The sequence below is a fragment of the Musca autumnalis genome, unplaced genomic scaffold (genome assembly GCF_047663935.1).
Source record: "Musca autumnalis isolate F117 unplaced genomic scaffold, ASM4766393v1 scaffold_5, whole genome shotgun sequence".
NCBI lineage: Eukaryota > Metazoa > Arthropoda > Insecta > Diptera > Muscidae > Musca > Musca autumnalis.
In genome coordinates, this window is record NW_027412088.1 from 186,896,066 (window position 1) to 187,013,018 (window position 116,953).

Genomic DNA, 116,953 nt, shown 5'->3' on the forward strand with positions numbered 1-116,953 from the left:
GCTGAAGGTCGTCTTTATATAGACGAGCTGAAGGTCGTCTTTATATAGACGAGCTGAAGGTCGTCTTTATATAGACGAGCTGAAGGTCGTCTTTATATAGACGAGCTGAAGGTCGTCTTTATATAGACGAGCTGAAGGTCGTCTTTATATAGACGAGCTGAAGGTCGTCTTTATATAGACGAGCTGAAGGTCGTCTTTATATAGACGAGCTGAAGGTCGTCTTTATATAGACGAGCTGAAGGTCGTCTTTATATAGACGAGCTGAAGGTCGTCTTTATATAGACGAGCTGAAGGTCGTCTTTATATAGACGAGCTGAAGGTCGTCTTTATATAGACGAGCTGAAGGTCGTCTTTATATAGACGAGCTGAAGGTCGTCTTTATATAGACGAGCTGAAGGTCGTCTTTATATAGACGAGCTGAAGGTCGTCTTTATATAGACGAGCTGAAGGTCGTCTTTATATAGACGAGCTGAAGGTCGTCTTTATATAGACGAGCTGAAGGTCGTCTTTATATAGACGAGCTGAAGGTCGTCTTTATAGGCGAGCAGAAGGTCGTCTTTATAGACGAGCTGAAGGTCGTTTTATAGACGAGCTGAAGTTCGTCGTCTTTATAGACGAGCTAAAGGTCGTCTTTATAGACGAGCTAAAGGTCGTCTTTATAGACGAGCTGAAGGTCGTCTTTATATAGACGAGCTGAATGTCGTCTTTATATAGACGAGCTGAAGGTCGTCTTTATATAGACGAGCTGAAGGTCGCCTTTATATAGACGAGCTGAAGGTCGTCTTTATATAGACGAGCTGAAGGTCGTCTTTATATAGACGAGCTGAAGGTCGTCTTTATATAGACGAGCTGAAGGTCGTCTTTATAGACGAGCTGATGGTCGTCTTTATAGACGAGCTGAAGGTCGTCTTTATAGACGAGCTGAAGGTCGTCTTTATAGACGAGCTGAAGGTCATCTTTATAGACGAGCTGAAGGTCGTCTTTACAGACGGGCTGAAGGTCGTCTTTATAGACGAGCTGAAGGTCGTCTTTATAGACGAGCTGAAGGTCGTCTTTATAGACGAGCTGAAGGTCGTGTTTATAGACGAGCTGAAGGTCGTCTTTATAGACGAGCTGAAGGTCGTCTTTATAGACGAGCTGAAGGTCGTCTTTATAGACGAGCTGAAGGTCGTCTTTATAGAACACCATTTGTAGGTGTATTTTATCCCTAGAATACCCTTTAGAGGTGTCTTGTATCCCTAGAACTTTTCAGAAGTGTCTCCTATCCATGAAAGACCCTTTAGATGTGTATTCTCCCCATAGAAGACCCCTCTGAGGTGTCGTCTATACAAAGAAGACCTTTAGATGTGTCTTCTCCCCATAGAAGACCCATCTGAGGTGTCGTCTATACATAGAATATCAATTTAAGGTGTCTTCCTATACCTAGAAGACCCTTTTAGATGTGTCTTCTATCCATAGAAGACCCTTCTGAGGTGTCTTCTATCCATAGAATACCCTTCAGAGGCGTATTCTATCCACTTCTTGTACCATAGAAGGCTCTTCTGAGGTGTCTTCTATCCCTAGAAGACCTTTCCCGTTTGTCTTCTATCCATAGAGTACCTTTCTGATGTGTCTGATATCCATAGAATATCCTTCAGATGCGTCTTCTATCCACTTCTTGTATCATAGAAAGCCCTTCTGAGGTGTCTTCTATCCATGGAATACCTTTTTAGGTGTCTTATATCTGTATAAGACCCTACAGAGGGGTTTTCTATCCCCAGAAGACCCTTTTTAGGTGTGTTACATCCATAGAAAACCTTGCAGAGATGTCGTATATCCCCTATATCTATCGATAGAAGATCTTTGGAGGTGTCTTCTATCCATAGAAGATCCTTCAGATATGTCCTCTATCTAAAGAATACCCTTTTTAGGTATCTTCTATCCAGAAGGCCATACATATGTATGGGTCTTCATTCATACAAGAACTCTATTAAAGATACTCCAAAAGACAAATTGTCTATAGATGATCCTTTATAGGGACCTTTTTTCTTTGGAACACCCTATGGGGATCTTATACTTGATAACTAGGAACGCTTTTTAGACGAACTGAAGCGAGCTGTAGGGAGTAGCTCGTCTCTAAAGACTTGCTTCAGCTCATCTATAAAGACTTCCTTCAGCTCATATATGTACAATAAAGACTCCCTTCGGTTCGTCTATAAAGACTCTCTTCTGCTCTTCTTTATGGTTGTGATCTATTCTCCTCCCTTCTCTGCTTTCTATTATTTTGTTTTGATTTCTTTTAAATTGTTGTTTATTATTTATTTCCCTATTTTATCTACAGAGCCGAAATACTCCCACGGGCATACACACTGCTCTGGCGTGAGATTCAATGCCCAGCAATTAACCAAACCGAAAACAAGTCAGCTTCAAAATATGCACAAAAATTTATGTTTAATTTTACCGAATATGAAAACAAAAACAACAAATGACCGGCTTAAATTTAAACTAAACCGCTTGCGCTCTATGCCCCAAGATTGATTACAGATAACGCTATGCGAGCGAGTGAATGGATGGGTTTTAATTCTATCGTGTTAAATTAAATCAGCGCCACACAACGGAATGACAGGCAGGTGATGGTGTGTCATCTTTTTATATTCCTCTGCCTTACCACCCGCTCAATTTATTCATTCATTTTTTGTGTTCTCATTCCTAACCTCCACTTCAACAAATTCATTGACTTACATGCAATGATGCATTCCTTGCTAGATCTGGTTCAAAATTCTCATGCAAACGCCCGGAAGAAGAACTATTATAAAGCTCCGCAGTAGTAGTAGTAGTAGCGTTTATTTCCTCAATAACGCCACTAGTTGTAGTTGTTGTAGTAGTCTTCATTGTTGTTGTCGTCGTACTACTGCTGTAATCGTTTATTTCGCCAGACATTGATGACGCTAATCGTAGTGACGCCGGTAATTCTGCCAAAGCTTCAGGTTCATTGGATAAGGAGGCGGCAGTTGCAGCTTGTGATATCGTTTTACTTTTTGTCGATACCACCATTTCAACAATTGTAATATTCAAATTGATGCGTATCATATAATTGACGGCAAAACCGATAAACACCAAATACCATAAAACGGTTCGGGCTTGGACTGTAAAAAATGGAATAAAAAAAAATAATATGAAATAAAAGTATATTTTTGGAATTTAGTAGTTGAAATATGGAGTGCCGATGTGGGGGAATAAATTTATTTTTATTCAATTCTTAGATTTAACCGATCAATTCCAATTTAGTTGTGTACTGTTTACATTGCAAGGGCAACGATTCCAATGCAATCAGCTGTTTGTTTTACTCGCCTAAAGGTATGCTGCATTTATTAAAGGTATTGCAAATCAAATTAAGATAGAAGCAGAAGAATGTGAGGGGGTCTCATCATCGTCACGGAATTGGAATTTTTCTTTGGCAAGTCCATGCAAGCTTCCACAATAAACCAAAAGCCTTAAAAAATCCTACAGTGACCACCTAAAAGGACTAATGGACACGATTACTATCGTAAGGAGTGACTGACATACTATTTCTCTCAAACTTAAAACAATTTCGAAGATGGACTATGTAGAACCACTACCTTACAAAAATTCACAAATTCAGATGTGTCTTCTATCATTAGACACCCTTCTGAGTTGTCGCCTATCCGTAGAAGACCCTTCAGAGGTGTCTTCTATCCCTAGAAGAGCCTTCTGGAGTGTGTTATATCCATAGAAAACCATTCCAAGGTGTCTTATAATTATAGAAGGCCCTTCACAGATGCCTTCTAACCATTGAAGACTCTTTTTAGGTGTGTTATATCCATAGAAACCCTTGCAGAGGTGTCCTATATCCCTTATATCACATATCTATCGATAGAGGAATCTTTGGCGGTGTCTTCTATCCAATGAAGACCCTTCATATCTGTCCTCTATCTAAATAAGAACCTTCTGAGGTGTCTTCTATTCAGAAGGCCATCCATATGAGTCTTCTATTCATAGAAGAAAACTATTGAGGACATTCCAAAGGCTAAATTGTCTATAGAGGACCCTTTAAATGGACGTTTTTTCTTTGGAACCCCAGAGGTTCCTATAGGGTTTTTATATCAACCTATAACTCTGTAACAGCATTTTTATCTATATTCAATCTTCAAGAGTCTTCTATACCTTTTCCAAAGGAAGAACCTTCTTTTACAGAAGACGACTCCCTAAAGGGAGTCTTTCTAGAATAGCTAAAGGGAGTATGTATAGTCGAGATGTAGGGACGCTCCGTAGACGAGCTGAAAGAAGTATTTTTGGTTGAGCTCAAGTAAGCTTTTATGATGAGCTAAAGGGTGTTCGTTTAGATGAGCTAAATGATGTATTTATCGACGATTTGAAGACTCCCTTTTCTTCTATAAAACTTCCTTCTGCTCGTTTCTAGAGGTTTCTTCCTGGTCGTTTATAAAAACTACCTTCAGCTCGTCTTTAGACGCTGCCTATAGAGACTTCATTCAGCTCGTATATATAGAGTGCCTCCTGTTCGTCTATAAAGACTCCCTTGAGCTTGGCTATAGAAACTGTCATCAGTTCGTCATTAGAGACTGATTTAGGATCGTCTTTAGAGTCTGCCTATAAATACTACATTCAGCGCGTCTGTAAAGACTACCTTCAACACGTCAACTAAAACTGCCTTTTGCTTGTCTATAGAGAGTCCCTTCTATACCCTTCAGTTCGTATAAAAAAAGACTCGCTTCTGTTCGGCTATAAAGACGCTTTTCTATTCGTCGATAAAGACTCCCCTTAAGCTATTCTAAAAAAACTAATTTCAGCTCGTCTACAAAGACTCCTTATGTTATTTGTGAAAGGATGATCTCCCATTTGCCTGATCTTACATCCTTTGGCCTAGGGACCCTTGAAAGGATTGTCTTTAAAAATCCACCCCTGTTGGCCTAGGGACCCTTGAAAGAAATGTCTTTAAAAATCCACGCCTTTTGGCTTAGGGACCCTTGAAAGAACTGTCTTTAAAAATCCACGCCTTTTGGCCTAGGGACCCTTGAAAGAACTGTCTTTAAAAATCCACGCCTTTTGGCCTAGGGACCCTTGAAAGAAATGTCTTTAAAAATCCACGCCTTTTGGCCTAGGGACCCTTGAAAGAAATGTCTTTAAAAATCCACGCCTTTTGGCGTAGAGACCCTTGAAAGAAATGTCTTTAAAAATCCACGCCTTTTGGCCTAGGGACCCTTGAAAGAAATGTCTTTAAAAATCCACGCCTTTTGGCCTAGGGACCCTTGAAAGAAATGTCTTTAAAAATCCACGCCTTTTGGCCTAGGGACCCTTGAAAGAAATGTCTTTAAAAATCCACGCCTTTTGGCCTAGGGACCCTTGAAAGAAATTTCTTTAAAAATCCGCGCCTTTTGGCCTAGGGACCCTTGAAAGAAATGTCTTTAAAAATCCACGCCTTTTGGCCTAGGGACCCTTGAAAGAAATGTCTTTAAAAATCCACGCCTTTTGGCCTAGGGACCCTTGAAAGAAATGTCTTTAAAAATCCACGCCTTTTGGCCTAGGGACCCTTGAAAGAAATGTCTTTAAAAATCCTTGCCTGTTGGCCTAGGGACATATCGTCTGAAGTGTTAAAGTGCCCATTTTTTCTTTACAAAGGAAGGAAGAGGATTCAAAGTTTTTCGTCCTTTTATAAATTCCAATTACAATCGAAATCGCTTATAGCGAGCAATTCCGTCGATGACTTGACCCTCGTTATACGCGATTTCGACTGCATTTTGTCTTCACTTCTTTTTGCTATGAGTGGTCCTTTAACAGAAGTCAATGGTATTATGGAAGCTGGTTCCAAAGCACTTCACCCCCTAAGAAATTCCAATTATTTCATCTACGTTCTCCACATTTGTCAAACTAATCAATAACAATTTCTGATATGCGCTTAAATCGGCACTCCATTAAATATTCAAAAACACTTACCGTTCGACATATTGAACTGATTTGATTACAACAAATAAATAGATTATTATTAATATTTTTTGTTTTGATTAATAATTTCCTGTATCGGATAATTATTTCATTTGTCGTCTTAATCTTTTTCACAGACTGTAAGGCATTTATGATCACAATTGAAATTCCACACACTTCGATGAAATTTGTTATTACGTTATTAGTGTTATTAGCCGATTAGGAATCACCGCCAGCCAATATTGGATTTGAGGTATTGAAATTTATTTTAAGTTGATTGTCGTCACCACCAATAGAAGTATTCCAATTATGTAGTTCAAACGTTGTCCAAAGAATGTGGTGGGTAGTAGTAGGCATTCACTTTCGTTCTTTTTTCTTTGCGATGCCGACAAAATAATAATTACGATGATGACGATAATGATGATGATGGGGATCGTCTTACGTCTTATGATTTAATTTAATTATTATTTTTTTTTATTTTTTAATTTCTTATAATTTCACTTTAAAACACACACAATAAGCCGAGGAACGGAGTAGGATCACACAGCAGCTAGCAAATACTAAGGCACGCATCAGTGATGATGACCGGATTACGGCGACAACGAACGAACGACCCACCAACCAAGCTTCTCTTAGTAGGTGGTGTTCCGAAGAAAGATAGTTACTGACTAAACCCTAAACTAAAAAAAAGAACTATTCAAATGTCTAGTCAACCGTTTTGAATATTTTTTCAATATCGTCACTTGATCTGTCCGCTTGGAATATCACGAGCAGACTGCAATCCGTTTAGCATGGAACGCTTAATAACACCACATCAAATGGTCGGTCGGTTGGTTCTCCCACAGAACAGTTTGTTCTGTACTATTTTTTTTATTTATTGTTTGCAGTGATAACACAGCAGCAACGATCGGCATTCTGACTTTCTTTCTCCTTGTTGTGATCGCCAGAGCAGCCAACGCGCCCGCCGCCATTGTCGGTCGTAATGTTATGAAAATTTACTAGGTTTGTGTGTAATAAACGTAAGAAGAAAACAACTACAACAACGGGCGAGCGTTATATTTATATCTAGTTTTAAAATTTATACCCCACAGTTGTTAGCTGGGCATCAGTAAACAACGTGATGGGCACACGATGATGGCGGTGATAAGTTCAAATTTGCTTTTTTTTGTATTTGATATAAAACTGAAGATATGCATGGTGATAATGTTTCGGGATATTCTTCTTTTTTGCTACATCATCATTTGGATTAAACACTTTTAAGGTTTATCTGTGAAGGAAGCGTCTGGAAACGAATCAAATTTTTACTTCACACGAATCAGATTCACAAAGTCTATAGAAGCACCACTACGCTGTGGATATGTTCAGGCTGCCACAAAGTTATTCGCAGGAACATTGTGTCTGTCAAATGTATTGGCTGCAAAAAAACTGATCCAACACGAGAAGATGCACCAGTCTTCGCTCTCACAGGCAATGGAAAGCTGCTTCTCATCCATCTCAGCTGCTCATTCCAACTCAATCCATGGGAACGCAAATGTACAATTGCAACGAACTTTTCTCTCTTTTCTTTAAATACCTCAAGAAAACTTATGATGCATATGGCATACCTCTTTTTGTCTTTAAGGGTCTTCTAAATGCAACAGAGCACCACTTGAGGTCTGCTAAAGGCAACAGAAGAAGTCATGAGGACTTCTATAGGCAAAAGAAGCCTCTTGAGGTTATCTATGGGCAAGACCTCTTGAGGTTTTCTATAAGCAACCAAATTTCTTTTAGGATTTTCCATGGGCAGGCAAATACCTCTTGAGTTCTTCTATAGGCAGCGAAAGATATCATGAGGTCTTCTGTAGGCAACACAAGACGTTTTGAAATCTTCTATAGGCAACAGAAATTAACTTGGGGTCTTCTAAAGGTTTTCTATTGGCAATCGAACACCTCCTGAGGTCTGAGGTGTTGGTTGCCTACCTCCTGAGATCTTCTATTGGCAACAGAACAGACATCATAAGTTTTCTTGAGGTGTTTAAAAGACAACAACAGACCTCTTAATGTCTTATTTATGCAACGGAAGAATTCCTGAGGTCTTCTATAGACATCAGAAGACCACTTGAGAACTTTTGAAGGCAACAAAAGACCACTAGGGGTTTTCTAAAGGCAACAGACGACATTTTGAGGTCTTCTATAAGCAACAGCACATATCTTGAGGTCTTCTAAAGGCAACCGAAAATCTCTAAATGTTTTTTATTGACAATAGAACACCTCCTGAGGTCTCTATAGGCAACAGAGGACCTCCTGATAACTTATATTGGTAACAGAAGACCTCTGGAGGTTTTCTTTAGGCAAAAAATACCTCGTGAGGTCTTCGAGAGGCAACAGAAGATCTTCTATAGGCAACAGAAGACCTCTTGAGGTCTTTCATAGGAAGCAGAAGGTCCCTTGAGGTCTTCAATAGGAAACAGAAGACCCCTTGAGGTCTTCTATAGGCAACGGAAGACATTTTGAAATCTTCTATAGGCAACAGAAAATATCTCGGGGTCTCCTAAAGGCAACAGAAAATCGCTTAACGTCTTCTATTTACAACAGAACACTTCATGAGGTCTTATATAGTCTGTTGCCCACCTCCTGAGATCCTCTGTTGGCAACAGAAGACCTCATGAGGTTTTCTTTAGACAAGAAAAGACCGTATGAGGTCTTCCAGACGCAACAGAAGATCTTCTATAGGCAACAGAAGGCCTCTTAAGGTCTTCTATGAAAAACAAGAAAAACTCTTGAGGTCTTCTAAAGGCAACAGAAGACCACTTGAGATATTCTGTAAACAACAGAAGACATCATGAAGACAGCACAAGGTCTGCTATAGACATCATAAGTTTTCTTGAGGTCTTTTAAAGACAACAACAGACCTCTTGAAGTCTTATTTATGCAACAGAAGAATTTCTGAGGTGTTCTATAGGCGTCAGAAGACCACTTGAGGTCTTCTAAGGCAACCGATAATCTCTTAAGGTTTTCTATTGACAATAGAACACCTCCTGAGGTCTCTATAGGCAACAGAGGACCTCCTGATAACTTATATTGGTAACAGAGGTCTGATAAAGACAAAACCAAACCTTTTGAGGTTTCCTATGGGCAAGACCTCTTGATGTCTTCTGTAAACAATAGAAGAGCCAACAAAAGATCTTATATAGACAACAGAAGGCCTCTTAAGGTCTTCTATGGCAAACAGAAGACCTCTTGACCTTAAGGTCTTCTAGAGACAACAGAAGACCTCCTGATATCTCATATTGGTAACAGAAGACCTCTTGAGGTTTTCTTCGGACAACAAAATACCTCGAGAGTTCTTCGAGAGACAACAGAAGACCTCTATAGGCAACAAAAGACCACTTGAGATATTCTGTAGACAACAGAAGACCTCTTGAAGACAGCGAGAGGTCTGTCATAGGCATCATAAGTTTTCTTGAGGTCTGATAAAGACAAAACCAAACCTTTTGAGGTTTCCTATGGGCAAGACCTCTTGAGGTCTTCTGTAAACAATAGAAGTCCTTTCAGGGACTCCTATAGGCAACAAATACCACTTGATTTCTTCTATAGGCAACGGAAGACATTTTGAAATCTTCTATAGGCAACAGAAGTATCTTAAGGTCTTCTAAAGACATCAGAAAATATCTCAAGGTCTTCTATTGGCAACAGAACGCCTTCTGAAATCTTCTATAGGTAACAGAGACCTCTTGAGGTCTTCCATACGAAACAGAAGGCCGCTTGAGGTCTTCTATAGGACAGAGAGGGTCCCTTGAGGTATCCAATAGGCAACGGAAGATCTCTTAAGGTCTTCTATAGGTAACAGAACACTCCTTGAGGTGTTCTAAAGGCAAAATAACACAACCGGAGATATTCTGTAGACAACAGAAGACCTCTTGAAGACAGCGAGAGGTCTGTCATAGGCATCATAAGTTTTCTTGATGTCTTCTAAAGACTACAACAGACCTCTTGAAGTCTTTTATAAGCAACAGAAGACTCTTTAGGGTCTGCTATAAGCAGCAGAATACCTCTCGTGGTCTTTTATAGGCAGCAGAAGACCTCTTGAGATCTTCTATAGGCAATAGAAAATATTTTTAGGTCGTCAAAAGGCAACAGAAAATCTCTTAAGGTTTTCCTTAAGCAATAGAACACCTCCTGAAGTATTCTATAGGCTACGCAGGACTTCCTGAAACCTTCTATTGGTAACAGAACGCCCCTTTAGGTCTTTTTTAGGCAACAAAAGACCTCATGAAGTCTTCGAGAGGCAACAGAAGATCTCCTGAGATCTTCTATAGGCAACAGAAGACCTCTTGAGGTCTTTCATAGGAAGCAGAAGGTCCCTTGAGGTCTTCTATAGGAAACAGCAGACCTCTTAAGGCCTTCTAGAGGCAACTGAAAACATATTGAGTTCTTTTGTAAGCAATAGAAGACCTCTAGAGGTCTTCACTAGGCCATAGAAGACCTCTTAAGGTCTTATATAGGCACCTGAGGATCTATTGAGATCTTCTGAAGGCAAGAGAATAACTCTTGAGGTCTTCAATAGGCAAGAAAAAAAAAACGCTTGAAGTCTTTTGCTGACAAAAGCTGACCTCTAGATGTTTTCTATAGGCAGAAGGTCTCATATGGTCTTCGAGAGGCAATAGAAGATCCCCTAAGATCTTCTATTGGCAACAAGAAGATCTCTTGAGGTCTTCTGTAGGTAACTGAAATCTTATTGAGTTCTTCCGTAGGCAATAGAATACCTATTGAGCCCTTTCAATAGGCAAGAGAAAACCTCTTGAGGTCTTCTACAAGCAAAAGAAGGCATGTAGAGTGTAGACGTCTTCTGTAGCCAACAGAGGACTTCTTGAGGTCGATGAATGACGATTTCCCCACGCGAATAACGAAAACCCTTTATCCAATCAGTGCGGCTTCCCGATTGGAGGGCCAAATTCGTGATACCTGCAGCTCGTCTGACTGAATAAAGGGATCTTTTTTACCAGGCCACACCATACGTATTTTAATCAACAGTTCTAACGTAAAGTAGCATTCTTAACACCTACCGAGAATACATTGTTCTCGGTACACTAAACAGATGCCCCTCCTGCCAACATAGCCCTCACGACACCCAGCGTACTGAAACAAATGGTACCTCTATAGACCCTTTCTGAAACAAAGGGTGCTTCTATAGACGCTTTCTGAAACAAAGGGTTTTTCTATAGACAGTTTCTGAAATAAAGGGTGATTCTATAGACCCTTTCTGAAACAATGGTTGCTTTTATAGGCCATTTCTGAAACAAAGGGTGCTTCTATACACCTTTTCTGAAACAAAGAGTGCTTCTATAAACCCTTTCTGAAACAAAGGGTTTTTCTATAAACACTTTCTGAAACAAAGGGTGCTTCTATAGACCCTTTCTGAAACAAATGGTACCTCTATAGACCCTTTCTGAAACAAAGGGTGCTTCTATAAACCCTTTCTGAAACAAAGGGTGCTTCTATAAACCCTTTCTGAAACAAAGGGTGCTTCTATAAACCCTTTCTGAAACAAAGGGTGCTTCTATAAACCCTTTCTGAAACAAAGGGTGCTTCTATAAACCCTTTCTGAAACAAAGGGTGCTTCTATAAACCCTTTCTGAAACAAAGGGTGCTTCTATAAACCCTTTCTGAAACAAAGGGTGCTTCTATAAACCCTTTCTGAAACAAAGGGTGCTTCTATAAACCCTTTCTGAAACAAAGGGTGCTTCTATAAACCCTTTCTGAAACAAAGGGTGCTTCTATAAACCCTTTCTGAAACAAAGGGTGCTTCTATAAACCCTTTCTGAAACAAAGGGTGCTTCTATAAACCCTTTCTGAAACAAAGGGTGCTTCTATAAACCCTTTCTGAAACAAAGGGTGCTTCTATAAACCCTTTCTGAAACAAAGGGTGCTTCTATAAACCCTTTCTGAAACAAAGGGTGCTTCTATAAACCCTTTCTGAAACAAAGGGTGCTTCTATAAACCCTTTCTGAAACAAAGGGTGCTTCTATAAACCCTTTCTGAAACAAAGGGTGCTTCTATAAACCCTTTCTGAAACAAAGGGTGCTTCTATAAACCCTTTCTGAAACAAAGGGTGCTTCTATAAACCCTTTCTGAAACAAAGGGTGCTTCTATAAACCCTTTCTGAAACAAAGGGTGCTTCTATAAACCCTTTCTGAAACAAAGGGTGCTTCTATAAACCCTTTCTGAAACAAAGGGTGCTTCTATAAACCCTTTCTGAAACAAAGGGTGCTTCTATAAACCCTTTCTGAAACAAAGGGTGCTTCTATAAACCCTTTCTGAAACAAAGGGTGCTTCTATAAACCCTTTCTGAAACAAAGGGTGCTTCTATAAACCCTTTCTGAAACAAAGGGTGCTTCTATAAACCCTTTCTGAAACAAAGGGTGCTTCTATAAACCCTTTCTGAAACAAAGGGTGCTTCTATAAACCCTTTCTGAAACAAAGGGTGCTTCTATAAACCCTTTCTGAAACAAAGGGTGCTTCTATAAACCCTTTCTGAAACAAAGGGTGCTTCTATAAACCCTTTCTGAAACAAAGGGTGCTTCTATAAACCCTTTCTGAAACAAAGGGTGCTTCTATAAACCCTTTCTGAAACAAAGGGTGCTTCTATAAACCCTTTCTGAAACAAAGGGTGCTTCTATAAACCCTTTCTGAAACAAAGGGTGCTTCTATAAACCCTTTCTGAAACAAAGGGTGCTTCTATAAACCCTTTCTGAAACAAAGGGTGCTTCTATAAACCCTTTCTGAAACAAAGGGTGCTTCTATAAACCCTTTCTGAAACAAAGGGTGCTTCTATAAACCCTTTCTGAAACAAAGGGTGCTTCTATAAACCCTTTCTGAAACAAAGGGTGCTTCTATAAACCCTTTCTGAAACAAAGGGTGCTTCTATAAACCCTTTCTGAAACAAAGGGTGCTTCTATAAACCCTTTCTGAAACAAAGGGTGCTTCTATAAACCCTTTCTGAAACAAAGGGTGCTTCTATAAACCCTTTCTGAAACAAAGGGTGCTTCTATAAACCCTTTCTGAAACAAAGGGTGCTTCTATAAACCCTTTCTGAAACAAAGGGTGCTTCTATAAACCCTTTCTGAAACAAAGGGTGCTTCTATAAACCCTTTCTGAAACAAAGGGTGCTTCTATAAACCCTTTCTGAAACAAAGGGTGCTTCTATAAACCCTTTCTGAAACAAAGGGTGCTTCTATAAACCCTTTCTGAAACAAAGGGTGCTTCTATAAACCCTTTCTGAAACAAAGGGTGCTTCTATAAACCCTTTCTGAAACAAAGGGTGCTTCTATAAACCCTTTCTGAAACAAAGGGTGCTTCTATAAACCCTTTCTGAAACAAAGGGTGCTTCTATAAACCCTTTCTGAAACAAAGGGTGCTTCTATAAACCCTTTCTGAAACAAAGGGTGCTTCTATAAACCCTTTCTGAAACAAAGGGTGCTTCTATAAACCCTTTCTGAAACAAAGGGTGCTTCTATAAACCCTTTCTGAAACAAAGGGTGCTTCTATAAACCCTTTCTGAAACAAAGGGTGCTTCTATAAACCCTTTCTGAAACAAAGGGTGCTTCTATAAACCCTTTCTGAAACAAAGGGTGCTTCTATAAACCCTTTCTGAAACAAAGGGTGCTTCTATAAACCCTTTCTGAAACAAAGGGTGCTTCTATAAACCCTTTCTGAAACAAAGGGTGCTTCTATAAACCCTTTCTGAAACAAAGGGTGCTTCTATAAACCCTTTCTGAAACAAAGGGTGCTTCTATAAACCCTTTCTGAAACAAAGGGTGCTTCTATAAACCCTTTCTGAAACAAAGGGTGCTTCTATAAACCCTTTCTGAAACAAAGGGTGCTTCTATAAACCCTTTCTGAAACAAAGGGTGCTTCTATAAACCCTTTCTGAAACAAAGGGTGCTTCTATAAACCCTTTCTGAAACAAAGGGTGCTTCTATAAACCCTTTCTGAAACAAAGGGTGCTTCTATAAACCCTTTCTGAAACAAAGGGTGCTTCTATAAACCCTTTCTGAAACAAAGGGTGCTTCTATAAACCCTTTCTGAAACAAAGGGTGCTTCTATAAACCCTTTCTGAAACAAAGGGTGCTTCTATAAACCCTTTCTGAAACAAAGGGTGCTTCTATAAACCCTTTCTGAAACAAAGGGTGCTTCTATAAACCCTTTCTGAAACAAAGGGTGCTTCTATAAACCCTTTCTGAAACAAAGGGTGCTTCTATAAACCCTTTCTGAAACAAAGGGTGCTTCTATAAACCCTTTCTGAAACAAAGGGTGCTTCTATAAACCCTTTCTGAAACAAAGGGTGCTTCTATAAACCCTTTCTGAAACAAAGGGTGCTTCTATAAACCCTTTCTGAAACAAAGGGTGCTTCTATAAACCCTTTCTGAAACAAAGGGTGCTTCTATAAACCCTTTCTGAAACAAAGGGTGCTTCTATAAACCCTTTCTGAAACAAAGGGTGCTTCTATAAACCCTTTCTGAAACAAAGGGTGCTTCTATAAACCCTTTCTGAAACAAAGGGTGCTTCTATAAACCCTTTCTGAAACAAAGGGTGCTTCTATAAACCCTTTCTGAAACAAAGGGTGCTTCTATAAACCCTTTCTGAAACAAAGGGTGCTTCTATAAACCCTTTCTGAAACAAAGGGTGCTTCTATAAACCCTTTCTGAAACAAAGGGTGCTTCTATAAACCCTTTCTGAAACAAAGGGTGCTTCTATAAACCCTTTCTGAAACAAAGGGTGCTTCTATAAACCCTTTCTGAAACAAAGGGTGCTTCTATAAACCCTTTCTGAAACAAAGGGTGCTTCTATAAACCCTTTCTGAAACAAAGGGTGCTTCTATAAACCCTTTCTGAAACAAAGGGTGCTTTTATAGACCCTTTCTGAAACAAAGGGTGCTTTTATAGACCCTTTCTGAAACAAAGAGTGCTTCCATAGACCCTTTCTGAAACAAAGAATGCTTCTGTAGACAGTGGAGAATAATTAGGCCCACTGTTTATGGATATCTACTCCACAACTTTGTTCTTATTTAAATTTCGCCTCACCTAAGAACATAGTATCTAACTAACGTTTTTTGTTGGTCCCCCATATAATTTCCAATATTTAAATTTTCCATTGACATTCGGTCAGAGAAACATCATAAAGATATAAAATAAAAAACAAAGAAGTTATTGGTCTAATAAGGTTAGTTATGACATACATTAGGGCTTATTAAGATAAAACGTTCCGTTCATATCTTTGAAGCACTTTTATCAAGCGTGGGTAATGACTATATAATTTTTGTTTATGTTTCTGCGTTCGCGAATAATCGGATAAGCAATATTTACATTAGACCGAATTTCACCAAAGCGACTTGGTAACATAATACAAGTCAATTTGTTTTTGTATTTAATTATTCACATTTATTTTTCGTTCCGCCAAATTAGAAATAACTCAATTAACCATAATATCCAAATGGTGGACAGGTTAGTAGTAATATGGTAGTAATATATATCATATTTGTAATAATAGTAATAATAATTATAATCATATAAATGTATTTAACATATATGGTTGTATGTGTGTATGTATATTTTGTAGTAAATGAAGGTGTGTGTATGAGTGACAAAAAGCTATTTCACAAAATGAGAAATATAAAGTGGGATTTTAAATTCCATCTTTGAGGTTAGATGATGCTGAGACAAATTTTCAAAATATGTTCCCTGATGTCTAAAGGACTTCATTAAAAAATAGCAGAACTCTTTTGCTCCTTATGTGAAATGGCTCCCTCTGGATATAATACATGTATCTGTAGTGGGATTCTCTAACTCATTATTGGTTATGGACAAAAATCGCTAAAATACGGTAATTAACGAAATTTGCCGATAAGTTAGCAACCAAAATAAAATTGTCGCTCCTACCGATAGCAACTTTTGTTAACTTTTATCGGAACTTTTCATTCATAATTTTGCGTTTTAATTTTACCCATCATTGTCGATAACCAAAAAATTATTTACAGAATTCCACTACTGGGGGGTATGGATGTGTGAGTGTGAGTTGATATTACAAAAAAATATATGTCTGTATTTTATTTATGAAAATAAAAATGAGAAAAGAAACGTAACGTAATTCAAGTTATACTAGATTTACATACAATAACGACAAAATTTTGTTTTTCCTCTTTTTTTACTTCTGTTTTAGAGCCTATTCAGCTTCACTATTATCTAACAAAGAAACGTTTAGGGGAAATCGACCTGCTTCCCAAGCAGCTTCCCATAAACGGCTCCACATTCATCCCACATTCTCATAAGACATGGCAGGACGATCGGTACTCATGCCACCGGCTGTTGTGGCGGGATTACCAAAAATCGATGGTGGATGATGTTGCGACTGCTGTTGGTGATGTTGTGATTGCTGCGGCTGTTGATGCGGATTGTGGGCATGATGTTGCTGCTGTTGACCACCACCGGGTTGTTCGCTACGTATCTGGGGCAGCGGAAACATTATGCCATGTGTCATTTGTGGATGATGTAGATGTTGTTGTTGCTGCTGTTGTTGTTCATTGGAAGGCGGTGGTGGAGGTGGTTGTTGATGGGCACTCTGATGTTGTTGATGGGCAGCCTCAACATGTTTACGTTGTTCGTTTTGTTGGTGTACCTTTTCAGCGGCCGATTCTTCGTATTTCTTTTGCAATTGAAAGAGAGAATGGGGTATTTGCTGGGGGGCATGCAGCGAAGCCACACTACTTGTGGCCACGGCAGCTGCTGCCGCCGCCGCTGCTGCAGCAGCAACCTGCTCACGTGAATGTTGCTGTACACGATCCACTTGCGACTGAGGTGAAGGCTCCTTTTCAGTTTTATCGTATTTCTTTTGCAGCTGATACATACTGTGCGACAATTGGGTATGTTGTTGTGGTAGTTGTACCTTTTCATTGGGTGTTGTACTACCTGAAGACTTTCCCGAACTTGAAGAAGATTGTGTGTGAGTATGATGGGTTTTCTCCTGCTTAATGGGTGACTTTTTCTGATAACGTTTCAACACCTGTATCAATTCACTTTTAACATCGAGTCGTATATCTTCCGGGACCCTTTTGATTTCTTCATATAAAGAGAGTAGAAAGAGTTTATCGGGATCACGACTTTTCCTTTTTTTACTCTTCTTTGGGAAGGCATCTTGCATAAATTGTAAAAGTTTCTCCTCAAAGGCAGCTTCCCGGTGAAAAGCAGCTGAGGCATGTTGTTGGCGTCTCATTAGATGGGGATGTAAACCACCCGAAAAGGCGGGATGATTGGGCATAATGTTGTGTTGCTGCAAGGTGCCCGTTGAATTTGAATGATCACCATTATGACCAGTCATTTGGGCTACGTTTCCCTGACCAAATGGGCCCGCCTGGGTATCTGCATGATTTGAAGAGCCAGGCGCATCATTAGTTTCACCATCATTGGTATGATGATCTTGTTGTTGGGCATGTTGCTGTTGTTGCTGCTGCTGCTCCTTTTGATGTTGCATATGTTGTTGGCCACTGGATACAGCAGCCGCTGTGAGTATGGCATCACAAAAATGTTCAGGGACATAATCGAAACCGGTTATAAAATTCTCCGGTTTCAATTCACCATTCATTTCCTCATAGAAATATTCCGTGCCCACAATATCAATTATATCGTTGTCTTCTTGACTTAATTCAATGCCAGGTGGCGGTGATCCCCCAGCCATTTGGCATCGCTTCAACTCGGCAAGTTTTTTGCGTGTCGTTAAACGCATATCACGCCAGCACTGCAAACAAAACAAAATTGATAAATTTTTGTAAAAAAAAAATGATTTATTCCACCTACCTTTTTCCATTGTATAATGGTCTTTTTTGGTCCAATTTTATTCAAGGCCTCTTGGATCTTTTCCCAATACCATTCTTTTTCTTTTTTCCCCTCCATGTATTTGGTCTCCCTCAATAGGGTAATTAGCATTTTCTTCTGTGGCTTTGTGACACGATCCTTGAATAAAATATTGAAAACCTTGAATTAAGAAAATGAAAGAAAATGCCAACAATTCGAAAAGTCACACAACATAATTGAAGAGTATTTAAACATAAATAGATGCATATAGAAGTTATTCCCGTAAATAAAGCATTTTTGAGTGAATGTTCCCCATACCATAATCTATCATCTAAGACGACATGAACATGTCACATAATCCAATGTTTTAACAGTAATAAGACTGCTAACACAAGTGATTCGGTTCCATGTTGCAATAATAAAGGGTTCCAAAAGTATAGTGTACCATTGAGCCCTTTCAAAGAATCCGATATGATTACCCCCATTATTTATTATAAGTTTCCTTTTGTAATTGTTTGGAATTTTCAAACAGATTTATAGCTTTCAGGTAATCTTTAAACCTAAATGTGACCATTTAAATAAAAGGATCACGTTCTTCGTATTAGTTTTTAATTTGAAAGTTATATCTTAAAAGTCCTCCAATAGTATTTGTAACAAAGCCTTAACCTTAAAATCACAACTGATTTTGTTTAAAATTAAATCAAGCAACAAGTTAAGTTTTATTTTGTATTTCACTAACGTCCAAGATCTATTTAACAGGTCACGTAAGTAGCACAATAACAACTCTGTTTTTGGCAAAAATTCTTCAATATGTCAAAACGTTTGTTTACGTTTTCATACAATTTATTCACAATAAAAAAAAAATTGACAGATTGAAACCAATCATCTGGTCATTTTACGCCACCTTATTATTTCATCATGCTAACGTCCTTCTCTATAAACATTCACAATAGCCTAATTAGAACAACTACTATTGTCTACGCAAGAGACGCTGTAGACCTCACAACGTTATTGTGCATGATTGACAGATGAACAATCATGGGGCAAGAAAAATTTTTTATCAACATTTTTGTACCTGTTTGATTTTTTTTTTTGTACTGTTATTCACATACAATGACAAAATTGCCGCCCATAGGCCCTCATTCACAATAAACAGCAAAATAACCCCATTATTCTTTAAGGGGAGTACACACCATCAGTCAAAACTGACAGTCAACGAACTTTTGCTACAATTTTCTGGCAAATAAAAACTTTTGTTTAGGTAATAATGCTTGATATACAATATGTAAAGTATTATTTAAAGATTAGGAAAGTAATTATTCAGCTAGACTTTGACATTAATAAAATAGACCTCGATGACTGTCAGTTTTGTTAGCCGGTGTGTACTATGCTTTACCAAGATCTATTTAACAGGTCACGTAAGTAGCACAATAACAACTCTGTTTTTGGCAAAAATTCTTCAATATGTCAAAACGTTTGTTTACGTTTTCATACAATTTATTCACAATAAAAAAAAAATTGACAGATTGAAACCAATCATCTGGTCATTTTACGCCACCTTATTATTTCATCATGTGCTTTACTCTTTTTGCTTCATTATTTCTTCGCTCTCTCCTAATCTCACATCAATCAAAAATTCCATCACCCTACTGTTGCCACCCTGTTTCATATACAAAATTCTTCTTCTTATTTTACAACTACCAATGAATTGATAACACGGCTACCAGCAATCCAAGGGGGAAGATGGGGGGGCTTCATAAAAGAATCGACGGAACATTTCTTTTGCATTTATTTCTTGTTTAAAAACCAAACAAAACACTAAATTTTATTCGCTCAACTCACCATTTTAGCAAATAATTAATGTTTTTCTAACGTACGCGACAATTTTTGCACTATTTACCGAAACAGAAAGCAAAGAATTTATGAATTTTCACACACTGTTGTTCATTTTCTTCTTGACTTCGACTGACTGTCGTTCTCGTTCGTGGTATTTTTGGTGTTGTCGTTGTAGTTGTTTGTCGCTCTCACCATCTCACTCGCTCACAAAACGTCAAATTATTTGAATCAAAAATACCCAGTTGGAAATTTTAGGGTTGTCGTTTGTCATCAGAAGATTGATTTTGGGGGAAATTTAAGGGCTTAAATTTCGTTTCCATGGAACGTTGTGAAATTCTTGCCAATGTTACGCTTATCATACTAGGCGTTTACACCAGACAGTTTGTCTTCAAATACAACTCTGATTCACTAACACATACATATATTTGTCGCTTGTCTCCCAGCTGTCCATCATTTTTTCAAAGACAGTCGGGTAACAAATTTTTGACATTTGTTGTAAAAATAAGAGAGATAATAATTCAAATGTGCTGAAAACAAAAGAATATGTACAAAAACAAAATAAGTGAACGGAAAACGAAAAGAAATCGATGATTTTCATTCATAATTTTGCAACTGCTTTTAGAGTTGTCTAGACGCCTACGTCACACAGGCAAGTTTTGGGTTTTTGACAATCAATACACGAATTCAACTGTCCTGTCATGTGTAACCGCAGGGATACCGATAAATAGTTTTTTTTTAATGGGCAGTCCATATATCCCGTGATGTATGATGGTCACACGGCAGCGGGTTCTTTCGTACCGGATTGACCCGAAACCATTGTGTTTCGGCCAGCGGCTGCCAACCCAGCAAAAAACCTATGCTTATATGTAGGTTTCTAGCTGCTACAACAACAACAACAACTTACTACTAGTAAAAGAACTTCGTTTTGCATTTCCTGTTTTTTTCCTTGAAGAATGGAACATCCAAGGTTCATTTATGGGTACTTTAGACGATATGTTTTTTACATATGAGTTGTCACTACTCCCATACAAAATGTACAGTTAGGCAAGAAAAGTATTGCAAAAACCAAAATTGTAGAAAATTTTATATTCATTGTTCGTTTATGCCAACAAATTATGTAAAAACTATACGGGTTTTTATGCAAATCTCTTGCTATAGGTCCTTACAACAATATTCCGTCAAAATATGCAAAGGTTATTTGCGATTTATAACAAATACGGTCAAAAATAAGAATTAACTACTACTTGGGGGTGAAAATAAAAGTATTGCAACGGGAAAATCAGTACTATAAAACTATAAAATTTTTCCAATTTTTTGCGGTCATTATGCATTTTTATGACTTTTGCGGCTAATAATAGACTAACAGTATTGAATGTAATAAAGTTCAGTGATAAAAAATGCGCTCATGGAGGGTCTTCAGACAGGTAAAAAACGCATGGGACAATATTAACAATAAACAATGACGAATCGGCCACAGGCAAATATGCCAAGAATGAATATTTGACTCAATATGTATTGTAGGATAATGGAACAATGCAAAACAGTCCGATTTTGGCTTTGAGAACATCGAAATATCTCTGGAAAGTATATGGAAAAAATTGACACTAGTGTAGTATTTTGAAACGACCTACGACAGAGCACTTTTTCGTCTCTCAATGGTCATGGTAGAATAAGAAAAGGTAGCAGCAATATACAGCTGACTGAACTGGGTTGTAACGTTAGTGTCAAATTTCATATGACATTTTATACATTTATTTCTATTTCGATGTACATTAGGGACATATATTTTTTGAGAAAAAAAAATATATCATTCGGAAAAAAAACATTTCTCAGAAAGACTTCTTCATATCAATGATATGTAACCTCCTCCAAGTTTGAACGATAAGCCGCGCAGTAAATCCCCGCTTGTAGAGGCGATACAACGTTTGTTAATATGTGAGGTATTTTGTTAAAATTTAAAAAAATTAAGCCCTAATAAACATGTGCTTCTTTGATTTCTAAAACAAAACATTGAAACAGCTTCTCCTTTTTCTATGAATTTTCAGCGACCCCAAACTTTTCTGCAAGAATTCTACTTTCTGCGAGAATTTATGCATTTAGTGGAATGATGTGGAAACATAAAAATTGAAAATGTAACGAATTTTCATTCATGTTTTCTAAAATATTCAACCAAATGTGAAAAATTATTAGTTTTTTAAATTCCAATAATTTATAGACATTTCCTTGTTTTGTTTACAAATACAACTGGCAGTAACGTTACAAACAAAAACAAATTCCTTTGTGGTTGTTGTTCGAGTTGTATTTGTTGTAGTATTAACTTTACCTTGTATTTGTTCTACCATGCTCAATGGTATTGATATGATACAATTTTTACTAAGTGGATAGATATTATCCTCTACTATCATAATAAATACAAAAAATTGCGCCAAATCCAATAAAACCCATCAAATATGGAAATTAAACCGCTACTGGAGAAGCTGGAATACCGAATATTTGGGTACTATATTCTTTACCATGGAAAATAGTATGCGAAATTGGATTCACGGATATAATAATGATTGGGAAGACATCCCCACTTACATCATTAAGAAATATTTAATAGTCATTAGTCTGAAAGTCAGAAAAATCGATCCCGAAAGCTCAAACAAAGTCAACTACCACCATTCCAAAGACCAGATCATGACATGTTAATCTTATTTGTGTAAAATGCCGATGTAATATAACAAAACAAAACTCTTAAATACATCGGGCCAACATCCTGATATCAACCCTCATAAAATGTTTGGGTCCAATTTAACAAAAAACTCCAAAAACATCCTCTAACAAAGGATCAAGATTTACTAAAAATTGGGGAACCAGTATCCTTTGAGTGGAACATACCGAGCCTTATTTTTTGGTTTAACTAACCCATTAATGCTCCAATGAATGAATAAAGTGGATAGACAACTCATTAAGGACGCACCTTTGGTAATTCTCGAAGAAACCATCGATTTGGCAATTTTTGCAATACTTTTATTGTCACCTCCAAATAGTAGTTAATTCTTATTTTTGACCGTATTTGTTATAAATCGCAAATAACCTTTGTATATTTTGACGGAAAATTGTTGTAAGGACCTATAGCAATAGATTTGCACAAAAAACCGTATAGTTTTTACATAATTTGTTGCCATAAACGAACAATTAATATGAAATTTTCTACAATTTTGGTTTTTGCAATACATTTCTTGCCTAACTGTATATGCAAAGTGACAACTCATATGTAAAAAACATATCGTGTAAAGTACGCATTAGTTATGCCGGCCATAAACTATGGGCATGCAGGACAGCTACCGATGAACCCTTGTGTACGTGTGTGATTGAATAGTGTGTGGCATTCCTTCAATCCATATTCCAAAAATGATGAATTTTCCTCCAAAACTCGACTTTGGGTTGACGTTTTCAATTTTTTTTTAATTTCCTCAAAAATAATTTTTTCGTAGGTAATTAAATTACAAACAAAGTGGTAAAGGAGAAAACTGTCAAAAATGTAGTAGTATTCTCTAAAGAGCCTTCCCTTCTCCTGATCTGCTATAAAAGGACCTTCTAAATTAAAAGTTTTTTTTTTTGAAGAGATATTTATTCATATTTACCGGCAGCCGACTCAAAGAACAATATTCCATTACAGATGAGATTTTTTGACAAATCTGCACAATCTTTTGGCAATTTACAGATGTTGCATACTTTTCCGGTTGCCGATCCGATTAGTACTTACAGCTGAGGTCATGGTACAATAATTCTTAGGTAGGCCACAGCTAACAGCTGATTACAATTTTTTTTTTTGTTATGGCTTAATCTGTCAAAACCGTGTTGACATGCAGAGCTGACATTTATTATTGATCAAAAAATTCAACTCTGTTTTGTTTTCATTTCAACATTTCGTTCTTCTTCTTCTTTGTATACTCATCCGTTATCATTCATCAAAACAATTTTGACGTTTTAAGCCATAGCGACAGGGTTGTATTTTTTTGGCGATTCTCATACCTGGCCTACCTATGAATTATTGTACCATGGCTGAGGTACTTGATTGATTATCCAGCTTGCGTCGCTTTCCAACACTTTCTCTTTCTTTAGCAGCAGAATGCTTTACTGCCGAATTCTCTAAATAGCCGGCCTTCTGCCGGGGATTTATGACTATCTCCTATGGACAGGGAAAGGGAACAACATTTTCTTTTAAATTATAAAAAAGAGATAAGCAAAAAAAGCAAACCTTTGTTTTGTTAACCGAACATACATAAAAGCGTTCCATTTTATTTAACCCTGTAGGAAGCTTGGGGGCATGTGTTGACATGTCACCTCAACATTTCCATATTCCAAAAAGGTTTTGAAAATACTTACATATCTCACTATCCACATCAGCGGCCAATGCATTTGCGTCCACAATCAATCTATATTCTGGATCCATTATCCACATCAGCGGCCAATGCATTTGCGTCCACAATCAATCTATATTCTGGATCTGATTCTACACTTCCCAACATTTCATTCGCACAATGCAAATTAAGCCACTGGCGTCTCTGCTGGATGTATTCTTCAGATGGAAGAAAAGAAGAAAAGCGCTATAAACAAACAACATCTGTGACTGTGTGACTGTTGTCAACTTTCATATTGTTTCGAATGCATGGTTGTATTTGGCGGTGCCGTGACATAACTCCCAACGGACATAACTCCCAAAACGATTTTGGGAGTTATGTCCGCCTTGGTTTGCGGACATAACTCCCAAATTTTTTGGGAGCTATGTCCGACCCCCCTTAGCGGACATAAGTCCCAATGGGAGTTATGTCCGTTTTTAAAATATGTCCGTTTAAATAAAATATTCTGAACTAAAATGGAATAATTAGTTCTCATTCATGTCCCCAACTTTAAGTGGGTACGTTAAAATGTCAGATAATGTACATAAAATGCTTCATTCGGGAGGCCCTTTTTATGGTGCCTATATCTAACTATGTATGTTGACAATTTTTGGTGGGCGAGAAATTGGGAGGTGCCGTTATATAGAGGTTATTATAAAACATGGACGTATGTTGACAGTTTTTGATGGGAGCCTTTAATGTCAAATAACTCCTAATTCGGTTAAAAATTGTAGCTAGAATCCTCAAAATACCGAAAATCTGTACATAACGTGGGAACTTCAAATGTCATTAACAGCTAGTTCGGGGGTATGTGGGCTATACGAAAATATGAACTTAAATGAACAATTTTTGTTGCAGAATTTTTGTTGGATTTTAAATTTCAAATTACAAAAAGTTCGTCCAAAAAATAAAGCTAAGGTACGGAAAATCGGGAGGTTTGTTTTAGGGCTATACCAAAACATGGACCTACGTTCGGTTAAACATTTTAAGTAAAATCCTCAAAGTACCGAAAATCGGGAAGTATCGTTATATTGGGGATATGTTGAAAATTGTTGATGCAGATGTGTGGTGACCACTACAACCTTCAAATGTCAAATTACAGTTAGTTCGGTTAAAAATTGTAGCTAAAATTGCCAAATTATTGAAAATTGGGAGGTACCGTTATATGGGAGCTATATCCGAACATGGAGTTATGTTGACAATTTTTGATGGAGAGGTGTTGTGACCACTAAGAACTTCAAATGTCAAATTACTGCTAGTTCGGTTTAGTATTGTAGCTAAAATCATCAAATTACTGAAAATCGGGAGGTACCGTTATATGGGGGCCTTATCAATACATAGATCTTTCTTGACAATTTCTGGTGGAGAGGTGTGGTGACCACTAAGAATTTCAACTGTCAAATGTTCTAATTACAGATATTTCGGTAAAACTTGTAGGTAAAATTCTCAAAATACCGAAAATCGGTTGTATGGGGCTATACCAAAACATGGACCTACGTTCATAATTATTTCGAATATAAGTTCTTTGGTCACTAAGAACCCTAAATATGAAATTATAGCTAATTCGGTCTAGAAATGTGAATTTAAACGTCAAAATTCCTAAAATCGTGCGGTAACGTTATATGGGGGCTATTCAAAAACATGGACCTATGTCTACTAGTTATTTAAGTTTATTGACATTTAAGAACCCTAAATGTCACTAATGTAACTAAAAACGTCAAAATGCCACAAATCGGTGGTACCGTTATATGGAGGCTATACCAAAACGTGGACCTATGTCCACAACTTTTGTTATATAAGTTTATTGACACTTAAGAACCCTAAATGTCAAATTATAGCTAAATCGGTCTGAAAATGTACCTACAAACGGCAAAATACCGTAAATCGGGGGGTACCGTTATATGGGGGCTATACCAAAACATGGATCTATGTCCACAACTTTTGTTATATACATTAATTGACACTTAAGAACCCTAAATGTCAAATTATAGCAAAATCGGTCTGAAAATGTAGCTAAAAACAGCAAAATACCGTAAATCGGGGGGTACCGTTATATGGGGGCTATACCAAAACGTGGACCGATGTCCACAACTTTTGTTATATCAATTTATTGACACTTAAGAACCCTAAATGTCAAATTATAGATAAATCGGTCTGAAAATGTAGCTAAAAACGACAAAATACCGTAATTCGGGGGTACCGTTATATGGGGGCTACACCAGAACGTGGACCTATGTCCACAACTTTTGTTATATAAGTTTATTGACACTTAAGAACCCTAAATGTCAATTTATAGCTAAATCGGTCTGAAAATGTAGCTTAAAACAGCAAAATACCGTAAATCGGAGGATACCGTTATATGGGGGCTATACCAAAACGTGGACCGATGTCCACAACTTTTGTTATATAAATTTATTGACACTTAAGAACCCTAAATGTCAAATTATATCTAAATCGGTCTGAAAATGTAGCTAAAAACGTCAAAATACCGTAAATCGGGGGGTACCGTTATATGGGGGCTATACCAAAACGTGAACCCATGTCCACAACTTTTGTTATATAAGTTTATTGACACTTAAGAACCCTAAATGTCAAATTATAGCTAAATCAGTCTGAAAATGTAGCTAAAAACAGCAAAATACCGTAAATCGGGGGGTACCGTTATATGGGGGCTATACCAAAACGTGGACCGATGTCCACAACTTTTGTGATATAAATTTATTGACATTTAAGAACCCTAAATGTCAAATTATAGCTAAATCGGTCTGAAAATGTAGCTAAAAACGGCAAAATACCGTAAATCGGGGGGTACCGTTATATGGGGGCTATACCAAAACGTGGACCGATATAGCCCATCATTGAACTTGACCTGCCTGCAAACAAAAGACGTATTTTCCCAAAATTTCAGCGTTCTATCTCCATTTTTGTGGATGCTAGAGTGATTACCACAGACGGACGGACGGACGTGCACCAATCGACTCAGAATTTTACCCTGATCAAGAATATATATACTTTATAGGGTCGCAAATGAGTATTTCAATGCGTTACAAACGGAAAAACAAACTTAATATACCCTCCATACTATGGTGGAGGGTATAAAAATTAACTTTAAGTTCATATGCATTTTTCATTTCATAAAATAATTTATAATTGATTTAAATTTTTTAAGAAAATTAAGTACAAAATAAGTGGTAGCCATCTCAAATCGAACTATATTCAAAATTTGCCCTCAAACCTAAACGAAAAATGCTGCCTACAGGAAAATGAAATGTTTTTGTTAAAATTCGCAGATACTTTCTGAAAAAAGATAAGCACCGCTTGCGAAATTATTTTTAAAAAATCGCGCGAGTTTTTACAAAATTGTTTTTACAATTAAAGAAGATAAAAATGTTTTTAAAAATATTTAAATACTTTCTGAAAAAAGAAAATCGCGCGATTTTTTACAAAAATATTTTCACAATATAAGAAAATAAAAAGTTTTTGTAAAAATATTCAAACAATTTCTGAAAAACGAAAAGCGCCGCAGGCGAAAATATTTTTGTAAAAAATCGCGCGATTTTTTTCAAAAATATTTTCACAATTTACGAAAATAAAAAGTTTTTGTAAAAATATTTAAATACTTTCTGAAAAACGAAAATATTTTTGAATAAATATCTCGATTTTCTTAACAAATATTTGTACAATTTAAAACTTCTCCTAACTGCTACTTATAATAATTTCGGGTATAATTTCGTTTTTAACTAATTTTATGAAATCAGGAGGATTTTGTGGATACTTCGGTATTGGTTTGCACTTTGGCCTTCTCAAATGTATAATTCCGCTTACGTTCTAACTTCTACTCCAAAATTTAAAAAAAAAAATATAACTATAAATTTCAAAATTAAGCAAAGAAATAACTTATAAATTAAGAAAAACTCGTTGGGAGTTATGTCCGCTATTTTTTTTGGGTGTTATGTCCGCTTTGCTTCACGGACATAACTCCCAACGAATTTTGGGAGTTATGTCCGCAAAGTGCAGCGGACATAACGCCCAAAATCATTTTGGGAGTTATGTCCGGGCACCGTATTTGGCATTGATAGCATAAAGGAAAAATGTTAACATGCTAACAAAAAAAAACGCATCGTTTCCAATTAGAAATTCGATTTATTTTATTTATTTATTTTATGCTTAAAGACATCTGTTAATAAACAATTTTAAAAGTATTTGCGCAATAAATGCGCAAAACTTTTTTTATAATCGCCCGCAAAATTTTGGTCACGACTTTTAGAAGAAACGCTGCTATTAAATTCAGCAGCCACTTCTTTAAGGCCTGCGTACATAAGCTGCTCTGCCTGATTGCCTTGCTTTCCTGCTTCATTTTTGACATAATAAAAATAAAAGAATAAAGAAGGCCGAGGAAATTTCGAACTGGGTTGCCCTTTTCTTTTTTATTCTTTTATCAGAAGTAAGCAAGGTAAGCAGGCAAGACAGCTTATGTACGCAGCCCTTTACGGCCTCCAAAGTAGCACTTAATAGCTTCTCCAGCATATTAAGAAGGAGTTTCTTAACGGCACTGGCAATTTTGTTCCACAAGTTTCCCATAATTTTTCTGTAAAATGAATATATATATATTTTATTATTTATTTTTTTATTAATATATTATTTAATACTTACTTTCCGTTTCAAGCAAAATTCAAGAATAGTACCACGATTCTTTAGCGCGTCGAAAGGGGAATACCGAGCAAATATAATTATGGTGGTATGGTAACATGTCGAGTTCAAAACGTTCAAATTTAAAAACGTTCCGAAGAATTAATTCCAATGAAACCGAAAACAGAGGCACTATTAAAGGCCTCGACACATAAGAAGCATGGCATTCTTGCTTAGGCCATGTTTATATTCGGCCTGTTCCTTTACTTTTGAAAGTGGTAAAACCGGCAAAAGTAGGAAAAGTTGTAAACTGCTCTCATATGAATTGTATGGTGTCTGAAATAAAGGAACGCTTTTCGAGTAAAAAGTAGTAAAACTTGAAGATTCTTGCACGTAAAGGAACAGAGCTATTATAGCTTTTTGCAGGGTTAACCTTCTTTATGAGGATTTATTTGATATATAAGCAATGAAATTGACATTTGAAACCCAGTGGGTTTGTTAAATCCGGTTATATATAAACGTACAATTAGTCCCGGGCCACACTACAGTAATTTCACTGAAATTTTGATATGAAATTATGCGTCTCTAGATCGACGTCCATAGTAGAGTAAAATAATAAAATTGCTGTAGTGGGTAATTCGATTTAAGAACACCTATTTTCATGAAATAGAAATTTGAGTTATCTTTAACATATTTCCTCTGTTTTGGACTCATAAACCTATCAAATGTGACTTTTTTGTAATTTTATTGTAGTATAGAAAATTTTGAACATAATTCAGTATAAAATTTTGTCTTTATAAATTGTTTCTACCGATTTCTTCATAAAAATATTTTTTGGAGCTCTAAGCATCGATTTTCATCAAATTTCAAGACCCTAATACAAATGTTTGCACAATATTTGATAGCAATTAACACTCACGGCATTTATTTATAATTATAAATAGTTTTTTGTTAAAGTTTACCACATCTAACAAAGGATTTGTGTAAATTCTTGGGGTGGTTCTATCCTGGTGAACCATTAAAAAATGCTAATATTTTGAAATTTTTTTCATAAAGCGAGTAAAAAGTATCGTTATGACGCATATGTGAAACATGTTAGGTATTGAAAATATCGGCTACTATATACTCTACATGTCCACAAAATTATAATTTACATATCCTCTCCTTTTGTCTGATATAACGGTATTTGTAGACAAATATTGGTTGGTTCTATTCAGATGAACCGGAGTGTTTGTGGCAATGTTTTTACGAAATCATGAATGAAAATCATCAATGTTACCACATGTTTTCAAAATTTACACGCATTGGTAAATGGCACGCAGAAATTACCAAACGCGTAGATAAAAGATCTGTTCCAGAACTAAAAAGTTTTACAATTTTTACCACTTTTACACATTTTGCGTTCCCGTACACAAAATTTATATGAAAATCGTTTACGACTTTTACCACTTTATAATGTACGGGAACAGGCCAAAAGATAACTAATACTGGGTATTTTTTTGTTTTTCGAATAGAGATAAAACTGGCATTTTGTGGTCAAATCTGGCAACTCTAATGTCATTTATGTTCAGTTTGGTTTGCCATTTCTTCATGAACAGGTTGACAAAAGAACAACGCTTGCAAATCGTGCAAATTTATTTCGAAAATAATGGTTCAGTTCGCGAAGTTACCGCAAGCTCCGTCCATTTTATGGTCGACATAATCGTCCATCGGAGCAATTAATTCGGTTAACCATGGATCGTTTTCGCACTACGTTTACTCTATATGTTAATACGCATCCGCAGAGACGTCGAACAGTGCGCACCGAAGAAACAATTGCCGCTGTAGAGCAAAGTGTTGAAGAGGATCCGAATGAATCGATTCGCCACCGTGCACGGCAATTGGAGCTTTGTCCATCAACTTTATGGAAGATTTTGCGCAAAGATCTTGGCTTGCGACCTTACAAGATCCAGCTTGTGCAAGAATTAAAGCCGCGAGACCATGCAATGCGTCGTGATTTTGGTGTATGGCCGAAAATGAGATTGATCTCGATGCTGATTTTCATCGCAAAATTTTGTTCAGTGATGAGACTCATTTTTGGTTGAATGGCTACGTCAACAAGCAAAATTGCCGCATTTGGAGTGAAGAGAATCCACATAAGACCCTTGAGACACCATTACATCCACAAAAACTGACTGTTTGGTGTGCTCTATGGGCTGGTGGAGTCATTGGGCCATACTTCTTCCGAAATAATGCTGGAGAGGCAGTTACCGTTAATGGAGACCGGTATAGAGCCATGATAACCGACTATTTTGTTCCCGAATTGGATGGCATGAATGTGGATGAGTTGTGGTTCCAACAAGACGACGCTACATGCCACACAGCGCACGTCACAATCGATTTATTGAAGGAAACATTCGATGAGCGCATAATTTCGCGGAATGGACCTGTCAATTGGCCACCAAGGTCGTGTGATTTGACACCATTGGATTATTTTCTTTGGGGATATGTGAAGTCGCTCGTCTACGCCAACAAACCAGAAACGTTAGGAGAATTGGAAACCAACATTCGTGGCGTTATTGCCGACATACGGCCCCATATGCTCGAAAAAGTGGTTGAAAATTGGACCTCTGGAATTGGCTTTATTCGAGCCAGCCGCGGCGGCCATATGCCCGAAATCATATTTAAACATTAATGGCATAAAATTATCCTTCCAATAAAGCCAAAATGATGGACATTAAAACGATTTTCTTGTGTTTTATTTCAATTCGAAGTTCCATACCACTAAAAAAACACCCGATAGGTAACTACCTACCCGGTTACCTAGGGCTAGAAATTACTGGCATTAAATGTCTTCTTATAGATGCTACGTTAAGTATATCTCCTCTATCATCAAAAAATGGTTCCACTGAGCTTATAATTTTAGGAAAATATTCCTTTTGTTTATAATTTGTTCTGATATTTTGATCTCATTTATTCAAATCAAAACAAAAACTCCTCCCCTAAATCGCCGATAACTTGTTGTCGACTATTATTTTCTATCGCTTTACGTAATACAAATTTTAAATTTTGTCGCAGAGACGACTGGCAACGCGACACGACTCGTATCGCAATACGGAATCGACCCATTAATATGCCTGTCCGTGTACTCTATAATTTGTAATAATTTGGTCTGTTCCAGAACCTGCAAGAAGCTATCGAAAAAATTAGTAGATTCTTGCAAAGACATGTTCTATCGGGAATGTGATGGAAAACGATTCGACTCGTTTTGCCATAAATCGAAATCGTATATCTCTAATTGTCTTTGATTCTTGCATTTCTGGAACAGACCAATTGTTACAAATGTTTCCAATTTTGACAGTCGTAGAAAGGAAAAGTTGCTGAAAAATGTGCTTCAGCAACATTTCATAAGCACGAGAACAAATATAATAGATGATCGAAACGAGTCTTCATAGACGATCGAAAGGGAGCCTTAAGAAGCGATCGAAAGGGAGCCTTAAGAAGCGATCGAAAGGAGCCTTTATAGGTGATCGAAAGCGAATTTCACGATCAGTTTTGACTGTCGATTTTTCGGAATTATCGATAACTGTCCAGCAACCACAAAATATTTTGTGGTTGCCCGATGGCTGACAAAAGTGAACTACAATAACGATCGAAAGGGAGTATTTACATACGATCGAAGCGAGCCTTTAGAGGCGATCGAAAAGGAGTATTTATAGATGAAAGAAAAGCAGTGGACGATCAAAAGGGAGTTTTTACATAGGATCGAAAGAGAGCATTAAGAGACGATCGAAGGGGAGTCTAAGACGATCAAAAACGAGTCTTTATAGACGAAAAGTCTTTATAGTCGATCTGAGTGTTTATAGACGAAGGAGAGGAGTCTTTATAAGCGAATTTTTTGAGTCAAGGCTAGACTTCTGCATTTACCAATATACCAATAACCAGTCTTATGTCTCAGTGATGACTGTATTAGCAATAAAATAGTTGAAATTAGTTTCTTCAAATTACATTTACATTTCATGTTACCATCCCACCAATTAAGAAATAAACAAAACTCCATAACTTAGAAACCACAAAAGTAACGAGATTTATAAATAGTATACAAATATCAAAATTAAATGCTAACAAATAATACTATGATGATGGACCGTCACCAGCTATTTCTTTATTTACGTCCCAATTTCGGATTCACAGTACGTGTAACCGCCGAAACACCCTCCTCAAATTTGGTACGGAACAAAACGTTGGCATTATTGAACATACCATCCTTAAGGGAAACAATAATAAATTGTGATGCGGTGAAATGTTGCTTCAGCATGTTGCCAATGTTTTGAGTGTGGGACATATCCAAGGCGGCATCTACTTCATCGAGAATATACAAAGGAGCAGGAGAAAATTTCAACATAGCCAAAACCAATGATAAAGCCACCAAAGATCGTTGACCACCGGATAACTCGCCCAGAGATTCTTTCCAAACACCATTGAAACCAACTTTAATTTCTAAACCCGACAAGTGACCATTTTGTTTAACAGGATTGAGGCGTGCCTGGGCTCCCTGTAGCAACGTACTAAATATGCTACTGAAATTTTCATCAACAACACGCCATGCTTTTTCCACTTTCTCCCGTTTCTTTTCATCCATTTTACAGATGATATGTTTGATCTTCTCTTTATCTTCTTCGACGATTTTTTTACGTCTCATTGTCTCCTGATATTGTTCCTCTTCACGTTCGAGCAGAACCATGGCTTTGAGATTAATGTGACGTTCCATTTTCTCTTTTTGTTCAATCATGGATGTAAGTTTTTCTCCAGCCTCGACGGGATTTTCTTTGGAATAGTCATAACGGGTGTTTTTGGTACCAAAGAATTCTTTGTCTTCATTTATCCAGGGATATTTACTTTCTAGATTTTCTAGTTTCTTTGTTGATTCCTTGCTATCCGAGCGTACTTTGTTGACCTCATTCTCACGTTTCTTTATGTCGAGTGTTAGTTCCTGATTATGTTTTTCCAATTTATCCCTTTTGACGTACATGTTTTTAAGTTCCTTATTTTGGGAACTGATTTTCTCTTTTTGATCTTTTATGCGTCGCCTGAGGGCGGCCACAGCCTCAGCCGCTTCCTTGGATTTGGAACGCATTTCTTCTAAACCTTCTTTGAGACCAACAATATTAGCCTCTATGGCGGTGCGTTGTTCCTTGGCAGTGGTTATATCCTTTTGCAAGGCCTCAATTTCCATTTGCAGTGTTTCATAGCCCTGTTCATGTTTCTTCCAATTGGCACTTGACTTTTCAGCCTTGATTTTGGCCTGTTTCATTGCCTCAGTGGCTGCTTTTAGTTCTCTTTCACGGAAACCTTTGGCATCAGCCAACTTAGCCTCAATATCTTTGGCCTTTGCTTGTGAAGTTTTTTGTGTCTCCCTGGCTTTTATTAGATCTTCTTCTAGAGATTTTATTCTCTCTTTGAGCGACAAAATTTCTTCTTGATGTTGTTGGAACGTTGTTTGTCCTAAACGTTGTTTACAGGCATTTATTTCATGTTGCCTTAGCTCCAGCGTCTCCTTAAGTTTATTATACATCCTGGCTTTGTTCTCCACATTCGTCAGTTCCCTATCGATTTGTTGCATTTCTTGTTTACGTTCCTTGATTTCCCTTTCCATACGTTTAATTTCCGCAAGTTCTTGTAGTATATTGCCACCCTTGGGCTTGGAACCACCAGACAAGGTACCTTCAGGATCCACCACATCACCTTCCAAAGTTACTGAGCGACAGCGAACTTCACGATGATAGGTTACCTGGAGGGAGGGAGAAGGTATTTTAAAGATATTAAAAGAAAAGTTTTAATTTAATTGACTTACCTGTTTGGCCACATTCAAATCGCGACAAATAAGTGTATGGCCGAATACAAATTTCATCACGGGATCATAGTAGGGATCATAACGTATCAAATTCAATGCCGAATCAACATTTTCCCTTCCACCGATACGTTGAGCTGCCTCAACAACTTGACGACTAATGGGATGTGAGGAGATTTTGTTAATGGGTATTATGGTGACGCGCTGCTGCAATTGACCCTTTTGTAGGATTTTCTTACTGGTAATATCATCGTCGGTAACATAACTGTATAACTGAAAGAGGGGAATTAAGGAAACAAAAAATTAAAGGATCTAGTTTAGTGGCACCAACTAAAACTTTAGCTAGTGTTCAGGGGCACCACCGGGATTGCTATGGTATTTTTGGAACAGTTTTCTGCAAGTGGACAAGGCAGAATTAGCCAGTTACTTACTTAACATATGTCATAAGCTAGCAACTTGTCTCAACTTTCCATAACCTCAAGTCCAATAATTATACTTACACTTCCCGAAGCGGTCATCATCAATGCCAAACAATTACTTTCATCAATAACATCGAATAGTTTGCCCACCATGCCGCGAACCTTGCTGCGATCAAACCCGGGCTCAGGATCCCTATACTGTAGTTCATAGCGATAAGCATTACGGCGATCTAATTGTTGTTGCAGCTGCCGAATTTCATTGTGCAAAATGTTCTTACGTTCCTGCAGACGTTCAAATACACCATCTTCATAATCAATCGACTGCAGTTTTTGTTCAATGCCTTGGATCTCCACGGTAAGATTATCCAAGAGATTCTTGTCTTTATTATAAGCTGCATCATTGGATTGTGTTTCACTTTCCTTTTGCTTTAAGACATTTCGGCAATGACGCAATTCCATATCCGATGTTTTTATGGTTGTTTGGGCTTCACTCATTGCCTTTTTGGCCTCTGAAAAATAAAAAATGAAAAATTTAATATTATAAGAACTTTGTCCGTGTTAACAGCTACTTACGCATCAGCTGATCCTGCAGTGATGAGGCCTGGCCATCTTCATTTGTCGTCAAACCCTGTGATACAGCCTCGAATTTCTTTTGTGCCTCTTCATAGGCCAAGGCATCACGTTCATCGGCTTCCTTAAGGCCCTGAAATAGATCTTTAACCTTGGCCATTTCTGCCTCCTTGGCTTTAAGACTTTTCTCATCATCCGCAATACTTTTTAGCAAGGCCTTAAGTTTTTTCTCCTCCTGATCAACTGCCCCTTGGCCAGCCTTTAGATTACCCGATGATTTGCCTTCATGTTGTAACTGGACTTCAAGTTCAGCCTCAATTTGTTTCAATTCACCACCACTTTCGGTATCAATCTTTTGCTGCAATTCCTTGGCGGCCTCTGTAAGTTTTTCACGCTCGGCATCATTGTCAATTATATTCTGTTTGGCAGCCTCAATACGTCCATTTAGCTTTTCAATATTAGCCTCAATTGATTTAAGATTTTCATTGTATTTAAGCCAACGATATGAAATGTGGATTCGAGTTAAATACTCAATGTCACGACAGATTTTTTGAAAGTCCATATAGGCGGCTCGTTCACGTCGCAGTTTATCCAATTTCGGTTCTACTTCTTCTTGCAGCAGGGTGTTGGTTTCCCGAACCTTGGCATCTTTCTTTTCGATTAGCTTGGTGGTCGCCTCGCGTTTTGTTTCGTACATACTAGTGCCAGCTGCCTCCTCAATCATGGACAAAATCTGCAAAGATATTTATACAATTGTCCTTAAGTTTCTTTTAACCAATTATAGCCAAAAATTACAAAGCGTAACAAAAACGAAACAAAATGCGGAAAAGGTTGAGTTTATGCGCTAAGGTAAGGCAAAAGGCCCAATAGCAAGTTTTCTATGAATAGCAGGCCTTCGGCTGGGGATTTAAGACTTTCTCCTACGGACAGGTATTGTAAATTTGTTTAAGCAGCCGGTCTTTACCAAGAGAATTTTCGCAACTTCAAAGGGCCATATCTTGGGAAGTATGGACCTCCGCAACAAATGAGATCAGGGTGAAGATAAGTACTTGTGACATCTCGATCCGAGCTTAGCGCATAAACTCATCTTATGCCAAGTGAACGCCTTTTCTGTATTTCTTTTTTCATAGGAGTAGAATTGGCTTTAATGTGTTGACATTTTGTCATAGAGTCCATCACTTACCTCATGCGGTTTCATATTTAAAACTTTGGTAATGCGTCCCTGCAAATAACATAAATATTAATAAAATGCAAAATTAAAACACATAATTTTGTGCATTACCTGCATAATCAAAAAATTCGGATTGTTGACATTCAGTTGCACCGAGCAAAAGAAATCCGATACCTTTTTATTCTGCACCAATTTGCCATTAATTAAATATTTATTTTTACCGCCAACAACAATTTGTCGTGTTACAGATATCTCCCGGCATTTCTCATAGCCTAAAGGACACTGGCTGGGATTGGTATTATCAAAAATCAATGTGACCGTTGCTTTTGTTATGCCTGCCTGGCCACTTTTGTACACCAAATCCTGCAAAGATGCAGCTCTCACTTGGCCCAAATTCATAATACCCAACACAAAACATATTGAATCGAGAATATTACTTTTGCCAGTTCCATTCAGACCCGTAATAGCTGTGAATTCAGGATCAAACCCATGAATTTCTGTACGACGACCATACGATTTGAAGCCATCTATGACCACCGATTTGATATACATCGCGAACAGCTAGTTTCTTATCTTTTCCGTTGGAATTTTCAAATATTTTTCTCAAAAAATGTCTGTGGAATGACGCGCGAAAGTAAAAAAAAACAGTGAAAAAATTTAGCGTCCATTAAAGAGTACAGAGTCGGTGTGATGTTTTTTCCGCAGCACGTTATTCACCTTGAAATGATAGCACATACATACATACAGTCGGACCTCGATTATCCGTGATGGTCGGGACCGGAGGCATTACGGATAATCGATTTTCCCGGATAATGGAGGCAATGCTTTTATGCAGTTTTTGAACATATTTTTAATTAAAAATGACATAATACTGTACTATAATATGAAAATCTGCAATTTTTATTAAATTTGTTACGGTAATCCACCAAATTTTAGAAGGATAAATAAATATCATCATCATATTCATCTGAATTGACTTTGTCCCATGGTTTTTGCAATACCATAAATACACGAATTGTGTAATATGGGAGAATTCCCAGTTTTCGTTTGTTTACCTTTTGTTTGCTTAATCAGATTAATTTGAAAGTGTGTTTATACTCCCGGGTATTGAAGTTTATAACGAAAAATAGAAGAAATGGAAAAAGTCCAACATTTATTTTCTATCACGGATAATGGAGGTTCCCGGATAATCGATTCACGGATAATCGAGGTTCAACTGTATTTAAAGTCTGTGCTTCCATAATAAAAATTGGTCGGTATCATGACCTCATGACCTGGGTAGTGGTATCACACCAGCTGATCGAATTTAAAAAGTCAAATCCCTTTATAAAAAAAGTATTTTTGTTGTAATTTCCCCAACAACATAAAGAAAGTTTTGACATAACATATTCGAAATTTTACGATGCCACTACCTGGGTAATTGTGCCATGGGCGGTATGGTTTGTTGAACCAACTGGTATGAAGATCAGCTGTTTTTGGCGTTACACCTTATTATTTCACCATGACTGGTATGAAGATCAGCTGTTTTTGCCGCTGTACCTGTATTATTGTGTCATGGTATGTATTTTGGACAAGTATATATTTTAATTGACAGATGTTCCATCGAATTGATAATTTAATGACGCTTTTATAAAACCCTTGGTGTAAATGCGGCTGTAATTGTTTACATCAATTATGCCATGTTTTAATTTGATACGAATTGTATTACGGCAAATGAGTATCAATAAAATTTCCGAATACTGTCTCGCCCATAGCATTCATTCATCCATCTATCTGTCTCATCTTAATATTTAAAAATAAGACGAAAATTAAATAATTAAATTATTATTTGTATGAATGGCGTTTATGATTTTCAAAAGGCATTCACAAAATAAAGAAAGAAAAAAACTTTAAACAAATCGTGTAATTTGCTTAAATACCACATGTAGAGATGGAGTTTTATAAACAGACAACAACAATCCCATGGTACAATTAAAAAAGGTAACCTTATGCAATCATATGTTTACAATTTTTTCTAAATTTAAACTTTGACATCATTTTATTGTCAAAACGGATTTGACAATAATTTTCTATGTATGTGTGTGCTTATCATTGCATACACATACATATTTGACAGTTACGTTTCAAATCTAAAATTCAATGTTTTTAATATAAATAAAATCAAAGAATAATAAACGACGCTGGAGGGAAATGATTTTTAATTTTAAAGGAGCTCGTAATACAAAATGTTGCAGATGGTAGCAGTTGTTCGTTATAGTTTTTAGAACAATTTAAGTTTGTGAGAAATATTAATATATGCAAAGGTTGACCAATGTCAGTCAACCCTTCCGATAGCTATCATGCCTACCAGAAATTTTGGACCATTATGTCACGAAGCCTGGACTAGCCACTAAAAAATTTACATTGTTGTAAACTATCCTCGTAAGTTGTCGTGCCCATTAGTCATTTTAGTTAGTGCCGGAAAAGTTTTTTTAAAAGCGTTTCTTCTATTATTACAGGGAATGTGGACTTGCCCCGAAAATAATGTACCATTATAGGAGCTCGTGGAGAACCCACGAACAATCCGAGACATGTCCTTAACATTTTGAAATTTTGTGGGGGAGCTACCTAAGGGAGTTGACCGTTACCCAGCAAAAGTTCAATGCCAAACATGAGTGCAAGTGATTTGGCATATTACCAACTTTTTAGGCTAACAATAGGCTCCCTTCCGAAATGTCAGTTGATTTGTAAATGTCTAAAAAATTCTGTAAGCATCCTATTCCATATCGCAGTGATACAGAATTAATGCGAAGAAAAAACGTAGTTTTATAACGTGGCGGAAGTCAGCCATTCATTTATACTATGGTAAATAAAAACAACAAATAAAGAAACAAAGTGAAAATTGTGTTTAACATTCATTAAAATTAGTCCATATGTTGAAGAAAGGATTCGACGTTTCACAAATCACTTGGACATTCATTTGGTCTTCGGCCACTTCATAATATACCTTGAAATTTAACGTCGGCACCAGACTCGTCATTTTTATTCAAAGAATTTTAAAATTATTCACACAGAATATTATCCAGTATTTGGCCTGTTCCTTTACTTTTGAAAATGGTAAAACCGGCAAAAGTGGTAAAAGTTGTAAACTGCTCCCATATGAATTGTATTGTGTCGGAAGTAAAGGAACGCTTATCGAGTAAAAAGTTGTAAAACTTGAAGATTCTTGAACGTAAAGGAACAGAGCTATTGTTTTTCTTTTCCCTGACGTGCAGGGGTGGATACGTTCAATTAGTCTGTAATTGAGCATGTCAGTAAATCCAGAGATGTATCTACGATTTTTTTAAATGAGGTTACCTTTTATTATTCTACCATGCAACAATCCAAACTAAGTCCATATTTACATTAGGCAATTTTCCTTGCGGCAATTGTCAGTTTGTTGGTGAGAGAGGGTGTTGAGAGGTAAAGGGTTACCATATGGCTCACCTCTCTCACCTTCAAACTGACAATTGCCGCAAGGAAAATTGCCGAATGTAAATATGGACTGATAGAAATTAAATGAAGCCAAGTTCGCTTGAATATATTGAATTAATGTATAAACTTTGCGCTTTAATATGAACAGAAGGCAATTTTATATGAAAGCAACACGGAATAATATATTTGTAAATCTTTCATTTCCTCCAATGTTTCCTCGTTGTTTGTTTAACATCGGTATTATTTGCATGACTTCTGCGAATGGCGGTGGCTTAAAGAGTAAATAGAAAATGATATGTAACATATCTGTGTGAATGTTGTTTTAACATGTTATTGATTTTTTGATTCTGCGAAATTAAAGATAAATTTTGTGAGAAAGGTTATGAATGCAAGTACATATTTTCACATTTTTAATATGAACCGCATCTGAAGTGCGCTATGAACGATACTTTAAAGTTACTTAAAAGCTGGGTAACCACGATCAGAAAAGAAAACAGAAGGCATGTCAAAAGAAGAATGATCTGGAATATGGAATGTTTTTATTTCGGGTCATATGACATTGATAGCTAGTGTAAACACCCCTTAAGCAAGAAGGCCAGACGCTTATGTTCATATACCTTAAAACGGGAAACGATTTTCTATTGCCACATGCGTCATGTCTGAGTTAGATTATACCCTAGACAGACGGCAGAGTTAATTTGCATTAAAAATTCCTTAATCTGAATTAATTAAATTTTTTAACCCTGACAGACGATAATTTCTGCATTTACGAAACAGATGCAAAGACATAAATACAACAAGATAAGACATTTCTTTTGCTATCATTCTTCAGTGAATGGCTTTTGAATTTAACATAATGTTATGTTACGATATGGTGATATAACATTTTTTTCTTTTATACATTTTTACGTATTTAACCGAATTTACCGATCCAATTGGCATGGAATTATTCTCGAATAGATCCTTGAATATATAAATTTCGTTTCTGATACCATTACATGAAATGTTCCTCCTTGGTTGCGATTTTGAATTAACTGCAACTTGTTAAGGGTAATGTTTCTATACAAAGTATCGTAAACATTTTTTTTGTTGCATGCATTTTGTCAGGTCTTTATTATAGCTCATTTAGACTAGCCATAAATCCTCGACTGGATTTAATAAATCCAGTACAAATCTCATTGCATTTAGATATACTTTTGGGAGGATTTAAATGGCAGTCAGCTGATTTTTGTTCATAGCACAATTACCAAGGTAGATGCATCAGCCAATCTGATCGAATTTGAAACGTTAAAAGAATTTTTTGTAAATTGAATTCGTCCCAAAAAACATACTTCAAATTACAAATTTATTGTTTAATACTGAAAATGTTAGCACATTATGCTACTAATGCTAACTAAAGAGCAAATAAATTATTATTTTAACTCAGTTTGCCCATCTAAAATTAATAAACGAATTATTTTATCGTTTAGACATCATAAATATTAGTCTTGGTTGATTAAAATCAACTTTGTACATCAAAACAAATTTAATTTTTCCGCGTTGTTTACAAATTTTTACATTTTAAATTATTTTTAGTGTAGCAATTAACCGATGCATCTACCTTGTTTCTTGTGCCAGCTTGCAACTTTTTGTATTTTCTAGCAACATGTTGCTAAAAACAGAGTTGTATACGAGGATTTATGCCAGATTTAAAACAAATCCACTCAATAGGAGGATTTATTTTTGTATGGGAAATCTGGTAGATTTTGGCTGGATTTAGCGCATAAATCCTGATAATGCGCTAAATCCGGCTAATGGTGTCATATCTAAATGGCATATTACTTTATGTCTTTGGTTGAACGCATGGCACAATTACCAGGTAGATGTATCAGCCAACAACTACAACAAAAACCAGGGGATGGATTCTTGTTCTATGAAAATTTGAAATGAAAAATATTTTCTTTATAATTTTTTTTTTCATTTGACATTTTTTCCTTTATAAAAGTTTTCATTTCACATTTTCATAAAAACAGAATTGAGCCCCAGTAGTGGAATTTTTTAACTCATTTTTCGAGTTACCGATACCGGTAAAATTAAAATGTTTATAATTTCGGGAATTAACAACATTTTACGGTATATTAACAACCAAAATAAAACTGTCGATAAATTTTACCGATTTTTGTCGGTATCTCGAAAAATGAGTTACAGAATTCCACTACAGTCCAGTACTGTGAAATATCAAAAATGTTTTCCAAAAATAAAGCCATTCACATCATTTTTTCAACAAAATTACTACAAATATGCATTACTACAAATATCGATAAAAATTCACAACTTTTCGTTTAAATTTTGTTTTCTATTTTGGTGTTTTCAATTACAACAACATATTTGACAGCTTGCAGTACATCAGCTGGGCTGATGCGAGTACCTGTATGATTGTGCCATGGTTGAACGAAATAAATAAATGCCTGTGGAATGATGCTCGCAAATAAAAACAATGAAAAAATAAAGCATGACACAATTACCAAGGTACATGGCCCAATTATATAGGTCCTCTCTCAAGCGAATTCAAACAAAAACACAGATTTGAAATGTCAAAATTCATAAACAGAGGCGAAAAAGTTGTTTTCACTGTGGCGGAATGTTTTTGAGGCGAATTTAATTATTATCAATTAAGGTAGTTAATGCTTGGTTTACATTTACGAAATCCAGAAATCTAGATTTTCAACTGTCAATTCATTTGCTGATTGTCACTTCTACCTTATATAAATATGACTTGGAAGCGTCCTTCAACGAGTACAGAGTCGATGGAGAAATTTTGTCGGCATTGAATTATTCACCTTAAAATGACAACACACTCAGTGTTGCCACATTACAAAGTTTGCTTGTTTGCCCTTTTGGGGAAATAAATATAAAATAAATTAATAATATAAATTAATAAATTAAGTATATGAAATAAATGACTTCGCCTTTTTTTGAGGTAGAAAAGGATTTGTTGTCAAGTAGCAACAAATGAGATTGATAAATAATTATAAATTCCCACAATTATCATTTGCGCTAAAAATTAAAAAAAAATAGGCATTATGTTATGAAAATTATTAAAGATATCCGTTAATTCGACATTTTGTGATAATTGTCGAATCCAAGACTACAAGATCAATTTCCACTTCTTGAATGAATTTTTACATAATCTATTTTTCACAAATTTATAAAGGAAAAAATTGTCAAAATTTCAAAAATATGCTCTGGCAGGTTCTGGAACAGATCAATATTTATAATCGTTTTAGTTGTTGATCGTTCAAAGCAATGATATTGAACGAATCTATGAAAAATTATAATTTTTTACAGTCTTTTTACTAATTTATATTTTATGACTTCGCCTCCTCACTTCAGTGGAGTTGTCATCCATAGTCAATCCTAAGATTTCTTGTCAACTCCGGAACAAGTTTCGTTTAGAGACACCTCGCTGGGTCAATCTTCCCGAGACAGAAGTATTCACTTTTTCGGAAATTCTAAGCATCTACTTGGAAACATAGGTTTGATGCTGGGTTGGCAACCGCTGGCCGAAACGCTTGTGGCACTGAAACCTTCCTCTTAAGCTAAATAAAGGATGCCTAGCCCGTCCCTTGATTTCGAAATAGACCATCGAGGAGGGCACAAAGAAAGGTGGGAAATAATACATTTTTATCTAATCTTTCAAATTCACTCCTCTCCGCTGGATGTTAAAAGCTCCTCTTTAAAGACTTTGCCTTTGTCATCTACTTTTAATTTAATTTATTTGACAAACACAGTAACCTAGCCCCTAGTTTTCTATGAGTTATTCTCACTAATTCTCTTCCCCTCTATGTGCGATTCTCTAACTCATTTTTGGAGTTATCGACAAATGTCGGTAAAATTAAAATGCTTATGATTTCGGTATTTAACGATGTTTTTCGGTAAGTTAGCGACGAATAAAACTTAAAAACTTTTGAACTTTTCATTCATAATTTTGCGTTTTAATTTTACAGATTTTTGTCGGTAACTCAAAAAATGAGTTAGAGAATCGCACTACAGGTATGTGATGGAAAACGATTCGACTCGTTTAGTCATAAATCGAAATCGTATATCTCTAATTTTGGTGAATATTTTAATAAAATTGAAAATGGATTGCACTCCGATTATATACCATTTCGATTCTGCAAATCGAGTCGATTCGGTTTTCATCACATACATAAATTACTCCAAAGATGAGTGGCTGTTGATCTGCTGGTAGCGGATCCTTAAATCTTAATTGGGCTTCGAACATACCAAATCTCAGAAATTTGGAACTTCACAATTAAAAACCGAGTCATCTGTGATCGTCCACATTTGAATTTACCATCCATCATAAAATCCAACCTCTGTCTGTCCGTTTTCTCTCCATTACTCCTTTTCCCTTTGCATTAAAAAATGTGCATAAATTCTAGTGTAAGTTTCTTAAACAAAAATTTCTTTTATTATATTTTGCAATAAGCAAAAACATACACGACGACAATATAATAGGCCATGATCTTAACGGTAAGATTTTTGGTAGCGAGCACGGGCACCTGGACCACCGAATTTCTTGGGTTCGCAGCGACGTGGATCACCAACCAACAAGGTTCTGTCGTATTGGATCAAAATGTCTTTAATTTCCTTCTTGGAAGCTTCATCGACATCTGAAATAGTAGAAGAGAAAAATTTCATAAATAAAGGATCTCAACATAACTTTACAGCACAGAATTAAATAAATAATACAAATATTCCAATTGTCCTTGGTGCATTTCAGAGAAGCCAACACAAAACGTGTTAGTTTCAAACAAAAATACCCAGCACTTTTGATCTTGCCCAGGTTTTGAACTCGTTTAAAAGGAATATAAGTTTCCAAACAAACATCTGGCAAGGGCTTATAAGGATACTAAGGTTTCTAATCAAAACATTGTGCTTACAACATCACCCAAATTGTTTATTTAAATTACAACATTTGGTTGGTAAATGTTTAACCTTTTAGTTTAATCTACCTTTGTTTCTATCTTTCATTGGACACTAAGTATCTATAATTAAAATTACATCCAACAAAAATCTGGTATGAACAAGGCTCTAAAAAGACTAACAAAATCATATCACATAAAACATTTGTGCTTACAACATCACCCAAATTGTTTATAAAAACTTAAAAACATTTGGTTGGTAAATGTTTAACCTTTTGGTTTAATCTGCCTTTGTTTCTATCTTTCATTGGACACTGAGATTTGTTTTAAAAAGGACATCCAACAAAAATCTGGTATGAACAAGGCTCTAAAAAGACTAACAAAATCATATCACATAAAACATTTGTGCTTACAACATCACCCAAATTGTTTATAAAAACTCAAAAACATTTGGTTGGTAAATGTTTAACCTTTTGGTTTAATCTACCTTTGTTTCTATCTTTCATTGGACACTGAGATCTGTTTTAAAAATGACATCCAACAAAAATCTGGTATGAACAAGGCTTTTTTAATTTAACTAATAAATGTGGCTAACGCAACACCCAAAATATGCTTGGAGTAAACAGCATTTTTGGTTGGTAAAATGTTTAGCCATTAACTTAATCTGCCTGATAGGTATCTTTCAAAGGAAATATGGTTTTATTTCAATTCCAATGAAAATCTGGAACAACAGGCTTTGACATTTATCTACACACACATAAACGTGATACTTACATTTTTGATAGAAAGCAATCAAAGCCTTGGAGATGGCTTGACGGATAGCATAGATTTGGGCAACATGACCACCACCGTTGACACGGACACGGATATCTACGCCGGCAAACTTTTCCTAAAAAACACAAAAAAAAAAGAAAAAGATATTAGCAAACACTCACTACCACTTACCACTACTTTGGTATTTAACACAAAAATCAGTTAGGCATAGTTTATTTTCATTGGGAAAATCAATTTCGGGATAAGACTATCATCACTAGAAATTCTTTCACCATCACTATTTTTAATATGAAGAAATTCTCACCTTGCCAAGCAACAACAAAGGTTCTTGCAATTTGTATTGCAAAACTTTGGGTTCAATTTGTTCCAAGGGACGGCCATTGACGCGGAGGAGACCACGACCGCGCTTGCAGTAGGCTACAGCGGTGGCAGTTTTCTACAAAACACGGGAAAATCACAATTAGTAAATGCCACAAACCCAATGTTGAGGAAAAAAAGTAAAGCAGGACTCTGGAAACACACTACATAGCTCGCATGCTAACGATGGACAGCATTGTATACGTATTATTGTATATACATCAACATTATCATTCGGTCGACATTCAATGGGAAGACATTTTTCTTTTCTTATCAAACCACCGCACCCGCTCGTCTCATCGTAGTTAAGCACGTGTGTTGTGTTGTCAAAATCACTGCATTTTTTCCACATTAATTTACTTACTTTGCGTCCAAAGACTTGAACAGCATGAATAGGTTCCCTGCGCTGTAAAGAAATTTCCACAAATCAGTTCATTTTTGCCACAAATTTCTTTATAAATTCACTGAAACTCACTTTCTGTTGCATTTTGCTTGGCGACCTAAGTAAAAAAGACCGGAAACACACGCGTACCCACTGAACAGTAATTTAACGAAAAAATTTCGTATGTTCGACCGAAAAATATCAACTGTGCTTCGTTAAGCTGTTGAGAGTTGTATTTGTGAGATATATAGAGTTGTCTTTTCATTTAATAGGTGTGTTCGCTGTAAGATGTAATGTGAGAGGGAAAAGTAGAAAAAATGCTATAATGGAAATCTTTTGATTAAATGGTAAAACTATAGAAAAGAGTGGGATGTATTAAAAGTTTACATCTAAACTCGACTGACAACTTGATTCCGTATTACATTGATAAATATCGCCCACTAAGAATTTGTTATGAACAATTTTCATTAAAACTCTTTTACAATGGCACGTAAAAGAAGTGTTTTGGGTAAATAATACCCAGCAACAAATTTTGGAAGTTGTGCAATTGGAGTTATGATTTCACAACATCTTTCGATGTAGTCCAACAGAGTTATGAAAAATGCACTCCGTTCGATACATTTTATAAGCAGTTGCTGTAGAGATCCCCACAGAAAAAAAACAGTTGGTTGATCCCTACACGTTTCTTCAAAGGATAAACAAGAGTGTATACATTTCGAAGAATTTGTTATAAAATAAAGAAATAACAACTTAAGTTGCTAACATTTTTGCGGTAATTCACGAGACGGAAATTTTCAATGGAGTAGAGTTGGAGTCCACGTCGAAAGCTGAACTAGTGATGGGAAGGCAACATAAAAAAACTTTAGGATGATGAAAGAAAATCAGATGCGCTTGCATTAAATCGATAACGGAGGAAGTAATCTCAAATGTGATTGAATTTAATAACTTTTTTTAATTTGTGTTTATATAATAAAGTACTTTGTGTTCTTGTTTTACACAAATAATAATGCATTTTATTTATTTTGGGACATTTCGTACGGACTTGAATTTTAATTGCACCTTTAGACTGATTAAAAATGCAATCCGAAGAATGCATATAAATTCAATCCAAAGCACTGCATCTTAAGCCGTGATTTGGATCGATGGAGTGCATCCTAGCTGGGTGCTGTGGAAGCAAAATGGAGTGCATCCTACGCGCTCTCTTGTAAAATTCATAAGTGAATTCATAGGAAGAGATGTACCCCAACGGCAAATGTACCGTACACTTGTAGTGATTCAACTGTATTCGCGGATGCAAACTTTTTGCTGTGTTAGATCAGCCTAACTTTTTAAGTAGAAGATAAGAGAATAGCATTTTTGTTTTCATTGTCTAAACTTTTGGGTCCACCTTTTCTATTTTTAAAACTCCTTTCTAGCAATAATATTCTGGAGCATAGCTGAAATGAATTTTATATTTTACTCCATTTGACACTTTTAACATAAACAGTGAAGTTCTAAATTTCATATGTTTTTGTAAAGCCGACTAACTATCCAGGTAAATCTACCTTTTTATTGCTCCATGTTATTTGACGTTTTTAGCCATGGCTACAGGGTTGTATTTTTCAGTGATTTTCATACCTGGCCTACCTTTACATTTTTTCTATATTTTATCGTTGCAAGTGTTACAAGTGTTGCATATGCTCTGTTCCAGAACCTGCAACAAGCTACTATTTTTTACTACGATAACATTTTTTCCTTTATGTTATCGGAAAAATAGTAAAAGTTAGTATATTCTTGCAGTTCTGAAACAAACCAATAGCTTCTTGAAATTTGTGATATGAATTCGATTTCAGCATTTTTCTCCTCCAATTCCCTCATCCTCATCCTGATGCCAGCCTCTTCATCGCTGGAAATTAGCTCAAATTCGTCCACAATTTCTCCTTCTTCCATCTCCAATTCACTTGATTTCATGTTTCTGTTGGAATTTTTTGCACTTTTTATTACCAAAATAAAATTTCTTTCGAAAAAAAAAATCCTCACGAATTCAATTCATTCAATACGTACAATAGAAAAATAAGGGATTTATCAATTGAGGAGAAAAACGATAATGGTACTTTACACGATATGTTATTTTACATATGTGTTGTCACTTTGCATTTTCCTTTTGTATATAAAAAGTGACAACCCATATGTAAAAAACATATGGTGTTAAGGACCCATAAGTCGATTTTCCTTCATCCCAACGACTTTTCTCGTCGGAAACGTTTTGAAATGGCGCCCTCGTTTGACAACAATAAAGGCCTGCGTACATAAGCTGCTCTGCCTGATTGCCTTGCTTTCCTGCTTCATTTTTGACATAATAAAAATAAAAGAATAAAGGCCTCGGCACATACGGCGCGTTGAGTTTTGCGATGCGTTACGCGCTGATATGTCACACGCGTTAGATTTTGCTAACGCACATGAGACGCGCCACCAACACACCACTAAAAAACATATGTTTTCTGAATGCAATAGTATGTGTATGTGTGACGCGCTCACAATTAGAAATTTGTTTGAAAACAAAATCTGGAAAATTATTTATCTTGATGGATATTTTAACAATACGCTATTATGCAAATATTGCCTACGGGTTATATGAGGCTTTGAAATGTTTACCAAGACCAAGAAGGTTTTGGGTGAGGCCTCTCTTTGAACGTAGGGATGAGGACGGCTTCTTTGCTCTGGACTTCGAAAGACTATATAATACTGACTTGGAACAATTCCAACTTTTGGTAAGAATGACGCCCGCAGTATTTGATGTCCTCTTCCATATATTGGAATCTGAATTAACCAAAAATTCAAATAGACCCACAATTTCTGCAAAGTGTCGTTTGTTTTTAACGCTAATGTAAGTTAGTAAAATAATTTTAGTGTTTTTAGGATAACTATATGTACTTACTTTTCCAGATATCTGGCAAATGGGGATAGTGTAAGCTATTTATCCGTGACATTCAAGATTGGAGCCTCAACAGTGAGATATATTATAAAAGATACGTGCCAAAAGATTTGGGAAAAACTCTCGACTCAGTACCTAGAAACTCCATTGACAGCAGACTGGTCGAAAATGGCGGAAAGGTTTGAAGAAGTATGGAATTTTCCACATTGTGTAGGAGCCATTGATGGAAAACATGTATATATAAAATCCCCACACAATTCAGGATCAATGTACTACAATTATAAAGGTATTTGCCTAAATCCAAACTTGGAAGAAGGAACTAACTTTTATTTTTTTGTTAAGGTACATATTCCATAGTTTTAATGGCGGTTTGCGACGCAGACTACAGGTTTACAGTTGTGGATATAGGGGCATATGGATCACAAAGTGATGGTGGCGTGCTAAGAAACTCTGAGTTTGGAAAAAGTCTTCTAAACAACGAGCTAAATCTACCTCCAGATGCTCCAATAGAAGTCGGTGGGGAAAATGTGCCCTATTTTCTCGTGGGAGATGCAGCTTTTCCGCTAAGAAACAATCTAATGCGTCCCTATCCAGGAATACTTCTCCCTGCAGACAGAGAAATGTACAATATGAGACTTTCCAGAGCAAGGAGGACTATCGAGAATGCCTTTGGGATATTAACGGCTAGGTGGAGGATATTACTTGGTCCACTATATGTTAGCCCACATGTTGCTGAAAATATTGTGAAAGCAACTATTGTCCTTCACAACTTTCTGAAGGATAATGATGAGAAGTACTGCCCTAAGAACTTTGCGGGCGATAAGGACGGTAGAAAGGGTTTGTGGAGAGACGAGATAAAAAACCAGAAAAATCTAACAAAACTTAAAAAAAATAATTCTAATAATGCTTCGAAAAGAGCATTTGAAATAAGAGATATACTGAAAGGCTACATATCTAGGAATACGTATCCGTAATACGGGATATTCACAAACCTATGATCTCTACTTTTTATTTTATTTATTTAATATCACAGTAAAAAAGTAAAGTAAAACATTCTTTAAATATGCCAAGCAATAAGTACCAAATTTCATTCTGTTTGACTTAGGTCCTTCTTGTATACAATATATGTATGTATATAGATTTCTTTTAATCGAAATGAAACAATTTTAATATGAATTCAAAATATTTATTTCAAATAAAATGGAAAAATTATTTACTCTAAGGGCCACTATTATGTCTTCTTTTACTTTTGGATGGATTTTAAAACGCAAAATGAACCAATTTGCAGTCATCACAAATATATTTTACACATTAAAGTTAATGACAAGAATGTCCTCCATGAAATTTAACGATCACATTTACCTTTAAATAACCGGAACTCTATAAATCTGTTCGGAAAATCCAAACGTTAACAAAAGAAGACATATAGTAATGGGGGTAGGTAAGACTAGGAACACTTATGACGATATACATTTTTTATAAAGTTCAATACATGATATGTATTTAAATAAAAGGTAAAACAGACAGAAAATCGACCAATTCTAGTAAAAAAAAATCATTGCTCAAATTTGTCTGTTTTTAGGAGGGGATGATGGTGTCCTAAAAACTGACAATTGGAATAATGTTTTATTGGTTTACTTAGGTTTTAGAGAAACAGTCATCTAGGCAATAAATATTTACTTAAAAGATATAAAAAGTAACTTAAAAAAACATTATATATAGTCAGTCCATAAGTATATAAAAGGTACAAGTTCAATTCAAATGATATGTTTTATACTAAGTCTATTAAATATATAAAATATTTACTCTTTCTGCAACAAGATTTATTATTTCAACTTCTATTAGCCTTCTAGATTTGTCATCCATCGTTTTTAACATGGAATCAATATACTTATAAAATCCATTATTTGTTAATTCTCCTTCCATGCTCACTTTGACTGCACTATTAAGGTTTCCCATTACTTCGCAAAATTTCTCGTGGGCTTCATCGGTTTTACGCTTCTTATTTTTTGGAAGATCAGTAGGAGAGGTTTCTGGAGTTGCCTGCGGCAACACTTCAAATGAAGTTTCATAAGAACTTTCAAAGTCCTCTGTTAAATACTCTTCTCCTTGATAGGAATCGAAATTGCTTGTTGTTCTAGAAATACATATAAAAATATTACATTTCAAAAATATAGAAAACATTGTAAATACTTGCATTTAGGTAGTAAAAAATCATTTAATAATTCATATACAAAGGATTTGGGAAGGATATAGTCGACGATGCCGACTACGTTGACATTGAACTGAAGTTAACATATCCATTATTTAATTTATTTCAATTCAGGTTAGGTTCAAATCATGGCAGAACTACTAGGTAGTGCATTACACCAGCTGATCGAATATGAAAAGTCAAATCCCTTTATAAAAAAATATTTTTGTTGTAATTTCCCCAACAACATAAAGAAAGTTTTGACATAACATATTCAAAATTTTACGATGCCATACCTGGGTAATTGTGCCATGGTTCAAATGCAAACATTCAAAATTGTAACCTTTACCTCTCCTGTGTTCAACCCCCCTCCAGAATTGAGATCGTAACGTATGCGTACGTACGATGGTACGATCTTGATATCATTTGTGAAATGCTGAATTCCTATTTGACTGATCTTACCATCTTTTTCCACGCGCGGAATATGCAAATACCCACCACTAACCACATGGACGACAGAGGTGAGAACAGAGTTGAATGTCACGGTCGATGATAGCAGAATTCCGACCACAAACTATCCCAATATTCTAGGGGTCACATCCGACAGCATGTTCCCGTCGTCCGTGCATAACACGACTATCTGTGACAAGCCAACGATACAAGAGAGAATCCCTAGATCACAATGGAAAAATATTCAAAGCTGTCACAACTACAACAGGGTGCCTCCTCATGTCTGCCCTGGACCATCTACATAGGGAGACAAAGATTCTTCCTGTATACAACGAAAGCATACCATTGTGATGGTCGGGCGTTACCGTGAAAACACGCTACGTTTGGCTCAATTACGATCTGGATGGTGCAGACGTCTTAGTATTGGATTGCTGACACCGTACAAAACATCTGCTCAGCATGCGGAAGATGCCCACGCGTTACTCTCCACCTTTTCAACTGCCTTACCAAACCTACTCAACTATCTCCTGTCGAATTGAGTCACAATTCATCGTTGTTTTCAAAATTTCACATCTGAGGAATGTTGGGAAATGGATTCAAAAACCTACATACACATGTATTCAATTTTGCCCATCAGATAAATTCTCCAATTGTTTTAAAACTGTTTCCAGCAGTTTTTCTCCAATATGATAATCGATTGTGAATATAATAAATTGTAACGATCCTCTTTGGTATAATAATCATGTAAATATGTGACACATTCTTCCATATTGTATTTCAATAATTGGCCTATTGGCTTTGTTATACATGTTAAATTGAACAAATAAATAAATAGTACAGGTACAGGGCAAAAAATTGACGTATCTTTTCCAAATATTGTGTATCAGTTACAATTTGTATAAGATCCGAAATATCACCCACAGGTAACTGCTAAAGCTGCACCTTTTCTCACAATGGTAGCAACTTCAGTGGGTGAAAGCGTTAGATCATCAACAAATTTCATTAAGGCATACATAAACTCTTTGGTTTGACGTGTATCATCGTCTGGTACCATGCTGGAAAATGTGAACTTTTTGGGAAAGGGGGCGTTTTCCAATTGTTCTGAATGGAAGAGAAAACGTTCAATTATTGCTTCAAATTCTTAAATGTTTTCTACAACCATGAGCAGAGTTGTTCCTTGTCGAGCATGCCACGGAAAACATGGACCCAACGTTGTAGAATTGGTAACATTCCAACATTTTTTAAATATACATCCAAGTCCATATTTACATTAGGCCAATTTCCTTGCGGCAATTGTCATTTTGTCGGCGTGAGAGGGTGTTGAGAGGCAAAGGGTTACAATATGCCACACACCTTTCTCCTTCAAACTGACAATTGCCGCAAGGAATTAAAATAACCATAGCACTAAATGTGCTAATTGAAAGCGTAATGCACTTCATAATTCTCAGCAAAATGTTTGGATCGGTCCATGACGACGAGCTCATACCTATTTCATCGACAAATTTTGTCAGCGATGTTGACCACAAATCCTCCAAATAGCTAGTGGTCACAACATCACCAGCTTTACATAATATTCGAGCACAAAGAAACCCGCAATGGAACAAATGTACAATTTATAGGCATCCAAATTATCATGCATTCCTGGAGGTGGCTGCAATACTAGCTTTGCTTGATAACTTCGCTGTTATATTAGTGAAAAATCAATTCAATCTTGGGTACTTAAATTTTCCTCATCTGTTGTCGCAGTGTCCGCAGCACTTTTCTTCGTCGAGTTCTTGGGATCTTCGATTATGGTATTGATATCACAACTTTTTGGTATGTTCGATTGCTTCTTTCCAGAAGCTCTCTAAAATCAGCTTCCGATGAATCACTTATATTGTCCTCAATCACCGTTATAGCATGAAGCAAATTTGTAATTTTGCAATTTAGGTAAATGTGGCATTTCCAAAGTTTTCAGTGCACGCAGATATTGATAATACTGCTTTTTGGAAGCCTGCTGGAAAAGAATTATTTTGCATTCTAAGGGAGCAGACATTATTGGAGAGCATCTATGGCCGAGGCCAGATTTGACTCAACTTGTCTTGCCTTAACAAATCCATTGCCTTGTTGTATGATCTGTTGTAATGATTTATCCACGTTTGCTCCTCCACGGCCAGCATATAGACTTCTGTTCTCACCTGCAACTGGTCTTCTATGGAATCGATGAAACCCTGATATGAAAGATTACAAATTCTTTCGATTTCTTTAACGTAACATTTGACATATTTTCCTATTACAAAAAATTTGTAAACATCTGCGTAATTTCGGAACGAACAGTTCAAATTAATTATTCCCAAGAAAAAATTATTGGAACTACATTTGGCTCATTCGTTCATCTAGTTCCTTCAATCTCGGAACCAAGGCCTGTACAATGGCGCACCCACATTTAGTCGAATCTTTAACTTAATTCTTGAGTTTCCGACAAAAATCGGTAACATTTACAAGAAGCTACTGGACATGTACAAATTATTGATTAAACGACACACCTATTGTCTGCCAAGTCATCGTGTGAAACCAATCGGTTCATCTTTTCAAGGTCTAGTGAGGTATCACTCACTCACTATGCCAAGTGATCCAAAATAAATGGCCAAGAATCTGCGTAATTCTAGGACAGTGGAATGTAATTCAAGTGACAGCAATAAGTTGGACAGAAAACAATATTACTTTGTTCTATATATCTTCTATAAAAGCACTCATTATTTGAGAAAGGTTCGGAACAAATTGAATACTCTACCAGCTGACGGAAAAAATCTGAAATTTTTTTTAATTGCAAGTTTTTTCTTAGTAGCCGGCCTTCGGTCGGGGATTCCTTTCTCCTATGGACAGGAGCCAATTTAGGGCACGAAAACTAACACTAACAAGGGAATTTTCGGAACTTCACGGGCCCATATCTCGGGAAGTATGGACAAACATACTTTACATTTTTGTAATCAGGACGTAAAGATCTAACTGTGGTAAAAATTTTAGATTTTTCCTCCAGATGGTAGAGTATTCTATTTATGCCAAAGGTTCTTTAGTAGCACCCTTTCTTTTAGAAAGTGGGCCTAGGGCGAATATTTCGCGCTGTCACGTACATCGGCAAAACAAACTCACATACATATATTACAATTTCTATTGAGGAGTAGGATTATTATTAATAAAATTAACTTACGGTCTCGGCTGCAGATGATCGCGTAGGAAGGACATCGAGGCGGAAAACTTCCAATCCATATATTCGGGAGCTTCACTCCCCGAAGCCAGCTTCAACTCTTCCTTCACAAACCGGTCCCTCAGACTCTTCCACCTTGTCTGGCACTGTTTTACTGTGAAAATAAACAAAAATAATAGAACAAATTTTAATAAATTTTGGTTTCTCCTTACCTGGTTTACCGACAGCATTTGCCACAGCGTCCCATGCCTTTTCCTTCGAGAATTTATTTCTATACGCCTTTGAGGATTTGTCGTATATGCATGGGTGTTGCTGGACGGCATTTATCAGGGCTTCTTCCATTTTCAATTATATTATTTTTTATTTTTCCTTAAAAATGCAAGCGAAACGCAGAAAATGAAATGAACAATAACTACAACAATTTCCAATTTACGCCATTTTGATTTGTAACATATGATCACAAAATGTAAACAAACAAATGTCAAAAGCGAACGCGCGTCGTAACGCATGGAGTTAAAAAAATTTTAACTTCCGTGCGTTTCAAATTGCGTTGATCAGTGCAACCATATGGATTTCCATATTGTTTAAAATGCCGTGCGTTAACGCGTGACATGAAATAACGCTGACGGACCGTATGTGCCGAGGGCTTAAAGAAGGCCGAGGAAAATTCGAACTGGGTTGCCCTTTTCTTTTTTATTCTTTTATCAGAAGTAAGCAAGGTAAGCAGGCAAGGCAGCTTATGTACGCAGGCCTTTACTCTGTTCCATTACAGAATACTGGAAAATAGTACAAATAAGTAGATTCTTGCAGTTCTAGAACAGACCAAAGAAAGATCAGCAAACATTAGCCCTGTTCCTTTACGTGCAAGAATCTTCAAGTTTTACAACGTTTTACTCGAAAAGCGTTCCTTTACTTCAGACACCATACAATTCATATGGAAGTAGATTACAACTTTTGCTACTTTTGCCAGTTTTACCATTTTCAAAAGTAAAGGAACATACCAATTATTGGGACAGACCAATGGTAAAAGTGGCAAAAGTAGCAAAAGTTGTGAACTGCTCATACCCAGTACAAGCATGTTAAAATAATGTATAACAGCTGATAACATTTTTTTATTGTTATGGCCTATTCTGTCAAAAGCAGGTTTGACATTTATTACTGTTGTTGACATTATGCAATTATAAAAGTAGATGCATTGGTGAATTGTTCCGACAAAAAACAGCTTTAACACTATATCTTAAAATTGAAAACAAGACAAAAAATTTTGTTCGCGTGGCAAAATCAAATTTTTGATTTTTTAATAGCTTCGTGCCCTTACTTTTTAAAAGTAAAACTCGTAAAAGAAAGAACTGTAAAAAAATTGTTCTTACACAAAAGTTTTTTGAAATAGTTTGGAAACGAAAAAATGGAAAATACGCAAAAAAACACAACATCTTTGAATGCAGTCCATACGGAGTTATGAAAATGCACTTCGTTCGATACATTTTAGAAGCAGTCGCTTGAAGATCCCTACAGCCGATTTGTTGATCCCTACAAAAGACGTCGCAGTCTTTTTTTTCCAAATATAAAAAAGAGTGTTTAAAATTCTAAGAATTTGTTTAAAAAATAAAGAAATACAAACTAAAGTTGCGAACATTGCGGTAATTCATGAGACGGAAATTAATTTTGGAATGGAGTTGGAGTAAATTTCGAAATCTGAGCTGGAGTGGGAGGACAATATGTGTAAAAAACCCTTTGGATGATGAAGCAAAATCAATTGCGATGACATAAAATGCAGAGCAGAGGAAGTAAACTCGTCACGATTAAATTTAAAGGAGAATTTGTATAATTTGTGTTTATGTACCGGGCAAAAAATTTTGGAAGTTGTTCAATTGAAGTTATGATTTCTTTCGATGTAGTCCAACAGAGTTATGAAAAATGCACTCCGTTCGATACATTTTACAAGCAGTTGCTGTAGAGATCCCTAAAGAAAAAAAAAACAGTTCGTTGATCCCTACACATTTCTTCAAAAGATAAACAAGAGTGTGAGTGCATGGTTTAATAAGAAAAGCTGAAAACAGATACAACGTTTGATTAAAGTTTTGTGTCGTTTTGGCCGTTTTTACACTGTTGGGCATGATGCCGAAAAATTCAAATTCATTTGAAATATATGCCGGCAAACAGATAAACGCTGGACTTTGGTATCGTCGTCGCCCTGTTGTTGTTGTTTTTTTCTCGACGCCCAACGCAAAACTTTAATCAAACGTTGTATCTGTTTTCAGCTAAAGGTTAGCAAAGCTTTATGTCAATTTAAATTTTTTCATTCGAGTATGCCTAAAACTTCAAAACAATATAAACAAACTGTGTATGTGTGTGTGTGGTGTTTGAATAATATGCCAAACAATTTTAAAACAATCGAATTCAATGATTTTTAAAATTGTTTTTAGACCATTTGTATGGAAGAAATTGGTGAGATTTGCATTGAAACAATCAGTTTATCATATTCACAACTCGATTATGTGGAGAAAACTTAACTCTTCATTCATTTTTCGCGTTTTTTACAAAATGCTCAAAAAATGCATTGTAAACAAACCCAATTGTTGCTTTTATTTTGAAGTTTTAGGAATTCAAGAAAAACAAGGGTTCTATAGATTTTTTTCATTTAAATCTACCTCTTTACTTATACCATGATTTTTACTATTTTTTTTCGATAACATAAAGGAAAAAATGTTATCGGAGTAGAAAATAGTAGCTTCTTGCAGGTTCTGGAATAGAGCAAACCAGTAACAATTTGTACAAATTTTGTGTAAACGAACACACATCTATTTTACCATGCTTGTACTGATTAAACTGCATCAACTGATGTAAACGTTTTGCTGGGTATGGGCAGTTCACAACTTTTGCTACTTTTGCCACTTTTACCATTTTTAAAGCTAAAGGGACAGATCAATAATGTGTGCTGATCATGGCACAATAATACAGGTACAACGGCAAAAACAGCTGATTATCACATTAGTTGTCAAAATGCATTATTGTGAATAAAATTCCTTCCAGGGGTAAACAAGCAATTCACAGTAATGCGATATTTTGACGTTTGGTGTGGTAAATTGATCGATTATTGTTATCGATGTAAAGGGGTGAGTACATAAGCTGCCTTGCCTGCTTACCTTGCTTGCTTCTGATACATGGTAGAACAAATACAAGGTAAAGTTAATACTACAACAAATACAACTCGAACAACAACCAAAAAGGAATTTGTTTTTGTTTGTAACGTTACTGCCAGTTGTATTTGTAAACAAAACAAGGAAATGTCTATAAATTATTGGAATTTAAAAAACTAATAATTTTTCACATTTGGTTAAATATTTTGGAAAGCATGAATGAAAATTCGTTACATTTTCAATTTTTATGGTTCCACATCATTCCACTAAATGCATAAATTCTCGCAGAAAGTAGAATTCTTGCAGAAAAGTTTGGGGTCGCTGGAAATTCATAGAAAAAGGATAAGCTGTTTCAATGTTTTGTTTTAGAAATCAAAGAGGCACATGTTTATTAGGGCTTTATTTTTTTAAATTTTAACAAAATACCTCACATATTAACAAACGTTGTATCGCCTCTACAAGCGGTGATTTACTGCGCGGCTTATCGTTTGAACTTGGAGGAGGTGACATATCATTGATATGAAGAAGTCTTTCTGGGAAATGGTTTTTTCCGAATGATATTTTTTTTCTCAAAAAATATATGTCCCTAATGTACATCGAAATAGAAATGAATGTATAAAATGTCATATGAAATTTGACACTAACACTACAACCCAGTTCAGTCAGCTGGGTATTGCTGCTACCTTTTCTTGTTCTACCATGCTTCTGATAAAAGAATAAAAAAGAAAAGGGCAATCCAGTTCGAAATTTCCTCGGCCTTCTTTATTCTTTTATTTTTATTATGTCAAAAATGAAGCAGGAAAGCAAGGCAATCAGGCAGAGCATCTTATGTACGCAGGCCTTAACACCTTCTTATTCCGCCATGGCGCTGATCTTTCTTTGGTCTGTTCCAGAATTGCAAGAAACAATTTTTTTTCTGTTTTTCAGTATTCTGTAATGGAACAGAGTTATTGTTGTCAATAGAGGGCGCCATTTTAAAACGTGCCCGACGAAAAAAGTCGTTGGGATGAAGGAAAATCGACTTATCGTTTTTCTCCTCAATTGATAAATCCCTAATTTTTCTATTGTACGTATTGAATGAATTGAATTCGTGAAGAATTTTTTTTTTCGAAAGAAATTTTATTTTGATAATCAAAGTGCAAAAATTCCAACAGAAATATGAAATCAAGTGAACCACCTAATTCTAATTTGGAGATGGAAGAAGGAGAGATCGTGGACGAATTTGAGCTAATTTCCAGCGATGAAGAGGCTGGAATGAGAATGAGAATACGAGAATTGGAGGAAAAAAATGCTGAAATTGAATTCATATCACAAATTTCAAGAAGCTATGGTATGTAACACTTGCAAAGATAAGCGATCAAGGAACGTTTTTCCATTGTAATGTCGCCCCCCAACAATGACATTGACTTTTGTTCTTTCTTCTATACCCCCCACCCTACCCTCTATATACCCTACTACACACCGCGTTACAGATATAGAACGTGCAGCTAAGATTCCCACAGATGTCTCATCTATATCATCAACAGAATTTAAGACACCCAAGAAAAGGAAACGCCACAAAAATAAGGAACATAAGGGAAAGTGTCATCGCCATCATAGTAATAGTAGTGCCCATCATCGACATCACTCTACGCAAATTGTTAAGAAATCAACATCATCAAGGTCGAGAAAAACACGTTGTAAACGAAGAGAAAAACTTTTAAGGAAAAAACATGCTAAATATGCTTACAGAGATTATGGTGGTGATAGGCTTAAACTGGCACTGGATTCACCCGATTCTCTGGAGTCTGATTTTTCAACTAGCCTATCAGAGAGTGAAGGCTCCCTACGTTTTGATTCTGCAAATGAAGACTATAGAGATGATTATCATTATAGTGGAGATATTAGGGATACTTTGCGTTTAGCCGTCTCCAGACATAGGAAAAACTCCACACGCCAAAATAAACATAAAAACGGCTTAAAAGAGAAGCTAATGAGAAGAGATGAAGTATTTAGTGAACATGTACATCACCATCGGCTGGATGATAAGGGGATTAATCTAGTTGAGGAAGATGATGTGGAAGAAATTTGTCAAGCTCAAAATGAAAATATACACAATGTACCTGAAGATTCTTCCGATTCTATGGAGGAGAGAGAGTTGCGTTTGATTGCATTAAAATCAGCCGTCCTCAAGAAACACATGGAGCGCAAGAAACGCAATGCCGAGGCAGCATATTCTCCCACAGATTTTGATGAAATAATCATGCCGGAAGAAAAATTGGATGATATTGAGGTAATTGATTTGGAAGAGGATGAAGATTCACAAAATGCCTGTGCAACAGTTAGTCCCATTGCTTCACCACAATTGATGTTACTGGATGGCCAGGATGATAGTTCACAAATTGATTGTAAGCCTGTGGATATGGATATTGCCAATAGTGATAGCGAAGACGCCAATGATAATTGTTGGGGAGTTGTACCAATGCCTCAGTCTGTGGCATTTCCTAATTTTGCACAACATGACAACATCTATTCCTACGGTAATAGCGATTATTATATTAATGATTTCCCCTTAAATACCTCCGATCCTCCTCCGCCGCCGCCGGGAGTTGATGATTATGAAGATATTAAACCGCCGGTTCTTATATACAATGAAAAGTATCTCGATAGTGATGCCCAAGATATGGAATTGGAAAATGAATTTGAACCAATTGAATCATATCCTAGCCAAAACGAGAATATTGAACCAATTTCTGTGCAAGAAATAATAAAAAAGGAAAGCAACGAGGTAGATAGCTCTAGCAAGGCCAATGAAGAAGATCTTCAAGAGGAGGAAGAAGAAATGGCATTGAGAGCTTTGTTGTTGGCTAAATTTCAATCTCCGAAAAACCAAAAGAAAACTGCTTTAGTAGAAACCAACAAGAGCAAGAATGAAGATGTTAAGCCAGCGATTCCAAAGCCAACAGAAGCCATACTTAAGGAGGCGGTTAAACGACTGCAAATACATTCTCAAATTGAGTGTCGCCACGACACAAATTTGTATGAAGGTCAAATAAAGAGTGAGCGTGTTCGATCAAGACCTCAATCTTGCGAACCCCCCTTACAGAAGAGAAGTGATTTTGTCCATTTGTCACAGGATAATTCTAGAGATTCTGAATCTTTGGCCTTGGTCACATTGCAAAGGAAGGCAAAACAACTTAAGAGTAGTTGCGAAAGTAAGGAGAAGCCGAAACATCATGATGTAGCTAACAGGTCTCAGGATAATGACCTCAATGTTTTGGAAAAATCTGGATCCCGTTTTGCAAATAGCGAAGTTAGAGAACTGTCAAGTCAAAATTATGTCGATGAAAGAATCGAATACAATGGATATTATCCTTGGGAAAAATCTGCATCTAGGGAAACGGATTTTGATAATAGGAATCATTTTGAAGATAGGAATGAAATTATCAGTTCCCATAACAGTGAATTCGATCATGTACATTTGCGGGAAAAGGGAGAAAAGTCATCCTTTGCCAAACATAAGAGCCAAGGGGAAACAGTATTTGATCCAGAGCTACAAAACCAAGCATGTGTTGAGGAAAGAGCTACCGCTAAAGAAACATCCTGTAACAATGACCAAAAAGAACAAATTCCCCTAATGGACGAAGACATAAAAAGACGTTTGCAAAAACTTAAGGATGAAATTTTGTCGGCAACTAAAGCAAAATCTTTGGGAACCAGCCAAGATTGTAATGACCTTGATGTCATCCCCGCTCTTAATGAAAACGAACAAAAGGTTCCTGCAAAATCCAACCAAAAGAGTTCCGTACCCCAAGAGATAGACGAGCCTTGTATTCCAAAAGCCACTGTTAAATCCCAAGAACTTCCTTTGGCTATTGAAAAAACTATTACTGAAGATAGACCTACAAAACCTCCTCCTTCTTTAACTAATTTAATCCCAACCAACCAGAAAAATAAAGAGGCATCCAAAACTAATAGCGCTCTCAAAGAGAATAACGTTAATAGTGTAAATAAAAAACAAAATACTCCCAAGGGCTTGAAAGATGAGCAGCCTGCAATCAAAAAGGCCACTAAAACTACAACAAAATCGATAACTTCCACAAATGTCAAGGAAGTAAAATTAGACCCAACAAAAGCGATTGTCATCAGTCGTAGTGCGGGTCTTCCTAACACGGTTCCACAGATGACTGTTACAAGTACTGTAAAACCCACACCCCTGCCAACATACTCAGTTTTACGTACTACCAAAATAGTCAAACCCAATAAAGTCATAAATCGTAATGTGGATACCAAACGCAAAGTCATACTTATAAAATCTGAACAAAATTCTGTCCAGTCTCAAGCACCGCCCACAAAACAAATTAAGCTAGATACATCAACGAACATTCCTGCCAGTAAATCTGTAGATAATTCACGTTTGATCACCTCCATGGATCAGGTTAAACATATGTGTAATGTTGCTCAACTTGTTATAAGTGTCCAGAACTCATCGAATGAGTCCAGTGATGAAGAGTGGGCTAATTGTGATAGTTTATATAAGCCCTTAATTGATTATAATGATAACGCCAGCCCATTGAGTTTAAATATGGAAAGTCCATGTCTTACACCCATCAGATCCCAATCACCAATTGATATTGACCAACAAAGCAAAGGAGTCAATGAAGAATCAGCCAATAAACGTTCCCCAATTACCGTTAAAACATCACTGGGAAAGACATTGGCACCAAAGACTCCAAATATTGCTGTGACCAATAAGAAAGAAAAGGCTGAAACCAATTTAAAAACTCCAGTGGTAAGTAGTTCCACACCTTCTTACAGAATGATTCTCTCACTAAATTATTTCACAGGCTGTAAGGCATTTACCCCCAGCAGCCCAAGATGAATACCGTCAATTGGTTCATCGCATGAAACTCTTGGAAAACCAAAGAAACAAAAAAGAAACATCTTCCGCAAGTGAAAATAATTCAAATAACCCCAGCAACAGCCATGGTACTGCCATTGAAACAAAATTGGAAAAAGAAACCACCAAAGCACAAATGGTGGATAATAAATCAAGTCTGGTTAAAAAGGTTCTGTTGAGAAATGCCAGTAAGCCGACAACCACGCCGGCTGTTGTAAGTAATGAAAAATCATCAACTCCCAATGAATCCACATTACAGCATCATTCCAAGGCTCACAAAACTGATGTCTTACGTTCCTATGAGAATTTGTACGCCAAAATTGGGTAAGCCACTTTGAACAAGTTTTGGATTTGAAAGTATTTCAAATTTCTTCTATTTAGCTCCGGAATTGTTAACAACTTGGATAAATCCCTTAAATTGGTTGAAGAAGCCAAAAAAGCCAAAGTCAACAAATTGAAATTAGAAGAACGCATTAAACAACTTAAGGCCGAAATGGAATTGCTACAAAGCAAACACAAAGAAGAAGAACAAAAAATATCACGCATATATCCAACAATATGTAGCACAAATGAGGTCATAACTTCATTGAAACAAAAACGTAGCAAAGTTTTCAAGGCGGCCGTTGGTTTAGGAAAAACTCTCAAAGGCGAAGATTATAGGTAAGCGAGAAGTTTTTTTTCTTTCATAAGAAATAAGAAGGAGGAAGTGAAGTATTATGCTCTTCAAAGCGTATATCATTTGGTCATCTAATTGAAGAAAAACATGACTTCTTATACAAGAAGATAAGAACGAATACCGAAAGGTCTTTTTATAGAGTACCGGAAGGTCTTCTATGAGAACACCTTGTGATCTTATCAAAGAAATCGGGAAGATCTTATCTTGAAGAGCAGAAGGTGTTCTCTTAGAAGACCTTCCATTTTCTAATAGATAATCGAAAGGTCATGGAAGACCGGAAGGTCTTCTCATGCAAGATCAGAAGGTCTTATCATGGAAGATCAAAAGGTGTTTTCATAGAAAACCGGATGGTCTTTTTATAGAGTACCGGAAGGTTCTCTGGGAACACCTTGTGATCTTTCATGAGAAGACCGGATTGTCTTCTAATAGAAGACCAGAAGTGTAGAACTCATAAGAGCAGAAGAAGTTCTTATCCTAGAAGAGCGGAAGGTCTTCTTTTAGAAGAGCGGAAGGTCTTCTTTTAGAAGAGCGGAATGTCTTCTTTTAGAAGAGCGGAAGGTCTTCTTTTAGAAGAGCGGAAGGTCTTCTTTTAGAAGAGCGGAAGGTCTTCTTTTAGAAAAGCCTAAGGTCTTCTTTTAGAAGAGCGGAAGACCTTATTTCAGAATAGCGGAAGGCCTTCTTTCAGGAGAGCGGAAAGATCTTCTTTTAGAGAACCGGAAGGACTTGTTTTAGAAGAGCGGAAGATCTTCTCATAGAAGACCGGAAGGTCTTCTTATAGGAGACCAGAAAGTCTTCTTATAGGAGACCTCAAGGTCTTATTATAGGAGACCAGCAGGTGTTCTTATGGAATAGCGGAAGGTCTTCTTTTAGAAGAGCGGAAGGTCTTTTTTTAGAAGAGCGGAAGGTCTTTTTTTAGAAGAGCGGAAGGTCTTCTTTTAGAAGAGCGAAAGACCTTATTTCAGAATAGTGGAAGGTCTTCTTTCAGGAGAGCGGACGGGCTACTTTTAGAAGATCGGAAAGTCTTCTTATGGAAGAGCGGAAGGTCTTCTCATAGAAGAGCTGAAGGTCTTCTTCTCATAGAAGAGCTGAAGGTCTTCTTCTCATAGAAGAGCTGAAGGTCTTCTTCTCATAGAAGAGCTGAAGGTCTTCTTCTCATAGAAGAGCTGAAGGTCTTCTTCTCATAGAAGAGCTGAAGGTCTTCTTCTCATAGAAGAGCTGAAGGTCTTCTTCTCATAGAAGAGCTGAAGGTCTTCTTCTCATAGAATAGCTGAAGGTCTTCTTCTCATAGAATAGCTGAAGGTCTTCTTCTCATAGAATAGCTGAAGGTCTTCTTCTCATAGAATAGCTGAAGGTCTTCTTCTCATAGAATAGCTGAAGGTCTTCTTCTCATAGAATAGCTGAAGGTCTTCTTCTCATAGAATAGCTGAAGGTCTTCTTCTCATAGAAGAGCTGAAGGTCTTCTTCTCATAGAAGAGCTGAAGGTCTTCTTCTCATAGTAGAGCTGAAGGTCTTCTTCTCATAGAAGAGCTGAAGGTCTTCTTCTCATAGAAGAGCTGAAGGTCTTCTTCTCATAGAAGAGCTGAAGGTCTTCTTCTCATAGAAGAGCTGAAGGTCTTCTTCTCATAGAAGAGCTGAAGGTCTTCTTCTCATAGAAGAGCTGAAGGTCTTCTTCTCATAGAAGAGCTGAAGGTCTTCTTCTCATAGAAGAGCTGAAGGTCTTCTTCTCATAGAAGAGCTGAAGGTCTTCTTCTCATAGAAGAGCTGAAGGTCTTCTTCTCATAGAAGAGCTGAAGGTCTTCACATGGAAGTACACCGGAAGGTCTTCACATGGAAGTACACCGGAAGTTCTTTTTATTGAAGGCAACAAGGTCTTCTCATAGATGAGCTAAAGGTCTTCTCATAGATGAACTGAAGGTCTTCACTTCTCATAGAAGAACACCGAATGATCTTTTCCGGAAGGTCTTCTCATATATGAGCTGTGCTGCAGGGGTCTTCTCATAGAGGACCGGAAGGTCATTGAAAGTTTTCTTACCGTAATGTCTTCTTATAATAGAGCAGGCCTCTGCTCTACTATAAGAAGTCCTCTATGAGAAGACCTTCCGGCCTTTTATTTAAAGACCTCCCTGACTTCTATGAGATGACCTTCCGGTGTTCTTCTTTGAGAACATCTTCACTTCTATAAGACCACTTTAGGATCTTCTATGAGATGACCTTCCCTCTTTTAAGAAAATACCTTTCGGTGTTGTTATCACTTTAACCCAATCTTCCCATCTAAACCCAAGTCTAAGGCTTTTAAAAATGACTTATATTAATTATTCTTTTTGTCTCTTTTCCCCCATAGATTAAATAATGATTTAAAACAAAATATTATTAGCAAAACCAAACTCTTGGCTACTGAAATTAAAGTAGTCAATTCATTAAAGGCTGAGAACTTAAAGACATTAACCGAAGAAAATGGTGAATTAACTGAAAAGAAAGGAGCAGAAGAGCACGTTGAAGAATCCAAGACTGTAGATAAGGAAACAACATCCAATAATCCAAATCAAACAACAACAACAACATCACCTGCCATAAATGAAACTCCTCAAACCACCCATGAAGAAGTCACCACCACATCAGAAGCTTCTAAAGAAGAAACTGGCGGTACCACAGAAGTGCGTTTAAACAACAAGACAACAGTAACTTGCCTATATTTTACAATATTACCTATAAAAAGAACATAGACATGATGAAAGAAAGGCTTACTCTTAAAATATGTATCACAACCACAAAAAAAACACAAATTTCAATATTAACGCTTTCCTATTAACATTATTTGTTGAGTTAGTTTCAGGATAACGGCGATGATGATGATGTTCCTGGTGATGCGATGATGGCTAAGGGAGGACCGCCTAATATTATCTGTGATACAAATTCCAATACTGAATATGAAACCATTTGCAGTGATAAGCTGTTGAAAGAAAAGAAACCCAACGCCACCGAGGAAGAAGATGAAGCAAATTGTGATGCCGAAAAGGATACTGGAAAATCCCTGCTACCTTCCTATATTTCCCCCTTGGAACACATACGCTGTAGTAATGAAGGGTAAAATCATATCTTTCCATTTATTACTCAATAGTTTGTGGTACTTTTCTCTTGAATTTTTCCCCCATTTCACTTTCCAGTAGTACTTTGGATCCGAATGGCGTTATTTGTCCCTATGATCTCATGGGGAATTGTGAGGATGTTAATTGTAAATATGTACATATATCGCAACAACAGGATAACAAGAAGAAACAGGAGCAGCAACCGGAAGAAAACACAGCAAATTCCTCACCCATCTCCTGAATATGTTCCATAACATTGTGGCCAATGATTGCCGTGTCGGTGTTGGTGGTGAATTGTTTTTGGGTAAGTTCTTACAATAACCTTAAACACCTTTAGCCTCTAACTTGTAAGCATTTAACTGAAAAAAAAAGAATGAATACGAAGGCTTTCCTTATCCTGCCTTAACATACCTTCCATACCCCTGAATGAATATGAATTCAAAAAAAAAAAAAAGAGAATAATTATTACAATTCGTCGTTGCTATAAAATCAGTGTCTTTCCTGTTAACCTTCATGTTAGTTATCTTTATTTTTAACATTTATTGAATGAAATTATTTTACACCCAACCTTTTTTGTTATTTGTTGCTTTTATCGTTTTACTTTTTATAAAAAAAGAATAAAAAATTAGGTGCCATTTTTGAAACACAGAGAAAGTGTGAGATTTTTTATTATTATTATTATTTCATCCTTGTTGTACACATCAATCCTTCGCTCCCCTTCTTCACACATTTTTATTTAGCAGAAAGACACTTGATTTCTAAAAAAAATACCTAAAAAATTATTATTAAAATATATCTACAATGAATAATTTACTATTTTGTAATGTTATGTTAAGAAAAAATATTCCAAGTAAAAGAAATTATTCAAAAAAAAAAAGATAAATATTTTTGCTAAAAACAAAGATGAAATATAAATAAAAAATGCAAATTTGAATACTTATCAAAAAATAAACATTGTTTTATTGGGGGTTTCTTTTTTTCGCAATTTTTTCTCTTAAGCTTCCAAAGAGAGAAAGTGTTGTCCTAATACAAATACATTTTTCATAAATAAAATAGTTTAACAAAAAATTTGTTCTATCACAGCCAATTTAATTACTTAAAAATAAAAAAGGGTTTTCATTCCTTCAGCATCTTTCAAAAAACGTTTTTTTTCTTTGTTTTGCCTAATTATAATGTCTATTCAAGAGAGTTTTTTGGTTTCTACAGTTGGGGCTCTACTCTATAATACACATAGGCATAACACCATTCCTTCACCCCCTCAACATTTCCACAGCACAGTGGATAGACTGTCGTTGATTTGGTAATTTTTGCACATCGCATACACAATTCCATTGCGCTTTGATCCTCTTCACATTTACGTACTTGTTCTTTGGTTTCTTCATCCAAACGACCATTGTATTCACCACTGTGGTCATCATTCAAATAATCTTCATCGATGGGCATGCTGTGTACAGATTTGGTGGCGGGTAATAGGAGTGCCACAGCAGCGATGAGAACAATGAGGGCAAAGAAAATCTAAAATAAAGTGAAAAAGAGAAAAATTGGTAAAAAAAACAATTGCAAAAAAACCAGTAAGGAAAGGATCAAAGTCGGGCTGGGCCGACTATATGATACCCTACACCACTGTGAATAGGTGAACAGATTACGATATAATTTGGCACATATATTTCTAGACCAAACACCGTCACACATTCCAAATTTCATCAAAATTAGACATACATAGCGTCTTTGGTGCATCAAATACCTTAAATCGGGCGAAAATATATATGGGAGCTATATCCAAATCCAAACAGATTTCGATAAAATTTGGCACTCTTATTTCTAGACCAAATTCCGTCACACATTCCATATTTCATTGAGATCGGACATATATAACGTGTTTAGTGCACCAAATACCAAAAATCGGCCAAAAAATATATATGGGAGCTACATCCAAATCCGAACCGATTACGATATAATTTGGCACATTTATCTATAGACCTAATTCCATCACACATTCCAAATTTCATCAAAATTGGACAGATACAGCGTGTTTGGTGCATCAAATACCTCAAATCGGCCGAAAATATATATGGGAGCTATATACAGATCTGAACCGATTTTCACCAAAAGCAATAGCGTACTTCATTAAATAAATGATCTTCCCTAATTTTCAGCCAAATCGAACAATAAATCGACTCAGAAAGTGATTCTATGTATATCCCTAAAAGGAACTATGGGTCTATCTCTTTTCCATAGGTATGTTAAATAGAAATCGTCACCATAAATGCCCGAAGACGTAACCGACATGAAAATCATAAAGCTAAAATACATGCTCTGGCAAAATTTCAAGCTTCTACGTTCAAAAACAACGATCCTATTCAAGAAATGGAATTTCGGAAAATGGGATAATATTGCAGATTTTGTTGTAATGAAGGATCTCAAAACTAAGCACTTCAGCGGTTTTGGTTTCACTACTTATTCCCCTTCGAATATGATCGATAATATTCCATATACTCGCCTTCATAAGATTAATATTCCATAAAACAGTTTTTAATTTTATAACGTTTTTTGCTTCTCCTGTAAAGTTTTGGTTTTGTGGGTTACGTCTTCGGGCATTTATGGTGACGAAATGCACTAACACATAATAAATACCCTTAAATCCTTAAAAACCCACAAAAATATCAATCGGTTCATTAGTTTTCGATCTAGAGTTGGCGCCGATTTCAAAATGACATTTGGAGAAAATATGTTTTTAGTTTCTTCCATGTTCCAGTTTTCAGTAAGTAAACGTCAAATGAAATCCAATTGATTTCAGATGAGATTTCATTTCACGTATATACATATTCTGAACGCATGGGAGTTGGGAATTTTTTCCCATTCCCACATCTTCGTATTCTGATTCCAACGCTGTATCACAGTTTATACAGTTGGCCATTCAGACAGGGCTAACTAGTTTGGGCTGAATGGCCAACTGTATAAACTGTGCGCTGTATAAAAATTTTTGTTGGTGAAATGTATACTTCCCGAGATATGGGCCTCTGAAGTTCCGAAAATTCCCTTGTTTAGAGGTCGGCTACTTAGAGAAAATTTTTAATTTAAAAGAAAATGTTGTTCGGTGCCGAGATAGGCTCATGTCCATAGGAGAAAGTCTGAAATCTCCGGCCCGGCTATTAAAAGAAACTTACGATTTAAAAAAATTGCAAACTGTCGGTAAAGGAAATTTGTCCAAAAAAATCCAACTCTACTCAAAAAGTACCAAAAGTTGCAACTGTTTTTGCAACAGAGTTTGTCGTGTTTTACACGTTTACGATTGGTCGTATGAGATTTTATGGAGTTAGTAAATCTAAAGTTATTTGGAAATCATAAAATTATTTATTTTTTTTTTTTCATTATACACTTTTTTAACAAAAAGTACGCTTGATACCATGATACAAAAATGTATCCCTATGTAAAATATACCAATATGAGCAAAGAGGGGACGATATCTCATACGTGAAATCGTAAAAGTGTAACACACGACTTTATTAGTTATTTTGTATGTATACGTAAACAAACATCAGCTGACAGTTTATATCCTCGAAAAGCTAAGTGTAACCAGCAAAGATTAACCCACTGGATCTATTAAACCCAGTGGGTTAACCTTCAATATTGTAACCGGGGTATTATGCTTGGTTTACATTCGGCGTCGTTTCGTGATTTCGAAGGCATAGTAAAAATTAGTAGATTCTTGCAGTACTGGAACAAACCAAATGTTAATATCAAAATTTGTAAACAATGTGAAAAAATATTAAATTACATTGTCACAATGCTATTTTTCATTGTGTTCCCGTACCTTTTTAATGGTAATGTTAGAAAATAGACCGAATTGTCAAATATTGCTTCCCCATACAAATTTCGTAAAAAATACGGGAACGGAAAAATGACGGAAATTGAAAAACTCCAGCAGAAATGTCAAAATCAACGTATCAGCTATAATATTAGATACCAATGAAGATATGAACATGCTTGCTGCTAGTTTCTACTAGGCCAAAATTTTATGGCAGAAAACAGGAGAAGAGGGTGTTATTCGGCGCTATTTTTGTTTAAAGAGAAGTGCAAGTCTTGCTAGATTTCGGAGTACGGGAACTCATTTTTAGCACTAAATGGAAAAACTACTGCAATTACTAATATTTTGCAGGTTCTGAGCAAAACTTTTATCTATCAAAATTTATTATTATGATGTCTCTACGATAAAATAATTTTTTATTTTTTCATTTGTTAGTACTATACACAATTAATACGATATATAGATAATTTTCCAAATAAAGTTCTATATTGTCGTATATTTTTGACTATTAAATCAATTTACAATAAATTGTTTTGAAAATTCATGTTCGATCAGCTGCGCATATACATCTACCTTTATCATTGTGATATGTTTGAAATCAACAAAAAATAAGTGTAAACACCGGGGTGTATTTCAGGATTTCGTGAAATCCAGTGGATTTTGGAGCGCAAGTGTAAACTTGGCATTAGACATAAATGAAACTTAATCCCTTATCTCCAATTATTCCGAATTTGTTACAAACTTAAAAACTTCCTATTATTTTATACACAAAAAGTATGTTTGCCTAATAATTAAAAAAACGCTAACATATTTGAAGAAAACATGCTTATTAGTACAACACCACACAATAACGTTTGACTCCATTCACTTAAAAAATCCATAAACAAATGCACGGTTGTTGAATTAGATTAGTTGTGCGTTTACTTACCTAATTTAAAAACCGTGAATTCAATGTAAATATGCATTTTTTATTATAAAACAAAATTACAGCTCCCTAAAGTATGCAATAATGATATGCTGTAACTAATTCGGAATTTCTTTTCCCATTTTTTTTGCTTCTCCCAAGTCGTTGAGAATGGGAAATTTTGCTCCCATGGGAATGTTCAGAATAGGGCTGCATAGCCACACATACAATTTTTTCGTGTCTATTTATTAGATAAAGACAATTGTTTTTTCTGCTTTATATTACTGGAACAAAAACATAGAGATTTCCGCCATTGTTATTTCCAAATTAATGGTGGTGACAAATTAACGATAATATCCATAGCTATAGAATTTTTTGAAATGAAATATCGAAAATATCTAAAGCGAGGTACACACGATCAGTTTTGACTGTTGATTTTTCGGAAATATCAATAAATGTCAAACAGTCCAGCAACCACAAAATATTTTGTGGTTGCCTGATGACTGACGAAAATGAACGGCCACACTGGCAAGCAACCGATTGTTGAGCAAAACTGACAGTCAAAACTAATCGTGTGTACCCCACTTAATGTTGGGAATATCGATCGTATGCCAGCTCTAGTTGTTGGACGATTGGACAGTTATCGATAATTACGATAAATCGACATTCAAAACTGACAATTGGTCTGTTCCAGAACCTGCAAGAATCTACAATTTTTCACTACAATAACAATTTTTCCTTTATGATATCGGAAAAAAATAATCAAAATTAGTAGATTCTTGCAGTACTGGAACAGTCCAAATGTGTACTGCTCTTTAGAGCTGAAAAAAATCGATGGCACTATCGATAATATCGATCCTTTTTTAAAAATTCAATATCGATAGATAGTTGTGTCTATCGATATTATCGGATTAAAATCCCCTAACCTAAAATGTATTGAAATGAATAGAAATTACACGTGTTTTCGGTTTTGTGGATGTCAAAAGGTAAGTCCGTTTTTACACGTACACATTTTTCGGAAAAGTAAATGCTCCGTTCCAGAACCTGCAAGAAGCTACTACTTTTTACTACGATAACATTTTTTCCTTTATGTTATCGAAAAAAATAGTAAAAATTAGTAGATTCTTGCAGTACTGGAACAGACCAAAAATGCATTTTATTAATATTTTTACAAAATAAAATATTATGCAAAATGTCAAGAAAAGTCCCGGTCCACACTAGAGTGGTTTCAATGAAAAAAATTCATGAAGCTATGCGTTCTCAGCAATTTTATGACATTACTGAAGTGGGTAACTCGATCTAAGAACGCCAAATTTCATGAAATTATTTCATTGAAATCACGTTAGTATGGACCGGGACAAAGCATTGACATTTCCGCCATTTTCATCTCCATATTAATGGTGTTGACAACTTAACGATAATATCGATAGCAATCGATATTTTAAAATATTATATCGAAAATATCTAATTTTGGGAATATCGATGGTTTTCCAGCTCTAGGTCCACGACTTCATATAGCCCCCATAGAACGATACCTCCCGATTATCGGTATTTTGTATAGTTGTAGCCTCAATATCCCACCGAAATGACTGAAATTTGGTATTTACCCCCTGTTTTTGTAAAAGTTTTTATTCTTCTCACACGAACTGTCAAATTTTGTAGATCGATTTATTCGCCTCAGCGCAAATGTAGAGCTCTGATTTTTAAAAGAGGATTTCCTAACTATATTTGGCGAACGAACGAAAAATAGTTACAAAAACAGGGGGTTAAGGGCTAAATACATACGGTCCGTTGTGCGTCGCGTTACAACAACCACATGAAAACTTTAAGAACAAACTTGGCATCACTTACACTTTTTTCATGTGGTTGTTGTTTTTAACGCGTGACGCGACGCACAACGGACCGTATGTGCCGGGGGCTTTAGTCTTCGTTGGGGGTATAAAACTTTCCACCTGAAATTTCTCAGTATACGTTCACGTCTTCATATAGCCCCCATAGAACGGTACCTCCGGATTTCTTATATTTAGAAGGTTGTGGCCTCAATATCCAGCTAAAATGGCTGAAATTCGATATTAGGTCTTCCTTTTGGGTAAGCAACCTTCCACCTAAAATTTGTCGGTTTAGGTTCAGTAGTAGGATTCTGTAACTTATTTTTGCTGTTATCGATAATTGTCGGTAAAATTAAAATGCTTATAATTTCGCTGTTCCAATCTCGAAAGGTGTAAGGCAGGGTTGCGTACTATCGCCGCTTCTGTTTAATTTATACTCCCAAAAAATATTTGAGGATTCAATATGTGCGAAAAACATCGGAATAAGAATAAACAACACAATTATAAACAATATACGTTATGCCGACGACACCACCCTAATTGCAAGCAGCCTCGCAGGACTACAAAAACTAATAGATGCTCTTGAACATGCCAGTACGTCATATGCCTTAAAAATTAATATAAAAAAGACAAAGTTCATGATTATAAGTAGAAGGGGCATCGAATCCAACACTCCTTTAAGCATCAATGGTACTCAAATAGAAAGAGTCTCAACATTCAAATATCTCGGAGTTCAAATTAATGAAAACTGGGATCCATCAAAAGAAATAAAATGTCGAATTGAAATGGCAAGAAACTCTTTTCATAAATTTAGAAAAATATTAACGAGCCATGACATAACTCTGGAAACAAAAAAACGATTTGTAAAATGCTACATATGGTCAGTACTATTATACTCGGCAGAAACATGGACACTAAAAGCAGCAGACGAGAGAAGACTGCACTCGTTTGAGATTTGGATATACCGACGGATCTTAAAGATATCCTGGACCAATCACATCTCAAATAATGAAGTACTGAGGCGAATGAATACCGAAAATCAAATTATCAGAACTATAAAGACGAGAAAAACTGCTTATTTGGGACACATTATGCGAAATAGAAAATATAATCTCCTCCAAGCTATTATAAGAACCAAAATTGAAGGTCGCAGACCAAGAGGAAGACGAGAAATAACATGGATGAAAAACATTCAGGAATGGACAGGACACCAAGATGAAATAAGCCTTTTAAGCGCCGCAAGAAACAGAGAACTAGCTATAATTGAATGAAATGTTTTAACTCTATAATATGTAATTAAATAACTCTGTAATAATTAACATTGTATGATCGCTAATATCCGAATACGGATTTGCAAATAAAGAAGAAGAAGATAATTTCGCTAATTAACGATTTTTTTCGGTAAGTTAACGAGGAATAAAAAGTAGTCGCTAGCCTCTAGCGACACAAACAGTGATGTCAACTTTTCTTTATGTTTTTAGTCATAATTTTGCTATTTAATTTTACCGATTTTTGCCGGTAACAGCAAAAATGAGTTACAGAATCCTACTACAGGCCTCCATATAGCTTCCATAGAACGATACCTCTCGATTTTCGATATTTTGAAGGTTGAGTTTGTGGTTATACATTTCTCTATTTCATTGTGTGAAAAGAATTTTAAACAGAAAAATTGTACATACTGACATTTTTGTACTTATTATTGAAATATTTGTTGCATAAGAAAATATGTACAATATGTATAATTTTGCATATGCAAAAATTTATGCACTTTGCATAATTTTGCATATGTCATACATATGTTTCAATTGCAATTTAATCAGAAGCCAAAAATGTGCTCAGTCCCAAAATTTGACATGAATCGGACCAAAAATAGGGGTTGCATAAAATTCCGCTGTCTAGTAATAAATTATTTGAGCAAAGCTGTCATTCAAAACTGACAATGTGTACCCAGCTTATGATAACCCTCAACATAATCTTTCTTCCCATATACTACCTGCTAGGAGTGTATAAAAATATTCCAGACTAAACAAAAATAAAACATTACTCACATTTAGATCCTTGTCTTGAAATTTATGTATGAGTGTACTGAGAAAGAGATAACGGATGACGGTCTGTCTGTTGTCATGTACCCACAAGTTAATTAAAACATTATTTGGCAATTACCATTTGTTCCTAAGAATAAAAAATAATTCATTTGTTTTCGACTTAATCAAAGGTCGTAGTGAGTTAACATTCTCTTTTTTGAACAATAAACACTGATAAATAATTTATATTTGTTTATATAAACATTATAATAAAAATATGGATTTTTATTGTTGTTTTCAAATTTTAATTTGTTACTAATTTTTATTAAATATAATATACATATATTATACATAAGATTACCATATGTTGACCCAAATTTCTATGTAGCCATGGCACAATTACCCAGGTAGTGGCATCGTAAAACTTTGAATATGATATGTCAAAACTTTCTTTATGTTGTTGTGGAAATTACAACAAAAATAATTTTTTTATAAAGGGATTTGACTTTTCATTTTCGATCAGCTGGTGTGATACCACTACCTGGTAGTTCTGCCATGTATGTAGCATACTTAACGGCTTCAAACACCTGTGATTCTCTAACACATGGCCTGTTCCCGTACTTTGTAAAGTGGTAAAAGTTGTAAAAGTCGTAAACGATGTTCATATAAATTTTGTGTACGGGAACGCAAAATGTGTAAAAGTGGTAAAAATTGTAAAAACGTTTTAGTTCTGGAACAGAGCTATTTTTTAGCTCTGTTCCTTTACGTGCAAGAATCTTTAAGTTTTACCACTTTTTACTCGAAAAGCGTTCCTTTACTTCTGACACCATACAATTCATATGGGAGCAGTTTACAACTTTTACTACTTTTGCCGATTTTACCATTTTCAAAAGTAAAAGAACAGACCATTTGAGGAACAGACCATTTACAGACAAAAATCGGTAAAATTAAAATTCTTAAGGCCTGCGTACATAAGCTGCCTTGCCTGCTTACCTTGCTTACTTCTGATAAAAGAATAAGAAAGAAAAGGGCAACCCAGTTCGAAATTTCCTCGGCCTTCTTTATTCTTTTATTTTTATTATGTCAAAAATGAAGCAGGAAAGCAAGACAATCAGGCAGAGCAGCTTATGTACGCAGGCCTTTATACTTTCGGTAATTAATAATATTTTTCAGTAAGTTAGCGACGTATGTCCCGGTCCACACTAACGTGAATTTCATTAAAAAGTTTCATGAAATTAGGTGTTCTTAAATCGAATCCCCCCTATAGCAATTTTATGATTTTAGTCCCGGTCCACACTAGCGTGAATTTCATTAAAAAATTTCATGAAATTAGGTGTTCTTAAATCGAATTCCCCACTACAGCAATTTTATGATTTTACACTACTATGGAGGTCGATCTAGAGACGCATAATTTCATGCAATTTTTTCAATGAAATCACTCTAGTGTGGACCGGGACTTATGCTTGGTTTACATTCGGCGTCGTTTCGTGATTTCGAAGGCGTTTCGTGATTTCGCGCGGAATCAAGCAAAATTTATCATGATTTTCCATAAAAAAATGAAATCATCTCATTTCGTAATTTCAGCGAAATCAATATCGAAATCACAGTACACATGATATACAATCCTGTTTTTGCCTAAAAAAGTACCAAAAGTTGCAACACTTTTCACGTGTCAGAATAAACAAGGTAGATGGTCAATTGCTGCAACAAAAAATTTTAGTATCAAAATTTGTAAACAATGTGAAAAATATTAAATTACTTTGTTACAATGCTATTTTTTATTGTGTTCCCGTACTTTTTTAATGGTAACTTTAGAAAAAAGTGCGAATTGTCAAAAATTGCTTCCCCATACAAATTTCTTAAAAAATACAGGAACGGAAAAATGGCGGAAATTGCAAACACTTCAGCAGAGATATCAAAATTAACGTATCAGCTATCGTATTTAAATGCCATTTAACATGCTGCAAGTTTCTACTAGGCCAAAATTGTATGGCAGAAAACAGGAGAAGATGGTGTTGTTCGGCGCTATTTTTGTTTAAAGGGAAGTGCAAGCCTTGCTAGAATTCGGAGTACGGGAACGCATTTTGAGCACTAAACGGGAAAACTGCTGCAAGTAGTAATATTTTGCAAGTTCTGAACAAAAATTTTATCTATTAAAATTTATTATTATGATGTCTCAACGATAAAATAATATTTTATTTTTTCATTTGTTAGTACTATACAAAATTAATACGATACATAGAAAATTTTACGATAATTTTCGAAATAAAATTGTAATGTTCTATATTGTCGTATGTTTTCTATGACTAATTCAATTTACAACAACTTGTTTTGAAAATGCATCTTCGATCAGCTGCGCATATGCATCCACCTTGATTAATGTGATATGTTTGAAATCAACAAAAAAATAAGTGTAAACACCGGGGTGTATTTCAGGGTTTCGTGAAATCCAGTGGATTTTAGAGCGCAAGTGCAAACTTGGCATTACTCTACTATGGAGGTCGATCTACATACATACATATGTTCCCATAACATCCCGGAAGGGACAAGGGAGACTTCTCTCATATCAATGAGTGCACGCCGATTCAAATTGGCTCAATGATATGGGACCTACTTTTTATCGCCGAGTCCGAACGGCGTGTCATACGACACCACTTGTAGAGAAGTTTTTCATGGCTGAAATACTCAGGAAATGTCGCCATCATTACTGAGGGGGAATTTTGCCACCGTTGAAAATTTATTGATGTTGCATGGCATGAGATTCGAACCGCAGACCTTCTGAGTGCAAGGCGGACGTGCTAACCATTGCACCACGGTGGCCCCATGGAGGTCGATCTAGCGACACACAACTTCATGCAATTTTTTCAATGAATTCACTCTAGTGTGTACCGGGACTATACAAAGTAAGCTTTGTTCCTTTACCTTTTTAATGGTAAGAGTGGTAAAAGAGAAAAGTGTCAAAATTGTTCAAAATTGCTCTCTCATGAACATTTTTACCAGAAAAGTAAAGGAACGGAAAAATGGTAGATCCGGCAGCAATGTCAGAAAAAAAATATAAAAATTAAATTTTCGTCTTTTATTTCACAGTTTTTAATTGAGTTTTGTCAGTGTTCGACTTTTTCTTCGGGTTTTCGTCAAACAAAAGTCGAAAAATCAGTTCTGCCATTTTCTACCAGCAGAAATTTTGCTGGTAGCCTGTGGTAGAAGAGAAAGCCATTTTCGCTCTCTCTCCCCTCTCACTCTCTTAAAAATTGCTTCAGTCTTGCCACTTTTCGGGGTTAAGGAACGCTTTGCAGGTTAAAATTGGTAACAAATGATAAAAATGGTAACCTCAGGTAAGTAAAGGAACACAGCTGTAGTCGTAAAGTTCTACCGTTAGTAAGAGTGTTGTCAACTTTTATTTGAATGTTTCATTCATAATTTTGCGTTTTAATGTTAGCGATTTTTGTCGGTAACTCAAAAAATGGGTTAGAGAATCGCACTACTGTTTTTAAGAATATTTTAGCGACAGAATTGATTGCTTGGCCAGACGCTTGTATAAAATAAGAATGCAAATATTGAATGAGTCTTACCCGAATTTTGGTTAAAGGGAGACATGTGAGGTTTCTATGCTCCCAACAAGTCGATTTTTAGGAGAAACTAAACAGGTGAAGTTGTGCAGAGCCTTGCAAAGACTTCCATGTAAAGAGAGACAGATGATATTAGAACCACTACTGTAACATCCTCCATATTCGGCTGGAAGAATACCCAGCAAATTAATAAGAAGTATGTACTCATTTCGTTACATTTTGTCAGCTTCCAGATTGTATCCAATGTTGTGTTCCAGAAAAATGTTTTTAAAGTTTTTTATCAATTTTGCGTTTCCTTAATCCAAAACACGGCACATTTTAAATGTGAGTAGTTCACCAGTTTTACTACTTTTGCAACTTTTGCCATTTAATTAAGTCGAAAACACATCCAACGTTTGTGTAATTTCTGATAGAAGAATAAAGAAAAATTCTGACTATTTTGTCCTCGGTATTTTATTCTTTTATAAGAAATGACGCAAAACTCAAACGTTGGGTCTGTTCTCCACTTAAAACGCCATTTGCATTAAAACCTTTTGCAGAGTTATCCTTCTTTATGAGGATTTATTTGACTTAAGCTGAGTACACATTGCCAGTTTTGAATGACAGCTTTGTTGGTGCTTGCTAGTGTGGACGTTCATTTTCGTCATTCATCATGCAACCACAAAATGTTTTGTGGTTGCTGGACGGTTGGACAGTTATCGATAACTGCAAAATATCGACATTCAAAACTGACAATTGGTCTGTTCCAGAACTGCAAGAATCTACTAATTTGTACTATATTTTCCGATAACATAAAGGAAAAAATGTTATCGTAGTAAAAAGTAGTAGCTTCTTGCAGGTTCAGGAACAGAGCAAATGTGTACTGCTCTTTACATGGTTTATTAAATCCGGACATATGCAAACGCACTATAATGTCCCGTTTAGATTATGCTTGGTTTTGCAAATCCATTGGATTTAAGTTGTCATTTTCATTCAATATATGTCAAATAAATCGAGATAATGTACTTAATCATCATACAAGTGCATAGTCTAAACCAAGTTTAAGAGCGCCTAGACAAAGCCACTCCGTCCGTTAAATTTTAAAATCAGTTCTCGATCTCTATTTAAATTCAAGTCAAAGATATATGGTCTGTTCCAGTACTGAACATTTCTACACATTTTTACTATTTTTTTCGATAACATAAAGGAAAAATCGGTTATCGGAGTAAAAATGTGTAGTACTGGAACATACCAATAAATTCACAAAGATTGGAAAACTTAATTGTTAACATTTGTCAATAGATGTAGTTAAGCTCTGTTCCATGGTACAATAAGAAAGGTAGATGCATCGGCGAATTGCTACAACAAAGCAACTTTTTTTGTAAAGTAAATTGTCAAAATTTTCGCCAAATGGTCTCTTGTTGTCTCTTTTTATCGCTTGTGATTGTCTATAAAGTGTAGACATGCTATCTCTTACTTATGCCAAGTTTACACTTGCGCTCCAAAATCCACTGGATTTCACGAAATCCTGATATCACAATGATCACGGTAGATGCATATGCGCAGCTGATCGAACATTAATTTTCAAAACAAGTTATTGTAAATTGTATTAGTCATCAAAAATATACGACAATATATAACTTTACAACTTTATTTCGAAAATTATCGTAAAATTATCTATATATCGTATTAATTGTGTATGGTTCCAACAAATGGAAAAATAAAAAATGATTTTATCGTTGAAGCATCATAATAAATTTTGATCGATAACAGTTGTGTTCTTCTCCTGATTTCTGCCATACAATTTTGGCCTAGTAGAAACTAGCAGCAAGCATGATCATGGTATGATTGCTGATACGTTGATTTTGACATTTATGCTGGAGTTTTTGCAATTTCCGTCATTTTTCCATTCCCGGAATTTTTAATCAATTTTTGACAATTCGCTTTTTTCTAACATTACCATTAAAAAAGTACGGGAACACAATGAAAAATAGCATTTAAGAAAAGTAATTTAATATTTTATTCACATTGTTTACAAATTTTGATACTAAAATTTTTTGTTGCAGCAATTGACCATCTACCTTGTTTATTGTGATACGTGAAAAGTGTTGCAACTTTAGGTACTTTTTTAGGCAAACACAGGGTTGTATATCATGTGTACTGTGATTTCGATGTTGATTTCGCTGAAATCACGAAATGAGATGATTTCATTTTTGTATGGGAAATCATGAAAAATTTTGCATGATTCCGCGCGAAATCACGAAACGCCTTCGAAATCACGAAACGATGCCGAATGTAAACCAGACATTACCGAATCATATGGATTTTTGTTTTGATTTTTCATGGCGAATTCATAGTTTTTTGACGTTTTAGATTCGATCAGCTGGGCTGAGGCATCTACCTTTCTAATTGTTCCATGCTCTGTTCTTACGATATCATAACAACCCAGCAAAAAATTTTGGAAGTTGTGCAATTGGAGTTATGATTTCACAACATCTTTCGATGTAGTCCAACAGAGTTATGAAAAATGCACTCCGTTCGATACATTTTATAAGCAGTTGCTGTAGAGATCCCTACAGAAAAAAAAAACAGTTGGTTGATCCCTACACATTTCTTCAAAAGATAAACAAGAGTGTATACATTTCGGAGAATTTGTTATAAAATAAAGAAATAAAAACTTAAGTTGCGAACATTTTTGCGGTAATTCACGAGACGGAAATTTTTAATGGAGCGGAGTTGGAGTCCATATCGAAAGCTGAACTAGTGATGGGAAGTCAGCATAAAAAACCTTTTGGATGATGAAGCAAAATCAGATGCGCTTGGATTAAATTGAGAACGGAGGAAGTAAGCTCAAATGTGATTGAATTTAATGGAAACTTTTTTTTTTTAATTTTTGTTTATAGTTCTTTGAGTTCTTGTTTTACACAAATAATAAATGCATTTTATTTATTTTGGGATATTTCGCAATGGCTTGCATTTTTATTGCATCTTTAGACTGATTAAAAATTCAATCCGAAGAATGAATATAAATTCAATCCAAAGCACTGCATCTTAAGCCGTGATTTGGATCGAAAATGGAGTGCATCCCAGCTGTGTGCTGTGGAAGCAAAATGGAGTGCATCCTAGCTTCGCGCTCTCTTGTAAAATTCATTAGTGAATTCATAGGAAAAGATGTACTCCAACGGCAATTGTACTGCACACTTGTAATGATTAAACTGCATCCACGGATGCAAAATAATAAATGCAGTTTATTTATTTTGGGATATTTCGCAATGGCTTGCATTTTAATTGCATCTTTGGACTGATTAAAAATGCAATCCGAAGAGTGGCTTTAAATTCAATCCAAAACATTACATCAAAAACTGTGATTTGGATCGAAAATGTAGTGCATCCTAGCTGTGTGATGTGGAAGCAAAATGGGGTGCATCCTAGCTGCGCGCTCTCTTGTAAAATTCATAAGTGAATTCATAGGAAAAGATGTACTCCAACGGCAAATGTACCGTATACTTGTAGTGATTCAACTGCATCCGCGGATGCAAACTTTTTGCTGGGTTACTTTACCTGGTTCGTTCTACCATTATTAAAGAGAGAGAGAGAGAGACCTACCAAAATAACTTTTTGTATACAGACTTTTAGGCAGGTATTTGATTTTATAATAATTATTAATTTTTATAATTATTAATTTTATAATCGACAAGAAATGTAACTGCAACGAAAGAGAATATAAAATTTACTATGCTTTGAATGTATGCTAATCGTTCCACCGTTTACTTTTCATTCATATTTTGCATTCTTTCTAAAAATAGGTTTGTCCTCGTACTTACTAAATATTACTAAAACACATTTTCAGAAACTTTTTCTTTCTCCAACTGTCAGTTTTAGAAACATTTGTAATAGTTATTACAAATTATGGAGTACACGGACAGGCATAATGTTGTAGTTTTTCATAAATTTTTAAATGTTGTATTTTGTCTGTCATAATTAATTTATTTCGATAAATACTCTCATTTGTTAGGTATGGGATATATTTATTCGTCGTTCGGAGAGTATTTCCACTCGAACAACGAAGAAAAATCGTCGTTCGTTCTTAGAATTTTGTATGGGGAAATAAGTAATTTATTCGTAGTTATGATTCGAACAACGAAGTACCGTGGAAACGGCACATAAATTGAACAATGTACAAAAATAGTTCGCTCACAGAATTTTGCATTGAAAATTAAGTAATTAATACATAATTTGGGCTCGAACAACGAATAGAGAGCGAATTACCCCCAGTATGAACAAGGCATTACTCAAAGAAGCATAATACACCGTTTACACTATGCTTGGTTTAGCAAAACCAGTCGATTTAAGTATTAATTTTCATACAATATATGTCAAATAAATCGATATAATGCACTTAATCATCGTATATGTACATAGTCTAAACATAGTTTATGTGAGCAGTTCTCAACTTGTTTTACTTTTTAGCAAATTCGTGATTTAAATTGTCAATTCCATTTAATATTTGTCAAATTAATAACGTATTTGCCACAAATACAGGTTCTACATAGTTGCAAGTTCCTGCCTGTTCCCGCACTTTATAAACTGGCAAAAGTTGAAAAATCAAAATTAAAATTGGTAAATGACTTTCATATAAATTGTGTTTAAGGGAATGGTCCCAATTTACATTAGGCGAGTTTACTTGCGGCAATTGTCAGTTTGATGGAGAGAGAGGTGAGGCATATGGTAACCCTTTGCCTCTCAGCCCCCTCTCTCACCAACAAACTGACAATTGCCGCAAGTAAACTCGCCTAATGTAAATTGGGACATGCAAAATGCTCAAAAGTGCTGAAAATTTTAATAACTTTTTAGTTATGGAACAGAGCTTTTGTAAAAACAATTTATACAGATTTTTCTAAAGCTTTATTAGGAATTCATTCATCATTTCAGAGGTGGATAACATCTTACTTATGCAATAGGAAATGTGTTGTCAAAGTTGGGGAATATGAATCAAATGGATATTACCAAACCTCAGGAGTTCTTCAAGGGAGTGTCCTGAGACCGTTATTATTTAATATATTTATTAATGATATTAGTAGTTGTTTTAAATTCTTACAATTCCTGCTGTATGCCGATGACCTTAAAGTATTTTGGAAGGTCAAAACATTTATGGATTTTCTAAATATACAAGAAGATCTACACAACCTTATCCGATGGTGCGAATTGAATGAATTGCATCTTAATATAGATAAATGTTTCCATTTATCTTTTCATAGATCACGTAATCCACTTCAATTGCCTTTTTACTTGGGTAATCATATGTTAAAGATGGTTGAGGAAAAAGAAGATTTAGGTATTATTTTTGATTCTAAATTAACATTCACATCACATATTGATCATCTAATTCCTAAAACTTATTCTTTACTTGCCTTCATTAAATGAAATAGCACGGATTTTAAATATCCGTATACACTAAAGCAATTGTACTCATCATTCATTAGATCCAAATTAGAATACGGTGCTCTGATTTGGAGCCCTTTTTCTAAAATTCATATAAATCGCATTGAAAAAATTCAGAAAAAATTTGTCAAATTTGCTTTAGCTTATCTAAACTTTACTCTTCCTTGGCCTAATTATGATTCTCGGTGTCTTTTAATCCAATTAGAAACTTTGGAAAGCAGAAGAAAAGTACTTTCAATTTTATTTGCTTATGATATAATTAATTCTAATATTGACTGTTCATTTCTCTTGGATAAAATTGGATTTACAGTTCCAAGTCGAAGTCTTCGTCACTTTAACATGTTTCACGTTGATGCTAATCGTAATAATTATGTTTTGAATAGCCCAATAAATAGGGCGTTATTAAACATTAATACTCTTAATAGATCTTTTCCGATTGATTTTAGTGTAACAAAGTATGCATTTAAAACAATTTTGAAACAACATAACTTGTAATTATGAATACTGTTTAATTCTTTTCTTTGTATATACGTATTTATGTATAATTTACACATTATTTATTGAATTACTGTTGGTCTGTAAGGAACTATGTTCTCTTGAGTATTATGAAATAAAGAAATAAAAATCATGATTGAATTCATGTACAAAGATGGAGTGCTGAGGAACTTTCACTTGACGGAACTTAATTTTTTAATGTAAACTTTTGGCTGCGAATATAAAGGGTAATCTGTCATTTATATGCCGTATGTATGTATAATACCCGTCGGCATAAATATAGAAGTATAAGAAACTTGTGTTATTTTCGTCACTTTTTCGAAGTTAATAAAAACAAAGTTCATATTTTATAGGACCTTTTTATTGTCTATTTTTTTTAATGTTTTTTTATTTATTTTCAATGTTAATAAAAAATAAAATTAGAGTTAATTTTCATTTTTTTAATAATTATATTTCACAGTTTCTTTATTTATTTTTTATGTTGATTCGCTATTTACTAATTCATCATCATCTATGTCATCTATGTTTTTATTGTATTTTCCTTAATATATTTTCTTTTAATAAATCACTTACATTTTGTTTCATTTTTAAATTTAATTAATTATGTGTAAGTTTGAAAACAATAACTTCCGTTGACAACACAAAGCGACGTTTAGTCTGCTAGTACGCGAAAATCTAAACTGGATTAACAATAAGCGAACGGATTTTATATATAACACACGTCTTTTCATTTTAGAGATACTGGCTACTTGAATAAGCGGCATATCACACTACCAAAATTCACTACCAAGAAAACAGTAATTTCTAGATTACATTTGTTGAAAATAAACCGAAATGAGATTTCTGTTAAGTCAAAAACTCAATCAGCTCGTTGCTTGCTTTTTTCGCTTTGCTCTAGTAAAAGAATAAATGAAAAAGTCAACCTATTTCAATTTCGACTCTGTCGTTCTTTATTCTTCTACCAGAAACGAAGCCACGCTAGCAAGAAAAATACATTGCGTTTGTACCTTTAGGGCCTTTGTATTTTCTGCCATTTTTCCCTTGCCGTACTTTCTGAACAAATTTTTATGGGAAATTAATTTTTGACAGTTTGCCCTTTTGCTAGTTTTAGATTTATTTGGTTCTTTCTTCATATATTTTAGATCAAATAAATCGGAAAATATATGTTTACCATTATATGTGCTAGTGTAAATGCTGTTTAAAAATGAGTTGCTATGTGGTTTCCACAAAAATACAAATGCAATATAATTAAACTTTAAAACTGCATCATATCATAAAAGTATAACAAAATTTACCGGATTTCCCATTGACATAACAACAAGTGCTTCAAATGTTTATAGGGTAAATAAAATTTTTATGAATCCAAATGCCTCTTTTTGCCAGTTGTTGCCTCTCATGTTAACGGCTTTTGCGTTATCGTTACTTTCTAGCTCTCACTATCATCTCTCAGCACACGACAAAAAGGCCGATGATTGTGGCATATGATCGGTTAAACGAACGATCTTCAACGATTGTTGCTGCTTGCTATTCTTGTACGAATATTCTGTTGACGAAGAAATACCGTTATGTCGAAGTTTAAAGTCTAAAGGCAGCAAAATCATTGCATTGCTCTTTTAAGAGGAGATTTCACAGCAAACTCGCCCGCCAAAAATATTTCGAAATACCTAATAGAGAAGAAAAAAGGTAGCAAAAGTCCAATATTGTATGCATGCCAATAAACGTATGTAGATAATTAAAAATACACAGCAACATTGTATTTTGTTGGTTTTTGGTGTTTGATGGGACATCAATCATATTTTTGTTGCTTTATATAAAATTAATGGGAGTATTGTTTTTATTTTATGACAATCTACATTTAAAAGAGCAATTTTATAATTTACTTCGTAAATCTGGTGATAACAAAACGCTTTTTTTCCTTATTTGAAAAAAAGTATCAAGCCTATAAAAAGAATATTGGCATCGTTCTTCTTCGTGTACGAAGTTTATAATATTTACACCTACATAAGTTATTCTCGGACCAGAGACAAGAGATAATGAAGTAGGTGCTGTATATAACTTTATTATAGAAAATTGGCACATCCATACATATAACATATAAGCAAAGAAATAAAGAAATAATGTTTGTTTGTAGTATAAAGATGCTAGTGTTTGTTGTAAACTACATGTAAGGCAAGTAATTATCAGTAGTTATTAATGCAGCCAGCAGCAACCATTTCTTTTGTTTGTTTTACTTGTTCTTTTACACATTGAATAGGAGGAGCTTTATTTATTACGTTGACATTTAGGAAACTCCACCCACTTGACACCGCAAGCTATAGATTTTGCCAAACAAAAATAGTTATTATACCGAACACAAACATTAGGTTGAATTGTTAAATTATGGTGTTAATTGTCAGGAAATTTCATGTTTTTGCCACTCCTTTAAGGCCGCGGCACGTACGGTCCGTTGCGAGACGCGTCACGCGTCAAAAACAACAACCACATGTGTAAGTGATGCCAAGTTTGTTCTTGAAGTTTTCATGTGGTTGTTGTAACGCGGCGCTCAACGCGCCGTATGTGTAGAGGCCTATAAGGCCGGGGAACAATGGCTACGTTGAGTGCCGCGTTACAACAACCACATGAAAAAGTGTAAATGCAAGTTTCCATTTGAAGTTTTTATGTGGTGAGGATCGACTGTTCCGAGTCTTTTAAGGGAAAAACTCAATCAGCTCGTCGCTTGCTTTGTACGTTTTGCTCTAGTAAAAGAATAAATGAAATAGAGCAACCTATTTCTAATTTGTGTCGGCCGTTCTTTATTCTTTTATCGAAAATAAAGCGACGCAAGAAGGAAAAATCCGTTGATTTTTGGCCTTTAAGGTTTCTGCACAATAACTCCGATGAGTACCGCGTTACAACAACCACGGGTTTCCACCTGGAAATGTTTTTTCAAGAAACAATTTGTCATCACTTACACTTTTTTCATGCGGTGGTTTTTGACTAGTAAAACGACACTCAACGGACGGAATGTGCTCACACGTTCCGAAATCCACTCAATTTAACGAAATCCTGCAATAGATCCGGTGTTTACACTTAAACTTGGTTTAGAATATGCACTTATACGATGATTAAGTGCATTATCTGGATTTATTTGACATACATAAGCTGTGTTCCTTTACTTACCTGAGGTTACCATTTTTCCCTTTTGTTACCATTTTTAACCTGCAAAGCGTTCCTTAACCCCGAAAAGTGGCAAAACTGGAAGCAATTTTTAAGAGAGTGAGAGTGGAGAGAGAGCGAAAATGGCTTTCTCTTCTACCACAGGCTACCAGCAAAATTTCTGCAGGTAAAAATGGCAGAACTGATTTTTCGACTTTTGTTTGACGATTATTTCACAAATAGACGATAAACAGAAAAGTCGAAAGCTGACAAAACTAAATTAAAAACTGTGAAATAAAAGACGAAAATTGATTTTTTATGTTTCTCTTTGACATTGCTGCCAGATATACCATTTTTCCGTTCCTTTACTTTTCTGGTAAAAATGTTCATGAGAGAGCAATTTTGAGCAACTTTGACACTTTTCTCTTTTACCACCCTTACCATTAAAAAAGTAAAGGAACAAAGCTATATATGGTATGAAAATGACAATTTAAATTGGCTGGATTTGCTAAACCAAGCATAGTATAAATGGGGTATAATTTTGGGTTGATTTTGCACAATAATCAAGGTAGATGCATCAGCGCGACCAGAACTAAAAAGTTTCCAGCATTGTCATTTTAGCCGAAAACTTCAAAAACATGCCCTTATGCTTGGTTTACATTAACGAAATCCACGCGATTTCAACTGTAAATTCCTTTGCGTATACGTCAAATGAAAACTCATATGAAACCCATTGGATTTTATTTGACGTTTAAGCAATGGATTTGACAGTTGACATCGAGTGGATTTTGTAAATGTAAACTTACTATTATACTAGCATATTTTAAATGAAATATACACGATTCCATCCTAATATACACAATAAGTATCGCAATAACAAAACAAACATGGCTGTTGAACACCAGCCATTTTTTCATGTTTCCATGGCATGTTTGTTGGCCTCAATATAAATATCAGACCACAAATTGAAATTTGATCTCATAAATTGTGGTATGTTTGTGTTTGTTTGCTCAAATGCAATTGGTTAGTGGAAGAACTGACACAAAATAAGTTGTATAACAAACATTTAAGATTAACTGCACTTGTTTTTTTCAATAAACATGGAGAGTTTTATACAATTTACTTTACACAAATCAAGTTGTATAACAAACATTTAGTATTAACTGTACCTTTTTTCATATAAACAGGAACAATTTATTAATAGGGTATCACAAAAAATATTCTCGAATAGTAAATAGTTCTAAGAAATACTTAATCCATATCTGTCTAGAAATCGTAGTAAATACAACCGTATTAAAATGCGTCGCATACTTTTAATTCTGTCTAGCCTTATTTTGTTGTTGTTCCAACATGGATTTTTAAGGCGCTTATTACGATACAACAAGAACAACAATATCTATTGTCGTTTTTGCACGGTCTGGATAATGTGATGTTAATAATAGTAATCATCTTGGTTTTTTTACATTCAGGCTGGTGGTAGCTTTTTTATTTAAAATATTCAATCTGAAAATATTTTGTGGTTGCATGATGAATCACAAAAATGAACTGCCACACTAGCAAGCAACCGATTATTTGAGCAAAGTTGTCATTCAAAACTGACAATGCGTATCCAGCTTAAAGTGAAGCAAATTCATTGTTATTTTGAATTAATTGTATGAAAACGTAAAAAAATATTCTGACAGATTAAAGTATTTTCAATCAAAGTAGACTTGTTGTTGTAATTTCTGGTTCGTTTTAGTTTATTAATTGCATCACGGTAGAGCCTTTAAGAAACTGGAAGAGATGTCAAAATCAGCGTACCAGCCAATCAGAAGCCAGCACACATGTTACAAGTATTTACTCGCCCAAATTCGTGATGTACAAAGTTTTTTAAGAGAACGCTATGCCCCAGTCTACACTAGATTTCATTGAAAAAATTTTCGAGTTCCACACCACAGCAATTTCATGATATTACTCACCCAGCAAAAAGTTTGCATCCACGCATGCAGTTAAATCAGTACAAGTGTACAGTACAAATGACGCGGAAGTACATCTTTTTCTGTGAATTCTTCAATGAATTTTACAAGGGAGCGCGAAGAGAGGAAGCAGTCCATTTCTCTTCCACAGCACGCTGCCACGAAGCAAGTAAATGTCAAATTAACCTTATTTCCTACCATTTAATAATGTACAATTATGTGCAAGCAACCCACTCTATTATACACATTACACATACTCATGGCACAATTACCCAGGTAGTGGCATCGTAAAATTTTGAATATGTTATGTCAAAACTTTCTTTATGTTGTTGGGGAAATTACAACAAAAATAATTTTTTATAAAGTGATTTGACTTTTCATATTCTATCAGCTGGTGTGATACCACTACCTGGTAGTTCTGCCATGCACATACTTTACTTATGTATGTGCATAATTAATAAAAGTACAAATATTTATGAGCATATTAAAAAGCAATTAACATATGTATTGACTGATGATAACCACGTAATAAAGACAAATGTAATTTGATAATGTTAATCTAATGTTTTGATAATGCTGCTATGCAATACAATGTGGTGACGACCGACCGTAGTAGGATCGAGATGCTGTTCAGTGTCAATGTTATGAGTAAATCGTGCATAATTTCCGGATGAACATAAACATATTTGCAACCTTCTATTATATAACGAGGTGCAATATGAAATAAAATACATATAAACTGGACAGACAAAATCCGTAAATACAATATGTGTTTCTGCCAAGTTAATAGTACGTTTACCTATAACCTATTACCACTACGTTTCAAATGCCAATTCCAATGCGAATACGTCAAATAAATAAAAAACGTTAACCGGCAAATAGCTATAATATAAACAGGCTATAAGATCTCGTACATAAGCAGCATGACATTCTTGCTTATAATTTCTGATAAATGAGTCCCAATTTACATTAGGCGAGTTTACTTGCGGCAATTGTCAGTTTGTGGGTGAGAGAGGGTGTTGAGAGGCAAAGGGTTACCATATACCTCACCTCTCTCTCCATCAAACTGACAATTGCCGCAAGTAAACTCGCCTAATGTAAATTGGGACTATATAACAATTTCGAACTATGTTGACTTTTGCCTTCAGTCGACTTATAGTACGTTTACATATAACTGGATTTAATAAATACACTGGATTTTAAATGTAGACTCCATTGCGTATACGTCCAATAAATCCCTATAAATAAGTTAATCTGGAATAAGCAATAACATAATCAGGCTAATATAAAAACAAAAAATTTTCTGTCAATGTTGAAAATATTCAACTTTCGATTTTGTACGCTCGAAGTATTCCGGTAGTATTCTTACGAATAAATGTGTTATACGTTTGTGGTGAAAAACGCTTTGGGCGTACGAGCGTATTTAAGTATGCCCTTAATGTAATTTGTTTCAACCTGCAAATCGCTCATTGTGTAAAGTCCATTATTGTGCCGGAAATAAATACACAATATTAACTGGAATAATATTTTTCTTTTTTTGCATAGATACCACGCGCTCATTTCAAATTCAAGATAATAATTATATTGACAGTACCAGACATAAACAATTCCTTATTTGTTGTCTATTCCCTGTAATGAACGCCACTTGCGTTCTAACGTTGTTACTAACAGTCTCTGAACGTTACAAATTATGCGAATGAAAGTTTTACACATTCAGTTGAAATGCATATCGCCGATACACAGACATATGTATGTATTATGGTCAGTTAAGACAACAATATATATGTACATAGATATGTATTTCCATTGGATTGTCTTGTTGTTGACAAATCTGATTGCTTCATTTGTTTTTAAAGTATTTAATTACAAAACCTCAAAACTAGTTATCATTGGCGAAGCAACAAAATACGTCACTATTACACAGCGATTCTAAGAATCGGGTATGGCCCCCCTTAACAAAATAAGCTGATGAAATAATAGTAATAATATAAATTGAAAACGCAATTTAAGAAAGTACAGACAAGACATCATATTGTGAAAAAATACTAATATGAAAAATAATAAAAATGATGTAAAAATATGCTATGACGATGACACGTTTTTCTACACATACCTATTTTGCGTAAATTTGAATATATATTTTTTCAGTGAAAACCAGCGTAACTTAGCTCTGCTAGTTTTTACTGCACACAATTTCTTGCAACAAGAAAATAGACAAGGTAGAAATACAATGGAATTTTGTTGCTTGCTCCGCTTGCTTTGGCGTGAAAGCGAGAAATTCAATTGAACTTTTTCAATAGAACAGCCCTCAACGAAGCAATATTTCAGGTTCCGAAGTTAAAAATTGTTTAACTTTGGAATTAGTATTCGGTTTGATATTTGATATTTAATTTTGACAGTTCATTTGACACAGCCCAGCAAAAAGTTTGCATCCGCGGATGCAGTTGAATCCCTACAAGTGTACAGTACATTTGCCGTTGGAGTACATCTTTTCCTATGAATTCACTTATGAATTTTACAAGAGAACGCGCAGCTAGGATGCACTCCATTTTGCACACAGCTAGGATGCACTCCGTTTTCGATCCAAATCACAACTTTTTATGTAGTTTTTTGGATTGAATTTAAAGGCACTCTACGGATTGTGTTTTTTATCAATCCAAAGATGCAATAAAAATGCAAGCTATTGCGAAATATCCCAGACTAAATAAAATGCATTTATTTGTGTAAAACAAGAATACAAAGAACTTTATTATATAAACATAAATTAAAAAGTCTCCATTAAATTCAATCACAATTGAGTGTACTTCCTCCGTTCTCCATTTAATCCAAGCACAACTGATTTTGCTTCGTCATACTAAAGGGTTTTATGTTGCCTTCCCATCACTAGTTCAGCTTTTGGCATGGACTACAACTCCACTCCATTAAAAATTTCCGTCTCGTAAATTACCACAAAAATATTTGCAACTTTACCCCCAGTTTTTGTAAAAATTTTTATTCTTCTCACACGAATTGTCAAATTTTGTAGATCAATTTACTCGCTTTGGCGCAAATGTAGAGCGCTGATTTTTAAATGAGGTATCCTTAACGATATATGGAACGGGTATACGAAAAATTAGATGTGTATGTCATCTGGGGGCTGAGCTATAAATGCCTAAATTATTACGAATATAGACGAACGAACAAAAATAAGTTACAAAAACTGGGGGTTAGTTTGTATTTTTTTTTATTTTATAACAAATTCTTCGAAATATATTCACACTTGTTTCTCTTTTGAAAAAATTATGTCGGCAGCGACGTGTAGGGATCAACCAACTGTTTTTGTTTTCTAGGGATCTCTAAAACAACTGCTTATAAAATGTATCGAACGGTGTGCATTTTTCATAACTCTGTTGGACTACATCGAAAGATGTTGTGAAATCATAATCATCACAAAACTTTACTCAAACGTTGGATGTGTTTTCAGCTTTAAAACAACAACAGTAGGCGGTTAATTGCTTGTTTTAATTTTAAATTACATTTTTCCGATAAATAACAACAACAATTCTACGATGTTTGAGGAAAAATTAATAATGTGCAAAATACTTTTTTGTTTACCCAAAATGATGATCGCCGGCGCGTTTCACGTTTCGATGTGTAATACCAAAAAAGCGGCGTGGTGAAGCAATAATTTTGACAGCAAGCAACCGGCTGATTGTATTTCCAAAAAAAAAAAAAAAACATTTTTCCACAACATCCCATATGGGACAAGGGAGACTTCTCTCATATCAATGAGTGCACCCCGATTCATATTTAGCTCAATGATATGGGACCTACTGTTTATCGCCGAGTCCGAACGGCGTGTCTTAAGACACCACTTGTGGAGAAGTTTTTCAAGGCTGAAATACTCAGGAAATGTCGCCAACATTACTGAGGGGTATTTTGCCACCGTTGAAAATGTTTGATGTTGCCTGGCCGGGGAATCGAACCCACGACCTTCTGCGTGCAAGGCGGGCGTGCATACCATTGCACCACGGTGGCACCCAATTTGTATTTCCACCTTAAGTTTTTTGAAGAAAAGAAACGGTTTTCGATTTAAACGTGTGGTCTGTTCCAGAACTGCAAGAATCTACTAATTTTTATTTTATATTTTTCCCGATAACATAAAGGAAAAAATGTTATCGTAGTAAAAAATAGTAGATTCTTGCAGGTTCGGGAACAGCGCAATGGTAACATTTTAAATCGTGACCATGGTACAATAATACAGGTAGCATTATCAAGCCAGCTGATGGTAACATAATGTGTCAATTGCATTGAATTGATGTCAAATTTTGACATCTTATGTTACCAACAATTGCAGATGCGGCTACCTGTATATTTGTACCATGATCGTGACAGAATTAGCTCGTTGCTTGCTTTCAAATGTCAAATTATATGGAGGAACGCTGGCGGAATTGCAAAGAGGCTATGGCATTCCTTTATAATTTGACATTTGGGAAGCAAGCAACGATTGATTCTGTTTCTACCTTTAGAGTTTTTGTCGGGTTAACCTTCTTTACGAGGATTTATTTGACGTATGTGTATTAGGGTTATGACTTTTTGACATTTTTCCTCAAAAATGATTTCCTGCAGCAGGGATGAATGAACTTTTGCCTATTAATCACTATGCTATCGTTTATTCCATTGAAATATAAAAAAAGGTCACGCACAAATCGATTTTAAAAAAATAATTTTTTGAAAAATTATATGAAACGAAAACATTTTTTTTTTCAAAAAATTATTTTTTGTTGCACGAATGAATCAATATAAGCCTACTAATAACTATAATAACGTTCACTTCATTCAAATATTTAAAAAGTCGCGAAAAACTCACTTTGAAAAAATTTAAATTTTTTGTTTTTTGTTAAGAAATTATATTTTTGAATAAAAGCGTTTACGACATTTTTACGATTCTCAAAATTAAAGAAAAATGGTAAGAAATAAATTTTATGTCATTTTAATTATCTCATGTGGCTCCAAAGTTTATTTTCAATTATATACCTGTTTTCAGTGACTTCGAAAAATTGTCCATAATTTTGATAAATTCAAATTTTAAAATCATTTTGTGCGTGAGGTTTTTTCATAGAATCACCTTATAATTAAGATTTTATGTAATTTTATGGCAAAACTCATCACGCTATGATACAGGGATATGAGGTTGTAAAAAAGTCATAACCCTAATGTGTATAGTACGGTTATATTAGAGTTTTTTGCCAGGTTAACCCACTTCATGAGGAGTAATTTGACTTTTGCGCTATGGAATGGACATATGAGACCCAAGCCCACTGGGTTAATCCGGTTAAGTGAAACCGGGGTATTAACCTCATTAACACCTGTTAAGCATAAAATATATCCAAATCATAAAAAACACGCCTCTCCCACTTTTTTTGTTGGAAAAATAGGTCGATAACAGATAAGAAATATCAATGATAATGGCAGCAAATATAATTGGCGAATTCATATTTTATTCTTTATAGAAACATACTGATCCAATTATGTATTTAACTTATTCGTAGTCTGGCATAACAAATCTATGTAGACGATTAAAGTTCGACAACAGACGGTCAAAAAACAAACAACCAAATATTCCATAAATTGATAAGCCACATGGGGAACCCGACAAATATTATCTTGAAGCCAACAAATTGGCATCATAAACTAAATTATACAATAATAGAATATAAAGTAATGAACGAAATTGTTTTCGGCTTTAAGTGAAAACACGTGCTTCAGAATATAGGCCTGTTCGATAACTTCGCAAGTAAAAAGTATTTGCAAGTTCTTGCAACTACTTGCAAGTACTTCTCATTTCTCTTTGACTGAACAAGTTAGTTATCGAACAGCATTTTGTAAAAGTTTGTACAAACTTTTGAGTTATCGTACAGACCTTATGTTTTTGGTTATGTTGAAGTAGTTGGTACATAGTGGTGTGGCCCGATTAACGCCTAGTATAGGTCATGGTATAATCATTACAAGGTAGGGCATAGCAAACAGCTGAGACCATTTTTTTCATTTGGGTTTCTTATTCTTTCAACAAAATATGTGTGCATTGTTTTGAAAACATGACAAAATGTTTAAAATAAATATTTTAAACGAAAATTGTCTAGCAACAACAACATCTAATATGTCTGATGTGTATTGCACCATGTTATAGGTCTGGTTTTTTACTTTTTTAATGGTAAGAATGGCAAAAGAGGGAACTGTCAAAATTTTACCCTCATGGCCAGGTTAACAGAAAAGTAAAGAAACGAAAAAATAGTAGATCTGCCAAATCTCGGTCCACACTAGAGTGAATTTCATAAAAAAATTCATGAAATTAGGCGTTCTTAGATCGAAGTTCATGATTTTACTCTTCTATGGAACTCGATCTAGAAACGCATAATTTCATGAACAGGGACTAATACTATGTTTACATTTACGAAATCCACTCAATTTCAACTGTCAATTGCATTGCTTAAACGTCAAATGAAATCCAATCGATTTCAGATGAGTTTTCATTTGACGTATACACAAGGGAATTGACAGATGAAATCGGTTGGATTTCGTAAATGTAAACATAGTATAACAATGTCAAAAACAAACATAAAAATTAAAATTTCTTCTTTTATTTCACTATTTTTAATTTTGTTTTATTACGGAGCGCTTTTTTCTTTTGTTTTTGTTTCTTTTTCCAACATTAGGTCTGTTCGAAAACTTCGCAAGTAAAATTTACTTGCAAGTTCTTGCAACTACTTGCAAGTTCTTCTCTCATTTTGTAAAAGTTTGTACAAATTTGTAAAAAATTTTGGGTTATCGAACAGACCTATTGTCAAGTAATAGTCAAACAAATGCCGAAAAATCAGTTTAACTATTTTTTATTCGATGAAATTTGTCTGACAGCCTGTGGTATAAAATAAACCCATTTTTGTTCTCTTTCTCTTAAAAATTTCAGTTTTGCCATTTTTTGGGGTTAAAATGATAGCCTCAGGCACGTAAAGGAACAAAACATTGTCAGGTTTTCCATTTGGCTTATCAATGTACTATGTGAAAATTTGTTGTTTTTTGACCATGTGTGTCGAACTTTAATCATCAACATAAATTTGTCATGTCAGTCTACGAATATTTCGATAGTAAAAGTGATGACTGTAACACAGGAAGAAAATACATATAACTGTGCGGATTATGTTTGATATTTCTTATCTGTTATCGAGATACTTTTTAAAAAGTGGGTGTGGTAATGTTTTTGGAAAGATTGTGCTGAATGGACTATGATTTGTTTGTTTTTTTATGTTTAACAGGTATTAAGGGAAGCTAATATCGGCATAACGGGTTTCTTTAATCGCCAGAGAATCAATCTTATCACACATCGTTTGTTTTAAGACTTTTACTGGAAATCGGGTGCTATTAGTAGGACATAGCAACGGCTTCATTTTGCTAGTAACACGTTTAGATTTATAAATCCACTCGATTTCAAATGTCAATTTCATAGTATATACGTCAAATAAATCGTAGTTTTAAATCCACTCAATTTAATTTGACATATACGCTATGAAATTGACATTTGAAATCGAGTGGATTTCGTAAGTCTAAACGTACTCTAATGCTTGGTTTACATTTACGGAATCCACTCGATTTCAACTGTCAATTCCATTGCTTAAACGTCAAATGAAATCGAATGAATTTCAGATGAGTTTTCATTTGACGTATACGCAAAGGAATTGACAGTTGAAATCGAGTGGATTTCGTAAATGTAAACCAAGCATAACATGCGAAGTTTTTGGGTAAATTAAATTTTGACTTTTATTAACAGATGCAGTCATATCTGTCAGTTTAGTTTCGCTGAAAGTTATAGCTTGTTTGTATGAGGATTTATTTGACGTATACTCAATGAAATTGACATTTGAAACCCAGTGGGTTTACTAAATCTGCTATATAAACGTAGTATAATGCCTGATTTATAGTACATTCAGATTTACCAAATTTACTCGTTTTGAAATGTCAATTCCATAGCGTATCCGCCAATAAAATATAGATTTATTTGACTATAATTTATAATATTTGACCATTCATAAATCCCGCACTGGATTTAATAAATTCAGTAAAAATCTCACGGCACCTAAACATACATAAACATGTACATAAACAACAGCAAACAAAAATGTGGATTGCTTTTTTACCATCGCCACTATCGGCACTAAGATCTATTTACCAGGGGCTCAATTCTGTTTCTATGAAAAAATTTATAAAGGAAATAAATGTCAAATGAAAAATATTGTAAAGAAAATATCTTTCATTTCAAATTTTCATAGAACAAGAATCCAGCCCCAGGTCACGTAAAAGTAGCACAACAACAACTCAATTTTGGCCGAAAATTCTTCAAGACGTCAAAATATTTGCTTATGTTGTCATACAATTTATACACAATAACACAAAATTTGACAGATTGAAACCACTACACTGGCGTATTACCATGGTGGAATAATGCTTGGTTTACATTTACGAAATCCACTCGATTTCAACTGTCAATTGCATTGATTAAACGTCAAACGAAATCCAATGGATTTCAGATGAGTTTTCAATTGACGTATACGCAAAGGAATTGACGTATACGCAAAGGAATCGAGTGGATTTCGTAATGTAAACCAAGCATAAGAAGGTGTTACATCAAATCATATGTATGTTCCAGTACTGCAAGAATCTACTAATTTTGACTATTTTTTCCGATAACATAAAGGAAAAAATGTTATCGTAGTAAAAAATAGTAGCTTCTTGCATGTTCTGGAACAGAGCACATGTTAAACGTCAAATTTGCACACAATCAAGGCAAATTCATATAAAGTGGGGTTCAGACGATCAGTTTTGACTGACAGCTTTTGGTCAAATATCGATTGCTTTAGTTTTGTTGTGCTGTTCGTAGCGGCCAAACAGTCATTCAAGTTGGATGACAAACCAACAGTCAAGTTGAAAAATTACAGTGTTCACATAGCTATAAAATCATATAAATAACAACTTTTATTAATAAATATGGATGACAAAAAGATTGGATGTGCATTTTTGATCATTTCGCTTTTAGAGGAAGAAAATAAAGTGACAAGAAGAAGGAAATGGGTAAAAAAATTGATAGCCTCCCGAAAACAATATTCACATGTGAATATTTTAAAAGAAATTCGAGATTCTGAGCCAAACGCTGTCCACTCCAGCTCCACAAGATTCAGATTGCTTTATTTTTTTCAATTCCCTTCTGTACGATGAGCGGATTACGTTTATTTTCTTCTTGACGTCGTCAATAGAACAATCCTTCTTGTATTTCTTCATAACATTTAGTAGTTCTCCATATGCTTTTGTTTTAATGTCGCGCATCATATATTCTGGACTGGTTATGTCCCAGAGGCATCTTTGCATTTCGTAGCAACATAAAAATTCATTTTCGTTGTCCATGTTTGTCGTTTTGTTTGCAATTTTTTGCTTGGCCGATATTAAAATGAAGGAAAAGATTTTTGTCTGCTCTTTTTATCTCTTATTTGCAATAATAATCAATCAAATTAATAAAAACACACGACTTTTATTTGATATTTATTCTGCTAATTTATTCCTTGACTGACGTTGTTTCGTTCACACGGTCAAACAAACAAACAACCAACAGCTGACTGTCCAACATCCACAAAAAATTTTGTGGTTGCCTGATGACTGACAAAAATGAACGACCACACTGGCAAGCAACCGATTATTTGAGCAAAGCTGTCAGTCAAAACTGATCGTCTGAACCCCACTTAAGGTAAATGCATGAATTACAACAACTAACAAATTTACAAAAACAACATTGTTGTTATTGCAAATTAATTGCCAAAGAAAATATTGAATAATAGGGTCGTTCCAAAAATTGTTTTAGGAAAACATTAATACATTTTGAAAATCCTCTAAAATAGAACAAATTTGAATCAAAATGTAAATGTAAAGCATTCAGAACTCTCGTAGGTAATTTTTATTACACGTTTAGGATAAAAAGCAGTATTTTATGGTAGCAAATTTCGAAGTTTCAAATTTCATGTGTAGACCCTATTACATTTTGAAAACTAAATTTACAAAAAAAGTAAGAATACAGCTGATTGTCACTTCTACCTTGTATAAATATGCCTTACACACAATAGCTTCGTTCCAGTACTTTTTTAATGGTAAAATGTTCAAAAGAGAAAACTGTCAAAAATGAGGTCAACGCACACATTTTTCCAAAATGTACGGGAACGAAAAAATGGCAGAAACGTCAAAAAATCTGGAACAAATGTCAAAGTCGGCGTGTCAGCGAATCGCAAGCCGGCAAACATGTTGCACATTTTTGCTCGCTCAAATTTGTCGTGTAAAAAGTTTCTAAATAGAAAGCCATTCAGCGCCATTTTTGTTCAAAGAGAAGTGAACATTTTGCAACTTTTTTGGTGTACGGGAACGCATTTCGGGGAAAAATTTTCAAAATGTGTTAAATGTGTAAAAACTTTTTAGTTCTGGAACGAAGCTAATAATGCATTACTGTGAATTGCTTGTTTACATTTTGTATGTGATTTTATTCACAATAACGCATTTGGACAACTGGAATGAAGATCAGCTGCTTTTGGCGTTACACCTTATTATTCCACCATGCGAATTACGCCACCTCACGTGTACATTGTAAAACGCATTTTACACTTGCATTTAAAACAGGCGTTTTGGGAGTTTACGTCATATATTTGATAGATATTGTATGGTATTGACAACTTAAATGATGTATGTTTTATAAAACATGTTAAATGTAAAATGTGTTTAAAACGGCGTTGGCACCCGGGTTAACCTTCTCTAGAGGATTTATTTGAGGTTTGCGCTATGGAATTGACATTTGAACCCCAGTGGGTTTATTAAATCCGATTAAGTGCAAACGGGGTATAAGGGATTTTGTAAATCTAGCGAATTTAAATTACCAATTCTATTTCGAATGTCAATTCCATTGCGTATACGTCAAATAAATCTCTGTCATAAATCCAGTAGATTCTATTTGACGTATACGCAATTGAATTGACACTTGAAATCGAGTGTATTTCGTAAATCTAAACGTACTATAACATGGCAAAAAGCTTATTGTTTTCAGACGTTTTACGTCAATTAAATCCTGATAGAGTTGTTCATATTAACAACAAGTGCTGTTAACATAGTTTTTATTGTTCTGAACTTAGTTATTAATTTATGATTTAAAAACACGAGCATCATAAAACTATTAGCAATAATAGTGAGTGCTTTTTCTTCTTCTTTATGATTTCTTTAGAACTTCTTGAAGCTAGGAACAATAAAAACATTAGAGCGATAATAAATTATTATTGTATTTTCGGTAGCTGTTTGTGAACTGATTGCTTATTCAACATTATCATCAAGAACTTTAGGCTGTTAAAATTTGAAAACAATTGATTTATTGTTACCAAGTGTTATTATATGATAGCAGTAGCATATTTTCTTATTAAGGTTTTTTGTTTAAACAGTCTAGCCTTAATCTTTACTTCTATAAATAAATATTCTTCGCAATCTATTTATATAAAAAAGATGAAAATCGTATTTAGCTTAATGGCTATATATAGCTGTTTTTATTTTCAATTCCAGAACTTCAAGAAAAAAAAAAAACAAAATATATATGGGGGTTTCTGAGTAAAATCCGACACTTTTTCAAGATGAGGTTTTTGATTTCCCTTATTTTTAGCTATGCTGATGCTGCTCAGCCCACTGTGCGAAATTTCTTTCTATTTTGTATTAGATAGCTGATAAAACAATAAGATTTTTTCTATTTGGACCAATATTAAAGAACATATGAGCATTTCTTTGCAAATAGTTTTTTACAGAATTTGACATTTTCAAGGAGCGAAATCTCTGAAAGCGTTAGTCAAAAAATTCTAAAAATATACTAAAATGTTTTGCTGATAAGCAGCATCACCACAGCAAAAAACAAGGGAAATCATCCTGAAAAAGTGTCCGATTTCACTCAGAAATCCCCATATGTATGTATGTATATCGTGCATGTCAGTATCATTCGTTGGTAGACAGATTGGTGCTATTATCATCAAAAGGTCACATACATATATTGAATACACTAAAGCCAATGTTCTGATATTTGTTTTTACCAATAACAGAATATTATCAAGGAGTAAATATATAAATACTATGTATATTTTTATTTATATACGATATTTGTTTTTCAAACATACTATATTCAAAAATGTTTTTTTTTTGATTTATTGATTCTTCTGCTTACATCTGAACTCTAACAAGAGTCCATTTATTATTTATACTTTCTTGTGTTATTTCGCGTATATATAAATCTGTCAATGTGTCAACAACATTCTCGAATAACAAACATTGTTTTACTGTTGATTTAACGAAAGTAATATATATAAATTAGCAAGGCCATTTTGTGATTAAATAGCTTAATTATTAGGTGAATATGTAAGGTTATGATGCTAGCTTTACATTTACGAAATCCACTCGATTTCAACTGTCAATTCCATTGCACAAATGTCAAATGAAATCTCATCTGAAAGCCATTGGATTTCATTTGACGTTTAACCAATGGAATTGACAGTTGAAATCGAGTGGATTTCGTAAATGTAAACCAAGCATTAGAATGAATAGATCCCTCTCTTGTGAGCCTAGAATTTATGAATGCACAGTTTAACCTTTCCATCGTATAGAACGGATATATACTTTGTTTTGAAGTTATGATAAAAGTTTATTATCTGAAATTAAGAACAATTAAAAACAATATATTTAAATGAATTATTAATTTAACTATTTTTACTGTCGTCTATGGTTCAATATTTTAAAACGCTTAACGGTTACCATACAAAACAATTGAGTACAACCCTCCCAGGTATGTACAGTGACTCCATCTAGCGGCGAATAGTAAATTATATTATAATTGTTGTGTAAAAACGGTCTTTGAGACGATATTGCCAATGGAGAAAAAAGTTCATTATTTTTGAAATCCCCACCGTAACGGTTGTGTAGTGGGGCTTTGTATTAATTTGTATAAATAAATAAAAACAAAAAAAATATACAAATAATGGTGACAGAGTCAGCACATTATGCATTTGAGAGAAAATTCTTCGCAAAAACAATTCAATTGTGCAAATATGCGATTATCATGATGCAATTAATAAGGTGCACCAGAAACTACAACAAGACTGTTTCGTTCATTAAATTGACGAACGAACGGGCAAAAACTTTTTACAAAAACAGGCTGTTATAGCTCATTTAGACTAGCCATAAATCCTCGACTGTGAATTGAAAACTTTTATAAAGGAGAAAACTGTCAAATGAAAAAGTATAAAGGAAATATTTTTCATTTCAAATTTCCATAGAACAAGAATCCAGGGGCAGTACAAATCTCATTGCACTTAGATATACATTTTGGAGGATTTAAATGGCAGTCAGCTGATTTTTGTTCATAGCACAATTACCAAGGTAGATGCATCAGCCCATTTGATCGAATTTGAAACGTCAAAAGAATTTTTTGCAAATTGAATTCGTCTCAAAAAACATACGGCAAATTACAAATTTATTGTTTAATACTGAAAATGTTAGCACATTATGCTACTAATGCTAAGTAAAGAGCAAATAAAGAATTATTTTATCGCAGTTTGCCCATCTAAAATAAATAAACAAATTATTTTATCGTTTAGACATCGTAAATATTAGTCTTGGTTGATTAAAATCAACTTTGTACATCAAAACAAATTTAATTTTTCCACCTTGTTTACAAATTTTTACATTTTAAATAATTTTTAGTGTAGCAATTCACCGATGCATCTACCTTGTTTCTTGTGCCAGCTCGCAACCTTTTGTATTTTCTAGCAACATGTTGCAAAAAACAGAGTTGTATACGAGGATTTATGCCAGCTTTAAAACAAATACACTCAATAGGAGGATTTATTTTTGTATGGGAAATCTGGTAGATTTTGGATGGATTTAGCAAATTATAGCTCATTTATACGGCGTTTATATTATAGTTTTTTACAGGGTTAACCTTCTTTATGAGGATTTGTTTGAAGTATATACAATGGAAATGACATTTGAAACCCAGACCCACTGGGTTAACCTTGTTATATATAAACGGCCTATTAGACTAGCCATAAATCCTCGACTGGATTTAATAAATCCAGTACAAATCTCATTCCATTTAGATATACATTTTGGAGGATTTAAATGGCAGTCAGCTGATTTTTGTTCATATCACAATTACCAAGGTAGATGCATCAGCCCATCTGAACGAATTTGAAACGTTAAAAGAATTTTTTGTAAATTGAATTCGTCTCAAAAAACACATGTCAAATTACAAATTTATTATTTAATACTGAAAATGTTAGCACATTATGCTACTAATGCTAACTAAAGAGCAAATAAAGAATTATTTTATCGCAGTTTGTCCATCTAAAATAAATAAACGAATTATTTTATCGTTTAGACATAATAAATATTAGTCTTGGTTGATTAAAATCAACTTTGTACATCAAAACAAATTTAATTTTTCCGTCTTGTTTACAAATTTTTACATTTTTAATTATTTTTAGTGTAGCAATTCACCGATGTATCTACCTTGTTTCTTGTGCCAGCTTGCAACTTTTTGTATTTTCTAGCAACATGTTGCAAAAAACAGAGTTGTATACGAGGATTTATGCCAGATTTAAAACAAATCCACTCAATAGGAGGATTTATTTTTGTATGGGAAATCTGGTAGATTTTGGCTGGATTTAGCAAATAAAACCTGATAATGGGCTAAATCCGGCTAATGGTGTCATATCTAAATGGCATATTAAACCTGATAATGTGCTAAATCCGGCTAATGAAGTCATATCTAAAGCGTTCCTTATATGCCATTTAGATATGACACCATTAGCCGGATTTAGCCCATTATCAGGTTTTATTTGCTAAATCCAGCCAAAATCTACCAGATTTCCCATACAAAAATAAATCCTCCTATTGAGTGGATTTGTTTTAAATCTGGCATAAATCCTCGTATACAACTCTGTTTATTGCAACATGTTGCTAGAAAATACAAAAAGTTGCAAGCTGGCACAAGAAACAAGGTAGATGCATCGGTGAATTGCTACACTAAAAATAATTTAAAATGTAAAAATGTGTAAACATGGTGGAAATATTTAATTTGTTTTGATGTACAAAGTTGATTTTAATCAACCAAGACTAATATTTATGATGTCTAAACGATAAAATAATTCGTTTATTTATTTTAGATGGGCAAACTGCGATAAAATAATTCTTTATTTGCTCTTTAGTTAGCATTAGTAGCATAATGTGCTAACATTTTCAGTATACAAGAATAAATTTGCAATTTGACGTATGTTTTTTGAGACGAATTCAATTTAAAAAAATTCGTTTGACGTTTCAAATTCGTTCAGATGGGCTGATGCATCTACCTTGGTAATTGTGTTATGAACAAAAATCAGCTGACTGCCATTTAAATCCTTCAAAATGTATATCTAAATGCAATGAGATTTGTACTGGATTTATTAAATCCAGTCGAGGATTTATGGCTAATCAAAATGAGCTATTAACCCCAAAAAGTGGTAAACTGAATTTTCGACATTTGTTTGACGATTATTTCACAATGAAGAAAAAAATGAATGAAAAATAGAAGAAAAAGTCGAACGCTGACAAAACAAAATTAAAAACTGTGAAATAAAAGAAGAAAATTGATTTTTTATGTTTCTTTTTGACATTGCTACCAGATCTACCATTTTTCAGTTTCTTTACCTTTCTGGTAAAAATGTTCATGAGAGAAATTTTGACACTTTTCTCTTTTACCACTTTTACCATTAAAAAAGTAAAGGAACAAAGCTATGATAGGTCATTTAGATATGAGTACACTATCAGGATTTAGCGAATTATCGGGATTTATTTGCAAAATCCGGCCATTATCAGCCAGATTTACCCATGGAAGAATAATGCTTGGTATACATTTACGAAATCCACTCGATTTCAACTGTCAAATCCATAGCTTAAACGTCAAATGAAATCCAGTGAGATTTCATTTGACGTTTGAGCTATGGAATTGACAGTTGAAATCGAGTGGATTTCGTAAATGTAAACTGAGCATAATAGTACGTTTATATATAACCGGATTTAACAAACCCACTGAGTTTCAAATATCAACTCCTTTGCGTATACGTCAAATAAATCTTCATTAAGAAGGTTAACCCTGCAAAAGGCTATAATATAAACATGGCCTAAGAAGATGTCACATCAGTTGCTCAAAATCAGTTTAAACGTCAAAATGTTATTCTTATATCAAGTTCCATACTAAAGTAAATTTAAGAAATTACTGTAGTGGGGAACTCGATCTAAGAACGCCTAATTACATACAATTATTGGTCTGTTCCAGAACTGCAAGAATCTACTAATTTTTACTATTTTTGTTAGATAATATAAAGGAAAATTATTGTCGTATTAAAAACTTGTAGATTCTTGCAGGTTTTGGAACAGGCATTATTCATTGAAATCGCTCTAGTGTGGACCGGGACCATGGCGGAATAACAAGGTGTTACATCGATAACAACCCAGCAAAAAAGAAATGGAAGTGGTGCAAGTTGGAGTGAGGATTTCATTACATGCATGGATGCGCTTCCAGTGGACTAATGAAAAAGGCAATCCTTTTCCTCACATTTGGATTACATCCAACAAGCACTTTTATGTATAAACGATAAAAAATTCAATTTTCATTCAACAAATGAAATTAAAGTAATACGGCGTTTATATTATAGTTTTTTGCAGGGTTAACCTTCTTTATGAGGATTTGTTTGAAGTATATACAATGGAAATGACATTTGAAACCCAGACCCACTGGGTTAACCTTGTTATATATAAACGGCCTATAAGAATAAAATTAAAATGTCTTATTAATGGCCTGTTCCCGTACTTTACAAAGTGGTAAAAGTCGTAAACGATTTTCATACAAATTTTGTGTACGGGAACGCAAAACTCGTAAAAGTGGTAAAAATTGTAAAAATGGAGTGCTTCCTAGGTGCGTGCTGCGGAAGCAAAATGGAGTGCTTCCTAACCGCGTGCTGCGGAAGCAAAATGGAGTGCTTCCTTTCTGCGCGCTCCCTAGTAAAATTCACTGAGGAATTCATAGAAAAAGAAGCACTTCGTGACACTTGCACCAGTGATTTAACTGCTTCCGTGGATGCAAACTTTTTGCTGGGAATATTCGGACCATTTACACACCAAACGTCAAAATTTGTTCACAATAAAGCTGCAAACACATACAAGCCCTGTTCCTTTACGTTCAAGAATCTTCAAGTTTTACAACTTTTTACTCGAAAAGCGTTCCTTTACTTCAGACACAATACAATTCATATGGGAGCAGTTTTCAACTTTTACTACTTTTGCCGGTTTTACCATTTTCAGAAGTAAAGGAACAGACCAACAACGTTTGGGTAAAGTTTTGTGTCGTTTTGGCCGTTTTTACACTGTTGGGCATGATGCCGAAAAATTCAAATTCATTTGAAATATATGCCGACAAACAGATAAGCTGAAAACAGATACAACGTTTGATTAAAGTTTTGCGTTGGGCGTCGAGAAAAAAACAACAACAACAGGGCGACGACGATACCAAAGTCCAGCGTTTATCTGTTTGCCGGCATATATTTCAAATGAATTTGAATTTTTCGGCATCATGCCCAACAGTGTAAAAACGGCCAAAACGACACAAAACTTTACCCAAACGTTGTATCTGTTTACAGCTATAAACCCTGGACTTTGGTGTCGTCGTCGCCCTGTTGTTGTTGTTTTTTTCTCGACGCCCAACGAAAAACTTTAATCAAACGTTGTATCTGTTTTCAGCTTAACGCATTACTGTGAATTGCTTATTAACCTTTTGTATGTAATTTTATTCACAATAATGCATTTTGACAACTAGTGAGATAATCAGCTGTTTTTGCCGTTATACCTATATTATTGTGTCATGGCCGGGACTATGGAACTCGATTTTAGAACGCATAATTCATGAAATAGTTTCAATGAAATTACTCTAATGTGGACCGGGACTAGCAAAGTACCGTGGTGGAATAAGAAGGTGTTACATCAAATCATACCAAACGTCAAATTTGGTCACAATAATGTATTATTGTGAATGGCTTGTTTACATTTTGTATGTGTTTTTATGCACAATAATGAATTTTGACAACTAGTGTGATAACCAGCTGTATTATAATAAGTTTACATTTACGAAATCCACTTGATTTCAACTGTAAATTCCATTGCTTAAACGTCAAATGAAATCCAATGCATTTCATATGAGTTTTCATTTGACGTATACGCAAAGCAATTGGCAGTTGAAATCGAGTGGATTTCGTAAATGTAAACCAAGCATTATTGTGCCATGCAAAGTACCAAAAGTTGCAAGTATTTGTTTAGAGGTTGTTTACTCTAGCTATCAATGTCATATGACTCGAAATAAAAACATTCCATATCTACCCACGCAGGCAATGTGGAGAAGTAATTTCACTGCATTTTTGCTGGCGTGGACGCAAAAAGTAAATGGCGTAAGAAAAATCCCCAATATTGCACATATTAGCGAATGTATAGCGATGGAAATTTTCAACACATATGACATTGATAGATAGTGTAAACAACCCCTTACCTTTAGCTTAATGTTAAAAGCGCTCGGCGGCCAGCCAAAAAGCAAGAGAAGATAATCTATAAAAATGAAGCAACAGGTTAAATCATTTGTTATAAAAGCCAGATAGGTGAAAACTTTAGTATCTCCCTAACAGCTCATTTAGACTAGCCATAAATCCTCGACTGGATTTAATAAATCCAGTACAAATCTCATTGCATTTAGATATAAATTTTGGAGGATTTAAATGGCAGTCAGCTGATTTTTGTTCATAGCACAATTACCAAGGTAGATGCATCAGACCATCTGATCGAATTTGAAACTTCAAAAGAATTTTTTATGGGGACTCTATTGAAAGTAGTGGGATATGGTTATTTTTCCATTCCAAACATCCAAGGACTAATATGTTATATTGTTAACTCTCTATATTGAATTAATATACTTTGTGTCTATTGGTCTGTTCCAGTACTGCAAGAATCTACTTATTTTTTTCGATAACATAAAGGAAAAAATGTTATCGTAGTAAAAGGTAGTAGCTTCTTGCAGGTTCTGGAACAGAGCATATATTGCATATAAAATGAACTAAAAACCTTTAAAATAGCTTTACGTAACGCTACACAACATTTTTAACTTTAATGATTATTGGCCTGTTCTTTTCTTTTTGAAAATGGTAAAACCGGAATTGTATTGTGTCTGAAGTAAAGGAATGCTTTTCGAGTAAAAAGTTGTAAAAATTTAAGATTCGTAAAGGAACAGAGCTTATGTTTACCCTGATGTTGTGGTTTATTACCCTGCGTTTACAAATGACAGGACAGTTGAGTTCATGTATTAGCTGTGTCTGGTTACCCTAAAATTTGTAACAACTTGTACCAATTGTTGCTGGAAGTCGTCTGTTAACACAAAAAACCAGCAAAAGAGAGCGATTCGAGAAAGACATTTTGACAGTTCTTTCACTGAGAGTGTGCAAATTCTTGCTGGACAAATTTCTTCTAGCAAGCACTTGCAAGCTCTTCTTCTTCCTGAAAACAATCAATCAGATGTTTTTAGTTTTTTGTTGATTTATGTTTGTGAACATTAAACACAATTTTATTGTGGAAATAGCATAGTCTAATTGTATTGTTTTATGGAGAACAAATTTGTAAAGTGGAAAAATACTTTTTTGTTTCATTTTCTTTTTTATTTTTAATAAAATACAACGTGTTTGCTTCCTTTGTTGGCGGACAAATTGTTCTGTTTTGGCAAGTCAGCTGATTGCTTGCTGGTTTTTGCTGGGAAGGTGTCTGTTTACTTTTTACAATTTTCTAGCAAAAGAGAATAAAAACCCCTTACTCTCTGAGAAAGTTTTTGCTGGACAATTCTTGCTGGGAAAGTAACCAGACAGACTTATTGATTGTCAAAATCCCACAACTTGCCTGTGTGACGTAGGCGTCCCGACAATTGCAAAAACAGTTGTAAAATTTTGAATGAACATCGTCGATTTCTTTTTGTTTTCCGTTCACATATTTTGTTTATGTTCATGTTCTTTTGTTTTCAACACATTTCAATTATTATCTCACTTATTTTTACAAAAATGCCAAAAATTTGTCTTCCTAGTGTCTGTGAAAAAATGATGAACAGCTGGGAGACAAACGACAAATGTATGTATGTGTTAGTAAATCAGAGTTGTATTTGAAGACAAACTGTCTGGTGTAAACGACTAGTTAAAGGCATTTTCCTTCTTACTTAGTCGATGGTGCGACTAGCACGATTTCAACATGGCGACGTCTAGTTTATGTCTTGTGCCAGACTATGAAAATTTTCATGCAAATGTTTTGAGCTTATGGGTAAGAAGGGAGAAAGGGAGCTCCTTCACCACCGCTCTCTCCTAAAAGCTAAAATATTTTCATGTGTTATTTTCAGTATATGCGAGGGTATGAAGTAGTGAAACCCATGTACATGGTTTTCTGTGTTTGTTGTGTTGCCTCTTCTTGTTATTCGTTGCAAGATGTTTTCTTCCATTTTCTTTCATTTTTATTTTCTCAGGCAAACGGTCACAACAAAACAAGCATAAAAAGATTTAATAAAAACATTTAATTAATGAAATAGTGAAAATTTATCTATTAATATTGAATTATTAATGTTAATTATTTTGTGTTGTTTTTTAGTTTATTTATGTTTGTTTTGTTTTTATTGGTATGAGAAACACAACAAACGCGATTGGTAAAATAAAGAGGACAAGCAAAAACCTTAAATTTTACGTTAACGTGTGTGGACACTAACGAAACTTGAAACGAAACTTTAACGAAATTGGTTTCAAGAAACCATGCTAGTCTGACCATCGACTTAGTAAAGTTTATTTGCTTTCATTTCTACCATGATGAAATTATAAGGTGGCGTAAAACGACCAGCTGATTGGTTTCAATCTGTCGATTTTTTTGTTATTGTGAATCATTTGTATGAAAACGGAAACAAATATTTTGACATATTGAAGAATTTTCGACCAAAATAGAGTTGTTGTTGTGCTACTTACGTGACCTTATAGTACGTTTATATATAACCAGATTTAACAAACCCACTGGGTTTCAAATGTCAATTCCATTGCTTATATTTCATATAAATCCTCATAAAGAAGGTTAACCCTGCAAAAGGCTATAATATAAACATGGCCTTATAAATAGATCTTGATATTGACGAATTTTCGGCCAAAATAAAGTTGTTGTTGGGCTACTTACGTGACCTGGTATATAGACATTGATTCCTACGCCTTATTGGACTTTAATTAATCGATTTGCTTCTTTATGTGTAAGTTTTTAAATGATTAAAAGATTTAATTATTGTCTCGCGCCAAAAAAGCAAGAACGTGCTACTGTATTTTAAAATTACAGATGTTAAATTGAAACAAGTAAGAAAGTATCAGTCAGCTGTGCCGACTAAGATATACTCTCAGCTTCGGAAAGAAATGAATAAATAGCATACAGAACAGTTACCAAGCATTTAAAAACGACCAACGAGTCCTTAACCTGCACTCTTTCCAAACTTTGCTTAGCGCGTACGCGAACAAGCGGTCCTATGTAGTCAATAGTCGGACATAATTTGAGGTTGTAGAAAATAACGTTTGGACAATATCGATTTTTCCCTTCGAGGGTTATCTTACGTACTACGCAAACGTTGTGCAAAAACATTCAAAACGTTCAGAGACGAGCTATTAAAGTGTCCTTTTCCCAAATTTGTTGTGGGAGGTACTCGAAGGACGGGACCAATATAGTCCATATTTCGACCTATTACAGTTAGATGAAATAATAGGATGAAATAATACCATATGCAAAGTTTGGACCAATCAGAATCTCCATGCGAGAGTAATCTTGCGGAAAAATTTTGAACTTTTGTGAGGGAGGTATCTTAAGGAGTGCACCGATGTGGCTCATATTCGAACTTAAACTAAGTTTGGACAAAATATTACGATACCAAAATTTGGTTCGAATCGATTGATCCGTTAGAGAGTTATCGTGCGCACCAGCAAGACAGACAGACGGACGGACATGGCTAAATCGACTCCAAATTGTCTGAAACAAATTTCGTCCAAACATTCTTGGGGTCTAAAACCATTATTTCGATGAGGCACATTTTTTTTGGTCGTATCAAAGTGTATATACCCGTTCTAGTCTAAAGGCTGAGGGTATAAAGAAATTGTAATTTCCACTTAATATTAAATAGAGCATGCCCTGACTGTAATAATGGCCAATATTATTTCGTGTGCATAAAAACCAAATGCAATAAAATGTTTAATTAAATAATGACATTTAAAGTGAAATTATTACTTGTTAAATGAATGATGCAATAACATGAGAAATTTAACAATTTTAAATTACATTCACATACATACATATGTATGTATGTAAACACATTCAACGACGCAAGGTATTCTTCTTCGTCTAATAAAACGTGTCTTCAATCTGTTTTGATCCCATAAAACATCCTCGTTATTGTTTTCTTTAATGAATGACGTTCAATTTGTTTTATTGCTATCGTCGCGACAATTTCAAAAGGCAGTGACCACATTAACTAACCTTACCTACATTTAACTCAAGTACAAAAACAATATTTATCCAATTTGCAAATTGAAACATGTCAATGACATTTTTTTTTCTTTCTGTCACCCGTATTGCTTTTTGTTAATTTCACCTTCATTGTAATGGATTTTTGCATTTCTTTATGTAACAGTTTTCAATTGTTTATTCTAAAACCTTGATAAAAGAACATATGTATTGAAAGAGGTCATGTGGAATGCTAGAAAATATTAGGGTTAGGTATTGAGAGAATTTAAGGCCTTTTTAAAAAAGAAAGTTTTCTTAAATTAGATCAGAACAGTTTCTTATAAAGTTTTATATTTTTATATCAGCACGTTCTTACACACTGAAAATGCGAAACAAAGGAAAGTAACAGCACGTGTAGACTATGCTTGATTTAGCAAATCCAGTGGATTAATAGGTCTGTTGGATAACACAAAAGTTTGTAAAAATTTGTACAAATATTTACAAAATGCTGTTCGATACCAAACTTGTTCAGTAAAAGAGAAATGAGATGAAGTTGCAAGTACTTGCAAAAACTTTCAGGTACTTTAGTCTAAACCAATCTTAAGAACATATTTGAATTGAAATTATATATGTTTATTATTTTAATGATAAATAGCTGGGATACACTTGCTCTAAACTGATGTATGTATTAAAAGGTCTGACATAAAAATTATAGTTTCTATAGACCTTAAGTATTATTTTTGCTAAACCCACACTGGGCGCCAGATGAAAACAATTAAATCTCATTTAGAACGATATTTTAAAACGTGTTTTAGTTTCCAAATAGGAGTGGAGTCCGCGTGATCGCCTTGGATACAAGAGGTCGTAAAAGTAAAACAATTGTCAATACCTAGAATTGCAAAAAAGTTATTTTAAACACTCGCTTTATTCTTACATCCCTTTTATTACTTATACCTATCCCCATAATTCATCACCACATAACCTCATATTTTTAATCAATTTCCTTCATCATTCCTCAGAACATAACCCTGGTATGTCTGTTGCAACATTCTTTTATGACGTGTGTATTGAATCCTAAAGCAACAGATTGTGTCATTCGATACTATTTTCATTTCAATGAACATCTGCTCTGCTACGCGCCATCTTTTTTCACCTGCAGTTACCCACATTTTAATGCATTTTTTACGCATCATCAATGGACCGGATTTGTTTCTTTTCTTAATAAGGAAATACTACCTCCAGCAATGCTAAAGACAATATGAATGAGATCTAATCATATTCAATGCAACAAAAGACGCACATCATCCATCCAACTGCTGATAAGCTATGTAGCATGGTACAATAATACAGGTAGCATTATCACGCCAGCTGATGGTAACATAATGTGTCAATTGCATTGAATTGATGTCAAATTTTGACATCTTATGTTGCCAACAATTTGTATTTGTACCATGCTATGTAGGTAACAAAATTTAGGTAGTTACCTGTTACACTGAGAAAAAAATGCCATGTAATAATCTTGCGTATGCAAGCGGGCATGATTGTCATCATAATGAAATTATAAGGCTTGTTTTAACCTGTCACATTTTTTGTTATTGTGAATAAATTGTCTTAATAGAGTTGTTGTTGTGCTCTTAACGTGACCTAGGTAAATAGATATTGGTTGTCATTGTTCGTTGTGGCTATTGTTCTGTTCCAGAACTGAAGGGATTCTACTAGTTTTTACTATTTTTTCGATAACATAAAGGAAAAAGATTATTGTAGTAAAAACTAGTAGCTTCTTGTAGGTTCTGGAACAGAACATATATTTACATTGTTTGTGATAGTTCTGATAATTACATAGGCCTGTTCGATAACTAAAAAATGTACACAAATTTGTACAAATTTTTACAAAATGCTGTTCGATAACAAACTTGTTCAATAAAAAATAACTTGCAAAAACTTTTTACTTGCAAAGTTATCGAACAGACCTAATGTGATCACGTTTATTCTAGCGCTTACTATCATGATTATATGTAACTCGATATTGATTTATTTGACAGTTGTTTTGCATACATTTAACGTCAAACAAATCAGAATGTGTCAGATAATCATGCCCAGGAAAAAGTTTGCATCCGCGGTACATTTGCCGTAGGAGTAAATTTTTCCTATGAATTCACTTATGAATTTTCAAGATAGCGCGCAGCTAGGATGCACTCCATTTTGCTTCCACAGCACACAGCTAGGATGCACTCCATTTTCGATCCAAATCACGGCTTAAAGCTGGGTACACATTGTCAGTTTTGAATGATAGCTTTGTTGTTGTTTGCTAGTGTGGCCGTTCATTTTTGTCATTCATCATGCAACCACAAAATATTTTGTGGTTGCTGGATGGTTTGACAGTTATCGATAATTGCAAAAAATCGTCATTCAAAACTGACAATGTGTACTGTACTTAAGATGCAGTTCTTTGGACTGAATTTATATGCATTCTTCGGATTGCATTTTTAATCCGTGTAAAGATGAAATTAAAATGCAAGCCATTGCGAAATATCCCAAAATAAATAAAATGCATTTATTATTTGTGTAAAACAAGAACACGAAGAACTTTATTATATAAACACAAATTAAAAAAGTTTCCATTAAAATCACATTTGAGTTTACTTCCTCCGTTCTCGATTTAATCCAAGCGCATCTGATTTTCTTTCATAATCCTAAAGTTTTTTATGTTGCCTTCAATCACTAGTTCAGCTTTCGACATGGACTCCAACTCCACTCCATTAAAAATTTCCGTCTCGTGAATTAACGCAAAAATGTTCGCAACTTAAGTTGTTATTTCTTAATTTTATAACAAATTCTTCGAAATGTATACACTCTTGTTTATCTGTTGAAGAAATGTGTAGGGATCAACCAACTGTTTTTTCTGTAGGGATCTCTACAGCAACTGCTTATAAAATTTTTGGAACGGAGTGCATTTTTCATAACTCTGTTGGACTACATCGAAAGATGTTGTGAAATCATAACTCCAATTGCACAACTTCCAAAATTTTTTGCTGGGATGCTAATAAGAGCTCATGGGTACTTTACACGGTATGTTTTTTACATATGAATTGTCACTTCTCCCATACAAAATTTATATGCAAAGTGACAAGTCATACGTAAAAAACATATCGTGTAAAGTATTAGTATAAACTTACGAGCGCCAGTGTAACTGACTTTCAATGTTTTTATTATAGCCCGTTTCCACGGTACGTCGTTCGTTCTCTATTCGTTGTTCGACCCATAACTACGAATAAATTACTTATTTCCCCACACAAAATTCTATGAACGAACGACGATTTTTCTACGTTGTTCGATTAGAAATACTCTCTGAACGACGAATAAGTATGTCCCATCCCTAACAAATGAGAGAATTTATCGAAAAAATAGTTATGACATGTCTAAATTCAAAATTGAAAAATTTGTTGAAAACACAAAAATTTTTAGAAAAAAGGAAAAATATGAATGAAAATTAATGAACTGAACATTTTAAACATATGCAGAAGGAAGATGGTTGTGTTTCCTTCTTAATTCTACACACATTTCTTGTCCATTAGTTCAAAATCGCGTAAAAAATCAGAAACAAAAGGGAAACAAATAACTGGAAGTCTGTATACACAAACATTGCTTTGACATGTCTCTCTCTCCAATTTTGAAAATAGAAACATATAAAAATATATTGAAAATGCAAAATTATTCAGAATTTATGGACAAAATGAATGAAGTGTGTGTAGTTAAATATAGAAGATACATTTGAAGGAAAGTCCATTGCTTTTCTTATTCATTTAATGTATATTTTATGTGTTTTCGGTTAAAATTTTCGTGAAAACAAGGAAACAAAAATGAAGGAAATTTTATTTATGTTTCTGTTAATTACGAATGGTGTCGTGGAAACGGGTTAATTCGTGTACGTCGTTCGACAGGCGAACAACGTAATTGAAACGCTCGTGTGAACATGACATTACACAGTGTTGATGGTCATTGATAAATGTTTTTATTCAAAACACTTTGTGCATACAATTTTGACTATTATAATTGGTCTGTTCCAGTACTGCAAGAATCTACTAATTTTTACTATTTTTTCCGATAACATAAAGGAAAAAATGTTATCGTAGTAAAAAATAGTAGCTTCTAGCAGGTTCTG

The 116,953-nt window shown here is 34.9% G+C and overlaps 7 protein-coding genes across 9 annotated transcripts in view; 1 reads left to right on the forward strand and 6 right to left on the reverse strand.

Moving 5' to 3' along the window:
* The window catches only part of LOC141404602 (sialin-like), a 10,079-nt gene extending 3,104 nt beyond the window's left edge, over nucleotides 1-6,975 (reverse strand). Inside the window, exons 1-2 of the mRNA XM_073988065.1 lie at nucleotides 5,953-6,975; nucleotides 2,722-3,125 (exon numbers count right to left, since the gene is read on the reverse strand). Of these exons, the coding sequence (XP_073844166.1) occupies nucleotides 2,722-3,125; nucleotides 5,953-5,962 (414 nt within the window). The 5' untranslated portion in view covers nucleotides 5,963-6,975. The remainder of the gene's footprint in view (nucleotides 1-2,721; nucleotides 3,126-5,952) is intronic.
* Nucleotides 6,976-15,328: 8,353 nt separating this feature from the next.
* Nucleotides 15,329-20,048, reverse strand: LOC141404932 (uncharacterized). Of its 2 annotated transcripts, none has more exons than XM_073988776.1 (3): nucleotides 19,608-20,048; nucleotides 17,769-17,924; nucleotides 15,329-17,709 (listed from the first exon to the last, which is right to left on the reverse strand). In XM_073988776.1, the coding sequence occupies exons 1-3, from the start codon at nucleotides 19,608-19,610 to the stop codon at nucleotides 16,228-16,230; spliced, it is 1,641 nt and encodes a 546-aa protein (XP_073844877.1). In that variant the 5' UTR covers nucleotides 19,611-20,048; the 3' UTR covers nucleotides 15,329-16,227. The 2 variants fall into 2 exon arrangements, with proteins under 2 accessions (XP_073844877.1, XP_073844876.1); XM_073988775.1 differs by having other exon boundaries at nucleotides 17,769-17,945; nucleotides 19,608-19,799.
* A 12,612-nt stretch (nucleotides 20,049-32,660) lies between these two features.
* On the reverse strand, nucleotides 32,661-37,300 carry SMC2 (structural maintenance of chromosomes 2). Its single transcript, XM_073989228.1, has 6 exons — nucleotides 36,720-37,300; nucleotides 36,621-36,659; nucleotides 35,441-36,170; nucleotides 34,949-35,376; nucleotides 34,452-34,721; nucleotides 32,661-34,388 (listed from the first exon to the last, which is right to left on the reverse strand). The coding sequence occupies exons 1-6, from the start codon at nucleotides 37,158-37,160 to the stop codon at nucleotides 32,763-32,765; spliced, it is 3,534 nt and encodes a 1,177-aa protein (XP_073845329.1). The 5' UTR covers nucleotides 37,161-37,300; the 3' UTR covers nucleotides 32,661-32,762.
* Nucleotides 37,301-44,479: 7,179 nt separating this feature from the next.
* On the reverse strand, nucleotides 44,480-46,688 carry RpS16 (ribosomal protein S16). Its single transcript, XM_073988162.1, has 5 exons — nucleotides 46,575-46,688; nucleotides 46,464-46,505; nucleotides 46,047-46,178; nucleotides 45,743-45,857; nucleotides 44,480-44,716 (listed from the first exon to the last, which is right to left on the reverse strand). The coding sequence occupies exons 1-5, from the start codon at nucleotides 46,584-46,586 to the stop codon at nucleotides 44,571-44,573; spliced, it is 447 nt and encodes a 148-aa protein (XP_073844263.1). The 5' UTR covers nucleotides 46,587-46,688; the 3' UTR covers nucleotides 44,480-44,570.
* A 3,879-nt stretch (nucleotides 46,689-50,567) lies between these two features.
* LOC141405639 (uncharacterized) lies at nucleotides 50,568-55,676 on the reverse strand. The gene is made up of 3 exons (XM_073990218.1): nucleotides 55,436-55,676; nucleotides 55,227-55,377; nucleotides 50,568-51,532 (listed from the first exon to the last, which is right to left on the reverse strand). Exons 1-3 carry the CDS (start codon nucleotides 55,563-55,565, stop codon nucleotides 51,181-51,183), a joined length of 633 nt encoding a protein of 210 aa, XP_073846319.1. The 5' UTR covers nucleotides 55,566-55,676; the 3' UTR covers nucleotides 50,568-51,180.
* Nucleotides 55,677-59,344: 3,668 nt separating this feature from the next.
* On the forward strand, nucleotides 59,345-67,956 carry LOC141404795 (uncharacterized). 2 transcript variants are annotated; one of them, XM_073988514.1, is made up of 7 exons: nucleotides 59,345-59,693; nucleotides 59,836-63,134; nucleotides 63,190-63,566; nucleotides 63,624-63,902; nucleotides 66,260-66,572; nucleotides 66,746-67,002; nucleotides 67,083-67,956. In XM_073988514.1, the coding sequence occupies exons 1-7, from the start codon at nucleotides 59,522-59,524 to the stop codon at nucleotides 67,243-67,245; spliced, it is 4,860 nt and encodes a 1,619-aa protein (XP_073844615.1). In that variant the 5' UTR covers nucleotides 59,345-59,521; the 3' UTR covers nucleotides 67,246-67,956. The 2 variants fall into 2 exon arrangements, with proteins under 2 accessions (XP_073844615.1, XP_073844616.1); XM_073988515.1 differs by having other exon boundaries at nucleotides 67,086-67,956.
* A 17-nt stretch (nucleotides 67,957-67,973) lies between these two features.
* On the reverse strand, nucleotides 67,974-85,730 carry LOC141404796 (uncharacterized). Its single transcript, XM_073988517.1, has 2 exons — nucleotides 85,628-85,730; nucleotides 67,974-68,519 (listed from the first exon to the last, which is right to left on the reverse strand). Exons 1-2 carry the CDS (start codon nucleotides 85,637-85,639, stop codon nucleotides 68,205-68,207), a joined length of 327 nt encoding a protein of 108 aa, XP_073844618.1. The 5' UTR covers nucleotides 85,640-85,730; the 3' UTR covers nucleotides 67,974-68,204.
* Between the last annotated feature and the right edge of the window lie 31,223 nt (nucleotides 85,731-116,953).

Coding starts and splice junctions, on each gene's coding strand:
- LOC141404932 (XM_073988775.1), bottom strand. Junction 17,710..17,768: donor CCATTATACAATGGAAAAAG/GTAGGTGGAATA, acceptor TTTTGTTTGCAG/TGCTGGCGTGATATGCGTTT.
- SMC2 (XM_073989228.1), bottom strand. CDS start 37,160: ATGTATATCAAATCGGTGGTCATAGATGGCTTCAAATCGTATGGTCGT. Junction 36,171..36,620: donor TAAATATGAAACCGCATGAG/GTAAGTGATGGA, acceptor ATATCTTTGCAG/ATTTTGTCCATGATTGAGGA. Junction 34,722..34,948: donor TGATGACCGCTTCGGGAAGT/GTAAGTATAATT, acceptor CCCCTCTTTCAG/TTATACAGTTATGTTACCGA.
- RpS16 (XM_073988162.1), bottom strand. Junction 46,179..46,463: donor TTCAAGTCTTTGGACGCAAA/GTAAGTAAATTA, acceptor CGTGTTTTGTAG/AAAACTGCCACCGCTGTAGC. Junction 45,858..46,046: donor CTTTGTTGTTGCTTGGCAAG/GTGAGAATTTCT, acceptor TGTGTTTTTTAG/GAAAAGTTTGCCGGCGTAGA.
- LOC141405639 (XM_073990218.1), bottom strand. CDS start 55,565: ATGGAAGAAGCCCTGATAAATGCCGTCCAGCAACACCCATGCATATAC. Junction 55,378..55,435: donor AAATGCTGTCGGTAAACCAG/GTAAGGAGAAAC, acceptor TTATTTTCACAG/TAAAACAGTGCCAGACAAGG. Junction 51,533..55,226: donor GATCATCTGCAGCCGAGACC/GTAAGTTAATTT, acceptor ATGTATTTCTAG/AACAACAAGCAATTTCGATT.
- LOC141404795 (XM_073988514.1), top strand. CDS start 59,522: ATGAAATCAAGTGAACCACCTAATTCTAATTTGGAGATGGAAGAAGGA. Junction 59,694..59,835: donor ACAAATTTCAAGAAGCTATG/GTATGTAACACT, acceptor ACCGCGTTACAG/ATATAGAACGTGCAGCTAAG. Junction 66,573..66,745: donor AAACTGGCGGTACCACAGAA/GTGCGTTTAAAC, acceptor TTGTTGAGTTAG/TTTCAGGATAACGGCGATGA.